Consider the following 144,179-nt stretch of genomic DNA (forward strand, 5'->3'; position numbering starts at 1 on the left):
GATTCAATTAAAGCCCTCTTGACTATATTCTTCCTCTCTTCCTCTAAATTTCTCCTCTAGTTGTCACAAAGGATATTGGAATTTTTGTCTCTATTTTTAGGCCTTGTATTTCCTCTTTCTAGTATGCCTTTTTTCAACAAAATTCTCTCACCCATCACTTCTCCTCCATTATTGTAATCTGTCATTACCTACTTCTCTTTTTCCTCTTGATCTTTAAATCCTCCTTTGTTTCCTTGTTGTTGATCCTTCCATGTAAGAATATTCACCCATTACTTCTTCTTCACTAATGGTGTATTGTTTTTCCTACAAGTTATTCTTACCTTTAATCATGGTTTCATGTCCGATTTCCTCCAATTGCTGATTACTAGTTTCCCTTAAGTCTTGTGTATCCTTTAGGAGCACCACTAATTCCACCTCTTTGCCCTTATCATTGCTTAGGGGAAGAATCATCATGCTTCCTCTCTTCTAAACCATACTATTCTCTTCCTTGTTAGATATTCTTCTAATTTATGATTGTTTCCTTTTCTTTAGGGGATTCATTCATCTTCATTAGATTGGAATTCGTCTGCCTCCTTCCGTAAATCATTTAAACCATTAACAGTCTTTTTCAACTGTGTTGTGTTGAGTGAATCATTTGAACCATTCTAGTTGTATTTTGGAGGTAATATTATAGGTGGATCTTCCATTAGTCGATCCTTATAATTGCTCACTTGCATATTTCCTCTTAAGTGGCAATGAACTGGTAGTTTATCTTGCAAAAGATAGACCTTTTGTTTCCATCTTCCTAGGTTTAAGATAATTTCTATCTCCTTAAAAATTCCTACATTTAGATCTATACCTACACATATATTTTCTGCATCTCCTATTTTTCCATTTAGAAAGTCTTCCTCAACTCCTATAAAGGAACCTAGGGTGTCACCAATCATTGTTATAGCTTCCCCTGTCTAGTATTCTGTTAGTAATTCTACCAAATTGATCCACTTAGCTACTTTGTTTATCTTATATTTAGCTAGATCAAAATTTGGGTTCCAGTTTATTTTATGGAAACTGGACCCCCTAAAAAAACTTAGACTCCCATATAGTATTTCCTATTTCAAATTCATATCTATACATTCTAGTAGAAGGAAACCATTTTGTAAGGGATGAATACATACCTTTCCTAGGTAAGCATCATCCACCATTCTATAATCTCTAGCTCATTCCCATCCACCCCACACCACTTGACTATCAACGCTAGCTCCGTCAATTGATTGATTATCGAGATTGTTAACTCTGATGGCATTACAAAGAGATTACTACTAGGGATTTTTTTCTTCCATGTTCCTTTCTTCCCTTCCCCTAGGATTTCTAACAAAATGATATTTATTCCTATGGGCTTGTTGGAATTGATTAATCTGCTATTTTGAGTGCATCCTGAAGCTCTATTTTCCTTTCCATTCCATCTTTCCAATCGGGAATTTATTTTCTCCCAAAGCTGGGGAGGACCAGATTGATATTCTTCTCTTCCCATGATAGTCCACCAACTCTCCTTATGTACTATCTACCTTGCCTTTCAACCACCCTACCCTTTGCTTCCTTTATGGATTGTGCCATTTGGACCCTTTATTTTGTGTTAGAAAATATTGAATCCCCAGGTTCCTATAGAAATGTGCTCTCTACTTTTCTTGGGCAAAAGATGATTGACCCCTTTGCAATCTTGCATGTTGTTGTCTAATGATCTTTGTTCTTTTCTTCCAATCTAAAGCTGACCATCTTCACACTCACTACAACCTAGAAAAATTTAACAATTTCATAAATGCAATGATTTTCATTGCAAAAACTTCATTGATATCTATTAGTATCATTAAATATTTTATTCGTCACTAGGGTGACAACTTGTGAGATAAGTATATTTAATGTTAATATAATTTTTAATATTATCTAAGAGGACTTTGATGCTATTTTTCAAGTTTAATTGTTGCTATATCATTTTAGAAATATACAAGTTCTCAAAAGGTAGAGAATTTAGGTAGAAGCATATGTAAAGCCCAAGACTCTAGCTTAGTAAAACATATTAGAATTACTAATTCACTACCACCCATCACCCACCAATAATTTACTAACAACATAATTCTCTTTGGAGTTGGAGACAGGCAAGAAACAACTCATCTTAAACAAATTCTTCATAAATACTCTCAAACATCAAGCCAAATGATAAACTAAGATAAATCCTAAATATTCTCATTCTTTACGATCAATAGGAGGAAAGAATGATTTTGAACACTCTTAGTTTTAGAGAAAAAAAATTGCCTTTGTCTTCCTCTTCATAAAGGGGTAAGAAAAAACTAAATTTGGAGTATGCTTGGAGATAAGATGGACAAGAGGATGTCATCTTGGAAAGGTAAATGGTTATCGTGGGTAGTAAGAACTACTCTACTTAAGGCAATATTTTTAGCTTTTCCAATATATCATGTGTAATGTCTACCCCTCTTAGTTGGAGCTATTATGAAACTTATTCAAAAAATGAGAAAATTATTTTGACAAGGAATTGTTGAAAGCAAGAAGGCGGTAATGATTTCATGGGATAAAAATTTATACCCAAAGAAGCTTGAGGAATAAGGTTGAGAAATCAGTTATGACAACATAAAGTTGTAGGTGCCAAATTGGTATGGAGGATGTTTAAGGTAGCTAATCTCAAATGGGTTTGAATAATACAAGGAAAATATTTACAATATTTGAATCCTACATGCAATTTTAGAGTTTCTAATCCTCCTAAAGGCTTGAGCATTTGGAATTTTATAGTGAGATGCAAAGATATAATTTTAGAGTAGCTTTCTTGGCACATTGTTGATGGTAAGAGTGACTCATTTAGGCATGATCTTGGGGAGCCTTTCCAATTTTGACCAATATTAAATTAAAATAGGATCATAGATTATTTTGCAATGGAATGGGGTTCTTCTACTAGGGACTATGTGGAATTGATAATGACAATTTTTCCTTATGATGGAAATGAATTTTTTTTAATCACTTTCCCCTTCCAAGGGAGGACTTATCATAGCTAAAGGATATTCTAAATAGAAAAATATTGAATTTTAGAATAAGTTAAGACAATTTGGTCTAGGTAGGTGGTAATTCAAAAAATTATTCTTAAAAGAAGTGATACAATTCCATTATAAAGAGACAAAACAAGTAAACTAGAGATCCCCATTTAGTTATATTAGAATAAATTATTTTTGCTAAAAGCAGGGACATTCTCATAGGCTTCTCTTCAAGGGAGAAATTTCATAGCTGAATGGTTTAGGAGAATATGCTTCAAAGGTACATTTAGATGTGTTTTATGTCAACACCATGATGAGTCAATTAATCATATCCTCATATCCTTTTAGGATGTCACTTTTATCAAAAATATTGGAGATGGTTGTCTTAATCTTTTCAAAATTTGGCCATTGATGAATAAGACATGTATTTATGGAGACCTCTATGGTTCATTTCCCCCTCCATTATCTTATGGGAATTATGAAAAAAGAGAAACCAAACAATTTTTCAAGGAAAGAATGTGGTTTGGGAGTCAATTATCAATAAGGTGGAAGTTGACGTTGTGAAAGTTATGAATTATAGGATTGAAGTTCAATTGAGAAAGGAAGTAAATTTTTCAAATTGGGATGGTTCTATCAAAATGAAATGGTTCGGATTGAATATCCCTTCTTATGTTAGCAATGGGAATCAAGTGAGTAAACAAAATAGAGTAAAATGTATTTGGTCTCCTCCTAACATAGGTTGGGCTAAATTGAATTTTGATAAGGCTTCTCGTGGTAATCTTGGAACCTCTAGAGCTTGTTGTGTAGTTCATGCCAATGATGGGTCAATGATAGTTAAGTTGGCAAAACATCTAGAAAATGACACAAATAATGTAGTTGAACTCAAAGACCTAATGGAAGGGTTCCTCTTATGCAGAGAGTTGGATATTAAGAATTTGCAAATAGAAGGGAATTATGCCATAATAATCAATGCCTTGAGAGTGGGTTCTACTATGATTTGGAATCTTAATTCATTGCTTGGGAAACTAACTGAATTGGTTAATTCTTTTGATGAAGTAGTCTTCAATCATATCTACAGAGTGGCCAATGTTATAGAAAACCATTTGGGAAACTTAGGGGCAAATGGAATTGAATTCAAAAATTTGGGAATGGATGTGTACCTCTTGATCTCTCCATGGGTGGTTAGATTTGAATTTTGAATTTTAATTTTTTGATAGTCTAACCATTTCAAAGGGGTTAATTGTGGTGGATGAAGATTTTTTAGAAAGTGAGCAAGAACACTTAGGGGAAGATGTCATTGAATTCATTATCTAGGAATGAATGTGTAGCTCTCGATTTCTCCATGGGTAATTAGATTTGAATTTTGAATTTTTATGTTGTATGATCTAGCCATTTGTTAGGGGTTGAATGTGGCTGGAAAAGTGATTATAGAAAGTGGGCAAGTGGATGAGGAGGTAACTTCCTACTTTCTTCCCAAGTTATCTCATTAAATTTTCCAGCATAGCTGTATTGATGGCTTGGTTATCTACACTCATTAATGATCCATTAAGATGCAGTTAGTTGAATCTAGCTTCTTGGATGGATTGACAAGGCCAATTTAATGGAAGGATGATTGAGAATTGGATAAATATGGGTCATGACAAGCCCTTTCTATTTTTTCTCTCAGATAAAGATAGATATGACATCTCTAGTCTATATTCATGTGCCAACTCATATGCATTAATGATTCTCCCCCTAGAAAAATATTCTTATAAATTATATTCGGCTAGAATTTGATATGACACTCCATACTTTCACCCATGCATTATTAGACTTTATTTTATGACCCTCTTTTTCAAAATTCAAGTTTGTTGTGTTTAGCAATTTTTACTACAAGTTATTCATTCAAAAAGTTGGTTGGGAATGGCAATATAGTATCCCTAGTTTGGTCTCTTCTTTAAGTAAGTCTATTATCAAGATCTTTGGTTTTTGTTTAGTATTTCCCTCTTCTCCTTGATGGATACCTCTATCAATTTGATTGCCTCAAAAAGGCAAATGGATTTCACTTGGTCGATAACTCATAAGAAGCTTTGTGAAGTGGTAAATCACTCTCACAAACTCTTCTTCCATAAACTAAATCAATTCCTCAAAGGTGATTTCATTAGGGTGAATCATAGATATAGAGTCAACATTGATATTTTAGCCTCTTTTTCTCACCATGACTCTCATGGTTGGTGAATCAAAGGTGGTTGTGGAAGCTCTCTGCAAAAGGCTTTTTAAATGTAAGTTTCTGGGTGAGTTAGATAAAGTGTTGTTGAGCATAGAAAAAGACTTAACAATCCTTTACAAAATACATTATGCAATTCAAATGGAAGCTGGTATTCCTACTCCCCACTTCCTAATTCTCAGCATCTGGAAGAAATCCTTTTGGGATCTTAGAGTTCTAATTTTCTAGAGAAGTGTCCAATTTCTTTAATGTCTATTTGGGTTTCTGGAGGATGGCCTTAGTGGTTTCAACATTGTTGGTCAAAATATCAATGAATCAGAAGACTAGGTGCTCAACTATAAATATATGGAAGATTTGAATGGTAATAATGAGGTGGTATTGAGCTCAAGCAAAGAGGACTTGGTGATTTAGAGTAGGCAGTGGATGATTTTCTATGGTTGGGGTAGTTAGATTCCTTCCTAGGTTGACTTCTAGACAAGTTCAGCCATCTTCTCCTACTCACGATGGGGATTAGGATGTTGTAAGGTTCCCATATCTTGTTTCCACATGAATTTAGATTCCTCTCATTTCTATGTCTTTATTTTAGACATTTCATAGTATGGTGCAGATAGTTATTTTATTTGGACTTCCAGTAGTCCTAAAGGAGATTTTTCTTTGTCAATCATTGAAACTATTGGTCTATTAATACTCTCGAAAGTCATTTTAGGCCTCTAATGTTGGGTAGCTTTTTCTCTTTGGGGGTATGGTTTCTCTATAGTTTTTCATATTTCATTTCTTTGATACTTTTGAATCTATTGGTGCTAATCTTTATCATATTTTAATAGGTTTTGGCCTTGGCCTTTTATTGAGAATAAAAAAAATTACAATTTTCTAACAAGTTTCTCTTCCATATTATTATGTTAGTAAATATAGATGTTTCTAATACCCTCTATGTTCTATATGACATCTAATAGAGATGAAAATATATATCTGTTTGAAATTTATATGTCAATAGTTTAGAATAATATGTAGACTTTTTGTGTTGGAAGAATATAATTATGCATCTAACTATGAGAGTTAAGCTTGAATGCTTTGATATGAACAAGTGTGTAAGTTAGTTTAACGATTGTAAATTTGGTAAACCAAGTTTCTTGGAATTAATATTTGTTTTTATCATTAACTAGTGGGTCTTATCTTTTGTCACCTCCAAACTAATGTAACATTAATAAATATGCATCTAGTAAATTTGATTGATTTTACATATATACATTAAAAGCCTTAATACTAATTTATACAATCTCCACTTCTAATTAGTTACAAAAATCAATTGATGAACACCTAGTAGGACAGAGAGGGAGGGGGGGTAAATCATTCTAAAACTTAAAAATAGATTATTAGCAAACAAAATTAACTTACATAGCAATAACTGTTGGTATTTTGGTATGGTTTTGTCATTGATGTCAACACCTACTAAATACACCTACTTTGGAGATCCAACAACATTCACCGGCAAACAGTAAACTGTACAACAGTTACCGATATATGATTAACCGGCAGGATATAATGATTCACCGGTACCTGCAATGACATGGAAGACACTTGGTAATGTTGAAGACATCATGTGGACTCTTTATTTTGAAGTAATAATAATTTTTATATTCTTATTTGCATATTTGCTTTCACTGGCAATTAGGTCCAAGTTATCTAGGGTTACACCGGCAGGTTTATCTTTTCCAGATCAGCATGGCATGCTATGGAGATGATTTATTATTGTTGTAAATGCATTAAGCTGACATGTTCAATCATTTATTGCATTGGATATTGTATTGTTTGTAAAATGTTTTTATTGTAATATCTTGTAGAGCCAACCTACTAAAATTGGTCTTAGGGTATGGTATAAATGTAAGATCTTATTTGTAAGATCAAGTGTGGAATGAGAAAAAGATTCAAGTGAAAGTATATGCAAGATAAAGTAGAGGCATACACGAAGACATCATTTGAAGGTGAAATTAGGTTTTTGTAGAAGCATATCAGCATTTCTCCAATACTGAATTCAGCATATGTAGATGCAATTTTGTGCAGTACATTCTTATTGGATTTAACCATCCAACTATAGTCAGTGTGACTCCCATCTGTGATTGAGCAGTGAGCTCTAGGTTGTTGGCCTTTCGACATGTGCAGACCCCTCTTGTACACTTACTATCTATAGTAGTATTATCTAATTGTGGGTAAGGTTTCCCACTGTGGTTTTTCCCTTACAGGGTTTCCACGTACAAATATTGGTTTCATGTGTTGTGGATGACTTTGTGCTTATGTTTCATGCATTAATTATTATTGGTATAGAAATTTACTATCAACACTATCTATCGGCATACCTAACTGATTTACCGGTATTAAAAATTAAGTTGGTTAATAAGTTTTTGGTTTGAATTTATTAGACAACTAATTCACCCCCCCCTCTCAGTTGTCTCTAGGACCTACAATTGGTATCAGAGCCTAGTCCTCTTTTTGTAGAATTTTAACAACTTGAGGAAATCCAATGTCTACTAATTATTTCAGAAAGGATAGTCCTAAACTTGATGGAACCAACTATGGGATATGGAAAATCATAATGGAGACACATCTGAATTGAATTGGTAAAGACATCTAGGAAGTTACTGAGAATGGTTATACTGCTGCTGTAGCTAGTCAGACTGCTCCCACTACTTTAGCTAAAGATGAAGAAAATGATTGCAAAGCAAGAGAAGCACTCTTGAGTGCATTATTAGATCAACAAATCATGGGATTATCAGATAGGTCCACTGCAAAAGCTATTTGGGATCATTTGGAAACACTAAATGAAGGGGATTCCACAGTCAAAATTGAAAAACTTGAAAGCTTCCGAGTCAGGTATGAACATCTGAAAATGGAAGAAGATGAAAGGATTTCTACTTTTATGGAAAGAGTAAATGAAATTGTTTTGGGTATCAAGTGTTGTGGAGGAACCTTGAGTGAAGATGAGATTGTTTCAAAAATCTTAAAAGGTTTGCCACTGGCATATAAAATGAAGGTTATTGCTATAAATGAGTTGAGAACAATGCCTAATACATCAGTTACTAGGGATACATTGACTAGAAAACTTTCAGCTTTTGAAATTGAGGAATTTGGTCCTTTTACTACTATAAAAACTGATTTGGCCTTCAAAGAATCAACATCATATGCTCCATCCTTTGAAAAATTAGACTGGAGAGCCTTTTATGCAAGAGAACTTGAAGAAACCGGGAAGGAGAATGAAGAGCTTGAAGAACTTGAAGCACTATTTGCAAGAAAAATGCCAAAAGGCCCAATTGGAAGTAAGTATGAAGGTAAAGCACCCTTTAAATGTTTTAACTGCAATAAGATTGGTCATATGGCTTCAAGATGCTCTGATAGACATGCTAGACTAAGAGAAGAAGCTAGAAGAACATACAAACCTAATCCTGAATATCAAAGATACATATTTAAGAAAAACAAAGATAAATCTTGTTACATTGTTGATGAAGGTGTGACTGATGATTCTGATGAGGATCCAGTAGACAATGGATGGGTGTTTGTTGCTATAATAGAAGATCAACTGACACGTATTGCTCAACTGGTAGAACAAGCCCTAGAAGCTAAAGTTGAATCAAAGGATGAATGGATTATTGACTCAGGATGCTCACATCACATGACTAGAGACAAAGGTAAATTCTTGAACTTTCAAGAATACAATGGAGGTTTAGTAAGATTCAGAGATGACAAAGCCTGTTCAATCAAAGGTAAGGGTTCAATATCTCTTGATGGTAAACATAACACTGACAATGTCTACTATGTTGAAGGATTAAAACATAATCTTTTAAGTGTTGGTCAATTAGTTGAAAAAGGTTTTTAGTTACAACTTAAAAATGGAAAATGTAAAATCATGAATAGAACTAGTTTGGAAATTGCAACCGGTAATCAGACTAGAGGTAATATCTTTCATTTGAATAACAGTGAAAAGGCATGCTTAATTGCACATATAGATGAAAGTTGGCTATGGCATAAAAGACTATGTCAAGTAATTTTTGATTGCATGGTAAAAATCAATACTTCTAAGGTAGTTAGAGATCTACCTAAAATTATGAAACCTCAGAATACAATTTGCAAGGAATGTCAATTTGGAAAACAAGTTAGAGCTAGTTTCAAAAGTATTCCAGAAAAATCCAATAATGCCCTTGATTTAATTCACACTGATTTATGTGGTCCAGCTAGAACTAAAATCTTACAAGGTGATAGATATTTCATGCTAATTATTGATGATTATTCTAGAATGTGTTGGGTTACTTTTCTCAGAGAAAAATCAGAAGCACTTGGGAAGTTCAAACTATTCAAAGCAATGGTTGAAAATGAAACTGGTAAGAAAATTAAATGTTTAAGATCAGATCAAGGAGGAGAATTCACATCTAAAGATTTTAATAGATTCTGTGAAGTAAATGGAATCAAAAGACAGTTATCAGCACCTCAGACACCACAATAGAATGGAGTTGTTGAAAGAAAAAATAGAACTATTTTGGATGTAGCAAGAAGTATGTTATTAGAAGCAAATCTACCACATGTGTACTGGAGAGAGGCAGTAAGCACTGCTGTCTATACATTCAACAAAGTTCACATCAAAGGTGAAACCAATAAGACCCCTCATGAACTATGGTTTGGTAATACTCCTACTCTTAAGTATTTCAGAATTTTTGGAAGTAAATGTTATATTAGAAGAGATGAGTATACTGGCAAGTTTGATCCTAGAAGTGATGAAGGAATATTTCTTGGTTATTCATCTAAGAGTAAAGCATATAGATGTTTTAATAAAAGATTACAAAAAATTGTTGAGAGTACAAATGTAAAGATTGATGAACAATTCAGAGGAACTTCAAGGTATATAGACTCTGAACTGGAAACAGAAATTATGACAAATGAACCTACAATAAATCAACCGGTATAGAATGATGATCTAGTTACTCCGATATCATCAGAGGATTCCACAGTAATTGAAGAACAACAAAAGACTAAGACACCCCGGTATGTAAGACTGAATCATTCTGAAGATTAGATAATTGGAAGTAAATTTAAAGGAGTCATGACAAGAGGAAGATTGGCAAATGAAGAGGTATGTCTTATTTCTCAAATTGAACCATTATCTATCAATGAGGCATGTGAAGATAAATTTTGGATTAAACCTATGGAAGAAGAATTAGGACAAATTGAGAAAAATAATACTTGGACATTAGTTCCGTGGCCTAAAAATAATGTAATTGGAACCAAATGGGTATTTAGAAACAAACTCAATGAAGATGGTAAGGTTGTCAGAAATAAAGCAAGACTAGTGTGTAAGGGATATTCTCAGAAAGAAGGAGTTGACTACAATAAAACCTTTGCACCAGTAGCCAGAAATTGAGGCAGTTAGATTATTCTTGGCTTTTGCAGCTCACAAGGATTACAAAGTTTATCAAATGGATATTAAATGTGCATTTTTGAATGGAGATCTTGAAAAGGAAGTCTATATTGAACAACCTAATGGATTTTCCTTGATAGATGACAATGATATGGTTTGCATATTAAGAAAAGCTCTGTATGGGTTAAAACAAGCTCCAAGAGCTTGGTATGCAAGATTGGATAAGTATCTTTGAAAGATTGGTTTTACTAAAGGAAATGCAGATAGCAATTTATATTACAAAGTAACTAATGATGACATCTTGATTATTGAAGTATTTGTTGATGATATAATCCTTGGAGGAGAACATGAATTATGCGAAGAATTTTCTCTTAAAATGTTGCAAGAATTTGAAATGTCTATGATCGGAGAAATAAAATTCTTTTTAGGATTGCAGATTTTACAGACTGATAAAGCCATATTTTGAGTCAATCTAAGTACTTCAAAAAACTACTTAAGAAATTTGGGATGGAGAACTCTAAACCAGTAAGCACACCTATGACTACAAATGACAAATTATCTCAAAGGGATGAATCTACACCTGTTAATCCAACTAGATACAAATCTATGATAGGAGGTTTACTATATTTGACACAAACCAGATTTGATATTATGAATGCAGTATGTATAGTTTCTAGATTTCAGAGTAATCCTAGGGAAAGTCATGAATTAGTAGTAAAAAGGATTTTTCGGTACTTAAAAGGCACAACAAATCTTGGATTATGGTATCCTAAAGATGAAAATTTTGATCTATATGCATACACAGATGCAAATTGGGTAGGAGATGTGCATGATAGAAAAATCACCACTGGAGGAGCATTCTTTCTTGGAAAGAGATTAGTTTCTTGGTTAAGTAAGAAATAGAGTTGTACATCTTTATCAACAACAAAATTAGAATATGTTGCAGTAGCAACAAACTGTACACAGGTACTTTGGCTTAAGTAGATGTTGAAAGACATAAAGGTAAAATGCAAGGAACCTATTACTATATATTGTGATAACACTGCAGTAATTGATATATCTAGGAATCCAGTATTACATTCTAAACCAAAACATGTTTCTATCAAACTGAATTTTCTAAGGGAAAAAGTTGAAGAAAAGGAGATAAATCTGGTTTATCTGAATACTAAAGAACAACTTGCAGATATTTTCACAAAACCTTTGCCTAAGGAAACTTTTGAGTATCTCAGAGATCAGCTCAGAGTCATACCTCCACTGATAGAGACTTAGACAGTTAATGATTGTCATCAATTGGCAGAATTAAATGGATAAATCTTTTATTCTGGTATTTGATGAGGAAGCTACTTCTCAGGGGGAGTAGTTGGTATTTTTGTATGGACTTAAATTTTGTAGCTTTGGCATTTGATGTCAAAGGGGGAGAGATATATGGAAAAACACATTATCAATTGCGGAGAGATATCTATGGTGAATATTGGTACAAGATAACATCAAATAACTCATGTTGCTTCCAGGGGGAGAGATTGTCACCTTGAGGAGATTGTTGGTTTTACACTTGGCATTTCTGGTTTGGCACTTTGATGGTTTTTTCATCTTATGTTGCCATCAATGCCAAAGGGGGAGATTGTTGGTATTTTGGTATGGTTTTATCATTGATGTCAACACCTACTAAATACACCTACTTTGGAGATCCAACAACATTCACCGGCAAACAGTAAACTATGCAACAGTTACCGGTATATGATTGACCAGTAGGATATAATGATTCACCGGTACTTGGAATGACATGGAAGACACTTGGTAATGTCGAAGACATCATGTGGACATTTTTTTTTGAAGCAATAATCATTGGTATATTTTTATTTGCATATTTGCTTTTACTGGGAAATAGGTCCAGGTTATCTAGGGTTACACCAGCAAGTTTATCTTTTCCAGATTAGCATGGCACGCTATGGAGATGATTTATTATTGTTGTAAATGCATTAAGCCGACATGTTCAATTGGTTATTGCATTGGATATTGTATTGTTTGTAAAAGGTTTTTATTGTAATATCTTGTAGAGCCGACCTACTAAAATTGGTCTTAGGGTATGGTATAAATGTAAGATCCTCTTTGTAAGATCAAGTGTGGAATGCGAAAAAGATTCAAGTGAAAGTATATGTGAGATAAAACAGAGGCATACACGAAGACATCATTTGAAGGGGAAATTAGGTTTTTGTAGAAGCATATCAACATTACATCGATACTGAATTCAACATATGTAGATGCAATTTTGTGCAGTACATTCTTATTGGATTTAACCATCCAACTATAGTGAGTGTGACTCCCATTTGTGATTGAACAGTGAGCTCTAGGCTGTTGGCATTTTTGCATGTGCAGACCCCTCTTGTACACTTACTATCTGCAGTAGTATCATCTAATTATGGGTAAGGTTTCCCACTGTGGTTTTTCCCTTACAAGGTTTCCACGTACAAATATTGGTGTCAAGTGTTGTGGATGACTTTGTGCTTATGTTTCATGCATTAATTCTTACCGGTATAGAAATTGACTATTAACACTGTCTACCGACATACCTAACTGATTTACCAATATTAAGCATTAAGTTGGTTAATAAGTTTTTGGTTTGAATTTATTAGACAACTGATTCACCCCCCCCTTTCTCAGTTCTGTTCGGGACCTACAATAACATATTAATCATCAATACATATGGATCAACCATCAACACATGAACACCAAATTTACATGGAGAAACAAAATTGAGAATCCAACTCACAATATGAATAACAATATTTACCATTTTAGGATTACTGCAAAGGAGCGACAACACCTAAAGGACTTGCAAAACTAAGCTGCACAACCTTAGGCAAGATACAAAGAGAACTTGCTCAACTGAATACCACTTCATGAACAGATACAAACTATTGTTGGAGGATTCATTGTCAGTTAGCAATGAATTGAAATAGTTGAATTGAAATTGAGAACGATTCTCCTAAACAGATGCGAATAGCTAAAAAGATGAGAGGGGTGGGGGGTGAATCATAAAAACTTAAACTTCCATAAAATCAACAGATTCAACCTCGGTAACTTATACTTCAACAACTTAACCAAAAACTGCTAAACATACAAACTTATGAACACATAATCATCATAACACTCATAACACTAGATTTAACGTGGAAACCCAAATAGGGAAAAACCATTGTGGGATTTTGGACCTACTAAGAAATATACTCTTCTAGAGTATGCTCGGTCAAAAGAAAATCCTGTTAAAGATTACAAACACATTGCTAGATGTGACCCGGTTAATGGATTTCCCTCAGATCTATTAGGATCTTCACGTTGCTAGAAGTGACCTTGTCAAAGGATTTCAAACACTCATTTAGAATGTTACCTTGCTAGAGGGTTTACAAATAATACTGTTAAGTCCACTCGGTTAAGATATTTTCTATCACTTACAAAATAACAGTAATAAAAATCTATCTGCAACTTCACATCTAAAATGCTAAAGCAGATTCTTATTTGCTCAAAAAAATCTAGTCATAGGACTTATCTTGTCCCTCTACTGGGCTCTCTACTCTATTATTCAAACAGGTCTTCAAGCTTCTATGCTCGGTAATCACTATGTAGCATCCCTGTGCATACACTTGCCCGCATACATTGTTTATTAACAATTCCTTATTTATAAACAATTGCTAACTGCTAAATCTCCTCGATCACATTTCCCATGATCAATCTTAGCCATCAGATCTTCAAACTTGACCAGGTTCAATGTATCCTTTCGATCTTAAAATGTTTTATCTTGCCTCGGGACTTCCATTCCCTTCTTGGAACTTGCACAAGGTCTTTGCGGTTCAATCTACGTTGTAGATCTTCCTGCTGATTTTCCTTTGCCATAGATACTTAACAAACTTCATGCACGACATACCAATCATTTATACATCTCCAGCTAATCATTGTCGTTCATTAAATAATGCTTTTATCCATCCAATATGCACTATCATAACTCGGTTGCAACTTGGTAAATACTAAACTTTACTCGGTAGATATTTCACCTTCATTAACCGATATCGATAACCTTAGGGTTTACCAACTAGGTTCCTTATGGTTTACCGACTAGGTTCTTTGCTCAGTGACATAGTATAGTATTAACCTTACAATAAATAACATTTGTAGGATATCAAAAAAAATCTAAACATCATGATCTCATTATTGTCTAACTCGGTAATAGTTGCCCATTGAATAACTAATTTCTCCCCTTATTCATCATATTCTTTCTGTGTCTTTTACAGACATCTTAATTCTCTTCAAATCAATCTTCTCAAGATATGGCAACATCATACTGAATCAGATAATCAATTTCTCGACATCAATGACAAAATAATGTTATAAAGATAGTTATCATCCTTCTAATGTTATATCAATAATCTTCAACAACCTTCTCAATATCCTTATTGAATATCAACAATCTTTCTTTCTACTAAAATGCCAACAATCTCCCCCTTTGGCATTGATGACAAAACCAACAATTAAATGGTAATACCAACAGGATATTCAAATTGATTCAGACTCAGATTGCTGTTAGACTTCTCCTGTTATCCTTGATCTGTTGTCTTGCATTTAGTCTTCTCCCTGCTATAGTAATCTCCCCCTATCATTAGTCTTCAATTATTTCCATCATTCGGGGCTTTAACATTCAGTCAACCATTTAGTCTTGTAACCATTTAGTCTTATCTCCCTTTGACAATAATGCCAAAAAGTAAAAAGAACTAAGTCATGATTTCTTCCTCTGTGAAGTGATTTTCCTTGCTATGTATCGTCTCAGTCTCGATCAGATCAACTTGTCTCTATTCACTATTTCCTGCACACCTTTAGAAAACCTTCTAAAGTGTGTAAATCAGCATCAATCCACACATAATATTTTGTAAATTCATCAAATTGATGCTTTCACTGAACTCGATCAGTGAGTAGAAGATAGGGGTAGGACCCCTAACTTGCTTCTAAGATACTCAAAAGTGTCCCTTGGCAATGGCTTTGTGAAGATGTTTTCTAATTGCTCCTCAGAACTGATATATTCTAGCACAACTTTCTTCTCTTGAACTTCTTCTCTGAGATAGTGATACTTTATAGATATATGCTTTGTCTTAGAGTGCATTACTGGATTCTTTGAAATGTTAATGGCACTAGTATTATCACAGAATATAGTTACTGGCTTGGTAACTTTCTCATTTATACCTTCCAACAGTTGTTTGATCCATGCTATATTGGTATAGTTCAATGCTGCAGCAACATATTCAGCTTCTGCTATAGACTGTGAAATACATCCTTGTTTCTTGCTAAGCCAACTTACTAGTCTTTCTCCCAAAAAGAAAGCTCCACCACTTGTGCTTTTCCTATCATCTATGTTGCCTACCCAATCAGCATCAGTATAAACTTTTAAATCAAAATTATTCCTCTTTTCATATACTAAGCCATAATCTTCAGTCCCTCTCAGGTATCTAAAAATTTTCTTGATTGCTGTCATAAGGGTTTCCTTGGGATCTGCAGAGAATCTTGCTACAATACCTACTGCATGTGCTATATCCGATCTACTATGCACAACATATTGCAATTTCCCAATCATAGATCGGTAAAGTGTCTCATCAACAGATGGAGATTCATCATTCTTTGATAATTTATAGTTAGTAGTCATAGGAGTACTTACTGGTTTAGAATCCTCCATTCCAAATTTCTTCAAGATTTCCTTTATGTACTTGGATTGAGTAATAGAAATCTCATCTTTCATTTGCAGTATCTGTAAACCTATAAAATACTTTATCTCACCAATTAGTGACATCTCAAATTCTTTGCACATTTCATTTCCAAAAAATTTGCATAAGGAGTCATTTCCACAAAATATAATGTCATCAACAAATATGGCTGAGATCAGTATTCCATTGTCCTAATTTTTCTTCATGTACATATTGTTGTTTTCACTTGTCCTTATAAAACCAATCTTGAATAAATAAGAGTGCAATCTTTCATACCATGCTCTAGGTGCTTGTTTCAGACCATATAAAGCTTTGTTCAGTTTGCATACCTGATCTTTACTCTTGTCTTCAACAAATCCTTCAAGTTGTTCAATGTAAACTTCTTCTTCTAGTATACCATTAAAAAATGTAAATTTAACATCCATTTGATATACCTTGAAATTTTTGAAAGCAGCATATGCCAATAATGTTCTTACTCCCTCAAGTTTAGCCACAGGTGCAAAAGTCTCACCATAATCTATTCCTTCTTCTTGAGCACGGCCTTTGAAAACTAGTCTTGCTTTGTTGTGAATGACCTCACCTTTTTCATTTAGCTTGTTTCTGAAAATCCACTTTGTACTGATTATATTTTTTTCCTTTGGTCTTGGGATCAGTGTCCATGTGTCATTCTTCTTGATTTAATTGCCTCTTTTACTATTCTTGGTTCAAATTAAGAAATCAGACATGTATTCTGTCTCAATTTATTTCTTGTCATCACTGGATCATCCTTATCTCCTATAATCTGACTAGATGCATGATGTCTTCTGACATACTTGGCTAATATAGGCTCAGTAGGTTCTATGTGATCTTCTTCATCACTCGGTGACTGGACATTATCTTTATTTTCTTCAGCAGCTTTCTCGGTAGGACTTCTCGATTGAACATAAACAAATTCTTCACAATCTTCTGGTTCTTTGGAATTTCCTTCATCATTTATTTCTACAAATTCATCAATTTTCACTTTTGCACTTTCCACTATTTTGTTAGATGATTTGATTAGACATTTAAATGCTTTACTTCTAGAAGAATAACCAAGAAATGTTCCTTCTTCACTTTTCTAATCAAACTTTCCATTTCTGTCATCTTTTGGAACATAACAACTACTTCCAAAGATTTTAAAATAACTTACATTAGGTTTCTTGTCATACCAAATCTCATATGGTGTCTTCATAGTTCCTTTCTTTAGTTGAACTCGATTCGGGGTGTAAACTACAGTGCTGATTGCTTCTCTCCAAAACGTTTGAGGTACCCTCTTTTCTATCATCAGGGTTCTTGCACAATCTACAATTGATCTGTTTCTTCTTCGGCTATCCCATTTTGCTGAGGTTTTCTTGGTGCAGATACTTGCCTCTTTATACCATGATCATTGCAGAATAAGTTAAATTCATCAGAAGTGAATTCTCCTCCTCTATCAGATCTAAGACATTTCAACTGTCTTCCTGTTTCATTTTCAACTATTGCTTTGTACCATTTAAACTTTTGAAAGGCTTCTGATTTTTCTTTTAAAAACATGACTGACATAATCCTTGAGTAATCATCCACAAATAATAGGAAATATTAAATACCATAAAAACTTTGAACTTTCATAGGACCACAAAGATCAGCATGTACTAGATCTAAAATTCCTTTAGAAGTGTAGGACTTACTTGTAAAGCTTGATCTTGTCATCTTACCCATATGGCATCCTCAACACATAGCATTCTTAGGTTTTTCAAGACTTGGTAGACCTCTTACTTGGTGCTTCTTACTTATTTTGATCAGATTATCAAAATTTACATGACAAAACCTTTTATGCCATAACCAAGTATCATCTATCTTTGCATAAAGACACTTGTTTTGAGTTGAGTCAAGATGAAATGTATTACCTTTTGTTTGTGTCCCAGTAGCAGCTAACTTTCCATGCCTGTCATGAACTTTGACAATTCCTCTCTGAAATTCTATTCGGTATCCTGTATTGTTTAGTTGTGCTACACTCAACAAATTGTATTTCAAACCTTCAACCCAGTATACATCATCACATTTGGCATTGTCAAGAAGTCTTATAGATCCTATATCTTTTTACCGAATATGGTGCATCATTACCAAATCTTACATAGCCTCCATCATAGTCTTCTAATTTAACAAACTTGTGTTTATCACCTGTCATGTGATGTGAGCATCCACTGTCTATGATCCAAGAATCATTATTATTTATGTGAGATATTAGGGCTTTTTCTTTAGACCTTTCTTCATCAGATCCATCTTTAATAGCCACATAAACAACCTCCTCTATATCAGTTTCATCAGATTTGTCATCGTTGGATTCCTCATCAGCTACTAGACATGTCTTTCTATCTCTCCTTCTGAAGTCTCGGTGTCCTCTATATTGGTTGTCTTTCTACCTATTATCTCGCTATTCACTCTTTTCACTAGATTCTTTGTCAAGGCAGTTAGAAGCCATATGTCCTATTTTATCACAATTGAAACATTTTAAAGGTAGCTTTCCTTTATACTTACCTTTTCCTCTCAGTAACCTTCTGGCTAATAATGCTTCAAATTCTTCTTGCTTCTTGATTTCCTCATATAGTTTGTGTACTTTTTCCATGTTCTTACAAAATCTTTCACTTGCTCCACTGTGATCCCCTTCAGAGTACTTACTCATTCAATCATTGTAGTCATCAGATTCACCAATATGAAAAGAACTGAATACAAATTCTACTTTGTTTACCGAAGACCCACTGTTATCAAAATTACTTAACTCAAATGCATGTAGCTTACCGATAGTAGCATCTAAAGAAACTGGCATGTTAGGTACAGACCTTAATTCATTGATTGTAGAGACTTGAATAGCATAAGCTGGTAGAAGGGTTATCAACAACTTACTTGTTATATCGTTTTCTTCAATAGTTCCACCTACTCCTTTAATTTGATTGACAATCTCCTTTAGTCTTGTACTCTATTATGTTATGTTCTCACCTTCATTCATCCTCATGGATTCAAGTTGTCCTCTTAGACTATCTACTTTTTCTCTTTGAACATGTTCATCACGTCCATACAAATATATGAGCTTAGTCCACATTGCTTTTGCATCATTACAACCTTCTAGATCATTAAACTCTGAGTCAGTCAATGCTGATGTTATTTCAATCATAGCTTGAATATGTTCTTGCTTTTCTTTTATCTCTTCTAAGGTCATAGGGTTAATGCTCAGTGCAATGTAATCATTCTCCAGATAATATGTTGCATATTCTCCAATTCCTGATAAATGCAGCTTCATCCTTTTCTTCCATGTGGAGAAACTTGACTTGTTCAACTTCGGTGCATCCCTTTTATACATCTTTGGATCTTTGCATCAAGTACCTTTAAAATTTTTCTTCCCGAGTCCAAAGCTCTAATACCAATTGATAGTTCTGATACTTAATGTAAAGTATAGACTCCAATAGCTAACAAGATGAGAGAGGGGGGGGTGAATCACACAAATTTAAACTTCCATAAAATCAACAGATTCAACCTCGATAACTTATACTTCAGCAACTTAACCAAAAACTGCTAAACATACAAACTTAATAACACATAATCATCATAACACTCATAACACCAGATTTAATGTGGAAACCCAAATAGGGAAAAACCATTGTGAGATTTTGGACCTACTAAGAATTATACTCTTCTAGAGTATGATCAGTTAAAAGAAAATCCTATTAAAGATTACAAACACATTGCTAGTTGTGACCTGGTTAAGGGATTTCCCTCAGATCTATTAGGATCTTCACTTTGTTAGAAGTGACCTTGTCAAAGGATTTCAAACACTCATTGAGAATGTTACCTTGCTAGAGGGTTTACAAATAAGACTGTTAAGTCCACTCAGTTAAGAGATTTTCTGTCACTTACAAAGTAACAGTAATAAAAATCTATCTGCAACTTCACATCTAAAATGTTAAAGAAGATTCTTATTTGCTCAAAACAATCTAGTCATAGGACTTATCTTATCCCTCTATTAGGCTCTCTACTCTATTATTCAAACAGGTCTTCAAGCTTTTGTGCTCGATAATCACTATGTAGCATCCCTATGCATACACTTGCCCGCATACATTGTTTATTAATAATTCTTTATTTATAAACAATTGCTAACCACTAAATCTCCTTGATCACATTTCCCATGATCAATATTAGCCATCAAATCTTCAAACTTGACTAGGTTCAATGTACCCTTCCGATCTGAAAACATTTTACCTTGCCTCGGGACTTGCATTCCCTTCTTGGAACTTGCACAAGGTTATTGCAGTTCAATCTGTGCTATAGATCTTCCTGCCAATTTTCCTTTGCCATAGATCCTTAGAAAACTTCATGCATGACATACCAATCATTTATACATCTCCAACTAGTCATTGTCCTTCATTAAATAATGCTTTTATCCATCCAATGTGCACTGTCATAACTCGGTTGCAACTCGGTAAATACTAAACTTTACTCGATAGACATTTCGCCTTCATTAACCGATATCGATAACCCTAGGGTTTATCAACTAGGTTCCTTAGGGTTTACCAACTAGGTTGTTTATTTGGTGACATAGTATAGTATTAACCTTACAATCAACAACATTTGTAGGATATCAAAACAATCTAAACATCATGATCTCATCATTGTCTAACTCGGTAATAGTTGCCCATTGAATAACCTATTTCTACCCTTATTCATCACATTCTTTTTGTGTCTTTTACCGACATCTTAATTCTCTTCAAATCAATCTTCTCAAGATATGGAAACATCATACTGAATCAGATGATCAATTTCTTGATATCAATGACAAAATAATGTTATAAAGATAGTTATCATCCTTCTTCACTTATATCAATAATCTTCAACAACCTTCTCAATATCCTTATTGAATATCAACAATATTTCTTTCTACTGAAATGGCAACAAAATTTACATGGAAAAACAAAAGTGAGAATTCAACTCACAATATGAATAACAATATTTACCATTTTAGGATTACTGCAAAGGGGCGACAACACTTGAAGGACTTGCAAAACTAAGCCGCACAACCTTGGGCAAGATACAAAGAGAAATTGCTCAACTGAATACCACTTCATGAAAATATACAAACTGTTGTTGAAGGATTCATTGTCAGTTAGAAATGAATGAAATAGTTGAATTGAAATTGAGAAAGATTCTCCTAAACATAAAATTATCTTTGAGCAACTAGATCAAGTGATCAATATCATGGAAAATATCTCTAGTAATCTTCACTATTAAAATACACTATCCTGCAAAATATAAAACCTTCAAAGCTCTTCTGAAACTAAATTTTAGACAACCACAAAATCAAATCTGCTTGAAAATCATTTGCATACACTTCTCACACAATTTATCCATCCACACATCTTAAATATGAGATACAACATTTAAATCCTAATTAAGGGTTGACCAAAATAGAATAAACAATATTACATAAAAAATAAGTCACCTGGATGTAAAATACTTAAATTGGTCCACTCCAAAAAAAAGAGAGAACAAAAGCATGTTACAATACATCCTTCCATGATTGATCCAACAATTTGCACACACTCATACATACTCCAAAGCCATTACCGAAACACAATGTGTAGAAATAACAATCAATCAGACACATAACCTATTCTAATATAAAATACTCAATGTGAATCTCCACACGCCATGGCAATACCCAAAACAACATCTAAACACATCTTCCAACACATATCTGAACCAAAAGAATATGATCAACTAAACAACAACATAATCAACAAAATATCCGAAGGGCACCAAAAGATTTCTAGACCATCCTAAATATAAGATGGCATGCCCAACACCAAAAAAATTAACTGCAACACAAAAAATAATTCCACAACAACCAAGAGCATATCTAGACCAACATCCATCTAGATAACCAAGTTTGATATCAGTGACAATCATATGTGTGTGTGTGTGTGTGCACATGCATATGCATATGTGTATGTGTATATATATGCATATATACATATATGCATATGTAAATGTATATATATGTTATATATACATATATGCATATGTATAGGTATATATATGTTATATATACATATACATACATATATACATAAATATGCATACATATATACATATATATATACATATATACACATATACATATATACACACACTATATATATATACATATACATATACATATACATATACATATATTTATATACACATATACACATATACATATATGTATACATACATATATATATACATATATATACATATAAAATACTTGATTATGAATACCTCTAAATTTTATTTTTTTCCGTAAAATAATAGAATATGCATATTAACATATTTAAAAATGTATACATATAAGAAAGATAATTTTTTTATTTTACTATTTTATTGTTGAAAAATTATAAGGGAAGTATAGTGAATTTATGCACGATAGGAAGTAATTATTCTCCCATGTGTTAGATTTAAAAGCCTGGTTGTGACATATAAATGAGCTCAAAAATAGATTTTGAGCAAAATTTGTGGGAGAGGATAATTTGATATAAAGGAATCATGTAGAGGAAATTAAAAACAAATAGAACCAAACTTCCAACTATCTTTCCATGCGCATAATTTATGAAAAAGAACTGACACATTTCAATAAAAAGTAAATTATGTGTTAAGCATTAAAAATAGTTTTGGGGAGAGATAAGAAAGAGTGCTATTCTTTATAGGTCATTCAAAAATTTGCATCTCATATATTTAAAAAGTATATCATTTCTAGGAGTTGGAGAGTAATATTGTGAAAAAGGTGACATCATTGGATGGGTGTTCTTACTGCGCTAAAGAATCAAATAGCAATAGAGCTTGTAGCATTCGTTGAGTTGTGTAGAGATTACTTTTGTTTGTGTAGAGATTCAAAGTGAATCTAGCACCATTACTTGTAGATTTACTTAAAAAATATCGATCAAATCACTTGATTGTGGATATCGATCTTCAAAAGTCATATCCCATGTAATAAGCTCAATCATCGATATGATTTGAAATGAACTATCATCATTAATATCATACTTCGATACCAATTGACCAATCCAATCAACCACCAAAAAGGTAAGTTTAAAATCACCACCTCAGCCAGAGACCTTCCAAAAAGGCCAACATGACTGTGCCACCCTACTAGTCCAATCAATAGTCCAAAAGGTAAACTTAACTTCGCCACCTCAGCCTAACCACCATCTGGGAAATTTAACTTATCTTCACCACCTTAGCTAAAATTTTAATTTTCCTTTCCAAATCATTCTATTTCAGATGCTAACTTGGCTAGTCTATCTGCTTAATCATCTCCTTCTCTATAAATGTGACTTTTTTTTAGATCTTCAAATGTGATAATCAATTCCTTAATTAGATGTAGCCATCTTTCTAGCATCCAATTAGGTGTATGACTCTTTTGAATGGCATTAAACACTATCATTGAATCACTTTCTAGCTAAATTTTCTCAGCTACAATCTTTATCCCCATCCGTAGTCCAAGAAGTGCAGCTCTAAATTCTATCATGTTGTAAGTAGGATCCCCTAAGGTCATTTCCTTTTTAGTAATAATATTGCCATTCTCATCCCCTGCAACGCATCCCATTCCACCTGAGCTTAGATTGCCTTTAGCTTTCCCATCAAAATTTATTTTGATCCCACACAGATTTAGGGATTTCCATCTAATATCGATTCTAGAGAGGAAGGGTGATTAACTATCCCAAATGTATTAACACGGGGAACCATAAGACCATGAAATTGTTTAGTTATTTCCTCATCCCATTGGGTAAACGGCTTCTTCATGATTGATTGATTCTTAGTTGTTGTATTCACTAATTCCACAAGTTGACCATCTACCTTCGAGAAAAGAATTTCTTCTATCATTTCTTTGTCCTGAAAGATTATGTGATTTTGCTCTTTCCAAATTTCCATATTGTTGTAGAGGGAATTATCTTCCACAAGCTGTCAAATATGCCTTTCTTTCGCATAGTTGACCAAATATTGAACCAATCAAGAAATAATATTCTATTTTTGAAGAATATGCATTATAATTTCTATAAATATTTCCAATACCTTATATTAACATTTTATTAATAAAACCATTTTATATTACTTGTTAGCATGATATTTTGAATTACATTCCTTATCTGAGACAATGACCCCACTCCTCGTGGCTTTGGGTTTTTGAGAAACTCTCTCATTAGTATACCTCATCTTCTTGTCACTTTCCATTTGAGTAAATTTTGAGTTTATTTTATTTTATATTGAATCAAAGCAAGATTAGAAGTGATGATCAGCTAAAAAAGACAGCTGAAAGAAAATATAAAAGAGATTCAAAGAGACATGATGACTTATAATACAATCAAGACAGTTACATAAGCCAACAAAAATAGTAAATAAGAGACCAAACATTAAGACTTTCATTTGAATAATTTACAAAGATCTATTTTACAACTGTTTTGAAGCATAGTAGCCTGATGTTGAATTTGTTGGAGCTGAGCCATGGCCAAAACATTTCTTCTGATAAATCTGGGAGTTGTGAAAACAAAAAAGCAGCCTGAAAAAATATGTCGAGTAAAGCTTTAAAATACTAGTTTTCGGAAAATAAGTGCTTGAGAACATAGCAGTACACCTAGCCTTCCAAATATGTGTTAAAATCAATTGTCTCATAGAATCAGCAATACAGCTATTATGCAAACCAAGACCAAAGAGAGCTTCCTTGCAATTCAACTTATGATGAAAAATAGAAGAGAAATTGATAAAAACAACATTCCATTGTTTTTTTGTTTTTTTTTAAAAGGGCAATCCCAAAATACACGTTTCATGTTTTCACTGCCTGAGCACAAGGGACATTTAACTGGTTGAGCAGCAATGCATCTTAGGCGATCCCCAACTGGCACCTTATAAAGGAAGAACTTTCCAAGCTAGCAATTCAGTGTCTACATCAGCTTTGGATTTTCAAATTTGTGCAATCATTAAATTCTACCTCTTGCGATAACATGATTTGACTATAAAGAAAAGTAATATACATATAAATTTTGTAAATGACATCTTTGGATTTCCAAATTTGTGCAATCATTAAATTCTAACTCTTGCGATAACATGATTTGACTATAAAGAAAAGTAATATACATATAAATTTTGTAAATGACATCTATTAGGAAACAGAACATGAAAAGATTTAAAGTTAATAAGCAACCATGAGAAATTGAAAATTGTAGTTGATCGAACACACTTGTAGCTAGACTTAAAGGAAGTTCGCAGTTTTGAATGTAGAGGCAGCGAAATATTTGTACAATACTGAAAAGAGACCATATACATGTTCTAAGACTTGGGTTTAAATGTTTTAGAACGTATTATGTTTTTCTCAGTGCGTTGATGGCAATGGAAATAAATACTACGCTTGCCACGCATGTTGATAACACCAAAAGAAATAGTTGGTATGGATTACCTACAAATACTGCGGGCTCATCGTATTCCAGCCTAAGTCTTCGTTCCTGCATAATCTTCGCATATACCATATAAAACAACACTCTTAAAATCCTATACACAGACAATATCGAAATCTCAATTAATAATGGACTTAGCCAAGCATGTTACCGAAGATCAGAGCCGAAGAAAGTGAGAGAGATGCATATCAATGCCAGTGAGCAATTCACGTACTTCCACTTGTTCTTCACAACTTGCTTCATTTGGAGGATAATTTCTTCACGTTGAATCTAATTTTCTTCATCATTTCGGCCATGATTCATTTCTTCACGTTGAATCTGATTTTCTTCATCATTTCGGCCTTGATTCATTTTTTAACGTTGAATCTGATTTTCTTCATAATTTTGGCCATCATTCCCTTCTTCATTATGCTAGATATGAGGCACAGAAGATTCTTCTCTTATTCCATCTGCTGATTCCTCCATGATTGCAATTTCATTTATGAATTAGCTGGCATTTCCAAATGGGTTTCCATTATTTCAGTTTCTGCACAGCTAAGATTGTCTTAATATCAACTCTTTCTCCTTCAATAATACCTCTTCTATCTCAGGTGAATTAGAAAAGGCATAAGCCGACCCGCAGCACACGGAATGAAATTTAGTTTGGCCTAAAATTCAGCCAATTGGATTCCAAATGATAAGGAATAATATTATAAACAAGAAAATTTAGCCAAGTTCAATTAAGTATAAGAAAAAGAATCCAAAAATATTCAATATTGTTGGCTTCCTCGAAGATTCACTTAAGTTTCGAGGAATATATGGGCAGTTTAGACCGGGCACCATCCATGTCCGATTTCAGCAATTTAAAATAAAACATAAAGGAACAACACACAATATTTCCACAGTCTAAGATAATAATTGATACTGTTTGTAACAGGTTTACAGATCACTTTCTTCTGCACTTCCAAAAGTAATGCTAAAAAATCAACTAGTTGGGATTGAGAAAACAATCTATATAGTTATTGTAATAATCATTTGAAAATGAGAGGGGAAAGGAAGTTAGGTTTATGGCTTAAAACATTCATATCATAATAAATAGATATAGATAAAAAAAATGCTTCTGGATTGTGTAGTACTATAGCTCAATAATATTAAGCGGCTTCTGGCTTGCGCATGCGCACATGATAAGTAAGCCTGTGTTACATAGAATCTGCTAGAAAAAGAGATATATTTCAATGGAGAACACATTCACTATAAATATAGAAGTTTTCTAGAATCTCTTTGGAACATTTCAATTATCTTTGTGGAACAAAGGGTTTCGAAAGGTTCGATGGTGGAGCACCCAAGTTTAACAATTTCCTGGCTGTGGTGAGTAACAAAAAAGAGATAACAGTCACCTAGTTGGGTATGTTAAGGTTTATAATAATTTCCTTTTGAAATTGAATAGAATGAATGGATAACATAGTAATGTACCAGTTGTCATGATGACAGATCTGATGGCCGCAGCACTCCATTCTAGATGAATTGATTTGAGAAGAGCAGCAATTCCAGGGACATGAGGGCATGACATGGATGTTCCTGATAAGAAATTGTAGTCCACAGACCGTGTGTAAAATCCTATTTCTGAAGGTGGAACCACTAGAGGCCATGCCTCCAGAATGTTCACACCTGGAGCTGTTATATCAGGCTGCACAATTGCAAATTATACGCTTTAAATAAATTCCATATTCGTAACTTTTAAATCAAACAAGATGGTTCACTTTAACAATATTTTCTCCAAATATGGTGAGCACATATAATCTTAGTATTCATTTAAACATGCAATCTATCACATGCCTTCAAAATGTCTAGAGATAGTGTGCTAGGTCCCCTCCAGGAGAAGTAGGCTAGAACAGGTGTAGGTTCAAGTTCCACAACACTTCTACTTGGACTCATTCGAACAACAGGAGACCTGACCCAAATATAACATTAAATTACATTTTGTAAAGAGTATTTTTTTCAATAGAATATTCTAGTTCATATGTGATTTCAACTCACTGAGATGACTTGTAATATGAAAGGATCTTTGCCCCTTGCTCCATATCTACGTACACCTCAGGTATAAAAGAGAGCTGTCGCACCACTTTGGTGGGCACTTCTGAGAAAATTAATGCAGCCCCTCCTGCTACGTACACATCTAAAGCTGCATTGAAGTCTTCGTCACTCCCATGAGTTTCAAAGCATAGCACTATTTCTCTTGAAACCAAATTTCGTTTAAGAGATCCACAATGTTCTTCACATGCATGTGCAAAATCTTATTAGTAAAATATACAATGTTATGAAACCAAAATGTTATGAGTTAAATATACAATGTTGTGAACAATGAATAAAATGTTATGAAAATAAAATGTACAACCAATATAAGAATAAGATTTGGTCTTTGTTTTGAGATCTACATACCCTCCCCTTGAGGCTGAGGCTCCATCTACCAGTGGTATGAATGAGCTCTTTGGTTTTTCGGTGTTTACTCCCTTTCCCTTACAACACATACAATTATTTAAAAAAATAATAATTATCAATTTATAAGTCATTATATGTCACATAAATTATATTATTAAAAATAAAATTGAGAAACAAAACTTTTTAAAAATTGAAGAGCATGATAGATACCTTGATACTCATGTTATTTCCAAGCATTAAGTTTGTAGGAAAGCTACGGTCAATGGTGCTTGCTGCTACAGACATACTCCAAGGAGTTGTATTTGAAACAGAAGCAGGGTTAGGCCCATCATTTCCTTCTGAAATCACCGCAGGAATACCCTTTTCCATTGCATGGAAGGATCCTATATCTAAACTTGAAGCAAAATAGTCAGGCAAAGGTGTTCCTGAGCCCAAGGAAATAGATAGTACATCTACTCCATCACTGATGGCATCATGGAAAGCAGCAAGTATATCAGCTTCACTACAGTCACCAACTAACCAACAAACCTGAAACACAAAAAACCAATTTGTTTTAGTATGTAATAACTCGTAGTAAAGCACAAAAAACTATTATTTATATAGTGATCACAATCAAAATTCAATAGGAAGGAACCATTTGTAAGGACAACAGAAACACGAACCTGAATTCCCCAAATATAAATGATCATTGTTGTTAATAATAAGATACACAAGCAGATATATATTATAATAATATTACAAAACAATAAACCTAAATACCGAGAAAGGTATATACCAATGCATTCATTGCACCAGCTTTCTTGTGGTGTCGGAAACCAAGACTCTTTACACGAGATACATAAACTAAGCGGGGTAGTTCATTTCCAACAATGTCAAGTGCCCTACTATGAATACCTGAAATAAAAAACAAAAGCAAGAAATTGCTAACCTGTCACCTTTACAAAATGCTAACAAACATGATAACAAAAAGCAAAGAAAATGCATTCAAGAGTGCATGAATTACTAGAAATCAACATTCTCATCAGGTATGGACAGAGTGCAATAATCTAGTACCTGAATCATCCCAAGATGGTCCCGAGGGTTGTTGTCTGGCCATGGTGTTCCATCTTGCATTGCATATCCATCATCGAATACATAGAAATCTTGATACATAGCCATGGCGTTCCATTTAAGGAACCATACCTTTTTAGAAGATTAGAAATCTTAATAATTGCTCACAAAAACTTACAACTAAAAAATATTTAAGGAATTTTACTTTTTTTTAGAAGATTATAAATCTTGATGATTATTTTTCAGAATAGATGTAGCCAAAGATAATAACATTGACCAAACATAATAGTAAGTCCTAAATTTGAGTTAGTCTTGAAGTTTAGTCTTAGCTAGTCCACGAAAAATTCAATTTAACAGTCAAATTAGAACTTTTAAGCACTTAAATATGACTTGAGGGAGATACAAAAAAATACCAAACTTAATTCTCAACCATATTTGGGAATAATGTATTGTTCAATTGAAAACATAAGTGAAATCAGAAATCCATTTGTAAAAGTGAATAAATTCACAAGTATTCATTAAACAAATATGATGCTATATAAATTAGGTTTATAATAGCAATGAAAACTGAACAATGATAGGAAGCAAATATGTCTTTTGTTCATTTGTTTCTATCCATCATCTTTCTTTGTGTCCTCTTTCTATGAGGAACTTTTCCTATTGTGGGTGTGGATTGTTCATCACATTGAACACCCTCCTCAATATTGTTGTCTCCCACTTGCTGAAATTCAAGGATGGTTTCCTCCCGAGTTTCAGGAATGACAGTTGAATCATTGTGTGTAGAAACAATTCATCGTGATCCTCTAGCACCTCTTCATGCTCACAACCTAATGAGTTTAATTGTTGAGCTTCCTATACACAATGCAATTTAACTTATTTAAATAACTTAATACCTCTACTTAAATTAATGCATAAGTCATATAATATCATAAAGAACTTACCTCGGATTCATGACCACTCACTAATTTCTTCCCTCGATCTAGCATATGTTGGCATAGGCCTTGGGAACCATGTAATAAAGCATATTTTTGGTCCTCCTCTGAAGCTTCCTTTTGAAATTGGTGAACCTACATAAACAAACATAACCAAATTTATAAGGTATAATGAATTATAAGATACAATTAACTCAGAAGTTTGTCATGACTTTTTTAATGAAATAGAAAATATAGTAGATGATAATATTCACTCACCAAACCACCACAAATGCTATTGTACCCACTAGATCCTAATTTATGGGATCCAATACTTGACAACCTAGCTTGGGTTGCTTTTGTTGTATCTTGAAGGTGTCTTTTCGATCCTCATCGTGTAGATGACCTATAGTTTGGATTATTGTGGGCCTTCCTCTTAAATTTGGCATCTTTCATAAGTTCTTCCCATGTCACTTGGTCTGTGATCCAAGCTGGACGTGGATATCTCAAGTCTTTTGGCAACTTTGACCTTGAATTATCTCATTTAGAGTGCATGTATTTATGTGCAATATCTAGAATAATATCTTAGAATTGGATTTCTTCGTCCAATCCATTTGAATGTTTTTGCCAAATAATTGTTCTGCATGATGAAAAATAAAGTGAAAGAATTTTAACCCTACTTCATCCTTCAAGACATTTCCTTCTGAGGTGGGCAAGATTGTAACTTTTTGCATTCCTTTTGTAGTCACTGAGGATATTGTTGTAGTCTTAGGGGTTTAGGTAGATTCTCTTATAGGTACATCAATCACTTTGTCATTTATTTCCTATATTTACAGTGAGATTGTGAAATTATCTAAAACCCAACCAAAATATGAAACTATTTGTAAGCAGCTAGTAATATGAAGATGATCCAAGAGAGTCTTGGAGACATCATTGTTCAAGTTGTAGTAGTCAATAAGAATGAAGGTTAGACAGTAAAGAGAAAGACTATTTGATAGTATCCATAGTTCTGATTTTGTTTGTTTTGGTTGTGATTGGTGCGCAAGCATTCATAGTTCTAATTTTGTTTGTTCCATCTTTGTGATTGATACCTAGGAAGAAGTGTCTAGAGAATGTTAATGCACATGTAACAAAGATAGTCCATGTTACGTTGTAGTGATCAAAGTATTACAACACTTTCTATAAATGAAGAGGACAACCATTGAGTAAAGATTAATGAGAAGTCATAATAAAGTTCTAATAATAGTTTTTAAAGAAAGGAAAACACAATAAACAATCATTAATTGTAAAATTATGAAAATAAAAATATATAATTAATTTGACCTATTCATCTGAGGTAGACCCTGCACTGTCCCACAATGCCCTTTCCTATAACTGAATTTGTTCACTTATATCATGTCTGATTGGAACATTTTTAGGAGTATCTAGTAGGAGCCTTAGTATTCTTGATTGGGAATCTATGAGACTCCTCTAGGAAACTTGTTTGGATGTTGGTGGGAGAATTCTGACTAAACCCACATCTGGAACATCAGTCTTTGTTGGACTAATCCTTGAAACATCCATAAGGCATAATGCAGTATTAGAATGATATAATATGTGACAATAACATAATCAAACCAACACAAACATATGATTGAATCTTACCTCTGGCATAATTGTAGATGTATTGGAGGGCATAGCCAAATCCTTCATGCCAAGAAGATTTACACTCAATGAAGTTACTTTCAAGCTGGACTGCATTCCACAAACACAAATTAACATAATATAATAGGGAAAATAAGATAATTTAGCATATAATTTTTTTTTTTCAGGGTTACCTCATGCACCATCATAGTAATTTGTTGCCCTTGTCCATTTTTAACATATCAATCAAAGCATTTTAAGATCAAAGGATCCCCCATAGAAGAACCGGTTGCACCCATGCCCACATTCTTAAAAAGGCACATAATGACATAAAAATAAGAAAATACTGATTAGAGAACATATGCATATAGTACCCGTGGTCACTAGCAAAAGTTTCAAATACTCTTAAAAATTTAAAAATATAGAAAAAGATTATAGTATCACAAGGCATAAGGATTTATTCTAGACCAAATCTTAGTCAGGATACTAAGCAGCCATAATACTCTCTATGAAATCTAGATCAAAAGGGCTTCGAAGGAATAATATGCCAATCATTTAGAATGTAGAACTGAGACCTTCATAAAGGCATGTAAAAAACAAACCATATGATAATAACAAGCCTTTTTAGTAAGTCAAAGTAACACACAATGCTAGAGAAGCAAAGACAGAGTCAAGAGATTTTGACAGTTTGAAGAGAGAAGAACAGTTATAGTATGAGAGGAAATGAGTGAATATTCTTATCATTGTAGTGACAAGTAAAACAAAGATCATGCACAATATCAAACAACTTGTATTAGCCAGTGTAGCCAATTGGTGACAACCATTTCATGACTGAGGTTGATGCAAGAGGACCCCATGACATGCAGCCAAAAATGAAGAAAAACCAATAGTAGTCAAAGAATATGAAATGTTCCTAAATCATGTCACCATCATATGCCTAGGATGAAAGTTGTAGAAATAAGTGTCACACTAAGATTATCAAAGGGACGGTCCTTGTTATAGTTCTAAAGAAAAATAACAGTCATATGACATTCAAAAGCACTAATAAAAAGTTCAAACACAATAAAATAAATCTTTTAAGTGTTTATCATCAAAATCAGTCATAGGGAGGCATGTGATGGCCTAGATAGAAACCTTTAGAGCAATATAATAGTCATTATAAAAACCTCATAAGAGATAGGGCATTGAAAATCAAGAGGTAGTTAAGACAGAGAAATGTAAGAACAATGAGTTGAGTCATGGCAGGTTACAAAGACCATTCAAAGAATCAAATTAAGGATACTCCTTGCCACAAAAGACCATAATGAAAAGAATTAGTAAAAGATAGTAATATGGATACACAAAGGCATATAGAAGACTTTAACACAATCATTAAGATGTTCATGAGTCAAAAGAAGCAGCCTCCTAAGTGAACATAATAGTGCAATCATGCTCAAGAACATGAAGCTTATCACAGAGTATGACTTGTAGTAGCCCTTAATGCACAAAGAGATCAGTGAAGAGACATATTGAAATAGTAGCACCCACAGACTTAATCACACAATCATGATGAAAGAGAAAAAGCAACAATATTTGTCCACAAATGTGACCTAGAAATAATTCATACCAAACAAGTATCATTAGAGGTTTGAGAAGTCCTAGTCATGAAAACAAAGATAAAAGCTTGTTCAGAGTGGATTACAACCCCAAAGAATGCTATCAATACAATCACCATACCATTTGTGCTAAGGAACATATCTTAATCATTAGTTGCTGCTCATGAGTCATTTGCTCTTATATTTATCTTCAAGTGTCAAAGAAGCCTTTGATATTCACAATGAATTAATCAGATCGATGATGAAGAACCAGTCTCAAGAGTCACAAAGTGTAGTCAAATAGATAGTGAACTATCAATAAGATCTCCCATGGCTATTAAAACATATTAGAGCAATCAAATCATAGATTTGAAGAAAACCAATTGATTTGAAGAAAAAACAATATATGAATAAGGGTAAGGATGACTATCATAGAATCATAAATTGTCTAGTTTGACATAGAAATATAAGAAGTCATTCACAAATGCAACATAGCATGCCAATGAACAAACCTTATGATAGGGTCTCGTGGTCATGGTAAAGAGGAATTCAATCACTTTCTTTGTAGGATATACAGTCAAGATGAAAAGTTTGCTATCAAATATAGTGAAGAACAATCACGTATAAGATTCTCATGGTTTCAAGAATCATTATAATGTCTAGGGTATATTGAGGAGGTATTTAGACATCATTTTGTAGTAGTGAGTATGTATGAGGTCAGTGATGAGGGTTCAACACCTTGAAGGGCCATTCATCAATCAAAGGTAAAATGATAAATACATCATGAAGCCCTTACCAGTAGTACAGTCACAGTGCTCATGACAATAGTGCCTTCCCAAGAGAAAGAACAGTTACCTATCAACCTTAGAGGAAAGATAAAGAGATATAGGTATCATTGCAAACTAGAAATATAACTGGGAACATCAAAACTAAATAGAGGATAGAACATGTTGTGCTGATCCAATCACGATACAATGCCTAGGTATGAAAGTGAATCCTATGCATATCCAAAAACAAGACAACCATTATGAATACTTGTATTTCAATCTTCATTCTAATTCAGAATTATGACAACATATCATAATATACTTACTAATCTAGTTTTGTGTGTATTTGTGACATCAATGAAAACAATTTGTAACAAGTCCCAAGCTCGAGACTTGAATACATAAAGAGATCCTAAAGGAGGAGCTAAATATATATTTTCCCAAAAGGAAGACCCCTGTGATGCATATCAGAGGTCAGAAATAGAGAGACAATGAAGTCACAATGAACAACACAGTATTTTGTCTTGAACAGTCACAAATCCAAAAGAATGTCTTAGAGCAGTTATCCCTCATCAATGAAGAATAATGTCTGGAACCAAAAGATACATTCACTGTCAAAGATAACAACATCCTCATAAGTCACCGAGAGTAGCATACATAGCAGTCAAAGACAATTAACACATCATTCAAAAATTGCAGTCATAAGAACCCATCACTGCCATGAAAGCCATTTCAAGGAAGGTTTGAACATAATTTAGGTGAGAAATATTGTAACTTTGTATGAGAGACTTCATACCAACAAATACTGATTCCAGTAAGTATTCACAAAGACAAAAAATAGTGCATTTGTTGTCTAATTGACCTTAAGAAAAGAAAAGACAGTATGAACAGTCCCAACAGAGACGTAAATTGTAAAGAATTAATTAAATTGTATTAAATCTTTAAAACCTTCTTAAAGTGATCATGGTGATCAGATAATGTCATCCTCATATGAAATTTCCTCATCTGATGGCATAAATACCCCATCATTATTGGGTCCTAAATCTACAAATAAATTAGTACTAGCATTTTCATTATCTTCATCACCTTCAACTATAGGCAAATGAAAATCAATAAATTCATCATCTTCATGGAATTGATGCCCATGTGGTTGCTTATGTCCTTCGAACACTTCAATAAACTCATCATGATCTTCATCCTACTTATATACATTATTGGCAATAAAATTTTCATCATCTCCATCTACGCTATTTTCATCATCAGTGGGGACTTCTGCATCTTCATTGTCTTAAATCGAAGTTACTCTTCATCCTCTTGGATCATAATCAATCACAAATGACCAACTAGGTTGTTCTAAATTTGTAATGAGAAATATCTGGTCACATTGATTTGGAAACACATAAGGTTCAAAAGTGGCTTCAAACCTAGATATATTGATCATATGGAATCCATTGTTGTACAAAAGGATAGTTTTTTCTTCACCCACTTTGATAATGCTTGTACCATTCAATATGAAAAATAACTTTCTTGAAAGACATAAAATCAAGCTCTATAATATCCTCCAACACTCCATAATAGTGAAGTGTACTTGTGATTGCCTATCTATCATTTGCATATGGATGATATTCCACCTCAAATAATGTTGAAACTCCATAATCATAAGTTTGTCTCTTTTCATCAACCTTTTTGATGTGAAAGTGATGACGAAAATTCCACATTCCTTCGTAATATGTTACCTAATTTCATATAAATATTAGCTAATTAGATTCAAGAATACAAAAGTTAAAAGACAATTTATTAAATATCTCCAATATGTTACTATATATGTATCACCTCCCCATTTATAGATCCTTTCACAAAATTTAGTTGTTGTTGTGTCACTCTATTCCTCCCTTTTGTTGCCTTATATTCAATATTGGTCTTTAGCCAATTCCATGAGCATCTCTCTGGCCATTTTCTTTTATGGCTTGCAAGCAATCCTCAAGTAGTGTTTTGACCAAGTATATTATATATATTGGCCCATGCATTTTCATCCTCTAATTTCTTTTGTTCATCATACTTCTCCATCAATTCTAACATAAAGTCATAATTGTATGCAACATACAAATGTAATTCTTTCCACTCCTTAGCATCTATTGTTAGCAATTTGGGATTAAGTTGTCATTGATGTCAACTGGTTTGAAAGGTTACCAATAGAAGTGGTGACCAATATGATGGCAATACATATGAGAGTGAGCAGACAGAATGAAGGCTTACCATAAGGCATAAACCGGGATGAAGGTTGTCTGTGTATTATGAAGGCACAAAATCCGGTATACAAAACAAAGAAGAGGTTGATGGTCATACCGGTATCATAAACCAGAATGGTAATCAACCAGGGTCAACATAGGAATTCAAGAAAAGGTGGATGTCGACAAGAATCATAGCTCGATGCTAGGTGGAGGTACCACATAGTTCGGTAGAGTGTGCATCGAGGTAACAAATCTGCAGGTAGACCTCAGTTTTTAATGAGAAACCCGCAAGTCACAAAAGATGCCAGAAGATTATGGCTTGAGGAAAGAAAGCTGGAAAAGAAATCACACTGATCTTGCAAGAAGATTTGATCTTCGTACCTATCAGGTGAAGGAAACAAAAAATTGATTAATGGTGAGTGATAGAGGAAAGCAGAAAAGCATGGTGCAGAAATCCAGATTTAGAAAACGCACATTAGAATGCAAAGTTTAGTTGGTGATTGAATGTTATCGTAAAGATCATATCCCTGAAAAGAAGATCATATCAGAGGGGATTTAGATTGAGTTGGAAAAGGAAAACCTAACACAATAGTGTTTGAATGAATTCTTGGCGAGAAACCATGAATAAAATACATGAGCTCCAAACATAGAAGATTTGATGCTTGTAGAGAAGAAAAAGTTAAAATTGAGCTTAAGTGCAGAGAAAAATATTTTTTCCTTTGAATTTATTCTAAGAAAGTTGCAGAGTGAGTGAGAAAGAAAACCTATGAGATGGTTTAATCGGCAGTGGTTGATCGGTAGTGATTGAGTATTGGTATAACTGTAGCAGGTCCAACAGTTAAGAAAACTAGTGAGGTGTGCTAGAGCAAGACAGCATCCAAGCGTGACATAGTAAGTTGCAAGAATTTGAGAGAGAGAGAGAGAGAGAAGAGAGGCCAAGAATCAAAGAGAGTGATCTCACAACTGGTAGTGTCAGATCCAATGGAGAAGAAAAGACTATCGATCGGTAGTAAGCCATTTGATCAAGAGTTGCAGAATTCATTTGCAACAAGAAGCCTTAACTGTATCTAAATTGTATTTCATTATATACATCACGAAGTTGGTGTTTGGTCCAGGGGTTAGTGCTCCTTGGGTTGGTGCCCTAAATATTTCTAATTCAATGTTTTACTTGTGAGGCTAGATTGGAGTAGTAGTCTCCAACAATATTTCTCACTGATGTTTTTCCCATATTGGGTTTTCCTTGTATATCTGATGTTGTGGGTTGCATTTATGTGATTGTTCTCTTTGGTTTCCCTTTTGGTTTAAAATTTTTGATTGTTTGGTGCTTAAGATAATAACCCATATTCTAAGGTTGTTTTAAAATTCAAAAAGTTTAGGAACCATTGATTCACCCCCCTCTTAGTGGTACTCTATGTTCAACAATTGGCATCAGAGCCTAGGTTCTTGGTTGTTTATAAATCTTGGGTAGTTTCTGGGCTTGAACACAATGGAAATAAATGATTCTTCTTCCTCAAAATCCCCCATGTTTGATGGATCCAACTATGCCTTTTGGAGTAGAATAATGGAGACCTATATTTCCTCCCTTGGTTTTGATGTGTGGATGTCTGTCAAGAATGGGTATGTTGTCCCTAGTGTTCCTCCCACTGATCTAGATGCCAAGAAGGAGTATGAGAACAATGAAAAGGCCAAACATGCTATCTTGAGAGGACTGTCTGATAATGAGTTTGTCAAAGTCATGCACTATGCATCAGCCAAGGAAAATTGGGATAAATTGCAGAGAGTATTTGAAGGAGATGCAAAACTTCAAGAGGACAAGATGCAAGCACTAAGGGGCCAGCTTAAAGGCATCAAGATGAAGGATGATGAAAAGATTGCAGATTATCTTCACAGATTTGATGAAACTGTGAATACTATCAAAGGGTTTGGTGAAGAAATTGTAGATGAGATCCTTGTAAAGAAGGAACTTAGGTCTCTTACACCTAAGTATGATACAACGGTGTTTGCCATAGAAGAAGCCAAGGATCTGAAGATATTTTCAATGGATGAACTATTTGGCTCACTAATAGCCTATGAGATGAGAATGACTGGTAATGCTTCCTTAAGAAAATAAGTAGCATTCAACACTACCCAAAAGGGAAAAGAAGTAGCGACTCATAAAGGATCCAGTGAAGACTCTGATGTAGAGGTAGAAAACCTTGTCAAAAAGCTTAAAAGAGGATCTGACAAGTATAAAGGAAAGCTACCACTCAAATGTTTCAACTGCGGTAAGGTTGGACACTTTCTACAAAATGTGCTTACAATAAAATAGGTGGAGATGAGTTAATAGAGTTTAGCAAATTTGTTGGGAAAGATAGAGAAAGAAATGTCTACCAACAAGGAAGGAGAGGCTATCGGAAGTAGAACAACCTCTATACTATTGAAGATGATGCCACAGATGAACAAAGTTCATCAGAAGATAACTTCCATGAGAATGATTAAAAAGTTAACCTCTTTATGGCACTTGATGAACCAATTGGTGAAGATGAGGAAGAAGAGGATATTGAGGCTGAAGTAGATTTAGAAGGAGAGCTTATAAGTTCTCTTGAGGAACTGAGTAAAACAAGAAGAGAATTCAAGAAGGTCAAGCATATAGTAGTAGATGAACAAGGTCTCTTGAAGAAATCCCTGGATGAGTCCAATCAAGTCATATCTAACTTGAAAGTGCAGCTAGAAGAAACCAAGAGAATATGTGAAGTTACATCCTTTGATTTGATGAAGAAGGAAAAGGAGCATCAAGATCTGGAAGCATAAATAGTGAAGCTCAAAAAGGAGGTTGAAGAAAGTAAGGAAGAAATAAAAGTAAGGAGCAAGTGTGAAGGTAGCATAGAAGCCTTAGACAAGATGTTGAGCAAATAGAAGCAATCCAAAGATACCGGTGGCTTAGGCTTTGAAGAAGGTCAAAGTTCAAACAATAAAGACACATCCAATAAAGAAATAAAGTTCACCTCCTCAAATGAAGGTGACGAAAAGAGGACATCCACTGTAGGAAAGGATACTGATAAAAAGACATATGCAGATGTTGTTGGAAATCGCTACACAAACCGGTATACTCAAACAATGAACTAGAGGCCACACTCATTGTACCGACATGCAGATCGAAGGAGAAATGCAAGAGTTGACCATGAAGGATTCACCATAGTCAATAATATGAAGGGAAGACCTTCGATGAGGCAGTCCTTTGTAGGACCAAGGCAACCTAGCCAGTATGTTTCTAACTTTCATGGTTATTGTTACCAGTGTAATGAATTTGGGCATAGAATAGCTGACTGTAGATTAACCAATAAGCCCTCCATGAGTTATGAAAGTAGAAATCTATTTAATGCACTCTAGGATATGAATGTTGTTTTTTATCATTGCAAAGGATATGGTCATATAGGAGTTTTGAATGAAGGAAGACTAAATTGGTGCCCCACAATAATGTTAAGGATTTATCTTTAAATGAAAATATGAAATGCTATAACTATCAAGAGATTGGAAACATAGAAAGGCTTTGTAAAAACAAGAAAAGCAAACAGAAGAAGACAAATCTTGATCAAGAACTGGTAGTTGAATCTAAACACAAAATTGGAGCTAACAAAAAGAAGGAAACCAAAACAGTATGGGTTGAGAAAGAAAAGGAAAAGGCTGAATCAAGTCTGAAAGTGAAGACTATCTTACATGTTGAAAGGAAAAATCTATGCATTGTAGATAGTGGTTGCTCCAACCACATGATAGGTGACAAAAATAAATTCAACAAACTTGAAGACTGGAATGGTGGTTCAGTAAGATTTGGAGACAACTCATCCATCAAAATAAAGGGAAAAGGTACTCTAAGTATTGATGAAAAATTGAAGGCACATGATGTATATTATGTGGAAGGCCTAAAGCACAATCTGCTGAGTGTGAGTCAAATGAATGACAAAGGTTATAAATTCATCTTTGACTCAACTGAGTGCCAGATAAAAAAATAGTATCGGTCAAGTGGTGGGAAAGGGAAAGAGAAAAGATGGAAATGTTTATAATCTAAAGGAATGCTATGAGTCCCAATGCATGATAGGACAAGTTGATGAAAGCTGGCTTTGGCACCAAAAATTAGGCCATATAAACTTTGATAACTTAGTTACAGTGAGTAGAAAGGGGTATGTTAGGAATATTCCACCTATCATCAAACCAGTAAGCACATTTTGTGATGAATGTGTGAAAGGAAAAAAAACTAAAGTGAGTTTCAGGACAAAAGAGCACAACACCTCTAGACCACTTGAGACTGTACATACAGATCTGTGTGGTCCAACTAGGACAAGAACTCTTGCCGATGAAAGATATTTTATGCTCTTTATTGATGATTACTCAAGAATCACTTGGGTCACCTTCCTGCAAGATAAGTCACAAGCATTTGACAAATTCAAGCTTTAGGAAAATGGTGGAGAAAGAAAGTGGGTGCAAGTTAAAATGTCTAAGACCAGACCGGGGTGGAGAGTTCACATCAAATGAGTTTGAAGATTACTGTGAAAAAACATGGAATTAGAAGGCAATATTCAGCCCCTAGGACACCAAAAAAACTGGTGTGGTAGAAAGAAAGAACAAGAAAGTTAAGGAGATGGCCAAAACCATGTTAAATGAGGCCAGTCTGCCAGACACATATTGGAAAGAAGTTATTCATATTGCTGCATATACTTTGAATTGGGTTCAATTAAGAAAAAATAAGAGAATGACACCTTATGAATTGTGGTATGACTAGAAGTCATCAGTCAAATAATTCAAAGTATTTGGAAGCAAGTTCTTTATCAAGAGAGATATGGATGGTTTAGGAAGTTTTGACTCCAAAAGTGATGAAGGAATCATCCTTGGTTACTCTTCTAGCAGCAATGCCTACAAATGCTACAACAAAAGACTAAGAAGAGTCATTAAGAGATTGCATGTAAAAGTTGATGTTAGGATTCCCAAAGATACTAAGAGGGGGGGTGAATCAGTATCTTGCTGGTTAATGTATTTTCTTAGCTTATTAAGTGAATTGCATCTCAAAATAGTGTACCAGTAAACCAAAATTAATGCAGTAAATAAGAATAATAAACACCACATAGAAAGCACACCATAACACAATATTTTTAACGAGGAAACCCGGTGTGTGAAAAACCTCGGTGAGATTTGTGACCCATAATATTCGCTCACTGGCCAATAAGTGAATATTACTGATACATTAGGGGCCTGCACATGCAGGAAGGCCAGCTGCCTAAAGCTCACTGCTTAAGTACAAAAAGAGAAGTCTCACTCACTTACAAAAGTGGATTATATAAATCCAATGTCATGTATTCAGATCAGCATCCTCTATGCTAGGTTCAGTACCAGTTTAAGCTCATACAACTTCCAAAACCTTATTCCAAACTCTGCCTTAATATTCACATCTTAGTTCTGCAATAATCTAACTATATCCACATATCCTAAATGATCTACAAGAACTCATACTTATATGAGTCATATTACAACTCACCTTGTCGGCTTACAAAAATATTTTACAATTAAATACAAAATACAATAAATAAACTCTTGTCAGTCAAGGTGCTGGGGAACATCTTTGCTGGTGCCGGTGCCGGTGTCTATGTCACTGTCTGCCGGTGTCAGTACCATAGGATTGTAAGGTTGCCATAAATGACAATACCTTCAATCACCTACAATTTCTCATTGGAGTGCTCATTTGCCAACAATCTCCCCCTTTGACATTGATGGCAACACTCATGAGAAAAAGCCAAAAGTGTATCCAAAACCATCTTATCAAAACCATGTGCTCCCCTTGAGCAGATGATCTCTTCTATTATACATTTTTCTCATCCTCATTCCTTTTTATCATCTTATACTACTCCCCCTTTGGCATCAATGAGAAAGGCTGTCATTCAATGTCAATTGAGTGTAGTTGTTGTCTAGATCCTTGTAACCAGTTGGTTACAATCTAATAAAGTTCTTCTAGAGCAACATTCAGTCTGTTGTAGAATCTTTCACTGTCCTTCAGTGCTGCTTTAGTCCTCTGGATTGTACCAGTGAGAAAGTACATTTTCTCTTCCTATGTCTTAAGTCCTAGAATGAGAGCCTCAGAAATCTCTTTTCACAAAGAGATGAGGATATCCAGTTTAGGACCTAGTCCGCACTTAAGTTCTTTTTCCTTAAACTTTATCCTTTCCTTGTCTTTCTCAAGTTTTTCTATTTTCTCTTCAAATCCTACAATTTCTTGTTCTACTACAGATATTGAATCTGATGAACCTATCAAGTTTTCAGCAATATCATTGACTTCCTTTTGAGCTATGTTGATTCTTTATCTATATCTTTTGTCAAAATGTTTGTTTTGCATGTATCTCTGTATAATTTCTTGTAGTCCAAAATTGTCTTGCCTAGTACCGGTAATAAGGTATCCATATGTTCCTTATTCTTCTTGACTGTCTCCTCAAAGAATTTTTCTTTCTTTTTATTCATTTTATCTTTGAATGTCTCCTCATTGATTTGATCAATTGATAGAAGATTGTCGGTTATGTACTTAGATAATGTGTCTAATTGGCCTAGAGAATCTTTATTCTGTATGTTACACTTAGGTGCAATTATCTTCAAAATTAGTAATGTATCATCAATAGCCTTATATGCTCGTGCATTACACTCTGTTATTTTCTTGATTTAATCTAGCAATACCTCTGTCACATTAGTAGGTCTAAATTCAGACATAGAGGTTCTAGATGGTTGTCCATCTACCTTTACAATATGTAATCTGTCGATGGTGGTAATAGCTTTTCTTTCCTCTTTCTCTGGAGGGTTAGTTTGTGTCTCCATTTCCACCACCAAAGGTTTAGGTTTTTCTGTTGTAGTCGGTGGCACTGTCTCTGAATGTACTTGTGAATCCTGTTGCTCTACCTATTTCTCTGTATGTGTCTCTACTAGTTTCTCTGTGCTCTCTACTGATGGTTTCTCTAATTGTGCCTTTTAAAATGATTTTATAGTGGTATCCACTACTGGTTTTTCAGTTTGCACCTCAGAGATGTCTATAGCCAGTATCTCAACAAATTTTTCATTTCTATCAGTTGTTGGTTGCTCAGTAGATACATCATCATGTATACTAGTGTTATCTACTTTTCTTGTATGCCTTGTCTGTTCAGTTTGTTGCTCACTCCCAATTTAAAGGTTTCCAACTGTATCCTCAATGTTTGCCTCAACTGTTTTGTCTTCTATCGATGGCTCAGTTGCCACATCTCTCTTCTCAGTTGATTCCTTATCAACCACAATATTCACTTCCTGTGTGTCTATATTCATTGTGTACAACACCTCTGAATCGGGATTTGTGTCCTCATGTGTTGTCTCCATACTCTCTGTTGCTGGTGGAGTATCAGTAGTTTGTTTCGGTGGGGTATTAAAGGAAGGTGTGGGTAAGTTATCTATCACTTTTATGCTCGAAGGTCCACCTACCTTTCCTTTACCTTTGTCCTTTTCCTTTTGATAGACTTTAAAGGTCTTTGGTCTCTTAAGCTCTTCTTGTTTCTCATTTTCAACAAAGAATATATTCCCCTTGTCTACAGTTTCTTCTGATATCTCATTAACTCTTCCTACCATTAGTGCTACATGTCGATGACCAATTGAAAATACTGGCTGGTTTGCCTCACCGATTAACTCACCAATCTCTTTAGTGGAGCTCAATGGGTGAACTCCAAGTAGTTTTTCTATTTTATTCTTTTTATCTAATTCCACAATTGCTACCCTTCTTGCTTCTAACCTTCTATACAAGTCATTAGGTATATCATCTACAACTTCCATAAAAAATTTCTTATAAATATCAAGATGTAAGATAACACTATTTTGTATACTTTCCTTTTCATCATCTGAAATTGTGTTATACAACTTGTTGATATTTGTCAATTTGCCATGTTTAGTTATCTCATCCAAAAGTTTGTCCAAAGGAGGGACAACTTGTTTTTCCTTCATTTTCTTTGGTGTCAACTACTTTGTTGAAGGCCTAACTACTTGTTGTTTCTGTCTTGTTCCTTTTGGTGTAGAAGTAGGTACCAATTTAGGTTTTCTTTTCCTAACTATGCTTTTGAACTCTGTTGGTATTTCACTATCAGAGGAGGTAGCAACCAGTGAAAGATGTGTTTTCGGTTGTAGTCCTTCCAAATGACTCTCCTTGATACTAGTTTTATTCAATACATCTTCCTTGATTGTTTTTGCATGTTTTGAACCACTTCTAACTATCTGTTCAATTTTCTTTATTCTTTTCTGAGATTGAATTTTTCTATTGTTTCAGCACTACCAAATATTTCTTCACTTGGTTCTTTAGGTGCTTCTAAGAGGGATTTTTCATAGGTTTCAATTATGTTCTCATCTACCTCATATCCCATTTCAGTAACCCAAATAGTCCTTGGGACCACTGCCTCCATCTAGATTTCATCTTTCTTGATTACAAAGCATATCTCCTTTTGATATTTGTCCATAATAGCTTGAGATAGCCTTATCCGTGTTTTCATTCTAGCTTTTATTGTTTGAAATTGTTCATTTATATTCTTTTTTCTATCATTTCCCATGATGTTGAGTATGTCCAGAAGTTGTTTTCCTACTAGGATGTCAAATATAAAATCCTTTCTACCAATATTGGGAACTTCCTTGCTTATATATAACATTAAACATACAAGTAGGTTGCCAAATCTAAAAGTCCCATTCTTATCTCCTTTGATTTTCTTCAGGTTACATATCGGTTCATCCTTCAACCATTCACATATGTCAATCATAGCATTGTTATTTACCAAGTCATAGGCTCTTTTGATACATAAGCTGGAAACAGAGTTTAATCTATTGGCATCTGTAACCTTGTATCCAAGAATCATGCTTATGAACCTTACATTGATATCCTTAACATCATTTACTCTTAGGGATCTCTTATCAAAGGTTGCGCTAGTTAGGGTCATTATAGTGTCATTAGGAACCTTTTTAGTCTTGTTAGGCCTACTACTAGTGGAAGAAAAGCTTGTCACTACCCTAACTGCCTCTTTGGTTATGTTATGAATTGAATCCAACCAAAAGAACTCTCCATGAACTATGCTTAACACTATCCTTATAACATCCTTGGGAAAATCAAGGATACTAAGAATTTCCACAAAACCTAGGGTTTCAACTATCTTGTGTTCTAGTTTAACATTTCCATTTTCATCACATATAACCATCCTATACATGTTCTTAATTTCATCATCTCCTGGTTCTTCTATATGACAATGTATGTAGATTCTAGCATCCTTGGCATAAGAAACTCCATTGGGTATTTTTGAGATTGCTCCTAGGGTATCATCTTTCTTCGCAATTTTTGGAATGATTTTAAATACGGGTCTAGGGCACTTAACAACTTCAACTACAGTAGGGTTTGCAATGAATTTGGGTGTAGAGGACGAAGCCATTGTTATAAATATCTTAATCTGCCTTTAGGTATGAGTGCTTGAATGATTTGCTTCACTTCTCACTATGGATGCCTTCGCTTGGGATTTTCACACTCTAAGGAAGTTTGAATGCTCAGTGAATGAAAAAGAGAGCCAAAACATTTGCTTTATAATGTTTTTTCCTTCAACTACCACATTTAATGCTTGTTGGTTAAGTCAAACTTAACTCATCTGTCAGTAAAGAAGTATTTCGACTTCTCACCATCAACTGACGGTAAACTAGCATGTTTTGCATTTGTTGCCATACCCCTAAGGAATTATTTCTCAGTTAGATGAAGAACTTCCTTCCTGTGGAGTGATACTTTTTTCTACTGGTGAAGCAATAGCTTTGTTAACATTCATGGATGACTTTTTGATCCATTGTTTTTAAAATTCTTGTTTTACTTCTTCAACCTTTTCTTTGCCTTTCAAACTGGGTCCTTTGTTATTTGCTAGTGATGCCTTCCTTCTACAAAATTTTGCAATATGTCCAATTTTTTTAGAAGAATAACAAGTCACATTGTTTTTCTAAATAGTTTTTCCATATCCTATGCCAGAATGTGATCTACATTGACTAGATAAGTGTCCAAATCTTCCATGAATATAACATCTTACATTCATTCTGCAATTTTCTAAATTATGTCCAAGTTTGTTGCATTTAGAACATTGACCGGTGGGTGCATTGGTGTTCTAATAGTTTCTAGATCTACACTGATTTTCTCTATGACCATACTTGTTACAGTTAAAGTATTTTCAATTAAATTTGTAGGCATTAGGTTCTCTTACCAATTTGTTGTGATCATGTTTGTTTGTAGTGTCAGAGCTTTCACCAATTCAAAGCCAAGGCCATTAGTATCTCCATTAGGTTTATGATTTTTTAGCATGTCATCAAGTTCTTCTGAGCTTTTCTTGAATTTCTCGTTGTGCTGATTTGCAACAGCCAACTCATTTTCTAAGAAATCTTTTTGTCTCATGAGTTCGGTTTTGGCATGCTCCAAGTGAATTATATATGTCTTCAACATATCATTTTCATGACTGAGTCTTAGATTTTCATTTCTAGCATCATTTATTCTTCTAACCAAGTCATCTTAATTCTTCTTTCGGTCTTCAATGTCTTTACAAAACTTCATAGTCATATCTTTCATTTCATTCTTCAAGGCCATGTTATCTTGCTTCAACTTGCTTACAAGATCATTAAGAGTTTCTTTCTCATCATCATCACTATGTATCTTCTCATGAAGTTCTCTTCTTTTGTTCCTAGCAATAGTGAGATTCTCCTGAAGTCCTTGAATGATTTCCTGTGTAGCCTTTAGATCATCTTCAAGTTTTATATTCTTCAATTTTTCTACATCATAATTTGCAAGAGATGTTTCCAATTGCTTTCTTAGATTATCCATCTATACCGGTGTCAGAATCTTCCTCAAGCTATTACACTTTTGAAAATAGAGGATCAGGCTCTGATACCAATTTTTAGGATTCCCAAAGATACTGAGAAGGGGGGGTGAATCAGTATCTTGCTGGTTAATGTATTTTCTTAGCTTATTAAGTGAATTGCATCTCAAAATAGTATACCAGTAAACCAAAATTAATGTAGTAAATAAGAATAATAAACACCACATAGTAAGAACACCATAACACAATACTTTTAACGAGGAAACCTGATGTGGGAAAAACCTTGGTGGGATTTGTGACCCACAATATTCCCTCACTGGCCAATAAGTGAGTATTACTGATACATTAGGGGCCTGCACATGCAGGAAGTCCAACTGCCTAAAGTTCACTGCTTAAGTACAAAAAGGAAAGTCTTCACTCACTTACAAAAGTGGATTATACAAATCCAATGTCATGTACTACTTTGGATTCGCATATGCTATGCTAGGTTTAGTACCGGTTTAAGCTCATACAACTTCCAAAACCTTATTCCAAACTTTGCCTTAATATTCGCATCTTAGTTCTGCAATAATCTAACCATATCCACATATCCTAAATGATCTACAAGAACTCGTACTTATATGAGTCATATTACAACTCACCTTGTTGGCTTACAAAAATATTTTACAATTAAATACAAAATATAATAGATAAAATCTTGTCAGCCAGGGTGTTGGTGAACATCTTTGCCGGTGCTGGTGCCGGTGTCTGTGCCTGTGCCAGTGTCTACCGGTGCTGGTGCCATAGGATTGTAAGGTTGCCATCAATGACAATACCTTCAATCACCTACAATTTCTCATTGGAGTGTGCATTAGCTAGCAGTTGATGAGGATATGCAAAAAGGAAGTCAACCTCAGGTTAACCTATATGATGATTTTGTGATGAAGGTGATGAAGCTCAAATAGACAATGAACCAAAAGAAGCATCCAAGAAGACTCCCAACCGCTATGTGTAGCTGAATCACTCAGAAGAGAAAATTATGGGAAATAAGAGTAATGGTGTGCAGACTAGAAGAAGATTTTCCCAGAATGATGAACAAGTCAACCTCTCCCTCAAGACTGAAGTAGAACCTAAAACATTCAATGAGGCCAAAAAAAGACAAGAATGGATGGATGCCATGGAAGAAGAACTGTAACAGATTGAGAAGAACAAGACTTGAGAATTAGTCCCTAGACCAGAAGATAAGAACATCATTGGTAGTAAATGGGTTTACCAGAACAAGATGAATGAAGAAGGTAAAATTGTTAGGCATAAAGCTAGATTAGTGTTCAAAGGATACTCACAGGTAGAAGGAATTGACTTTAAAGAAACATTTGCACCAGTAGCTAGACTAGAAGCAATTAGAATGTTTCTAGCCTTCTCTTCCTAGAAGGGTTATAAAGTATATCAAATGGATGTAAAATCCACCTTCCTAAATGAAAATTTGGAAAAAGAAGTGTACATGGAGCAATCGGAAGGGTTTCTGTTGCATTATAATGAAACATTTGTGTGCTGGTTGAAGAAGGCTTTGTATAGCTTATATCAAGCTCCTAGAGCATGGTATTCAAGATTAGATTAGTACCTGAAGGAGAAGGGATTTAAAAAGGGGAGTGCTGATAGCAATTTGTACATAAATAAACCACATGATCATCGTGGTTGTGTATGTTGATGACATTATCTTTGGAGGCAATAAAGACACCCTCTGCAAATAATTTGCTGATCAGATGCAGTCAGAATTTGAGATGTCAATGCTTGGTGAATTGACATACTTCTTTGGTTTGCAGATATTACAACAAGATAAGGGAATCTTTATGTCACAAACAAGGTATGCAAAGGATATGTTGAATAAATTTTAACTCGAGCATTGTAAACCGGTAAGTACCCCCATGATGACTGGAAGTAAATTGAGCAAGAATGATGAATCACCAATTGTGGATCAAACTTTGTATAGATCCATGATAGGTATTCTATTGTATCTAACTTGTTCTAAACCAGATATAATACAGGAAGTATGCATTGTGGCTAGCTTCCAAGCTGCACCCAAACAGTCACATATGAATGTTGTAAGCAGAATCTTTAGGTATCTACAAGGGACACTCAGTTATGGGTTGTGGTACCCTAACCAAGGGGAATCCATCTTGGAAGAATACAATGATGCTGATTGGGCAAGTTGCATTGATGATTGGAAGAGCACAAATGATGGTAAATTCTTCCTAGGTGACTAGTTGGTCTCATGGCTTAGCAAGAAGCAGGACTCAGTCTCTCTATCAAATGTTGAAGAAGAATACATTGTTGTTGATACATGCTTCTCTCAGGTGCTTTGGATGAAGCAGACCCTCAAGGACATCTAGGTGGACATCACTATTCATATTCGCATCCAGTGTGATAATTCAAGTGCAATCAACATAGCAAAGAATCTGGTGATGCATTCCAGAACAAAGAACATTTCTATCAAGTATCATTTCCTTAGAGAAAAGGTTAAAGGACATGACGTAAGGATGGATTATGGCCCTATCAGACAACATGTAGTAGACATTTTTACCAAACCATTACTAGTAAGCACCTTTGAGTACCTTGAGCACAAGTTGGGAGTTGTGTCATCTGCCCTATGCACTTGAACACGAAAGCATTTACATAGTTCAGGGGGAATTCATAGCAGTCAAAGGTGGAGCGCAGTATGGATCAAAGGGGGAGTGTACAATACCCTTTGTCATTGTGTCAAAGAGGGATAAATATTCCAATATTGGGGTAAGTTGACATCAATGCCAAAGGGTGAGATTGTTGGCAATTTGGCTTTAAGTTGTCATTGATGTCAACTGGTTTGAAAGGTTACTGGTAGAAGTGGTGACCGATATGATGGCAATAAACATGAGAGTGAGCAGACAGAAGGAAGGCTTACCGGTAAGGCATAAATCAGGATGAAGGTTGTGTGTGTATTATGAAAGCACAAAAACCAGTATACAGAATAGAGAAGAGGTTGATGGTCATACAGGTATCATAAATCAAACCGGTAATCAACCTCGATCGACAAAGTATGTCAAAATGACATAGGAATTCAAGAAAAGGTGGATGTCGATAGGCATGACAATAGGATGCTAGGTGGAGGTACCACACAGGTCAGTGGAGTGTTCATCAGGGTAACAAATCTACAGGCAGGTCAGTTTTTAATGAGAAACCTACAAGTCATGGAGGATGCCAGAAGATAATGGCTCAAGGAAGGAAAGATGGAAAATAAATCGCACTAATCTTATCTTCGTACCTGTTAGGTAAAGGAAATAAAAAATCCACTAATGGTGAGTGACAGAGGAAAGCAAAAAAGTGTGGTGCACAATTCTAGATTTAGAAAACGCACATTGGAATGCGAAGTTCAGTTGGTGACTAAATGTTCTCATAAAGATCATATCCCTAAAAAGAAGATCATATCAAAGGGGATTCAGATTGAGTTGGAAAAGGAAAACCTAACACGGTAGTGTTTGAATGCATTATTGGCAGGAAACCATGAAAATAAATACATGAGCTTGTAATAGAGAAGATTTGATGCTTGAGAGAAGAAAAAAAGAGAAGAGAGCTTAAGTGCAAAGAATGATCTTTTTTCCTTAGAATTTATTCTAAGAAAGTTGTAGAGTGAGTGTGCAAGAAAACTTGTGAGAGGGTTTAACTGGCAATGATTGAGTACCAGTATAATTGTATCAAGTCAAATAGTTAAGCAAACCAGTGATTTTTTATAGAGAAAGACAACATCTAAGTGTGATATAGTAAGTTGCGAGACTATGAGAGAGAGAGAGTTATCTCACAACCGGTAGTGTGAGATCTAGTGGAGAAGAAAAGATTGTCAATCTACAGTAAGCCATTTGATCAAGAGTTGCAGATTTTCTTGCAACAAGAAGCCTTAACTGTATCTAAATTGTATTTCATTATATACATCACCAAGTTAGAGCTTGGTATAGGGGTTGGTGTTCCTTGGGTTGGTGCCCTAAATCTTTGTAATTCAGTTTTTTACTTGTGAGGCTGGATTGGACTAGTAGTGTCTAACCATATTTCTCACCAAGGTTTTTCCCATATTGGGTTTTCCTCATATATTTGATGTTGTGGGTTGCATTTATGTGTCTATTCTCTTTGGTTTCCCTTTTGGTTTACTGTTTTGATTGTTTGGTTCTTAAGATAATAACCCGTATTCTGAGGTTGTTTTAAAATTCAAAATGTTTAAGAATCACTAATTCACCCCCCTATTAGTGGTACTCTGCATTCAACATCTATAATGAAAAATATAATTGTTCAATGAATTAATAATTATTTAAAGCCATATATTATTAAATTTGAGATACAAACAACTCTTCCAACTTTTTTGTATACCTTTTGTCCTCTTTGAAGTCCTTTGACTCTCTAATCTTTCTCCCTCAAATGATTGAGGTTGGTTATAATTCCATAATCATGGAGCTTCAAGATGTAATTGAGCTAAGTACTCACTCAAATGAACCATCACTTGGAAAACCATGCACCCCTCAACCATGGATGCTTTTGGTCAAGCCTTTTGCCTACCAAATTGTTTTAAAACCTTCATATATTTCTCCACAAGCCACATTGTTCAAATATGAATAGGACCACATTGTTTAATCTCTTCTACTAGGTGTACAAGGTAGTACTCTTAAGAATTAAATAAGCTAGGAGGGAAGCACATTTGAATATCACACATCAAAATTGAAACATTCCTCTTCTAATATTTCAAGTCATCTGGATGTATCTCTTTAGATGAGACCCACCTACAAGTATTAACATGTATTACAATGAAGACATGATTACTTCAAAACTATAAGTCATGGAAGAGTACGAATTATTGATTCAAAATACCTCAAATATTTGGATAATTTGTAAATAGTTAACCTAACAGCATGGTCAAAAATTATTGGTGTTGCTACAGGAAACACATACTGCATGACCCATAACAAATAATAATGTTAAAAATATACTTGAACTTATATTATCGCTACGATATACAAATTTATAATTATGTTTCCAACAAATCAAATGTACGATTAAGTTACCTTTATCCAATTGTGCATATCATGTGTTTTTAGGCCTGAGAAATCTGATCCATCTCTCATGATTAAATTTTTAAATGTTTCACCAAAGCCAGAAAAAAATCTTATGCTTTTCATTGTATCAATTATGTTTTCTTTCTCCTTTGATGTAAAAGTCCATGGAGCATGAATATGTTGGCATTGTGTTGTCATTAAATTCAACCAGTCTGAGATGACTACAGGTATGAGAGATGTATGTGAAACACTGCCATGGAGGAGTAGAGGATGAGATATCTTTGATATCACCTTGTATTGCAGAACACCGGTAAGGTAAGGAAGATGGTCTCGGGAGGCACTAGTACACAAGTTGGTGTTTAACTTGTGTGGATGGAATGGTAAGGTGATTGATACTGACATAGTGTATCCCCAGTAAGGAGATTATATCAACTAATAAGTGAAGTGTTGACAAAGGGCAAGATGCTTGGATGTTGTTTGTGATGAAGAGGAAGAATGTTACCTAAATCACATCAACACTGGCAGAGAAGAATGAATAGGTCACCAGTATGCTATGAGGTTGCAGAACAACAAGATTCCCACTAGATGAAGATGCAGTCACCATATGAAGAGATGAATGATAGTGAATGTGTCCACATAGGAGCACATGTGCCTGTTTGAAGATATTTCACACAAATAGGGAGTACATTGCATGATGTAGAAGACAAGGTGTCACTCCATTGGTAAGTGGAACTTATCTCCTATCATGCATGGTGTACATCATAGTTTTATGAGATAAGGTAAATGAGGCAAAGGCAAGTACTTGAAGGTTCACATCGGATCTACCAGTGAATTGAGGGAATGCCTTAAGTGCATGAGAATAAGAATATGCACTAGACTGACAGTGAAGGCAAGTTGAGTTTTTGGAATAGACAAAGTGTGATGTGTTTGTCATCTTGAAAAATCGGTTGTGATATGGTCCGAGCTAATCAAGGAGAAGGCAAGGCTGAGTAGATACAAACAGAGGAATGTGGCCTAACTGAAGATGGAGTCTGGTGAAGGTTGATGATAGAGTGTCATCAAGAGTGTTTACTGGTATGTAAGTCCACCGGTAATATGAGCAAGGTGCAGATGTAGATGTCCTCCCACTTTGTGGGAATGTGCATGCTTGGGATAGACATGTCTAAAGAGTGGTTTAGGTGTTCCACCAGTAGTTGAGAATAGTATAGACATGAGGAGTTAACTGGTAGGGTTAGTAAACTAGGAAAAAAGAGGAACTGATAGAGTGTTTGGTCGGTGATCCTATCTAGACTGACATGAAGATCCAAGCTGGTAGTTGGTCGACATAGATGCCACATGGAGTCAAGGTGGTGGACTTGCATGTAGTAGTAGATAGAATAAACACCAGTAAGGTAGTTGCAGAGTTGGTTGAGATTAATGGTAGATCCCACAAATCAGAGGACATGTTGTAGGACGTTGCAGAGGTTTGCGGCTCGAGGTCTGGAGGACAACTATGAGCCAGCTAAGAGTGATTGATAAGATCGAGGTAGATGAAGGAAACAACAAGACCAATCTTGGTGGTTGACCAAGAGATCAGTCGATAAGGGAGAATGCAGATCGCCAAAGGCAGAAGGCATGATCAAGAAGGTGAGTAAATGGCAGAGATGTACAATTTGCGTTAAGTAAGATCAGATCAGAAAAGATCTGATTGGATTTGGTTTTCCTTGAGGATGATGAGGAAACCCTAACCACTTGAGATTTGAATTGTCCTTTGGTGGGAAAACTAGGCTATAAATATGCAGGCCAATGACATAGTTAAGTTGCTACTGGATAGAAGAATATTGTGTTGTTGCGAAGTGTATTACTTCTACATGTGAGAGAAAATATGTCAAGTGCACAAAGTATATCTGAGAAGAGATTGAGTCTTAGGGTGAACCTGGTTGAAGTGTTCAACTGGTTGAAGAGAAAAATTGGTAGTGTCCATACTGGCAGAACAAAAGAGAAGGAAGTTGTAGAGAAGGCAGACAAAAAAGTGGCAAAGTTTTGTACTGGTGAAGATCAAAGAGTAAGGTGGAGATCCAACATAGTAGAAGAAAAGGAGAGGTGTATCGGTAGAGTTTACTGGCAGTTGACACTAATACATTTGGACTAGATTTTTGATTGAGGTTTCTAACGGAGAAGGAATATTGTGGCCAAATTTGATTTTTTTTTTTAAAATGCCCACATTTGTCGTAATTCCGCCAGAAATTACCCATTTGGTTTCAAAAAAGAAGGAATTAGCAATGAGAATTTTCTTTTTTTCAAAAAAGTGCTCGAGTTTGTCGTAATTCCGACGACAGTGGCCATTACAAAAATAAAAAATGAGGTAGGGAATTCATTTGTGAATTGTAATCCTGCGTAGGCATCCATGGTGACTTCAACCCCCAAGAACATCAAACCCACATCGAAGGCAATCCCACGCAGGAGGTAGATTCAAATTGCCCTATTTTTTAATTTCATGTTGCAAAAAGTATACATGTGGTGGTTAATTGTCCTAGTTTAATCTCGTAAAACCATAGAACTGTGATTGAGGAGTGAGTGTTCAATTTTGTATTAGCAATCCCTTCCTCCCGTATACGTGCATGTCGATTATTCACATGAGATCACATCTCTTTGCGGCATTGTATCAAACAATTCATGAGCCTTGTCCATGTTTCCACATTTTGCATTCATGTCAAGTAGGGCATTTGCAAGTACAACACCTAACAAAATTCCTCTATCTGTTATGCTTTGATGGATGTCCATACCCTATTCCAAAGCTCCCATTTTTGCATAGGCAGGGAGGATGCTGGCAAAGGTTGTGGAATTTGGCTTTATGACTTCAAATTTCATTTGCTTGAAATTGTCTAAAGCCTTTTCGACAAATCCATTTTGTGCATATCCAGCAATTGTTGCAGTCCACGAGACAACATTTCATTTAAGCACTCTATCAAATAGTTCATGTGCCTTGTCTATGCTTCCACATTTTGCATACATGTCTACCAAGGCAGTTACAACTACAACATCAGACAAAATTTATCTATCCTTTATGCTTCGATGAATGTCCATACCCTGTTCCAAATCTCCCATTTTGGCACAAGTAGGGAGGATAGTAGCAATGGTCGTGGTATTTGGCTTTACACCTGCCAATTGCATTTGCTTGAAAGTTTCTAAAGCCTTCTCAACAAATCCATTTTGTGCAGTTGCAACTACAAAATTCCTCTATCTTTTATGCTTTGATGGATGTCCATACCCTGCTCCAAAGCTCCCATTTTGGCACAGGCTGGGAGTAGGCTGGCAAACGTAACTAAAGAAATGCAATGATCAGCTCCAAAGGCATCAAACCACTACTAACAAAACCGAGCATCTAAAATATGATAGGGAATAGTGTGAGTTGTCCTGAACTAAAATATTTTATTTTCAATTTCTACGAAAACATAATTACTCTGCTATTTAATGTTATTAATAAGTGTTTAATTTATGAAAGAGATAAATGGTTGGCCACAAGTACATGAGTTACTAAATACACACAAATAAGTGAATTTGATATTCAAAACTATCTACAATGAATTCAATTCCTATCCATTAGTCATTTATGTTTGCAATAAGCATCTTTCTTTGTTTTTCTTAATCTTTATTCATAGTTATGTGCATATTTCACATTCTATAATTAGGATATAAATTGCTATGGCTGAACACTAGCATGATGTTTGTGTTTGGCATACGTGCGTGGAAACATAATTATTGGATTGTTATATTATAGAGATCACAAATCTAGATATTGCATATTAGTTATAGCTCTTCTTGGATTGATTCTAAAGTTAACATACAGTCATAAAGCCATTATTAGCAGATCTATCCATTTCTAGTAAAGACAATTGAGAAAGACATTTTGATATTGAGAGTTTCTTATCTGTTTACCTATTGATCATTATTAAGCCATAATATTTAGGTTTATTTAACTCTCTTACAAAACCTCTATAAGTGTCCTAGATTGTCCCTACTAATCACTCTTCAATTCAGAAAAATGGAGTTCTAAAGATTTGTTGCACAAGATGGTGTTGAACATATCAACAAGGCTAGCATGGAAAGCATGTTCAAGCTTCCACTTGTATAACTTACAACAAATGATTTGTTGATAGAATAAATTCTTGAAATAGGGATACAATCGAAAGACAAGTAAGTACATACAAACCTCCTTAGTTGAAAGTAAAATCTATGTATAAAAAGAGTACATTGAATCCCAATCCATAAACACAATAGAGATACTGATGGAGACTTAATTGGATGTAGCATGTCGCACCAAAGTTGTTAGAGTATGCTAAGCTAGTACATAATGTTTCGTAAAGCCACATTAGTATTTTACCCAGATCATTATCTACCAAAACTAACTATAGTAATCCTTTTGAGGATTAATTTCATGGTGCTAGATCTTCATTTAGTTCCACTTCTTGTTGGAGATAAGAATAGTTATTTCTTGAGGTAGATGAATATCCCATCAACAAAGGACAAGACCCTTTCTAGAATATAACAAATTCTACTCCAACAAAAGATCATGGGGGTTTCACTAGAGCTATTGAATAAGAGATAGACTTCTACTACTGCATTAAAAGCATTGGCATGCTCTTCATTTATTGATGTAAAATCTCTCTGACGCCACCACAACCAACAAAGGTGTAAAAAGTTGTTTGCAATGCATGGATTTTTAGGATTGTCCTTTGAGAAAATAGAATTAAAGTATGGAAGTAGGATCTTCTAGCTCCTGAGGGAAAGACCATGTTAGACAATAATTTCTATTTTCTTTCCTGTGAAGAAAGACCATGTTAGACAATATCAACGAACAACAAAATAAGGAGACAATTGCTAGATTGTGGTCTAACTTGAAAAGAAAAGGTGATGGAAAATGTTATTGTCCGTGCAAAATTTGTAAGGGGTTAAAGACTAGAAGACTTGTAATCAAAACAAAGAAGAAAAATTGTAGGTTGCATGGTCACATTGAAGGTGGACATGATTATCATTCATTTGTAAGTTTTTCATTATATTGTTTTGAAAATTTATATACATAATAAATCACATGATGATGAGATCATGATCATGGTTTATTTATGTATATCAATTTTATATAGGTCGAGCACCTCAGAGCACATGGTATGGATCAACACAACCCTGAGAATATGATTTTTGAAGTGGACGAACATGGAGGTGTGAATATCGAAGCTGAAGATAATGATCCCATAGAAGTTGACGATCATGAGCCAAAAAACACAATTGAAGATGATGGTACAAATACATTGATCCATGACTCATTTAGTACTCGCACAGCTGATCATGATTATGAAGAAGACCTTGATGTTGTTCATGATGTCCCTCTACTTGAGAAGGCATCTGAGGCCCTTTATGAAGGCTCGTAGGAAACTCTTCTCTCCATTGTATTGTTGTTGGTGAACTTGAAGGTTATGAATGGTTTATCCAACATAACAATGTCACGTATGTTAAGGAATGTCGTATATGTCATAATAAACTATGAATCATGTTGTACCATTATATTCTTTATTATAACAAATTATATTTTGTTGTTGTAGATTGATAGGTGAGTTTTTGTTACCACCATCAAATATTCTACCTCATTCATACCGAGAATTATCTGCCATTATGAAAGATATTGGAATGGAGTATCAAGCAATAGATGCTTGTCCCAATGATCATATTATATATCACAAACAACATGAATTTCAAACTAAATGCCCTGAATGTCATATCAGTAGATATCGAATAGATCAAATAACAAAAAGGGTTCCTCGCAAGGTTCTTCGCTATATTCCCATTATTCCACGTATGCAACGATTATTCAAGTGCACTACCTTGGCACAATTTATGGATTACCATGCACGCAATAGAAGTCGAGATGACATTATTCGAATGTCTATGAATGGTTCAAAATTTATGGACATAGAGGAAAAGTGGCCACACTTTAAAGAAGAACCTTGTAATCTCAGGCTTTCATTGGCAGCGGACGATGTCAATCCATTTGGAGAGATGAGATCTGTTTACACAGTGTGGCTTGTTTTTGTTATCAACAATAACATTCCTCCATGGATGTCAATAACGAGGGAGCACATAATGTTGGCAATGATTGTTCCAGGTATTTTATCATTTAAATATAGTCATCTAAATTTAATTATAAATATTGCAGTAAAATGGTCATAATAATTATGTAATATTTTTGTTCATTTGATTAGGTAAGTACCAAGTTAAAGATATGAATGTATATATCGAGCCTCTTATCGACGAGTTGCTGGAGTTATGGAATGGTGTCACTATGTATGACATCTCTAGACCAATAGGACAAAGACAATTTCAATTCCATGTGATGCTTCTATGGACAATACACGATGCCCCGGGGCTAATACATTTTTGTGGTATGTTATAGTGTTTAAGTTGTGCATGAACATTATAATTCAAAAAATTATCATATTTAATCCAATTATACATTATCTTGTAGGTCTTCAAACAAAGGGAAAATTTGCATGTCCTGTTTGTGGTCCAAAGATGAAATCTCGTCATTCAAAAAGTTTAGGAAAGCAAGTGTTTGATGAGTATAGGCACTTCCTCCACAAAAATCATAAGTATCTAAATACTAAAAAACATCTTTTCAATGGGAAAGAAGAGAATACATCAAAGCCATGAAGAATGATACCTCACCTGTGGAAGTTGGAATATAATAGAATTAATCATCAAGGTAATGCCATTCCATCTATTGGTTTGTCATAAAACATCTTTTCTATTTTGTTTTGTTTACTGATGATGTGATTGATGATCATGATGGTTGTGAAGGCATAAATAACCACCTTCCTAAGGGAATAAAAAGTTATCCCCAACAATTTAGTAGGTTGCCCTACTACGAGCAGTTACAAATTGTTCATTTGTTTGATAGAATGCATATTGGAAAGAATATAACAAAGACATTATGGAAAATATTGGATGGAAGGCGTGACAAAGAAAAAATTGTCAAAATATGTAGTGACATTAAAGATTCCAATCATGCAATGATAAATGTCATTCAATCAAATAGCCATGGAGACCAGATTAATATAAGTGAGCTTCCTTGGTTATTAACGGACCAGCAAAGCAATGCTATAAAAGAAGTCATATGAAAAATTCAATTTCCCACAGGATTTGCTACGAACATAAACAATCTCATATCAAAGAAAAGTGAATTTGGGCCAGGGATGAAAACACATGATTGGCATACCTTCATTAAGGTAATTCATGTTCTTGTGTTTTTAGTATGTATTTAAGTACTGAGCATACATGTACTTTTCATTATGTTACAAAAAAATCAAAAGATAATTTTATAATTGTTGTAGTACGTTCTACCTCTATCTCTCCCAGATGACTTTGACAATAATGTCAAGCAAGTCATATATGATCTTGGAAAATACATAAGGTAAGTAGTGATATTTGTTTAGTTCATTTTATAGATATTATATTTGCAATTTATTTTACTTCTTATGTAATATATTTTTTTGCATCTTGAATACCTTGTAGGTGGTTGTCATGTAAAGAAATCCATAAAGATGATATAAAATATTGGAAGAGAAAAATTCCTCATTTAATGTGTGAAATGCAAAAGTGTCTACCTCTAGCTTTTTTCAATGCACAAGAACACTACTCATACACCAAGTTGAGGAGATTGAATTGTGTGGACCTATACACTCTAGGTCAATATGGATGGTTGAGAGGCACTTGAAATTTTTGAAGGCTTTGGTTCGACAAAGAGTACATCCTGAGGGTTCTATGGTAGAGGGATATATGGTATACCAGAATATGGTGTACATTTTTGAATATCTTCCTAAGTTGGCAGCAAAGATCCATGTGGATTGCATTTGGGATCCCAACACCATTAAAAAATTCGAAGGGGAGTACTTGACGGGGAAAGGTAGATTGAGGAAAGTGAGAGGTAATTATAAGATGTTATTGTAGTTAATTAATTCTTAATCTTCAAAATAAATCGATTCTAAGATGTCTATTTATTTTTTGTATAGTTGGTCGAGAGTGGGATGCACTACATTTGTATATTGCAAACAATCTTGATTGGATGACGGTATGGATTGAACATTGTCAACATTTTTGGATGCACATTAACATGGGAAGGTGTGGCTTCATTGGTTAAAGAAGCACATTGTAATGGAGATTCCAATGTTACGCAAAGGGAAATTGATTTAGCATATGGTTTAAGAGATAAACAGGTAAGTATAAATTTATTAATCACCCATATGTTTATCAACTCACAATGCAATAAATTTTACATGTTTGACATATCGTAGGTCAAACACCACAACGCTATGTGCTGCAATGGTCATAAATTTCGCATAAAAATGTTGGATGACACGAAGAAAACTTGTGATTCTGGCATCACTGTAGTCTTTGAGGTGAAAAATATATCATCGAGAAATGACATTCATCCTCAATAGTCTCAAAATCGATACTATGGCATTTTGGATGATATACTTGATGAGATATGATAGAGGGTGGAATTATTGTATAAGACAGCAGAAAACTTGCAAGTAAGCAGTAATGAAAGCTTTAATTATAACAAAAGTTCAATAGTGGTTTATATTTTATTCTCTTTTTATGTCATTAACTAAAATATGTACGTATTGTTTTTATAGCAATTTATCGGCCCTCATGAAAGTCGTTCCTATGATCGGGGTGTTGCAGGATCAAGTGATGACAATTTTCTTGTATTATCACTTGCTTGGCTTATCACTCTAAGTACCCAAAACACATCATACTTGATACTATCAATTTTCAAAATAAAGGTTCATCCTTGTTTACAATTCTTGCACTTTTCATATATTTAATGTTTGATATATTTAATGTATTATTCTTTAGGTGCTGTCAATGTTACTGTGCAAATGTCGATGCCACCTCATCAGAGGTCACCCTCACCTGTATTGCCGACTCCAATGTGAGCAACATGTAGCATGCATACATCCTCTAGTGCACATCATATTGGCCCACCCACTATTGGTAGATCCCTCTTTTTCTCTATCTTTTGTCATGTGTTTATTTCCCTTCAAGTGTTCTTTCTTGAATTCTAATGCCATTTCATAGTGGATTCATTTTTTGCAGGAGGAGATGAACATGATGATGTGCCACAGGTGACTACTACTGATAACATAGCATCATTTCCTAGATCTTCTCGTATTGCTAGTACGGGAACATTGCAGGCCACATTCGTGGTGAGTGACGAAGAAATGCTTCGCTTAAAGATACAAAAGGTTCCAAGTACTTTAAAATTAGTATTATATATACTCTAATTGTAATTTACTTTATGATCACTCGTTTTGGACTAATATTGATCCCATGAATTTTTAGTGACATTGCATTGTAGATATTTGGGCCCACCATACGTAAAAGGTGGTACATCATATGTGAACTAACCCTTATCCAGTTTTGATTTCATATCATTGCTAGAATGCTTTTCCTTTGATCCATTTCTTGAAGTGTAATAAATGTAGCTTCAGTTCATTTCTGAATCTAACAGGTTTTTTTTTGCTTTAAAAGGTGGAATGACCAAGAAAAAAGGTTAAAAGATGAATTGACAAACCAAATGGTTGAGTGGTTTGGAAATGACACCTTTGACAAAACCAAGCTCCTTGAAAAAGCTGGCACATATCTAAAGTATGTGAGGGACCAATATAGGACCCACTTGGAGAGGAACCTAAAGTATGAGCATCCCCCCATGATTCCAGAGAGGGAGTGGAAGGACCTAATTTTGGATGCAAAGGAGAGAATTGAAAGGAAAAAAGGAAATACACCAGTAGACGCCAGAACAAGGTACGAGATACTATTAAGAATGTAATTATGTACTAATTAATTACTCTTTATATTTATATAATCTAACATATTTCAAACTTTTTATAGACTGAGTGACATGTCAAGGCAACCAAGGCAAGGCAAGAAAAGCACGGGCAACACAAACTTGGCTCTGGTGGTTACATGAAATTTGCTGCACGAATTGTAAGTATTTCATGTAAACTCCCATATTGTCTCAAAATATTAATAAATTGCAAACATTTTTTTTTATCAAAAAATGCAAGAAAAATTCACAGTACCAAGCAAAAATGCAGGGCTCTGAATTCAATAGAGCGCCCACAGAAGATGACAAGAGAATTACCTACCAGCAAGGCTCTTCAGCTGTGGCTGATCGGCTATGAGAATTGAGTGGGCATACAGAACATTCGAGTGCATCCGTCACACGGATAAATATGGTAAATGGAAGTTGTTTCAAATTGAATACTTTACCAATAATCTAATTGATGTTGAGTTCCAACATAAAGTGACTATATTTGTTTTAAATAAGCAAGCAATGATAACAATGTGCATGTCATTGGAATGCAGCCTGCTAATTGTGAAACACCACCTACACATGAACATCCGGATGTGCATCCCAATAGTGGAGGTATTCATTTGCTATTTAAATTTATTTATTTAGCTATTAATGTAATTAAACATCTTAATTTATAAATAGAGTAGTAATTAATGTAGCCTTTCTTGTTAATATTTTAGAGCATATAGTCATTGGTGAGCAAGTGGAGCATGATCTGGGTACACAACCTCAAGAATGTGATGTTCCCCACTCAGGTGAAGAGGACCATGGTGTTCAACATGTTGAGGTTGAGGCTACACAAAATGATGTGGCCCCATCAGGTAAAGAGAACAACAATTATGTTCTCTAAATTAATGAAATACTTGTAACCATAATTTTTTTTTTTTGAATTTAACCCATTTCTTTGTTATTGTAGAGGACCCCACTTCACTTTAGTGTCCTCATCCTCAGTATAGGACTAGGCATACATTAAGATCATGAGTAGTTGGTGGAACATCTGCAGAGGGGGGAAATGATGAAGACACTGATGTTCCACTTAGTCTTTTCATAGCTTCAAAGAAAAAACAAAGAAAGAAATGATTGTAATCTAACTTATTTGATAATGATTGATTTTTATGTGTTAGTGAATGTAATTATGTGCTAATTAATGGTTATGGATGATATGTGTTAATTAATATTGATGAATGTTTCATGTTAATTAATGTTAATCAATGTTATGTGTTAATGAATGTTATGTGATATTAATGAATGAATGCTATATTTTATTAATGGTAGAAAGAATTAATGAATGAATGTTATAAGATGTTAATGGGGAATTTAGAGTGATGTTAGGGGCGGGAGGGGCCAAATGAGCTTCCACCTTCACGTGGTTGGCCCTATTAAGTAGAGAATATTAAACTATTCTTGAAACCAAGCGAAGCTCAACAAGGTAACACACTTTTCAACATTTCATTATGTTGCACAATTAATCTTATTGAATAATGTATATTCAATCTTAATTGCAGGGTCCAACAGAGCCAACACAAACAACAACACCATGAGTGGCTGGGTATAAAGAACTCCCATATTGTCTTGTCTTTACATGAACAATATGAGTTGTTTCTAGTGTTGATATCCAAGGTGGGACTGCAAAATTTATGAATATGCCTCATCCTTGTAAGTTTTTTTATTACAACTCCTAATTCTTAAGACTAAACTTTTTGTTCTTGATGTTTTTCACTAGTTGTCATAACCTCTAACTTTGATGCTTGTGCCTTAATAGAACTAGATGTTTCTTGTATGCATACTTGGTCACAGACTGCATTATGATGATATAGGGCTACAAACTAAGATTATTTATTGTATTGAGTTGCACATTTTACATGAGTTGCCCTATGACTGCTATGCACATTTATGTATATACACTATTTCTAGTCTGTATATTAATATTAATATTTTAGAAAATGTTACAAAACTCAGAGTAATCTCCATAAGACTAGAAAAAAGCTCAGATAAGTTTCTACAGTGTTTTCTTACAATTACTTGTGATTGTTTTTTTAGGAGTCCTGGTATCCATTTATAATAGTATGGATGCATACAAGCTTTGGACCATTCAAAAGAAAGTTTGTTACAAACAACCAGTCATTTTCAAGAAGCGGTTATAAGTCCTTTTCAGCATCTGTGGCTTTCTCTACTTGTTGTTCTATTGCATCCTCCTCTAACTGCTCCCGAGCATCTTCTTTCTGTCCCATATACTTATCTTTCCACTTCTGATACACATCATCAGTAGGCCAAGTAAAACTAGCAATCTTCTATTTCATATCTTATAGCCGCTTCCAAGCGACTCATACATACCCAATCTTTGTTTCTATGAAATGATAATGAGATTTCACTTTTTCAATTTCCTCAATTGTTTGGACAAATAAGTGTAGACACCTAAAATTTTCATGTCTAATTAAATAAATATTTTATTTATTTAATTATCTAAACTTAATTCTTCTATTAATTAAATAAATATTTATTTATCTAATTAATTCATTTATCCTCTTCTAGCCCTATTTCTCATTTAAATAAATACATTTATTTATTTAAATTATCCTTTTCCTAAATTAAATAAATATCTTATTAATTTAATTATCCCATTTTTTCTATTAATTAAATAAATCTTTATTTATTTAACTAATTCATTAACCTTTTCTACCCATGACAAATGTCATTCATCTCTTAATTCCTACACTACCTACCCCTTTCATTATTTTATTATTTTCTTTACCTACCCTCTAATCATAGCCGACCTCTTTTACACCTCTCAATCTTATCCCTCCATTTCATATAGTGTCTTCTATATAAGGAGATGCTTCCTTCATTATCAAACCTTGGCTAATCAATTTATGCAGTTGACTACACTACGTTTTTCATATGCAATCCTACTTGCAACCACATTCCGTTGTTTGTTTAGCTCTTGTGCACATAAAATCTGAGAGCAAATATATCAAGCAAGATCAATGGAGATAGGAAGAATGGAGATCCAAACCCTATTGGACATGTGATGGTATAATCTTTGTGATTTCATTTCTGTTGGTGTAAATAATTATTCATCATGGATATTATTACACTTACTTAAGTTTACTTAGGATAATGCATTTCATAGTAGTTTGGATATGAGACACTTGGGTGTTTGTGCCACATTGGGATAGTGTGTGTAGGAGAAATTCCACCTCTTATGGTGTTGATCTTGTTATTACACTATCATATCCACTTATTATGGAGTGATAATTCCACCTTCGGTGGGTGATCCACCTCATGTGGAATATTATATTATTTCTCCTACCTACCCACACCTATTTCCTACCTACCCTTGTTTCTTATTGAGCCACATGTCATATTTGTGTGCTCATACATATCCCTAGCCTTGCCTATATAAGCAGGCTCATCTACATTGTATGTAAGTTGTTGATCATTTTCTATTGATGAGAATACAGTTTATTCTTGTCCTATATTGTGTCTCTATCTTGTACATTTCATTGACCTCTTGATCTTGGCAAAATCCAACATGGTATCAGAGCTATTGGGGCTTCATTGATTCATCTTGAAGAGGCATTATTGTGATGTCAAGAGGAAGATCTAAGGAGCATCATCATTTGGAGGCATCCTAGACCAGATCCGACCTCTCCATTGCATCCGGAAGGCTGTTTCCATGAATTTTGGTTATAAAATTGACCTATTCTGGTGAGAAAAAAATTTTCTCCATTTTTGCCCTATTCGTACAGATTTTCGAAATATAATTTTTTTTTTCGAAAAAATTTTCATTTTTCTGAAAATTGGTTTTCAAAAAAATCAAAAATCAAAAAAAAATTGAAAAAGATCAAAAAATTGGAAAAAAAAAAAAAAAAAAAAAAAAAAAATTGGTTTTTGGGGGGTCCGCAGACCCCCCCCCCCCCCCCCCCGTGACCCGCAGGTTGTAGCTTGCAGGTCTATAGCGCAGTCTAGACCTGCCATTTGTCGGATCGTGTTTCCCGCACCGCCACCCGCACAGTCTCCGCCAGCTCCTCCCACCATCGGCGCCGACTCATCGGTAGCAGCTTCCACCGGCCGCCCGCGTCCTCCCGGCACCACCGGCCCTGGCTTGTCCAGACCGCAGATTGCAGCCACCTAGCAGGCTCCTCTGCCAACCACCGGTCTCCACCTGCGCTTCACTCCCTCCGGCCTCCTTCCTGCACGCAGCAGCTCCTACCGCCACTCCGGCTCCAGTGCCTCCCAGCTCCCGACCTCCCGGCGCCGAACTCCTCCGCTCTAGGTTCTCCGCCTCCCTCCGCCTGTCGGTTCCTGCGCCTACGCCGCCGACGCCGTACAGAGCCACCTCTGGTCTCCGCCTCGCTCAGCACGCAGGTTCACTCCTCCTTAGCGCTGCTGCCCGAGCGCAACTCAGCTCCTCTCGCCGGCCTCCGTGCCACGTAACCCAGACTGGAGGAAACCCACGCCCGCCATGTGGCAGGCGGCCACTGGCCCACGGGAAAACCATACTCATAGTCAACCATACAGACGCCACGTCATCATGCCCAGTCATAGAGACACGTCAGCAATTCCATGCAGTACGGAATACACAGTCGCCTCGCCACGTAATCTGTCCGTACAGTACGGATGCACAGTCAGGAGAGAGGCGAAGTTTTTGTAACGGTCATACGACCGTAAAATTTAATCACCTGAATTTCTGACATCAGCGCCACATCAACAGGGTTTGAAAATTTTTTGACCCCCTCTCATTTGCATTTTTTATTTTGCAGTTCAACTTCAAATGGCCATAACTTGCTCATTTTTGCTTCTTTTTTGGTGCAATTTTTTTTGAAATGGGCTAGAATTTCGTGCTCTCCGCAGTGGTGAAAGAATTTTTTTATTTTGATGCATGGATTTTTTAGAAAATGCAGTTTTTGGTGACTGTCCCTGAGTAATCCCAATTTTTGCAACTTCAAAGGCTTCGTTTGGGGTCATACGACCTCTTTTTTATGTGCCTTTTTTTTTTAAAGTATGTATTTTTTAATCTACTTTCACATGATGCTATCAGATTGATGTCATTGTAAGTAGAAATTGTACTTTCAGATCTTGGCCATTTTTGGCTCTCTTGGTACTTGTATATTTGCTTGAATCTCAGTTAGATTCATTGAACTATTGATTGAAGTCTCTTGTATCTCATTTGAGAAGTTGTAAAATTTGCATCATAAGTCCACTTTGCCTTGTCTTGCAAGTGGCTCATTGTAATCGCACTAAGTATAAAGTGCCAAAATCATCACTTTAGGGGGGGTACTTTGATTGATTGAATTTGGGGGGTGTCTCTTGTGCTTTTGTGCTCTTGTGTTCCTTCCTTTTTGCTGCTGTGGGTTCTTCTAAGTTTCCTCTCTTAACTCCACATAACTATGCTACTTGGAAAATTGATGCATGGAGTAAACTTATGGAAAAAGGACTCACTCATTACATTGATGGAACTATTGTTGCTCCAGCTGATCCTAAGGCTGATCCAGTTGGTCACTTAGATTGGCTCACTAAAAATATCATGGCAATTGGTACCTTAAGAAAGTATGCATCAAAGGATCTCATTTTTCATATTGAGAAATGTACTCTAATCAAGGATGCTTGGAAAAAGTTTCAAGACTTGTATGGTCATGTTGATGAGATTAGGGGATATCAAATTGATAGTGATCTCACCATGTTAGATCCCAAGAACTTTGATACTATACAAGATTATGTCACTAAGGCAAATGAGTTGAGGGCACAACTCAAAGATTGTGGCATTAATAAAAAGGGTACTCAATTGATATTCAACTTGATAGGCAAGCTTCCACAAGAATATGCAGCATTTGTTTCTAGTTTCCAAACTCATAGGATGACAATGGGTTCAAGCTACAAAATGCCTACATTTGATGCTTTCAATGAAATGTTGATGATGGAACAAACTAAGTTGATAAGCATGGGCATTCTTAAGGCTTCTTCTAAGTCTCAAGCATTAGTAGCAAATCAAGGGAACAAAGGAAATCAAGGAAAGGACAACTCAAACAAGAAGAAATGGCAATCAAAGCCTAAAGAAAAAGCACCATCTTCTCCACAACAAGGAGATTCATCCTCTTCCAAGAAAGATAATTCACCAAAGAGGGAGAGACCTACTTGTGCTTATTGTAAAAAGATTGGTCATGAGGAGCATCGTTGCCATACTAAGAAGATTGATGAACTCACACATATCATCAAAAAGGATAACATTGATTTGCCTAAAGTCTACAAGAAGGATGATTCATCAACTTCCACTTCCTCACACTCAAAAGGAAAAGGGCAAGCATTCATGGCTTCTACAAGTGGAAAGACTCACTCTTTTGGAACAAGAAAAGGAAAAGCTCTATGTGCTACTATCAGTCATGATTCAGAGAGATGGCTTCTAGATTCAGGGGCTTCTCATCATATGGCATCTTCACAGTCTATGTTCTCTACATTTGAGCCTTGCACCATGCCACAGATTTTGATGGGCAATCATACATACATGGATGTGATTGGGAAAGGATCTATTGACATTGGGGATAACTCCTTCAATGATGTGTTGTGTGTACCCCACTTGACAAACAATCTCCTTTCTATCTATCAAATCACACATGGCGCAACTAAGAGAGTTGTGGAGTTCACACCTGACTCAGTTTTTATTAGAGACATGGAGACTAGAGCTATCATTGCAACTGGGGTGGTTGATCATGCATCTCGGTTATACTCCTTTTTAGATTTAGTTGATGATGATGATTTCACATTTGATGATTCTACACATGATGATCACACTTCTTGTGATGATTCAGATTTTGAGGAGAACTTTGAACACTTGAACATGGGGATTCTCACATGTAACCCCATTTTTGAGTCTTGTATTTCATCTCCTCATATTGATATCACATCACCTATTGCACCTGATGATGCAGATAGTGCGACAGTTTTGCCTTCATGTGATTCAGTGCAGCAAGATATTCATTATCTTCTAGCTTCAGATTCATGGGATGATTACTTGACAGACATTGCAGGTTTGTTTGTGGAATCCTACATTGCAGATTTGGGAGACATCATTGATGACATACATCTTCTCTTTGATGAAGATGATCCTTCTTCGATTGTTGTGAGGGCACACTCTGACCCTCTTGTTCATTCTCTACATGATCATTCTTTCGAGGTTGACATGATTGTGGATACTTATGTACAGTAGTTGGAGGAGGTCTCTTTATTTTTTGAGGAGACATATGAGTCTTTGGGACATGTTCTACATCCATCTCCACTAGATCTTGGAGTGCCTTTTTCAGTAGTGTGGCACAGTTTACCACCTTTGGAAGGGGTATCTTTCAGCATCGACATGGGGACACTTGAGTAGTTTTCAGAGATTCCTTTCATCATGAGTTTTCTTCATACATCTTCCCTTCATGATTGGGGAGACTTCATGGATACACCTTTGGTTTTGTTTCTTCCTAAGGGGAGGAATGTTGTTCGACGTTCGTGGAGCAGTTTCTTCATACATTGAGCTTCTATCATTGGTGCAGATTCTTCATTGAGGGAGGATCACAGTTTGACTTCTCTTCTTCTCTCATATGGGGGGGAATATTTCCTCACATGGGGTTTTGTTCCTCACATACTTCTATGAGAGTTCTCTTGTATAGCTTTCATCTCTCTTTTTGGGGGAGGGTTTTTTCCCATTGGGTTTTTCTCTCTTTCCTCACTTTGTGAGAGATTTCATTGCATTGGTTTGCATGCATTTGCATTTGTGCATGGGTACCTAACATGGCCTCGTAGCCGGGACCCATCTTGCATTGCTTAGTTGCATTGTAGACTTAAGTGCATTCCCCTAAGTTGCACTTAAGGGGGGGTGTTGGTGTAAATAATTATTCATCATGGATATTATTACACTTACTTAAGTTTACTTAGGATAATGCATTTCATAGTAGTTTGGATATGAGACACTTGGGTGTTTGTGCCACATTGGGATAGTGTGTGTAGGAGAAATTCCACCTCTTATGGTGTTGATCTTGTTATTACACTATCATATCCACTTATTATGGAGTGATAATTCCACCTTCGGTGGGTGATCCACCTCATGTGGAATATTATATTTTTTCTCCTACCTACCCACACCTATTTCCCACCTACCATTGTTTCTTATTGAGCCACATGTCATATTTGTGTGCTCATACATATCCCTAGCCTTGCCTATATAAGCAGGCTCATCTACATTGTATGTAAGTTGTTGATCATTTTCTATTGATGAGAATATAGTTTATTCTTGTCCTATATTGTGTCTCTATCTTGTACATTTCATTGACCTCTTGATCTTGGCAAAATCCAACAATTTGATTTGCATTGTCTTAGGTAATCTTCATATGTTATGGTGGATCTTTGTTGTTGTTAGGCTAGGGTTTTGTGGTTGAATTCATTTAGCCTTTCAATATCATTATTATTGTTATCCATTTTCACCATAAACATTTTGGCACGCCCGGTGGGACTCTTGTCCCTTTTGCACTTAACATTTTTGTTGCAAATTTTGTGTTTGAAGTTCCAGATCTGACATTTTCGACAACATTTTGACATTTTCGCATCTGCGCACTTTCGGGTCACATTTTTTATTTTCTGCCACATCTGTGACATCTGGAACTACATCTGCATCCTCGACAAAATTTTATTTTATTTTTTTTGCAGATTCTAAAAACTGCGTATGTCTTCCTCAATTGCGTCTGCTGTGTTTTTAAATGTGTCTGTGTCCGAAATTCACATTTGGGTTCTAGAAACGCATCTGTGTCTCTCAAAAGTGTGTCTGCATCACAGAGTCGTGTCTGTGTCTGGGGTAACCACATCTGTGTGTGTTGATTTCTTTTTTTGTAGTTTTATTGATTTAGTTTTTGGTCATTTAATATTTCAGATCCGATTTATTTTGAGCTAACATCTTTAGATCTAGCTAACAAAATTGGTGTAGCTTGTCTTGAAAGCAAAATCATTTGGTTGAAGGCCCCTATTTTCACAAAATCTTTTGGATTTAAAATTTACCTAACTTGTGTGCTTGTAAGAAGGGGTGATTATTTCAAACAATCTAAACTACTAATAAATCTTTGTTGCAGGTCCTTGGAAAGGGTTTTTGGATTTTTATTGTGTGCCTTGTTTTCATAGACTAGCAAACACTTCAATTGGTGCACTAAAATTGAATCATTGTCTTTTGTGTCATGAGAAATAGGCTCTTTTTGTTTAATCTTTAGAGGGTCTGTCTTCCCGTGTGGTCGTTAGGACTACTAGTGAGAAGAGAACGACCCAAGTGGTAGCAAAAGAAAAGCCATCTTCTTCCAAACCACTATAAATAACTGTATTCATGGTGAAAACTATGAATAACGTGTGTTGATTAGTTCATACCGACATTATGTCTCCCCATAAACCCATTTGATCAAATTTATTTGATCATTTGTAGGGCATAACCCCTACCAGCTAGGAGTCTTCTATATTTATAGAGTTGAAAGTGCTACATGTATGGCCACATGAGCAGATGCCCTTACTAGCACCTTTTTCTTTTAGAAGCCCAAATCCTTCTAGTTGTTGGGGTAAGAGGTTGGACCTCTAGTAGCAGCCCACACACATACGATTCTTAGTAGAGATACAAAGTTCGCCACGGGGAGTTTTCATGGGAACTAATGCTTGGCTGACCCGAGAAGTGAGTGTCGAGGGTGGAGCCAGTGAGGTCAAGCATCTAAGTATCCGCTCTGAATAGCGTAGCCTCGGGGGTAAAACCCCATGTGGGATCAACAACTATTGTCTTGGCTAACCATAAGAATTGTGCTTGACTTATTTTAAACATTCAAACATTCAAGACCAAACAGTAAAACATTGTTTCTTTTGTGTCTTCAAGTGTATGCAAAACAATTTTACATCAAACAACACACTTTCTTTGAGTCATTTTTTTTGGAGTCTAGACACTTGCAAACATTGAGTCTTCATCAACATTGTGTCCTCTTGTCACGAAAAATAGTCAAACAATCAGATTTGGTCACAACAAAACAACTTCACAAATTGGAAAAAAATTGCACAAATTTTGCAGAAACTCGTCTATGTCAGAGTTAATAGCGTCTGTGTTGTATAACCGCGTCTGTGAAGGGCAGAAATGCATCTATGTTTCCAGAATCAACATTGCAATTTACAAAGTCTCAGAAATGCGTCTGTGTTAAACAAAAACACATCTGCATCAGGAAATCACATCTGTGCAGTATACAGGCATGTCTATGTTCAGAATTGAAAAACTTTTACAGTCCAGCAAACAAACACAATCAATTTTGGAATTCTTGAGCTTCCTAGGTTATTTCTCCAGATTTTCATTTAGCATTCAACCTGTCTTTGGGTCTCACACAGTCCATCATTTCTTTACATCTTGCATTAAATTTACATTTGTCTAAACTTGAGTCAAAAGGTCACTTGCTTGTCCTCATCATACTTTGTCAACACACTACATACAACAACATTTTGCTAAGTGGTCCCTCATCAAGGTCTATCACTTTTGGGTCTCATTTGGTCTTACTTAGAGTCAAGGTCAACTTACCTCATCAAGAGAAACTATCCTCTCTTTGGAAGTCACACCTACTCTACTACATACATACTTGGTCTTACACTTTGGACATTGCAAGTACACCTCAGATTCATTTACATTCCATCCAACCCTTGGTCTTTCATATCTTTCGATTTTTCATCTAGTCTCACACATCTTGGTAAATACCTAGTTCATGGTTGAAACCCGTCTTCAAAAATCTAGGAGAGAAACTAAAGAGGCTCAAGAGTCCGCAAACATGAGTGTCTATGGGTATGAAAATGATGTCTTTTTCAATACTAATCATAACACATTACCTGACATGGATGCCTATAGAAACATTCCAAATGTTGAGAACATGGACACTACAAACAACAATGATACACACAATGACAATATGGACAACTTTTTGTACATTCAGCAGATGTGGAAGAATCCATTATGGACCTCTACTTCAATCGATTGATTGAGGAAATAATGAGGAGAGATAGACAATACTTCTTACAAATGATGGCACAAAGTGGAGCCAAGATCCCTCATGATTTTGACATGTCTCAAATAATGGAAAATAGACCTTTGCAACAAACTCACTCCAACATGGATCAAAGGAGGCCTAATAGTGGAGGCAATAGAGGACCACGTATGGTACCTGAATCACCATCATCTTTGTTTCAGAAACCAAAGATCCCACATCCACATGGTCAAGCATATGATACTCACCTTCACAGCCCATTATGGAAGTCTTATGCAGAAAGATATGCTCAATCACATACCAATGCTAAGGATCAACCACCAAAGCAATTGGATATTCAAAGGCATGCTCAAAATTTGGACACAAGGAAACCCCGTGTCAAATTTGGGGACAACACACTAGAACATGGCATGCCTATAGAGCATGGTATACATGGACAAAATAGATATTTCATTCCTCAACATGAATCTATACCAAGTGGTCCATATATGCAGCATCACTATAGACCTCCTCCATATGAACATGTGTATGATCAATATCATCCATATATGCAACATGCTCCTCCAATTGGTACCTCAAGCATGGGATATGGTCCAAGAAGTCAATCTCCAGCTAAGAGCAATTTGGAGCAACAAATCAAGGACTTACAAAAGAAAATGGAGGACATAAATACACCGAAGCCAACATACACAATGAGAGACATATGTCCTTATCTATTTGACAAGAGCATTCCAATGCCTCCTTTTCCTACACACTTTATGATGCCTAAGTTTGATAAGTATAGAGGAAAAAGGGATCCTAAGGCACACATAAGACAGTTTTTCATAGCTTGCATTGAGATAGCAGCAGAAGAGACATATTTGATGAGATTATTCCCACAAAGCCTAGGTGATCAAGCTATGGAATGGTTCTCCCAACTTCCACCTGGTATTAAGTCATGGGGTGACTTAGTAGAGGCATTTATTCAACATTTCTCCTACAACATAGAGACAAACATATCAGTCACTACTTTGTGCAACACTAAGCAAAAAGATGGAGAATCTTTTTCATCATTTTTACAAAGATGGAGAAATCTATCTAGCAGATGCTCTTGTGAAATTCCACAAAAACAAATGGTAGAGATGTTCACCCAAAATGTTAACAAAGAGATTGGTTATGACTTAAGGAAAGCTTGTTTGTCCACCTTCAAGGATTTCATTGAAAAAGGCTTAGCAACAGAGAAGGTCCTAATTGAACAAGGAGTCATTGAGATATTCAAGGAAAACAAAGATGACTTTAAAGGAAAAGATAAGCCAAGATTTTGGAATAAAAACAAGAACACAGTCAATGATGGTGTTGTTGATGCCAATACAGTGTGACCCAAATTCATCTTTTCCGGATCAAATCAGGTGAATACTCAAACAACTTCTAAATCACGAAGGAAGTATACTCCATTGGGAGAACCACTTGAGTCAGTCTTCAAGAAGCTAGTGGCAAACAAGGTAATCACTATTCCATATTTTCCTCCATATGAACCAAAGGTTAAACCAAATTGGTGGAATGATGATGAGTATTGCGAATTCCATAAGAGCAAGGGTCATAAGACAGGAAATTGTCATCGATTGGAGAACATCATACAAGATCTCATTGATAGGGCTGACATTGAGATTGAGGGACACTCATCCAATCAAGAACATGAGATGTTTAAGGAACCATTCCCAAAGCATGACAAGGGAAAAGCTAAAGACACAAATGACCAAACCAACTATACCAAAGCAAACTATAATTATGATTCAACTATCAATCACATTTTGATGGACAATTACGTCTCTACCATTATCATCAAAGACAAAAACCCTAAGAATTCTACCTAGAGAACCAAGATTGTCTTAAAAGGTGTTGGATCTTCTTTCGAACCTACCTCTGAATGTCATGTTACAACTTGTCAAGGTAAAATCACTTTGCAAGGTGCTCCAGCCAAAAACACCGCTTCCTCATCAACCAAGCCTGAGTATGACCTTGTAGAACAATTAGGGAAGACACTCGCACTCATCTCCATACTTGAACTCTTGCGCATATCCCCTGCACATAAATCCATTCTTGACAAAATCTTAAGAGAAACTGTTGTTCCTACTGATCTGAACGTGGACCAATTTCAAGCCATGGTGGGATACCTTTCCATTCCACACTCCCTTACATTCACAAAAGCCGATGATGCCTCCATGAGCCAACCACATAATGCACCACTACACATTGAAGCCTTCATACACAAACATTGAATAAAATGAATCTTGATAGATGGAGGAGCAGGTCTAAACATTTGTACATTGAGGACTATTAAACAATTGGGATATTCTGATAAAGTTGTGAATTTTACAAACAAAATCACCATCAAGGCATATGATGATGAAGAGCGTTCATCCAAGGGCACAGTCACCTTACCTCTCAGAGTTGGGCCAGTTACAAAGGATGTGGTTTGTCAAGTCCTAGACCTAGATCTCACTTACAACATATTGCTAGGGCATCCTTGGATTCATGAAATGAGGGGAATCCCATCTACATATCACCAATGCATTAAGTTTCCTCACAATGGAGTGGAGGTAACAGTTAATGGTGATCCTAATCTGTTCATATACTATAATAACCTGAGATCAAAAACTGAGACCATCATTCCCAGTAATCGCGAAGCTGTTCCTTCTTTGGCATACATTGATCCTGAGTCATTAAAACCTTCGACATCAAAACAAGGTGAGCTTAAAGGCAAATTTCAGGACAAGGGCATGGGGGAATACACTTTAAATCAAACCATGTACTTACAACAAGTCATGAGTTCACCAAAAGAATATGGAAGACCACATTCTAACAAGCAAGTATCCATCATTGTACTCAAATGGGACCCTACTACCTCTCAAAGATGGGGCGAACTAGAAGAGGAAGACTTATACAAAATGCTTTACAAAGACCTTGAAGATGATACACAAGATCACATTAGTCTACCATGTGAGAAATATGGCAAAGGTTTCAAGATTCTACAAAAATTCAGGTATGATGGAAAAAGCCCTCTTGGGTTACGAAAGGAAGGCATAATTGAACCTTTACAACCTGAATTGAATTTCAAAAAGGAACGCTTGAAGGGACTTGGTTTCCTGACTTCCAAGTTCCACACTCAAAGGACAGAAGAAGCCTTACAAATCAAAGCTGCCAAAATTCAACAAGAGGATCGCTATTCCATAGACTCCAACAAATGGGAATGGAGTTCAGACAAATCCTCTAGTGACTACGAGCTCACTGAGACATTCAGAGAGCTAGATGAACCCACAGAAGAAGAGGAATTTTATAAAAGATTCAAAGTTGGTCAAGAAACAACCCATGAGGATTCCACATAGTCCTTGTCTCAAGGTCCTAGGTTGAAATCACATAGGATGAGAACACCTATCCCAGAATGCACTACTAGTGATGATAATTTTGATTCGTTCATGATCGAGACTGATGAGGAGAGTGCCATCAATGACCTCGATAATTACCTTGACATACCCGAATATAACTGCATCTTCACTCTTAGCCCCGTTAACTTTGAAGACATTAAAGGCCTTCCCCTCGTTCACCACCAACTCATTGACTAGGATCATGAAGGACCTGCACAATTTGACACATTCCAAAATGATGAAGCTTTTATTGACTATCTTGGCATATGAGATGATCTTTCCCCTGGGGACCATAAAGTGGGATACACTATAGAACTCAATAGTGTGGCATATTCTGGTGAGGGCGTCAGACCTTCCAGTCACAAAAATGTGAAAATAAGAACAAACCAAAAGTCTTATGGCGAAAGCCACACTGTGGCACTGTCTGACCCCAAAAAAGTAAAAAGAAATGATGTATCTGAGGGCGAAAACCTCTCTGAGGCACCCGAAGATGGAAGGGTCAACATTCTCCTAGCATCATATGAGGAAAAGTCATCCATGTTGGTAGAAGAGACTATCAAAATAAACATTGGTATAGAAGAGGTTCCACACAACATATTCCTGGCTCAATCGTTGACGGAGTCAGAAAGGTCAAAATTCATAAGTTTCTTCAAAGAATGACAAATCAACTTTGCATGGTCATACGCTGATATGCCTGGATTAGATCTAGATTTGGTAATGCATCATTTGATAGTTAAACCGAGGGCAAAACTAGCGAAATAGAAATTAAGAAAGATGCATCCATAGGTTGCATTACTAGTCAAAGAAGAACTTGAGAAATTATTGGATGTCGGATTCATACACCCAATTCATTATCCTGAATGGATCTCCAATTTAGTTCCTGTCAGTAAACCAAATCGCAGCATCAGAATATGTACAGGTTTCAGAGACATCAACAAAGCTTGTCCTAAGGATGACTTCCCATTACCAAATATTGACTTGATTGTCGATCTCACAGCAGGTCATGAAATGTTATCATTGATGGATGGATTCTTTGGTTATAATCAAATAAAGATCACGTCTAGGGATCAACACAAAACATCATTCACTTGTTCTTGGGGAACTTTCTATTGGAATGTCATGCCCTTTGGGCTAAAAAATGCAGGCACTGCATATCAAAGAGCCATGACCACTATCTTTCATGATCTCATGCACATAATTGTGGAAGATTATGTCGACAACCTCTTGGGAAAATCAATAGATAGGAATACACATTTGGACATAGTTTCAGTTGTCTTTGATCGGTTGGAAAAATACAAAGTAAGATTAAACCCCATGAAATGTGTCTTTGGAGTAACGTCTAGGAAGCTCATAGGGTTCATTGTATCAAAAAGGGGAATCGAAGCTAATCAAGCAAAAGTCAAGGCCATCCTAGAGATGCAACCACCATGAAATATCAGTCAACTTCAATCTTTACAAGGGAGAATCCAGTCCATACAAAGATTCATAGTGCAACTTGCAGATAAGTGTAATCCTTTTCAGCACTTGCTACATACAAACATCAAATTCAAATGGGGTGATAATTGTCAACAGGCTTTCCAAACACTCAAAGATTATCTTCTGAATCCGCTAGTTTTGATGCCACTAGTTCCAGATCAACCTCTGTTACTATACATATCAGCTACTCTAACAACACTAGGGGCACTCTTAGCACAAGTTGCTAAGGGCAAATAAAAGGCAATATACTATATCAGTCGCACATTGGTGGGATACAAGCTAAACTACACACCAGTTGAGTGTGCATGTCTCGCTGTGGTCTTTGCTTCACATAAATTATGACATTACATGCTCACTCACAAGACAAAGTTGGTTGCAATAATCGATCCATTGAAATACCTTCTCAATAAGGCAACACTTACTAGGCGAATGGCCAAATGGGTAATGATCCTGAGTGAATTCGACATTGAGTATGTGGACAAAAGAGAAATAAAAAGACAAGCTATCGCAAATCAATTAGCAGATGGTCCCATGATAGATGTTGTTCCTCTAAGTTCAAAATTTCCAGATGAATCCATTTTAACAATGTCACATGCAAAGCCATGGCAACTATACTTCGACGGCTCATACACACAGCATGGGGCAGGAGTTGGCATCCTCTTTATAACTCCTCAAGGGGATTCTATACCAAAATCATACTATTTATCATTTCCTTGCACTAATAATATAGCAAAATATGAGGCATTAACAACCGGATTACGGATTGCAGTTCAGTGGAAGATCCAGGAACTTCATGTTTTTGGGGACTCTCAACTTGTAATCCATCAAGCAACTGATGATTACCAAACAAAAGATGAAAAATTAATGCCTTACAAAAAAATGGTGGATGACTTGAAACAACATTTCACAAAGATAGATTTTGAGCAGATACCAAGAGAGCAGAATCGAGCCACAGATGCCATGGCTACAATTGCTTCACTGATGGATCTACCTCCAAATGAGACCTGCTATGAGTTCTTGGTGGATAACCTTTTGGTTCCTTCATATGAAATCACTCCTACTGAGATGATATGTGTCATCGGTCTTGAGTCCTAGTTATATGGTTCCATCTTCACATACCTTCGTGACAATACCCTACCTCCTGATCTATCCAATAACCAATGTCGCACTTTCATTCGCCAATCTTCTCGATACGTCATTTTAGCTGATATCCTATACCAGCAAGGTCTAGATGGAACTCTTCTTAGATGTTTAGAAAGTGACGAAGCTCAGATTGCGTTACGTGAAGTACATGAAGGGATATGTGGTCCACATGCTAGTGGTCCTACCTTAGCCAAGAAACTCATCAGGACTGGATATTACTGGCCCAATATGGAAAAAGACTCACATCACTTTGTCAAGAAATGTAAGAAATGTCAAATTCATAGAGACCTCATCAATGCGCCAGTGCAAGAACTTCAACCAATTGCATCTCCTTGGCCCTTTTGTCAGTGGGGACTTGATCTCATAGGTAGGATTCACCCTCCTTCTTCCAATGGTCATAAATTCATTATCATTGCCATAGAGTATTTGACAAAATGGATTGAAGCCGTGCCTCTTACACAAGTCACTAGAAAATAAATTGCTATGTTCATCCTCAACTATATCATTTGCCGATACAGTATTCCTATTTCCATTATCACCGATAACGGGTGTCCTTTCAAAAATCAAGATGTTCGTGAACTCTATGATCGCTTCCATATTTCCCATCGTTTCTCCACACCTTATTACCCCCAAGGCAATGGTCAAGCTGAGGCATCTAATAAGACAATCCTTAAAATCCTAAAAAAGACAGTCGACAATGTTGGCCGTAATTGGCATATCCAACTTAATCCTACACTTTGGGCATACCACACAAGTGTCCGCACACCTACAGGAGCTACACCCTATTCACTTGTCTATGGTGTTGAAGCCATCTTGCCTATTGAGGTCGAGCTACCCTCTTTATGAGTCTCTTTGCAAAATATTATTAGTGATGAAGACTATAGGGTCTCTCACTTACAAGAACTTGAACTATTGGACAAACGAAGAAAAACTTCTTTTAATCATCTCAAGGCTTATCAATAATGAATGAGTCGCAGCTACAATCACAAAGTCAAGCCTCACACATTTGAGGTAGGTGATTTGGTTCTCAGAGAAAACCCAAAAAATCAGCAAGATCGATAGAAAAAGGGAAAGTTTGAACCAAACTAGCTTGGTCCTTACATCATTACAACAGCATATGGATCTGGGGCATATCAGCTCTCAACTATAGAGGGTGAACCTTTGGAGGATCCTATCAACAGCATGCATCTTTGCAGGTTTTACACATAGCTCTTCAGAGTATCCTAATTCAAAAAATACAAAAAAATTCAAAAATTTCAAAAATACAAAAAAAGTTATAAAATAAAAAATCATTACTTGGTGAAAACCTAGAAAATAGGCGCCTTGTGACACAAAAAAACATTGAAAAAAAAATAAAAAATAAAGAGAAATAATTTCGTCCAATGGTGAAAACTACTCCGGTGGCGCCCTGGGCAAGTACCATGGTGAAAAATGGGTCACCAGCGCCATGCGTAGAGACATTGCTCCTCCCTCCTTTAGGATTCACTTTCATCCTTTCACTTTGCACACACTCACAACCTATTCGTTCATAATAAACTTACCCATTCCCATCATGGCTTGTTATTGATCTACCCCAGATTGGTTAGCCATTCATAATAAACCTCCCTTCTCACCTCCCTTTCCATCCATAATAAATCAGATCCTATCTGTGGCTAAGGCAAATCCTACGTCTAGTAATGGGTATGGAACTAATAACATCACATGTTTTGAGGAGTGCAATTTCTTCCAGCTTCCTTTAGTCTATCCGTGCACAATCCACAATAAAGCAGCATCTGCATCGCCGGTCCACAATAGAGTTTTGTCTTCTCCGCAATAAAGTATCAGTCTCATATATTTAGTCAGTTTTAGATGATACAGCAGCAACAATGGGATTCAACAAATCAAATCTTTCAATAGACTCAGACAACATATGGTTCAGTGCTATCTATCATTTTTGTGAAAGTAAACATTGTGACCACAATCAAATAAGACTTATACAAGTGACAAGAGACATTAAATTTGAGGACTACAGTGGATGTTGGTGTCGAGTCTTGGTTTTCTTTTGATTTTATCTTTTGGTGACATGTCTTTTAGCTTTTCTGGGATGTCTTTGACTAGAGATTTTATCTCCAGGATGTCTTTGACTAGAAAGGCGAGGATGGGGTATCATCACCTATTTGTATTTGCTGTCTATAGATTGTCTCTTAGTAATGCTATGACTTGTCCAAGGATATGAGGATACTATGAGTCTAGTATGAACTAGGGCATTCCTTGTTTGTGACTGTCTTATCTCCATGCAAATAGGTACAATGACTATTTGGGTTGAACATATGCCTCGATTGTCATAACCTACTTGCCATAATAAAGCTCAATGATGATAACGCACAAGAAGTTCTTTCACTTTCATATCTTATGTCTTCCATCCCCCTTTCTTGATTGACTTCCATCATCCTTCTCGAGTCCGCGTAGCCTGCTATCACATGATTGAGTATAATGACACACCAAAAACATTTGCATTTCATGTAGTTTTCACCTGCATTACCACATATAAGCATTTCATACATACATATAGATATCGCAACTACATCATATCCTACACACAACACCTGTTAGCACAATTTACATTTGCATTATCATATTCATCTGCATTCCATACATTCACAATTACATTTGCATAACATATAAAACATAAAAGAAAAAATATATTGCATTGCATCATATACATATTTGCATCCATATCATAAGCATCACATAAAACATACATCATTAAACATCTCATCACATAGGTACACATGCATACAGCTACCACAAAAGATGAATCATCTCATATATATATAAAGTGTCATGATACAATGATGTCAAAATCATATGGCTACAATCACCCGAAGGTGTCTACATCATCATACAAAAATGATACAATACTGATACATAGGGAGCCCTCTATGGCTATGATGAACTCCCTCCCTCGGAGCTGCTTGGCCTTGATGAAATCTAAGCCCTCGAAGGACCCACCCTAGGATCATCACTCCTGTCCCCCCTATCTGGTGGTGGTGGAGGACCCATAACCCCACTGCTAGATGCTTGTCTCCTCTGGCTCCCTCCCGTAGCTGTCGCTATCTACGATGGTCTATGGAAGCTCCTTGCTCGCTGATCTGGTGATGCTACACCATAATAGATATCCCACCAGTAAGCGATCTCCTCCCTTGCCCATAGGACATAGGCATATCTAGCTCCTGTGTCCTCTCCCGCCTGCCTCCTAGCCTTTAGTGCTATCTCAGCCTTTGTGTAGCACTGAATAGCCTGGTGTCACTCCCACTCAGTATCTTTGAGCTGCCTCCTAAGTCTATCTCTCTCCCTCCCCAGGTCCTTAATCTCATCTGCTTGTCCTTGGCAGATCTCCCTCAGCTCAACCAGCTCATCCTCCTCTGCCTCAGCCCTCTGTGCCTCTACCTATGGCTCTACCTATGCCTCCCCCTGTACGGGTGCTTGTCCCTATCCCTATGCCTATATCAGTGGTTGTACCTATACTTGTACCTACCTCTGTCCCTATCCCTGCACCTGTCTTGGACCCTGTGCTGCTGGCACCTGTAGCGGTAATCCACTGTGACCCCTCACAATCCGAACCTATTTGTCCTCTCCACCCTCCTCTCTCCAATTGCACCCCACCTCCTCCATTGGCCTCTACCCCCATCATCTCCATCATCATCACCATACCCATCACCATCTCCATCTAGTGACTCTCCTAGATCTGTTAGGCATGGGAATGGATGCTCAGCCCAATATGTTGTGTACTCTGCATCCATGTCAGCATCCTTGATCTCTGGTCATATATCCCAGGGTAGGGGCATCATCTCCACTAGCTGTGTAATAGCCTGATCATATGATAGCAATGGCCCAAACTATGCCTAATCCCTGATCGTCCGCATGTACATGCCTAAACCCCGTGGCATCCGCTGGATCCTACCAAACTGCCTGCCCACCCTATCAACTAGCTGCCTCTCTAGTACATAGGGCATCCACCTAATTAGATATCCACTCAAGAAGGTGTAGGGTAGATCTACTGCATCATCCTCGCATCCCAGGTACGACCTCCATATAACCATATCAATCTCATCTATAGCCTGCCACCAATACTCCGACCTGCCAATCTGGCTGCGAGGTGATCATATCATACAAATGCATGAAACTGCATCTATGACCTCTGCCCCTAAAGTGTATCGGTCATGTCACTGGTAGATGCTCATAGGCCCACACCTATAACAATGTGACCCTGTAGCCCAATCCCACTGATCCATGGTACACAAACTGATGAAGCTCATAATATAGGTGGGCCAACACACATGATCCCCAGGCATATCTAGTGTGCTATGTTACCAATGTCTCCAATGTGCTCCCCCAGCCCATAGCCAACCCTCGTGTCGCTCTATCTGGACACAAGAACCCACTGATCGCTCCTCTTACCACTGCCAGTAGTGCCAATCCTATCTGTGTCATGGTATCCCATGCCACATGCCTTGCCCTCATCTCCAGTCCTGGATCCCGAAACACTCATCTAAGGGCATCCCTGTCTCCATCTCGATCATAGGGTATCAGCTCCCCATCGATCGGTATCTATAGAATCCTATATACATCCTCTAGGGTGACTGTCATCTCCCCCATCAGCAAATAAACATGCTAGTCTCAGAGTGCCACCTCTCAGCTAATGCAGTCAGCAATCCCATGTTCGCCTGAAACTCAGGCACATACAAAATATGTCTCAATCCCATAGCCTCAATCATAGCTCTATCCTCAAACATCAGCTCAGGTCGCAACCTCTGAGTTGATGGGAATCTCTCCCATGACTCCAGCATAGGCAAATACTCTTGCAGTCAAGCAAATCAATCATATTAGTCATAGTGGCATTCATTGTTCATCACAAAATGCTACTTTTTTATCTAAGTGCATATGGTACTCTATCCTCATGACACTCACTGTTCATCAAAATGTGTTGCTTCTATCCTAGTGGTACTCCCTGTTCATCACAAAGTACTACGTGTTTTGCACTCCCTGTTCATCACAAAGTGCTACTCACATTTGCACTCCTTGTTCATCACAAAGTGCTCCTCGCATTTGCACTCACTGTTCATCATAAAGTGCTACTCATATTTTGGTACTTCCTGTTCATCACAAAGTACTATGTCTTGGTACTCACTATTCATCACAAAGTGCCTTGATCTATCCTATCCTAGGGCCTCTTCTTGAGTGAATCCTCTTGCATAGTTTCCTAATTGGCAACGTATATTCTATCACAGAATTGTCAATCCTAGCCCTATTTGCAATTCTAGTCTTCCCTAGAGGACCAACTTGAGTGTATCCTCTTAGTAGCTTATCCAATCGACAACGTATGTTCATCATAGAACTGTCGATTTGACCTTGAAGACATAAACGTGCCTTCATGACATAAACGTGCTTAGAGACTGCATAAATGCGCTTGTTTTACACAAACGTGCCTGAAACACATAGATGTGCCTATGCTCTGCATAGATGCACCTGGAAGACACAAACGTGTCTGCCTAGCACAGACAGGCCTGCATAGCATAGATGCAACCGCATTCTTCACACACGCCTTTTCCAGCACAGATGCGCCTAGCACAAACACAGATGCGCCTAGCGAGCATAGACGCGCTTGGCACCAATGCAAACGTGCCTGGACGTTTTTGACATTTTTTGGACCCTAACCTAGAGTGAATTTATTTCTCTATCTAGCATGCATTAATGACAACAATAAATGCAACAAAGTACAAGGAGGTTTTGTGGTACTTACCGGCTCTCCTACCTCTGCTGGCCTCTGATATCGGTGAACGCAATTAAATCTATGAACCAATGCCATCGCTGCTGACTGCTACTGCTCTATTTCACTCTACACTCTGATCTCGTGTATGTGTGGATGACAATGAGGATGCATTTCCTTCATGGTCTATCTTATAGACTGCCCTAGCCCTTGTTTCCTGAGTCAGTCTTCATTATCCCGTGACTCTGTCACTTTATCTGGTCAATCCATTCTAGCCTTTCTTTCTTATCAAGAGATTGTATGTGGTCTTTTCACACATTTTCATCCAATCTCTGGAGGGGGCATATCATTCCCATCTTGGGGCAACTCTGTATCAGTTCATCTTATCTTCTTTGAAACAACGCAAAAAGCCGCATTGTCTCAAAGAGGGACAAAATGTAGACACCTAAAATTATCATGTCTAATTAAATAAATATTTTATTTATTTAATTACCTAAGCTTAATTCTTCTATTAATTAAATAAATCTTTATTTATTTAATTAATTCATTTATCCTCTTCTAGCCTTATTTCTCATTTAAATAAATACATTTATTTATTTAAATTATCCTTTTCCTAAATTAAATAAATATCTTATTTATTTAATTATCCCATTCCTTCTATTAATTAAATAAATCTTTATTTATTTAATTAATTCATTAACCTTTTCTACCCATGACACATGTCATTCATCTCTTAATTCCTACACTACCTACCCTTTTCATTATTTTATTAATTTCTTTACCTACCCTCTAATTATAGCCGACCTTTTTTACACCTCTGAATCTTATCCGTCCATTTCATATAGTGTCTTCTATATAAGGAGATGCTTCCTTCATTATCAAACCCTAGCTAATCAATTTATGCACTTGACTACACTACGTTTTTCATATGCGATCCTACTTGCAACCACATTCTATTCTTTGTTGAGCTCTTGTGCACATAAAATCTAAGAGCAAATATATCAAGCAAGATCAATGGAGATAGGAAGAATGGAGATCCAAACCCTATTGAACATTTGATGCTATAATCTTTGTGATTTCATTTGATTTGCATTGTCTTAGGTAATCTTCATATGTTATGGTGGATCTTTGTTGTTGTTAGGGTAGGGTTTTGTGGTTGAATTCATTTAGCCTTTCAATATCGTTATTATTGTTATCCATTTTCACCATAAACAATAAGGATGTGTCATTAGTACTAATAATCCGATTGATCCTTAGGGACAAATTGTGGTCCACCTCCTTTAACCAAGTCTTCTCTTCCTTTAGCTAGACAGGACCAATGAAACCTCCTAGAAACATTTCAAATTTATGATCTGCATATTCTTTCCTATAAAGTTGGGCTTTTCTTTTTATACGTGCTCCTTCCACTGAAAGAATATTCATCTCTTTTATAAACTCACATGTGGACCTTAGATTGTCATTCTCTTCTACATTTGCATGGGAAGAACACATGAGCTCTAACTCTTTACCTCTAAGCACCCACTTATTCAGGATTGGTTCCAAAGTGGCTTCTTCTTCTCTCAATTTGATAAAAATTTCAAGAATCCTCTTTATATTTATGTATACATTGGAGGTTTTGACCGAGTCAACAAACTTCAAGATGGTGGCATATTTGTTTGCATACAATGTCTGAGCTTGTTTTAATTTTTCTAACTCATGTTGGACATTTTTAGGTAATTGGGAACTAGAAGGCATAGGAGAAGGGGGATATTCAATGATGGGACTAGTAGGAGTGGGTCTTGCTAGAGAGGAGGCTATCATGAGTGTAGAAGATTCACTAGGATGATATTGACCTGCCAGTTGACTCTAGAGTCTAGCAATTATGTTGTCTCTATTGGCTATTCCTTCTTTAGCATCATTGTAAGCTTTTAAAATAGTCTCCAACTTCAATTGGAGATTAGCCTTTTCTTGTGCCTCTTTCTCTGCCACTGCAACACTGAATTTTGCAGTCTCTAGGACTGTGCTTGTAGCTTCCACTACCCCTGTGTCTTGGACTCTTTTAACTATCATGCCTCCAAAGAGGCTAGAATCTGATGCATCCTTCCTTCTTTTGTTTTCATCCTTCTTTAAATACCACATGACAAGAGTAGCATTATCTTTGCTGAATGTTACTCCTTCCATAGGCTTTGTTTCTTTCCTCACTGCATCAAGCACTAATGCATTAGCTATATCCCATTCAGGGAGAATCAACACACCAGCCTTTGCTACCATTTCTCTTCCTTTCTTAGGGGTGATTTCTTTGAACTCCTCCATCATTTCTTGCTTAACCTCTTCTTCTACCCGAGTTGTAATTTTAAGAGGCTATTCACTTTTCCTTTGTTCACATCTAGTCTTGAATTGATCAATATTTTGCTTCCATAGAAACTATATAAAAGCTCCTGATGTGACAAAATTACTGTCAGCTAGGAATTCTTCACTAGCTTGCTTAATAGTAAGGTCCATTTCTTGGCACTTTAACTCACCATCAGTCAAATCCATTTCAGCATTAGGTGGCTCTTCAGGCATCCCCTCTTGGGTCTCCTCATAGGTATAGGCAATCTCACCGAGACTCCCTAACTACAATAATTGTTATGTCATAGCTTGTTCATCTCCAATGTGGATAGGAGACTGAGATGGAGAATATTGAGGCTCATCAGTTTCAATTTCCTTTCCCACTCTCTGCTTCTTAGGGGAATCCTGGATGTCAACGACATCTTCAATTTTCCTCTTCCCTTTTGAAATGGAAGGCTCACCTATCACTGGCATTATCACAGTGTACTTTGACCTTCTATACATTACATAGTCACCACATTGGATATCTCTAGCAAAGGCAGGCTTAGCCAATACCATCTTAGCCTTATCAGGCTCATTTTGCATTATGGCCTCCCTCTTTTCTTTTAAGGTCTGCATGAGATCTTCAAAATAAAGAATCAAGAATTTTATTTTCTCCTCAAATGGATTGAAGCTAGAAAGGGGGTCATAGCTAGTGTCAAATTGATGGATAAAATCAAGGGCAATCTTATATGCTATCCACTTCTCCTTCCTCAGTTCTTGCTCATCTAAGCTAAATTCATTTCTAATCAGATCTTCTGGGAATTGAAATTGATGTGGCCTACCTCTACACACTGCTCTTTTTCTAAACATGCCATTGAAAAAATCCTCGAGGTCTGCACATCTTGACACTGCAGTAGACAACCTATATGGCTTAAAGAATTCTTCAAAAAATCTACATCCACCCTTAGTGATCACAAAATGGTGAGCCATGGTAATAGTTGGGAAAATAGTCCCTTTACCTCTATTGGTTAGCTCTACTTCTTGTATTCCCCCAATTTGTCTCAGGACTTCTGCAATCCCTATCTTAAATGGGACTTGATAGGGTAGTAAAAAGGGGGTGCCTCTAAATCCAAACACTCTAAAAATAGTAGACATAGGGTACAAATATATGTCTCCCCAATTGTGAACAATCTTGATATCCTCTGCAAACTCCTTTGGTCTGAGAAACTCCAAAAGAGCCTTAGGAATTCTAGGGTTTTCTCTGCATAGAAGAATCCTAATTTTAGATGCAAAGCATCTATCAAACTTTAAATAACTTGCATCTTTTCTATCTCAAGATAGAATAGTACTCCACAATTGCACTGGCATCTCCTCTTTATCCTTGACCTTAATCACGTCCATCTCCTTTCCAAAATAATCAGCCCCTTTGAACAAAAACATATGCATTAACATGGAGTACCATCCAAATGGCCTATGCACCTTACCATTTTTTATTTCTACTAGCCCTTTATGAATTGCATCAGCAAGGTATGAGGCATAATCAAATGTTATTGCTAGGGAGGGGTTTAGAATTTGTGCAATCATTAACATATAATGGGTTGGCATATTCTTTTCAGCATCCTCTCCAAAAATCTGGCATAATGCCCAATACATACCCTTAGCTCTCAGAGTGAATAGGTTGAGAGAGAATGGTTCCATTATGCTGGGGCCTACAACTGTTAAACCCCCTATCTTTACAAAGAATTCTTTCAATGGGCCACATCTAAGATGATCCCTTTGTGTGTTGTAAACCTCGGCTAACGACTCAAAGTCAATAGGTTCTAACAAATTGGAGGACTCACTGATTTTAAACACTTTCCTGAATTCATCTTCATTTATCTCAGTCAAGACTGATCCCTTTATGTTCGTGATGCATCTTGCCACAGAGTCATAATTTTGTGCAATCAGGGCTAACAGATCTACATCCATAAAAACACCTGGGACCACAAGATTTCCTACATCCTGCTCCCATATGCCATTCAAAGGAGCTGGGGAATTCCTCTACCCAAAATTGACTTTGAAGAGTCCTAAGCCTGACAATCCTATTTCAGGGTCCCTCAAACAATTACCCTTATCATAAAGGCCATCTCCAATTTTTAGAAGAGGGTTCTTAGGTACTAGCTCTTTGGCCTTAGCCCTAGCATTGGTGGACATGGTTAATTGCTCTAAAAAATCATCACAGATATTTCGGTCCTAGAAATTCACTTTCCCTGTAAATCCTCTTCTGGGTGTCATTCTGGTCAAACAATTATACCACTAGAAGCTATCACAGACCTCTAATAAAGTAATTCACACAGTAGTATTTGAGAACAAACCAAGAGTTATCAAGAAAATCACAAGAAACCTGATTATTCACCTGAAGAAAATTGCTCTGCAACAATTCACTCTACAACAAACTTCGATGAAACAATACTTAGCAATCAAGTTGATGCAAACTGAAAAGGGCAAGTTGGCATTTAAGTTTTTAGAAATTAACTCTGCATGCTTCGACTTTCTTTTCAGAATTAAATTCACCAAATCGAATTCAAAATTTGCTCCAACGGGTCAATATTTCTATAAGTCTTTCCTCTATTTCGCTCTTTCGCTACTTCGCAGAACATAAAACCCATGCTCTTTTCTTTCGCGAAACAACACTGGCCATTGGATCTCGAGAAATTACATCGCCTTTATCTCTGTTTAATCTCTTTGCTTAAGTGTTGGGCCCTACCTCCTTTTGGCCACTTCACGAAGTTTAACAGTCATGCACTTTTCCTTCGCAAGGACATGCCAAGCATTAGATCAAACTCAAATCACCCAGCCTTTAACTCCAACTGGGACCATCAATCCTTTTAAGTAATCACGCCTCATCTTGACAGCTAATGGTTTTCACCATTTCACTAAGGTTAAGTTGTGGGCATCTTCAAGTCATGAAACAACGAGAAGCGTTGGATCAATCTTGAGATGAATGCCTTTTAAGTGGGCCCTTTATTTGGGAATTACTTACCCCACTTGTTATCTAGTTAAATGCCACATGGTAGTTGGCCATTAGCCCTGGAAACTCCTTCTGATTCCACCCTGAATCTGCCATGTGTTCCGTTTTACTATTCCCACATAATTGCTAGTTACACCTAGGCAGGCCCTCAACCACTTTTTTAAACCACGTGTCACGTCACTCCTCCGTGTGATTTCCAGCTGTCTTTCGTGACTTTGTGAACATTATTCTTCATTTGGCTTGCAGCCATGAAACCATGAGAACCATTAGATCAAAATATACCTGATCTGCTTTTAACTTCATACCATGCCTGTCCCTTGGGCCCATCAGCCTTTTCACTACTTCACAATGACTAACTTGCTAGCATCTTATCTTCGGGAATTCACACGAGCCATTAGATCTCAAGAACTTGCTCATTGTTTACTCTTTTTATGACAACCTTGCCCGGACCCACTGCATACCACCAACTCAGTGCCTTGTCACTGCCATGTCATCACCAACTAGGGTTACCACATTTACTACCACTCTTAGCGGGACCCTCCACCTTTTCGCTATTTCGTTGAAGGTATAGCTCGTGCATCTCCCGGCCACGAAACAACAAGAAGCCATTGATCTTTTTCCAACCTAATCATTCTTTAACCAAAGAAGACCGCTTATCTCTGGGACCCACCAAACCCTTTCACCACTTCATGAAGGTTAAAACACGTTCAGCTTGATCTAATGAAACCACGCTATCTGTCCAATCAGATGAAACTTGATTGGTGTTTAGCTTTGGTCCAAACCTATATGTCGGGTCCACCTTTGCCTTTCGCTACTTTGCAGAAACTAAGTTTCGAGCACTTTTTGGTCACGAATCAATGCAGGTCATCAGATCAACAGAAAATTGCATGATACTTATAAGGCCCGACAGACATTAGAAAAGGTAGATTAAAAGCGAACAAGAATAAAATATTTAAAGGGACCCCTTAGGTAAATGACAAGAGGAGAACACTTTTATGATAAATGGACCCATCGATTAAGTGAATAGTACAATAATGCCAAATTAGAAACCAAAAGGGCTTTTCTTAGGTATTATTTTTTTTTATATCGATGATAATTATTACTTTTTTTAATAAAAATGGTCATCATCAGAATTATGATGAATACCACGCTTTTGATCGATGACTTCTTTGACCATCGACAGAGTCCATTGGATTGTCGAATTTCTGATGGGCATGGCATCATCAACCAATCTGATGCCGAGTTTTCGACGGTGGATTTTGTCGACACTCCGACAAAAATTTGTCAAAAATCCAAGAAATGGCCGTCGGAAATCAGCTCTGAATGTACTAGTGTGTGCAGCAGATGAGAGTAGCAAAAGAGTGAGTCAGTGCAAGAGAGAAGCTATCTCACCTATAGAGTAATGTATATGAAATGATTGCAAGAGTCACTTGTAACGAGAGAACTACTTTTGTAATTGACGGTTTCATTGTGATCACTGAGTTGTAGCTCGGTGAAGGGGTTGTAGCTCCTTTGGGTTGTTTCCCATAAATAAGTTAGGGGTTGGTGCTCCTTTGGTTTGTGCCCTAAATCAAGGGTTGGTGCTCCTTGGGTTGGTGCCCTAAAAATTGTAACAGAGTTTCATTGTGAGGCAAGATTGAAGTAGTAGACTTCAGCAACATTGCTCACTGAGGTTTTTACCATCTTGGGTTTTCCTCATATACACTAGTGTTATGTGATGTCCTATTGTGTGATTGCATTTGTGTTGGTCTCCTCACTAACCAGTAAGTCTATTTTGAGTTAGATCTAATAACTAGTATGCTCACATAGAATAGTTAAAAAGGAAAATTTTGAGAACCACTAATTCACCTACCTCTCAGTGGTGCATTGTGTCTAACAATTGGTATCAAAGCCTAGGTTCCCAGTCAGTGAGCTTTCTCCAGCTTGCGTAGATTTTAGCTTAAGGATACAATGGTCTGTTTAGTGTCAATCCTTGCTCCAATTTTTGATAGATCAAACTATGCTATTTGGAGTTGCAGAATGGAAGTTTTCCAATCCTCTCTAGGATTTGACATATGGATGTCATTTGTTAATGGTCTCCCTAGGAATTGCAGTCCTCCCACCAATCTTGAAGAAGAAAGAAGATCTTTGTGTAATGAAGAAGCCATGAAGGCTATATTTAGTGGGCTCATTGGTGATATCTCCTCACAAGTGGATATATGAAAAACAACAAAAAGCTTATGGGAGAGTGTAGCGTCGTAAATTGTATGCACTTGCTAGGGTGGTACAATTTCACACCTAGTTTAGCACCCGCCTTAGCGCATTTTACATTTTGCATTGTATTTCCCTTTTAGCACTTAATTAATTAAATTAATTAGGTCTAGGGTTCTATTTTATCATCTCCTATATCATAAAGTTGGGCCCTTTCATTAAAGTGTGCCCCTTTCATTTTATTCTTCCAATACATCATTTAATCAAAAACCCTAATTAGGTCCTATTTTGAACTTGGGGGCTTAATTTCAGGGGTCAAAAAGTCTCAAAACCACCTGTAACTTCGGGATTCTCTCTAAAATCATCATATCCGATGGCCCTGAAAATTTGGTGAAAAGTTGTCGAGACCATGGTGCCCGAAGAGGACCATGGCGCCCGGAGTGCACATGGTCCCGGACATTTTTCCCGAAATTTTAGGAGTGCGATCCAATCATAAAATAAAGCTTAACCCCAAGAAATTGGCGGGATATTCAATCTCTACGTCGGCCAAAAGTCAAAATTACGACCTAGGGTTTCATATATAAGAGCTCTCTTTCTTCATTTGAAAGGATGAGAATTTTGGCTTTCGAGGACCTTCTATGCAGCGAAAGAGTAGATCTTTGAAGACTTCAATAACATTAAACATCCATCCATCAAGCATTCATCAATTTCATTCATTTAGGGATTGGGAGACATTGAAGAACAATAGGAGATTACAGACTGAAGATTGGCTTGTACTCCTCCCTTGAGGGTTGGGTATGATTTCATGTTGTTTTCATGTCTTTGCATAAGGTTCAATATATCCTTTATTCATGCTTTAGATCACTTTGCATCTTGATTTAGAGCATTTACATTATCATTTACAAGCAATTAGGGTTTACTTTCTAGGTTGCTCTAGTTTGCTTTCTTGCATTTAAGGACCTTGCACACACACTAGGTCTGCACATACAATACATTTTACAAAACAACTCGGCTATTCGTGGAGGTGGAAATCACCAAAGTGGGGGTTTGACTAAGGAAAAACCCTATATAGCCGCCCACCACACCTTTTCAGATATAAGTGCAGGTTTCAGAATTCGGACGACGCCGCGAGTTACAGATCCGGAAGAAGCAGACGGAGACCGAACTTCACACCAAATCTCAGAGCAAAAGACTAGGACAGGGGCGTGGGGCACCCTGGTCCTGCCAGGACAGGGGCGCTGGGTGCCCTGGTCCCTAGGACAGGGGCACTGGGTGCCCTGGTCCTTCTGACAGCAGTTTCAGCATTTTTGACAGCTTTGCAAAATAGCAATTTCCGGAGCAGTTTCAGGGGCAGAATCAGGACAGTGGCGCCCGCACCCCCGTCCTGAACATTTTCAGTCAGATTTTAACTCCAGGTATTCATTTACATTCTTGTCTTGTCCTTGTGTTTACAGCTTTCCATTGTTTAAGTTCAATTCTGCAATCTTGTTATTAGTTCATACTTGCATTTTGGGGTTAGGGATTGAACTTGCATCACTTTATCTTTCAATTACAACAAAGGAATAGAAATCCTAATAGGTAGCCCATGGCTCTCTCTTTCACAAGAAGAAGTAGCCAATTGTGTGATACCTCTAGGCTCTTTCGTATTCCGTAATGTGTGTCAAAAGGTAGGATTAGGGCATGTTTACCTAGTCTCGCTTTTTTCCCCTACACATTTTGGTGAACCTGACGTGAATCTATCATTGCTTCCTCTTGCATTGCATTTGTTAGATCTAGATCTAGATTTAGTGTGTTTTCATTTCATTTTCATTAAAAAGAAAGAAAGAAAAAAAAAAAAGTGTGTGTTTCTTTGCATTGTGTGTTTAAATTTTATGCAATTTCAAAATGTCAGATTTTTATTTGCAAGATGTTCATATTTGTGATGATTATGAGTTAGATGAAGCTTTAGATGAATTTATGAAACCTAAATATACCAGACCTTCATTTTACCAAAAACTCATAAACATTGTTACTATGCCATTTCGTTGTGATGAGAAAGATAAGTCGAATGATTCCTCTCAAGGGTACATTCCTATCAGCTCTTCCACTAAATAGAGTAACATGGTTGTTTTCAATGATCCCCTCTATGAAGAGATATCTCCTTTTGAATCAAAAGATAAACCTTTTAATAGATATGATTATGCTTTGTTGAATGATGCCCTTGATGCCTTTGTGTCTCCTAAAAAACACTCCCTTCATGAGGATCCTTTTGTGCAAGAAGATGACATTATCCCTACATTTCCTAGTGATGGCCTTTCCTTTTCCAACAAAATTCCCACTAGAGATGATGAATTAATGATAAAAGCTTACCCTTCTCCTAAAGTTTGTCTTACCCATAAGCATCCCTTAGAGAAAGAAGATGAAATAATAAGCAATTTCCTTAATTCTCTCTCCCTTGAACATATTTTGAGGAAAGAGGATGAGTTTAACACATCTATTGATGCTCTCCCTCCTAAGGATGAGGAATTAATAAACAATGTTATCTCCTCTCCCGAAATTGACAATACTTCAAACATTCCTTTCAACAACCTCACTATTTGGGATGAACCATTAGAAGAAGGTATAGATTATTCTCTACCCCTAGCCAAAGGGGATGAAATCAAGATGGAAAACTCCCTTGATAGTTTCTCCCCTTCCTTGAATCTCAATTATTCTCCCTCTAAAAATAAAGCATCTCCCTCTCCTCAACTTGGTTCTACTCATAAGGAAACCCTAGTTCAAAGCAAGATGGTTAACATTTCTTTCAAAGATCTCCCTCTCAAAAGTGAGACTTTAGAGAGTAGTGTTGATCCTTCTCCTAGAGAGTTTATCCCCCATGTAGACCCTATGATGACAAAGGACGATATGACCTTTCCTAGTATTACTCTTCCTACTAGAACATCAATGCCTATCCCTTGTCTCTCTCCTAAAATTGATTTGATCCATGATAAGATTTTAGTGCAAGAGAAGACTATCAATAATTCTTCCAATGCTTTTGTTCATTCCTCTAAACCATCCTCAATCAATTTGATACATGTGAATGAAACACCTAACAAACCTCTCTTCACTATCCAAGGTGCTTGTCCTTCTCAAAATTCTCAACCTTTAAATAAGCCTATCTTAGTGGTTCAAGGTGGTTATGCTAATGATTCTTTTTGCACTCCTAAGAAACCTGTTATTACTGTGCAAGGAGGTTATTCTACTAAGAGCCCTTATGAGTATGCTAAGCAACTGACTAGAGAGAGTTATCATGCGGTTGCCCATACTTATAACACAAGAAACAATAGGCAACCCAATCCTCCTCTAGTTATCCCAACTTCACTTCCTCCTTCCCAACCTATTCTTCCACAAGCTCCACGTATTTCACAAGCTCTTGGTAAGGAATATGATCTCATAGAACAACTTAAAGCTGCCCCTGCTAAGATATCCCTTTGGGATTTGATCCAAACTTCTTCCGTTCATCATGGAATGTTACAAGATGCCTTGAAAGATTTGAATGTTCCTCCACCTAATACATCTAGTAATATAGTGTCTTTGGTTAACTCTGTGATGAATCCTAAAGCTCAAATTGTGTTTACCCAAGATGAGTTGCCTACTAGTGAAATTCAACATCAATATGATCCCTTGATGATTGTGGTTATCATAAATGACACTGCTATAAGACGAACACTAGTAGATAATGGCTCTGGCCTTAATGTGTGTAGCATTAATCTATTGCATAAGATGAATGTGGATACATCCTTTATTGAGCCTGACTCTCATCCCATTCGAGGCTTTGATAATGTGGCTAAGTCTTCATTAGGTATTATCACCTTACCCATCACAGTGGGACCTGTTACTTTGCCTACTCCTATCCATGTTATGTCAGGAAATCTAACATACAACTTGTTATTAGGGAGGCCTTGGATTCACAGTATGCAAGCTGTCCCCTCTACCTTGCATAGACAAGTTAAATTCATTTATAACAATAAGACATATACCTTGATAGGTGACACTAATCTCCAAGCTTGTTTGAAAACATCTAAGCCTTCCTCTTCTAGTAATGACTCTTTGAACAAGATACCTATGGATGAATCCTTACCCTCTGATAATCAAAATTCTTTGGATGAGTCTGAAGCTCCTGAAGAAGATCCTTCTTGACTTGAATATATGCATGAAAAGGCTTTTGATCCTGAGAAGGTTCTCGCAGAAGACGATTGGGGATCTCTTGACTTTAATCCCACCTTTGTAGGTGAGTATAGGATTCCTCCTAGAGAGCTTAAAGGTAAAAGGAAGGAAGAAACTAGAGATCAATCAGTCTTACTTGAACCTATGAGCAATAATTTTGTGGCCGCTTCTCAAACTTCTTCTCCTAACACTTCTAGTTATGAAGAGTTTGATTCTTTGTCTTATGAAAAACCACCTTCTCTTCTTGAAATGGCTGATCATTATGGTCGTGGTTTTCGCATTTTTGCTAAGCATGGGTATCATGGAAATGGTTGTGGTGCTCATGAACAAGGGATAAAAGTTCCTCTAGAGACTAATTTTCACAATTATGCCTTTGGACTCGGCTATAATCCCTGCAAATGCACTAAAGCATCTAAAAGACCATCTCTTAATGTGAATGCTATATTTAGTAGTGATGATGATCTCACTTCAACTAAATCATCTTCTACTTCTATCAACTCTCATTCCCCTCATAAGGAAATCTTGGCAATGAACAAATCTCTTTATGAATCCCCTCAAATTTCTAAATCCACTTATGAATCTTTATCTCCTATTCATCATAAAGTCCTTTCCTCTAGGGATAAGGCTCTAATAAATTACACTCATCCCTCTTCTAAGATTTCATGTGACTTTTCTTCTTCAATTTTTATCATTTTATACATGTTTTTGATCTCACTTATAGTTGAGCATTTAACATGTCATATTCAAATACCTCATTCAATCTATCATGTCTTTAAATAACATTCATGGCTATTATGTTGCTCATCATTATGTGACATTGGTAGCTCATTTACTAGGGGCTCATTGTCATTCATGATGGTACAATTTCAAGTGCAATCATATTTTTTGAAGCAACATAATAGCCTAATTTTCTTGTTCCTATGGGGACAAGAGTGATTTCATACATCTCTTCTTTTGCTTATGTCCAAATCTCTCCCTAGAAGATTGTGTAAGTCCTTCTCATTGTCCTTATCCTTGGGAGGCAATGATCTTTCCTTATTTTTATCTAAGGATCCACTTTTTCCTATTTTGTGGATGGTGTGGACTTTATTACTTGATGTTATGCCTTGTACGCATTTGTTGTTGTTTGTTCAAGGATTCTCTCTCACAAGAGGTGTAAGTCCTTGACTACAACCTCTTTTGCACTTGGTAAAATACATCCATAACGAATTCGCTCTCCTAATTGGGTTAAAAAGAGCGTCATCCTTCATTAAGAATCACTTTCACCTCGCAAAAGAAGGAAGTATTGCATTCTTATTATTTTCTTTGTCTTATTCCAGAAGATGTTATATTTGTCTGAGACAATTCCTCTCGGGGACAGGTGTCTTTTGTACAAATATCTCTTCTCCTCTAGGGATCTCCTTTACACATACTACAAGATATCCCTTTTCAACTATCTTCTTTTGTGATGAAGGTAGGTATCCTTCTTCTACTTTTCTTATGACATAAACATTACACTTTTTGAGCAATGGGTCATTCTCGGAACCAGAGCACAGACTCTTAGATCGAGATGTCTCCATTTTTCTTTTATGCATGGTGATTATTCTCAGAACCAGAGCACAGACTCTTAGAGCGAGATGTCATGCTTTTATACTATACATATATAGGTTGTAGCATACTTAGGCATAGACTCCTATGGGGTGCTTCTAACCTCACTTACACACACATGCACGAGGTTGAGTGGAACTAGCGGCATAAGGCTAGACTTTCTCACTCTCCTCCCTTACATGGATCACCTAGATAGACTCTAGGGGCTAGTTTTCCATGTCCTTTTTCCCATGGATCACCTAGACAAGATCTAGGGGCGAGAGGTCCATGTTTTCTCTTTCACTATTCTTCTCATGGATCACCAATGTGTGTATTCATTCTTTTCTCCTTTCTTTTCTTCTCTTTGCATTTTGTTTCCATTTACATCCTTCATCTTGTGTTAGAGAACTCTCAAATCCTCACACTCTTTGTTGTGTTGGAATTGAGGTTTAGTCCTCTTTCTTACCAAATGATTCTCCATTAGTTTTTGATCTCATATCAAATCTTCTTGTGAGCATTTGTCATCAATATTCTTTAACAATTCGAAGTGGTAAACATGATACCCTGTTTCAACTCACTAAAATTAGCAAGCTGAAACAGGGGGGGGCATACAGCTACCCTCAAATTTTCATCACCTTCCTTAGTAAGCATTAGGTGATTTTGTGATCTAACGTGTGTTTTGTAGGGTGCGGTTCCTAACTGTGTACTACAGATACCGCTGGGGGCTTCGTTAGACAGACTTATGGATATATCCTTTTTCAAATAATGTTTACTTTTCTATACTTTAGCTTGCATATGCACGTAGTGTTCATATGACCGCTAAAGTGGGGGCTAAATGTAGCGTCATAAATTGTACGCACTTGCTAGGGTGGTACAATTTCACACCTAGTTTAGCACCCGCGTTAGCGCATTTTACATTTTGCATTGTATTTCCCTTTTAGCACTTAATTAATTAAATTAATTAGGTCTAGGGTTCTATTTTATCATCTCCTATATCATAAAGTTGGGCCCTTTCATTAAAGTGTGCCCCTTTCATTTTATTCTTCCAATACATCATTTAATCAAAAACCCTAATTAGGTCCTATTTTGAACTTGGGGGCTTAATTTCGGGGGTCAAAACATCTCGAAACCACCTGTAACTTCAGGATTCTCTCTAAAATCATCATATCCGATGGCCCTGAAAATTTGGTGAAAAGTTGTCGGGACCATGGCGCCCAGAGAGGACCATGGTGCCCGGAGTGCACATGGTCCCGGACATTTTTCCTGAAATTTTAGGAGCGCGATCCAATCATAAAATAAATCTTAACCCCAAGAAACTGGCAGGATATTCAATCTCTAGGTCAGCCAAAAGTCAAAATTACGACCTAGGGTTTCATATATAAGAGCTCTCTTTCTTCATTTGAAAGGATGAGAATTTTGGCTTTCGAGGACCTTCTATGCAGCGAAAGAGCAGATCTTTGAAGACTTCAATAACATTAAACATCCATCCATCAAGGATTCATCAATTTCATTCATTTAGGGCTTGGGAGACATTGAAGAACAATAGGAGATTACCGACTGAAGATTGGCTTGTACTCCTCCCTTGAGGGTTGGGTATGATTTCATGTTGTTTTCATGTCTTTGCATAAGCTTCAATATATCCTTTATTCATGCTTTAGATCACTTTGCATCTTGATTTAGAGCATTTACATTATCATTTACAAGCAATTAGGGTTTACTTTCTAGGTTGCTCTAATTTGCTTTCTTGCATTTAAGGACCTTGCACACACACTAGGTCTGCACATACAATACATTTTACAAAAAAACTCGGCTATTCATGGAGGTGGAAATCACCAAAGCGGGGGTTTGACTAAGGCAAAACCCTATATAGCCGCCCACCACACCTTTTCAGATATACGTGCAGGTTTCGGAATTCAGACGACGCCGCGAGTTACAGATCCGGAAGAAGCAGACGGAGACCGAACTTCACACCAAATCTCAGAGAAGAAGACTAGGACAGGGGCATGGTGCACCCTGGTCCTGCCAGGATAGGGACGCTGGGTGCCCTGGTCCTTCTAACAGCAGTTTTCAGCATTTTTGATAGCTTTCCAAAACAGCAGTTTCCAGAGCAGTTTTAGGGGCAGAATCAGGACAGTGGTGCCCGCGCCCCCGTCCTGAACATTTTCAGTCAGATTTTAACTCCAGGTATGCATTTACATTCTTGTCTTGTCCTTGTGTTTACAGCTTTCCATTGTTTAAGTTCAATTCTGCAGTCTTGTTATTAGTTCATACTTGCATTTTGGGGTTAGGGATTGAACTTGCATCACTTTATCTTTCAATTACAACAAAGGAATAGAAATCCTAATAGGTAGTCCGTGGCTCTCTCTTTCACAAGAAGAAGTAGCCAATTGTGTGATATCTCTAGGCTCTTTCGTATTCCGTAATGTGTGTCAAAAGGTAGGATTAGGGCATGTTTACCTAGTCTCGCTTTTTTCCCCTACACAAAGAGATTGAAAAAGCTCTAAGGAAATGAGCCTACTACTACAAGATTGGCTTGTGAAGATAGTATGAGAAATGCATCTCATGAATTTGTAGATGATGAAGGTAGATCTGCTAGTAGCTACAACAATGATGATGAAGGAACCCACCTCTTCATGGCTCAAGAATCGGAAGATGAAAGGCATAATTCTGAAAATGGTCATGCAAAACACTCCTACTGATAAGATGTGTTTGGGAGTGAGAGTGAAGGTGAAGAGGAAGAGGAAGAATAAGTTGATCTTGAGGGAGAGCTTGTAAATGTACTTGAAAAACTCAATAGAGTAAGAAAGGAATACTAGCTATTCAAGAATGCTACCATAGTGGAGCAAAACCGAATGACAAAATGCCTTGAAAAATATGAGAAATATATCTTAGAGTTGAAGTCCCATAAGGAAGACATCAAGGAGTGTTGGTGTGAAGTTCTAGCATCAAGGCTAGAAGTAAAAAATGTAGAATAGCAACAACTGCTTGGAGAAATGGAGATTCTCCAAAATGACCTTGAGAAGTGTCAGGATGAGCTCAAGCTAAGAATCTGGTTTGATGGCAGCAGTGTTGCCTTGGATAAAATGCTGAAAAATTAAAAGCATGCCAAGGGTACAGAAGGATTAGACACTAGTACCAATGAATTCTCCACTGGCAAGAATGTCCCCCACAATGACATTCAGTTTGTCTCCTCAAATGGAGAAAACATGGGATAGACCTTCACAGTCAGAAATGCTCCCCGAAAGAAGGTTGACCTAAGAACAACTGGTGAAGACTTGTAGACAAGAATGAAGACCAGTGCTACAAGAAGGAGGAACAATGCAGATCCCAAAGGTAAAGGGAAGATGGGAGAAGATAGCTTCACTAGAAGCATGAAAATGAGGAAGAAACAAAGAAGATCTCCTACTAGCAGAGGACAAAGTAATGCTACCACCCATAGGGTTAAGCAAGTTTGGGAAAAGAAGAGACCAGATGGAAGAGCTAATGGACAACCAAGGATCCATTCTCAAAGAAGAAGAAGAAATGGGGATGCTAAACCGGTAAGATCTCCTCATGCATGGCAAAATAAATTTTTAAGTCATATGCCATCCTTTACTGGTTACTGCTTTGCATGTAATGGCTATGGCCATAGGGTAGAAGAATGTAGAAAGAGATCTAGATGAAATAATCTAGGATCTCATAGACATCATGCATATAACCAAAATGTATTCAGGAATAGAGACATGCATGTCCCCTCTCCCGGTTATGCAAATATTGTTTTTCATAACTGCAATGGTTTCGACCATAGAGAGTTTGAGTGAAGGAAGAGGAACCTGTAGTCAAATGATGGCTAGTATGACTATGCTTTATAGAAAGGTAAATATAGAGCATATGGAAGTCAAAGACCTTCATGGAACCAAAGGAGAAACGCCTCTATAGGAGAAAGAGGTCCACCAGTTTCAATTGCCAGTCATAGCAACATGACTAGAAGAAGATGGTCAAACTGGTATGTCAAGAGATTCCCCAATCATGAAGTTGGGATGGATGTTGTGTGCTTCTATAGCACTACTTCTGGCTATGATGGAGAATCATGAAATGGAAGGACCCATCAGCAGAAGAAGGAAAGACCTTCTCCCAAGCCTAAAAATGGGAAGATGAATGAGACCAAGCAGGCATGGAGGAAGAAGACCATGGACTGGCACTGTGGATCCAATGCAGAGGTAATATCTCCTAGCCTAAAGGAGATGCAGGATCTTAGGGGGAGTAATACACTAAACTTCCATTCACCCCCTTGGTAATGAAGGCAACATGGAAGAACATGCTATTTTCGGTATGAAAGATGGAATTGAGAAGATATGTGTGTGTAGTGGTTGCCTTGTCTACACACCTACAAATTAGAGTTGGATCACTACTGCATGTGGCAATGGATGGAGGTTAAAAATTGGAATTAGATGCAAAAGTGACATAAAATGTCAAGAGTCACAAGAAGGTGCTCTGGTAGTGACAATGGATTCGTATAGGAAACTAGTTTGTGCAGGATGTTACCGACATAAATACAAATAGGTACTTGCAGGTTATGTAAGACAATGAAGTTGGAGATCATTGCAATAGCCTTGGTAGCATGGAATGTGGAGCTTATGTCTGAGGTGGTATTGGAAAATATCTTAATAATATATGTTGGCCTGATGGTTGATCATGCATTTCTTTGGGCTAACTGGTTTAATCTATGGCATGGTGATGTCATTGTATGGCATTGTGTGGATTCAGGATCATGTCATAGGATATGGTGGATATAGAGGAGCCAAAAGATCACTAGATGATCACATATGTACAACTAAATCAACATATTAAGGAGATTGGAGTCCCAATATTCGACCTAACCATAGATGAGGACCTGAGATGTATGAATTAAGGGGAGTTCAAGTGCTCATCATGGAGAGCCGACATGCTTGAACTTGAAAATGTAAGTGCACTATTTCCCAAACTGCACATGATGGAAGTTACAGTAGGAATACCCATGAGAGTTTCATTGTTATGGGTATCTACTTGTCATTTGGCTAGTTGTATTGATAGTACAATCATATTTTATTCTAAATAAATTTGGGATCAAATGGGAAGTGATGCAATTTGAGTGGCAGGTATGTAGTGTTCACTGACACATCAATCTGTAATTGAGTATATCAATAAATGGTATAAAACTTGCATGCTCAGTTTGTGTCAGTTGATAGTTGAGTCCTCCATCTCAAGTGTTATGACTTGATAAAATGTAACAAAATGTAACAATTGGTATCAAAGGAGGAGAGACATCTGGTAAAGAAAACGGGAGAAAGTATTCTGTTAGTGACTGATAAATACAAGGATGAATGATACCCTGACAATGCCCTTTTCCATTGTTGTCAAAGGGGGAGAAGGGTTCTTTAGTATACACCATACTACATGTGTTGAGAATCCATGGATTAGTGAAAGGGGGAGAAGGATTATGTAGTATGTCAAATACTACATGAGTTGACATCAATGCCAAAGAGGGAGATTATTGGCATTGTGTTGTCATTGATGTCAACCAGTATGAGATGACTACCGATATGAGAGATGTATGTGCAACACTGCCATGGAGGAGTACAAGATGAGATATCTTTGATATCACCTTGTGTTGTAGAACACCGGTAAGGTAAGGAAGATGACCCCAGGAATCACCAGTACACAAGTTGGTGTTTGACTTGTGTGGATGGAATGGTAAGGTGATCAGTACCAGCACAGTGTATCCTCGATAAGGAGAGTATGTCAACTGATAAGTGAAGTGTTGACAATGGGCAAGATGCTTGGATATTGTTTGTGATGAAGAGGCAAAATGTTACCTAAATCACATCAACATTGGAAGAGAAGAATGAATGGGTCACCGGAATGTTGTGCGGTCGTAGAACAATAGTATTCCCATCAGATGAAGATGCAATCACCATATGAAGAAATGACTAACAATGAATGTGCCCACACTAGATCCCATGTGCATTTTGAAAATATGCCACACAAACAAGGAAGTCACATGAGTACATTGCAGGATGTAGAAGACAAGGTGTCACTCCACCGATAAGTGGAACTTATCTCCTATCATGCATAGTGTGCACCATAATTTTATGAGATAAGGTAAATGAGGCAAAGGTAAGTACTTGAAGGTTCACACCAGATCTACCAGTGAATTGAGGGAATGCCTTTAGTGCATGAGAATAGGAATATGCACCAGACCGACAGAGAAGGCAAGTTGAATTTCTGGAACAGATGGAGTGTGATGTGTTTGTCATCTTGACAAACTGATTGTGATATGGTCTGAACTGATCAAGGAGAAGGCAAGGCTGCACAGATGCAAACTGAGGATTGTGGGATGACTGAAGATGGAGTCTAGTGAAGTTTGATGACAGAGTGTCATCAAGAGTGTTTACCGGTATGTAAGTCCACCGGTAATATGAGCAAGGTGAGGATGTTGATGTCCTCCCACTCTGTGGGAATGTGCATGCTTGGGATAGACATGTTTGAAGACCATTTTAGGTGTTCCACTGATAGTTCAACATAGTACAAACATAAGGAGTTAACCGGTATAGTGTAAGATATGGGCAGGGTTAGCAAATCGGCAGAAAACAGGAACCAGTAGAGTGTTTGGTTAGTGATCCTATCTGGACTGACATGAAGATCCAAGATGACAGTTGGTCAACATAGATGACACATAGAGTCAAGGTGGCAGACTTGCATGCTGTAGTAGATAGAATGAACATGGATAAGGTAGTTGCAGAGTTGGTCGACATTAATGGTAGATCCCACAAATCATGGGACGTGTTGCAGACCATTGTAGAGGTTTGCAGCTTGAGGCCTAGAGGAAAAATACAATACAACTAAGAGTGATTAAGGAGATCAAGGTGGACGAAGGAAATAGCAAGACCGATCTTGGTGGTTGACCAAGAGATCAACCAATAAGGGACAATGCAGATTGCCAAAGATAGAAGGCATGATCAAGAAGGAGAGTAAATGGAGGAGATGTACAATTGGTTGTCAGGAAGATCAAATGGGGAAATATCTGATTGGATTTGGTTTTCATCGAGGATGATGAGGAAACCCTAACCAATTGAGACTTGAATTGGCCTTTGCTGGGAAAACTAGGCTATAAATATGTAGGCCAAAGACATAGTTAAGTTGTTGTTGAATAGAAGAATATTGTATAGCTATGAAATGTATTACTTCTGCATGTGAGAGAAATTCAGTCAAGTGCACAAATCATATCTAAGAAGAGACTGAGTGTGAGGGTGAACCTAGTTGAAGTGTTCAACTGGTAGAAGAGCAGAACTGATAGTGTCCATACCGGTAGAGCAGAAGAGAAGGAAGTTACAGAGAAGGCAAACAGAAAACCGGCAAAGTGTTATACCAGTGAAGAGCACAGAGTAAGGTGGAGATCCAGTAGAGTAGAGGAAGAGGAGAGGTATACTGGTAGAGTTTACCAACAGTTAAGTAGTAGATGAGAGTAGCAGAAGAGTGAGTCAGTGCAGGAGAGAAGGTATCTCATCGATAGAGTAAGGTATATGAAATGGTTGCAAGATTCACTTGTAACAAGACAACTACTTTTTTAATTGATGTTTTCATTGTGATCCCATAATTCACAAAGCTCATAAATGAGGGGATACATGTATACATCAATATCCTTTATTTGATACTTCCCTAAGTAAACAAGAAGTTTTTTATTAGGGTTTAACTAATTTAAAATATTTTAATATAATATGCAAGAAATCACTGCATTCATATATTCTAGTACCTAGTATGATAAGAGTTAACATTGCATTTTCCTTTTTCATTGCCATCCAGGCATGAAGATTGTTGTTAATAATTGAAATAGGCCAAACAAAATATGTTGTTTTAAGATCTCAAAAAGGATTTACACCATCCATTGCCAAAGAAATTCTTGCATTCCTTGGCTCATTTCTTAAATGTGGACATTTTTCCTCAATCTCTTTCCAATATTTGTTATATGTTGTCATACGCATGACCCCATCTTGGCTCCTCCCATGTGCATGATAATCCATATATTTTTCCAACTCATTGCATTTAAACATCCTCTTGAACTTTGGCTTTAGTGGAATGTGTCATACTACTTTATAAGGAAGCTTCTTGGATACTTGATCTTGATGATATCTACCTATGTGACACACTGGGCATTGCTACAAATTTGCATTCCTTCCATAGTACAATATATGGTCATTTGGACATGCATCCTATGTATTGTACTCCATTCCAGTGTCTTTCATCACTAAAGATACTTCTCTATGAGAATGAGATAGCTTATTATCCTTTGGAAGTATTTTGTTTGCCAAAAGCCTACATGATGCAACAAATTATTTTTATAAGATAAGTATACACAATATTAAAAAAAATTAAAACATTGAGAGAATTAATTTATAGAAATATCAGATCCTACCTTAATATATCAATAAAGCATTTATTTTTCAATCCATGTTTAACCTTCAAATTCAACAACAACATAAGTGTTGCCAATATAGAAGTATCTGCATTTGGGAAAACCAACATCCTAGCCAACTGAGCTAGGGGGGAATCAATAACTTCTTCAAAAGATGTGTAGAAGGCTTGGATGAATTCATTGACACCAGCCTCATTTAGCTGTGAAGTGGCTTCATCCATATATGTTTCTTGTTATTCATCTTGAGAGTGGCTATCATCAGTGACATCCGTTGGTTCTTCAGGAATATTGTGAACTGGAAGAGGATATTTATCAAAAAACCAAATGAAATGATCAATAATAATGTATTAAATAATGTGCATATTTATTTATTATAAGAATAATAATTTTTTAATTATAGTGTACCTCTTCTATATAAACCGCATTGTTCAGTCTATGGATACCAACAAGTTGCTGCTTCTTTAGTTTCCTATTTTGGCACCTATTGCAAGTGCAATATATCATTCCATTGAAGTATTCATATGTCCCTAGAGCAGGTCTTGCTACTTGTTCATCTAAATATTCAGATGATGATGATGCACTATTTCCCTGAATGCACCTTGTACTATCAACAATAAGAGTACAAATTTTACTTCAAGTACTTCTTCTTTTTGAAAAGAAGATGACTCTTAGGTGCATGATATGATATAGCTTAATAAATTGAAACTTCAAAAATGTGGCTTTAAGATGAGATACACAAAAGTTGAATTAACCTCTCTTGGGCTTGGGTAGTGAGATTCTAAAGTAGACCTCGTCGTATCCTCCTTCTAAACATTATGATTATATAAACAAAAATTCCTATCATCTTGTTGAATTTGTATGTGTACATTTGCATATCTTTCTATGTTCTATGCCCCATGTTTGATTCACACCTGATGTCTACCCCATTACTTAATGCTTAATAATTATGGAAATGCTTAGTTTAAGACCTACCAATGCTTATATTGTTAAACAAAAATAATAGTAGGTCAATAGTCATTAGACAATACTCATGAAATCAGGTAAGGAACAGTCTACATTAATAGTACCAGGGCACACTTGGAGCAAGAGGAAATGTATCCTATGTTCTCTAGGTAAAATTTTATTTGAAAATGAATGTCTATTGAGTATAATTTGAAACATGAACAAACATTAAAAACCATATATAAAAAAATCTGATCTGAAAAAGAATGTCTACCTAGAAACCATTCAGTGACAAGACTTTTGAATAAGAATTTACTCTTCCTTCTAAATTTCTTTGTGTTAAGATAAGGTGTTATAATAGGTAACTTGATGCCGACACATCAATGATCATGGTCACTTATACAAGCCAACGAAAGGTTTCAATATTAATCATATTGCATCTAATATTTCCCTATAATTATAACCCAGCTAGGGTATATGGTTTTTTTATCTCTAGTTTTACCATCAACCGTAATTCTAAAATAAGAACCTAGAGGGTTTTAGTGATGTCACAAAGGAGTTCTATAATTCGTGTGAACTACTCTAAAACATATTTTTTTCAACACTATCTAGTCCAATCTTTCCATCAGAAAAATGATATGAAGTATTCTCTATGTGCTACCTAATTAGTCCTAGGTAGTGTTTTCATTTTATTAAAATGATACTGAAAGTACCAAAAACAACAACATAGATACCTGGTCTAACATTTCGTATTGACACCAAGAAAATAGCCTAATATACTTGTTGATGTAGAATAACCTAAAATACATGGATTCAAAGTAAATTACCTAAAGAGGAGTAATTGACTTGTTATCATAGAGAATGGAAAAAATTAAAATCATCACATAGCCATGAAAAAGACAAAGCAATTAATTAAAAACCCATTCAATCAAAGAAAATTACTGTTGAAAGAGTACTAGTCTCAAAAAGCTTGGCCTCTGGTGGATCTACAATAATCTTAGATTTGTTACATGAAGTCACTACTATTGAAGGAGGAAAATGACATAGTTGAATATGTCTTTATAGCTGACAATACCCAATCTCTTTTCTAATGCTCAAAGAAATATGAAATATCGAGTAAAACCTGCACATTTACAAAGAAGCTTTGAGACAACTGGTTAATGAAGCCAAATCTACAATGGTATGTACTAACATAGAATTGAAAAATAGGAAAATCCAACACATTATTTTATCTACTTACCTTTGTTTTATCATGAATTTGAAAAGCCCAAAAGTGGTATAGTGAAATACTGAACAAATTAATTAATTGGAATTCTAAAATATAGACACAGTGGCTTGAAAGAGTAGAATAATTTTTAATTACTTAGATTGGAGTGTGACTATACATATAGAAATGAGTGAGTGGATTATTAGAAAAGAAGTATTGGATAGTAGGATTGTAGGTGCTTTTAGTTAGGGTTAGTTAACTACTAAAATAAGGTAGATGCATTATTCTCCAACCTATTAGTTATTTGCCATCGTAAGGAATGGACATGTCAGTTAACTAGGATTGACTATGATTGAGGAACATAGGAAAAAATGGGCACATGAAATATAGGATGCATTGAGAGGAAAGGAGAAGGTGCTTCTAAAAATTAAAAACACAAAAATCAATTTCATTATTAAATGGAAACTATCAAGCATAATATTTAGACTACCTTGAAAATGGGAACCCTCAAGCAACAAACTAAGTTTCAGAATGTAATCAAGATCAAAGGTGTTCAAATTTTCATGTTGGATGTGCCCAATAACTTGTATCAAACTTGTAAATTTTAATTTGAAAGTGTGCTTGAATAGAATTTAAATCTAAAAATATATTTTTATAGATTATTTTCTAGGTTTCTTATTATGTGTGCATTTAGTTAAGGGTTTTACACTTTCTTACTTATTGTTTGATGTTTTTGATACATCTTTGTATACATCAATGCCAACTGATAGTGCTCCTAGAGTAGACTTCTTTTATTACCTATTACTTATACAATAACAACTTGTTGCAACCATGTAGAGAGAATAGTTAGGCATGATTGCATGCAAAGGAGGAGTGTTGAGAAGATGTTAACAAGATGAGCCCACATGTTGAGAAAAATTGAAAGATATATCAGATTTGAATTTCATACATAAGAAAGGTCTTTTGCTTATCTTTCTCTTCCTTGAAGAGCTTATTCATGCATATGATATCTCACTTTTTAAAAAAATGGAGCTGTGTGGAGCTTGTGTTAAACCCATTGTTTGCAATGGTATTTTCTCTTTATACTCCCCTTTTAGTAAGGACTATAATATTCAATAAAGTTGCAGTATTATAATTATAACACAGTGGTCAAAGAATAGTAGACACAACAATATTTACTGTCACAATAGATCTATTATAGAAAATAGAGTGAAGACAAAGCTATGTATCAACAACAAAGGAAAGATAAGATAGATCTGATAGTACAAAGTTTTTTAAAAGAGACTTGAAACCATTCACAACAAGGGTTTGATCCCAACATGTTGTTAGGATAACTGGTGAAAAACTGAGTGGGGTGGGTGAATCAATTGTTAACAGATTATGTGAATTAAAGAACATAAAACCTTATACTGGTATAACTGATTAAGCATTAAAGTATAAATGAAAACCAAAGAATCAATACCATGCAACCATAACACCTAACACCATGATTTGTACATGGAAAACATCAATGAGGAAAAACCACGGTGGGAAACCCTACCCACCATCATATGATACTTCTACAACAAGTATATGATTATAATAGGGGCCTACACATGTAGAAAGGCACACTTTCTAGAGCACATTGCTTATCACAATGGAGTCTCACTGATTGCAAAGATGTCAACCACCTCAATATGTTTAGACTACAATCCATAGAGAAGAACTGTCGGTGATATCATCAAACATGCCAGATTACAGTTTTGGTTAAGCTCAATACTGGAGGTCTAAAACCTCTTACATAAACCCAACTTGATCACCTATGATCGACCAAATACTCTGCACAAATGATTATTACATTATTTGCTCCTTGCCCATATTTATATATTCACACATGATCTACAATGAGATCTTACATATATTTATACCAACCTGAGACCTAACCAATTAGTTTGGATACACAAATGATAATACAATAGATCCATTACATAATCCTAAAATAAAATCATAACACATGTCGGCCTAAGGCCAAACAAACAACATCCAATCAATGAAACATCTCAGAAACGCATCGAAGGATCCACCAACACGTTTCATGCAAACCAGTCCATAACCTAGATAGCATTGAACCTAAATTAGATCCACACATGCCAAAGCAATGACACCAATTAGTTGAGGAACAAACACAATCACCATTAGCATCCTGAATCCCTTCTAGAAGCTGTACCAACACAACTTATGCATTACATCAAAGATGTTCAATAAAGCTTTGCTAGTGAAACCCTTACCAGACCAATAAAGCAATCTTACTAGAACATGAGATAACATCCGATCATCAAGTTAATACCAACTTACTGAAAATACTTTAGAAGCATATGAATCATCTATACAAAAATATTCAATCAACCAGATCATACCGGTGGCAATCAACTATTATCTTCCCAATCCAATCCTCCTACCGGAAGCCAGTAAACAACCAAATCAACAAGTGTTGACATCAATGACAAAACATTAATGCAACACATAATCGATTCCATCATATGGCCAATAATCTCCCCCTTTGGCATTGATGGAAACACTAGATGTGAAAAACATCCAAGTGCTAAGAAAAATTCACAACAAGTCTCCCCCAATGGAAGACCATGAACATTCTCCCATGAAATGATATAGCAATGAAGCTTTGAAACAAAAGGACCAAATACCACCAAACTCTCACTAATGAGTACAATCGATGACTTTTCACATATATTCCTCCCCCTTTGACTACAATGCCAAAGAATAAATAACTCTAAAACTCAAGGCTAACTACTCCCTCTGAGTAGTATCATTGATTCATAAATCCAAAGAAAAAAGTATCTTTGATAATGCATACCAGACTAATGCACAATTGTATCAATTAAGTCTCTACCCGAGAGGTAAAAACCCCCTATCTATCTCTCAAATACTCAAATGATTCCTAGGATAATGGTTTAGTGAAGATGTCTACTATTTTCTCTTTAGTGTTCACATAAACCAATTTGACTTCTTTTGCTTCCACCTTTTCCTTCAAATAGTTATACTTGATTGATATGTGCTTAGTCTTGGAGTGAAATACCTGATTGTTTGATATGTCAATAGATGTAGAGTTATCACAATGGATAATTACCAGATCATTACAGCTCACTTGTATATCCTTGAACATCTTCTTCATCCATAGAACTTGAGTACAATTGGTTGTGACTACAACATATTCAGCTTCAATAGTAGATAAAGAAATGCATGACTGCTTTTTGTTGATCAATGAAACCAACTTCTTCCCAAGGAAGAATGCTCCACCATATATTCTCTTCCCATCATCAACATCACCTCCCCAATCTACATCTGTACATGCATATAAAGTAAAGTCATCATCTTTAGGGTACCGTAAACCATATTCAATAGTTCCTTGAAAATACTGGATTATCCTTTTTATTGCACTTTCATGATTTTCTTTTGGATTACTTTGAAATATTCATACAATATTGATTTCATTCATTATATCCGGTCTAGTCTGAGTTAAATATAGCAAACCATCAATCATGGATTTATATCTTGTAGAATTTAGTGAAGGGGATACATCCTTAAGTGACAATTTTTCACTTGTGACCATAGGAGTACTAACCGGTTTAGAATTTTCCATACCAAATTTCTTCAACAATTCCCTTAGATACTTGGTTTGACAGATAAAGATACATTTTTCAGTCTAAGTAATCTTCAAACCTAGAAAAAATCTTATTTCTCCAATCATAGACATTTCAAATTCACTCTGCATATTATCAAAAAATTCCATGCACAATTTTTCTTCACCTCCAAAAATGATATCGTCAACAAATACCTCAATAATCAGAATATCATCATTACTCATCTTATAATATAGGTTACTGTCAGCATTACCTTTTATAAAATCAAGCTTCAAAAGGTACTTATCCAACCTTGCATACCAAGCTCTAGGAGCCTGTTTTAATCCGTATAGGGATTTCCTTACTGTGCAAACCATTTTTTTTTCATTTGTCAATAAAAATCCATCTAGTTGCTCAATAAAGACTTCCACTTCAAGTTATCCATTCATAAATGCACACTTAGAATCCATCTAATAAGCGTTGTAGTTCTTATAGGCTGCACACACAAGAAATAGTCTAACAACTTTAATTCTAGCTATCGGTGCAAAAGTTTCACCATGATCACTTCCATTCTTCTGAGAATATCCTTTGCAGACCAATCTAGCCTTGCTTCTTAGAACTTGTCCATCCTCTTTCAGGTTTTTCTAAAAACTCATTTAGTTCCAATAACATTCTTATTGTTTGGTTGGGGAACCAAAGTCCAAGTATTGTTCTTTTCTATCTGATTTTCATCCAACATTCATCTTTATAAGCTTCAACTACTGATGCCAATTCAATCTGAGAAATAAAACATACCTCTTGATTTGCCAATCTTCTCATTGTCATAACTTCCATATTTTTGTCTCCAATGATCTGATTTTTATTTTCAGGTTCTCTATGCTTCTCTTCAGTTACAGTTGAGTTTTATGATGATATCGGGGTAATTAGTTGAATATAATGTTCTAGTATAGGCACTACCGGTTCAATTATGATCATTTCCACTATTGGTTCATTGTCATAAGATTTGTTTTGGTCTTTGTACTGCTCATCCACTTTCATATTAGCACTCTCCACAATTCTCTGCAATCTTTAGTTATAACATCTCTATGCTTTTCTTTTAGTTGAATAACCAAGAAATATTCCTTCATCACATCTAGGGTCAAACTTTCCAATGGAGTTATCTATTTTGATATAACACTTACTTCCAAAAATTCTAAAATATTTAAGAGTAGGAGAATGACCAAACCATAATTCATAAGGTGTCTTACCAGTATCTCCTTTGATATGAACTCTATTGAATGTATAAACTAATGTACTTACTGCTTATCTCCAGCAGATATGAGGCAAATTTGCTTCCATCTTCATGCTTTTGGCTGCATCCAAAATGGTTTTGTTCTTTCTTTCCACTATGTCATTCTACTGAGGTGTCTTGGGTGCAGATAACTGTCTCCTAATGCCTTTTTTCTCACAATAGCTATTGAACTCACTAGATGTGAATTCACCACCTTGATCTAATCTCAGACACTTGATTTTCATTCATGTCTCTATCTCAACCATAGCTTTAAACATCTTGAATTTCTCAAAGGCTTCAAATTTCTCCATTAGAAAAGCAACCAACATCATTCTATAATAGTCATCAATGATTAACATGAAATATCCATCACCTTGAAAGCTTCTTGTATTAGTAGGGCCACATAGGTCAGTATAAATCAAATCAAGAACATCATTAGATTTATTAGGTATGCTCTTAAAAGAAGTTCTGATTGCTTACCCATTTGACATTCTTTACATACCAGATTATGAGGCTTGATAGTATTAGGTCAATCTCTAACTTCCTTAGTTGAAATGATCTTTACAATGCAATCAAAATTTAAATGACACAACCTCTTATGCCATAGCCAACTTTCATCAATATGTGCAATCAAACATGCCTTTTCACCAAAGTACAAATGAAAGAGGTTACCCTTTATCTTTGTACCATTTGCAATTTCAAAACTTGGTTTGCTAATGATTTTGCACTTTCCATCCTTGAATTGTAATTGAAATCCTCTATCTACCAATTATCCTACACTCAAAAGATTATGCTTCAGACCTTCAACATAAAACATATTATTAGTGTTATGTTTACCATTCAATGAAATGGTTCCTCTTCCTTTAATCATGCTGCCTTGTTATTACCAAATTTGACTTGACCACCATCAAATTCTTCCAGGGTTAGAAACTTTCCTTTGTCACCTATCATATGATGAGAAAATCCACTATCTATTGCCCATTCATTTGTGTATTCAACTTTTGCTGCAAGGGCCTTTTCCTCATTCTTGATAATTGGTTCTAGATCATCTTCCTTCATAGCATAAAATACCTAGTCTTTTCCATTGCCCAATCGACTAGCTAAATCTCCTTCTGGTTCTTCTTCTAGGATATCAATTACTCCTTCCTCATCAACATAGTAGCATGATTTATTTTTGTATTTCCTATACTTATGCTTGATCTAATATTCAGGGTTAGGCTTAAAAGATCTTCTTGCTCTTTATTCCAATTTTGAATTTCCTTTAGGATATCTAGATGGAAAATGACCTATCTTATTACATGCAAAACATTTGAAAGGAGATTTTCCTTCATACTACTTCCTAATAGACGTCTAGGTATCCTTCTAGCAAATAGGGCTTCAAGTTGCTCAAGCTCTTCATCTTCTTTCCTAATCTCTTCCAATTCCTTTGCATACACAAATTTCCAATCTTTCTTGTTGGTTGATGATGTAGATACCCTAAATCCAGTATCAACCTTTGTAGATCCAGGAGGACCAAATTCTTCAAGCTCAAAAGCAGATATCTTCCCAACAAGATTATCTCTATTAACAGAAAAATTAGGCATGGTTCTTAGCTCGTTAATTTTAGTTTCCTTAATCTTATATTCTGGTGGAAAAACCCTTACCACTTTTGAAACAATCTCTTCCTCACTCAAAGATCCACCACAAGACTGAATTCCCAATACAATTTCATTAACCCTTTCCGTGAATGCAAAAATTCTTTCATCTTCTTCCATATTCAAGCTTTCATATCTTACTCGGTAACATTCAAGTTTTGCAATTTTAATAGTAAGATCACCTTCATTCAGAGTCTCCAACTTCTCCCATATATCTTTTTCCAATCATTTGTCTAATAGTCCCATGATTTGTTGACTAGATAAGCTTCTTAACAGGGCTTCTTTAGCTCTGCAATCATTCTCATTGTTCTTATCCAAGTTTGTCGATGCAGGAATGCCAAATGCTGGATTATGAGGAGTGTAACCATTCTGAGTTATTTCTCAAATTTCCTTTCTAGTGCATCTTAAATGAGTCTCCATCCAAATCTTCCATAATCCATAGTTTGTTCCATCAATCATAGGGTTCTCCTTCCAAAAAACATGAGTTAAACTATTAGTTTCCATAGGATCTTCCTCAAGAGGTTAAGCTTTTGCAAAAAATAGAACCTATCTTTGATACCAATTTTTAGGATAACCGGTAAACAATTGTTAAGCTTTTGCAAAAAAATAGAACCTATCTTTGATACCAATTGTTAGGATAACCAGTGTGATAGAGGTTCAGCTAGCCTGCTCAACACTTCCTAAGTTGATGTTGCTCAATTCCACCAAATCACCAAGCCTAGTTTCTTTCTAGGCCTCCAAGTCCCTCTCACTCTCTTCTAGGGCTTGATTCTTGTCCCTACTAGGGTGTTTGCTTCAGGTGTTTTGGTTTGGAACCCTGTCAATTCACTGTGCTTCTCAGGTGCCTCAACTTGTCATAATGACCCCCAGTTGATGTGAGATGTTGTAGAGGTGTACTAAGGTCTTCTAAAATGTTTTTGGTGCATTTGGAGTCCATTGGTGGATTGCAACCTTGAGATTTCCTACCGGTTTCACATTATTGTTGGAAAAGGGCTACAAGGAATTAGGCCTAATTAGGCCTCCTAGACCGGTTTTCTAGGGCTTGGAGAAAAATGAGTCAAAGAAACCCCAAATAAGTTTAACTTTTCTTCAAATATACACCCATGCCCAATAGAGTTTTATGGTTTTAGGCTCTAGTCTGACCGTACAAAGTATGAACCCCAAAATGAGGGTTTGCAGGGTTTTTAAGGGCTTTAACCAGCAAAGAGTAGGAAACTTGGGGGTTTTTCTATTAAATGGATTCTTCAAGACTCCTCCTTGTACATACAAGTCTGGCCCAACCCCATGAACTCCTCCAAATTCATAAATGGTGTTCTTGCATTCACTTTTGCACTCTTCACCACTTTTTCACCTCTTCTTCTCTAGCTGAGTTGCTCGTGGACTCGCCTAGAATGAGGTGTTAGTCATAACCAAACACTTATACAACATTTGAACCTACATAATTAAAATATATAGGAGGTTTCCAACCATGCCCCAACTAGCCGTGATAGCAGCACATGTGGGACTCATGGGGCAACCTTATTTACAAGAAAATGACTATTTACAAGTCAAAATTGGCTACTTGTGAATCAAATCACTTAAACATTAGTAAAATATAATTACAATGCTTGAAAATAAAGAGTCTACTCTACAACACACTACTGAATCTCAATCCATCATTGGATTCATGGATTCAATCCATTAAACCTTCAAAGAATGCAAAAATTGATCCAAAATAATGAAAAGTGTAGTCCAAAATCTTGTATTCTGATTATTGCTTTCAAAATCCAAGTACACCAACCTTGGTAAATGTGAAAGAGAGGGTTTATATAGCTTTCCCATGTGTGGAGTCCTTCGATGGCATTGGGAAATTCCTAAATCCACTGCTAACCAATTTCACAACAAAAGTTGTCATGACAACTTTTTGCAACTTTATGTGTTTGACACTTTTGATCTCTCCAACCTAAGATACCTATATCCAGTCATCATATATGACATATCAAACATTTCGAAGGCCTATTTAACCCTCTCTATGACACTTTTGACCAACAAAAAGACTAAAACTACTCAAAACACACTATTTACACAAAAAAAAAGCAAACCTAGGTAAAATGAACTTGATGCAAGTGCTAGGCTAGGTGAGTGTAATCTAGGACAAAACTATCACAATAGGCCACCAAGGAAACCCAAAACACCCTACCAACTAGAATTACACCTTAAAAACACTCTTTAATTAATCATAAACAACATTCTGGACCCTAAGGATAACATTGACAAGATCTTAAGATCAAAAGTTGAAAACTGCTCAAGCCTACTCAAACCGGCTGGACACCAAACTTGGCTTCATGTAGGAATTTTGACAAAATAGTGAGCAGGGATCAAATGAAATGGTCAAGGTGGATGAAAATTCCCATACAAACATTCTCAAGGTGTGGTGACATAAGAAACTGATCCATTCAACAAGGTTCCTTCATAAAACCCCAAAATCCTTATATACTCATGGGGACTTATCAAAACAACTTCGGAAAATTGCAAATGACCAATAAAAAAAATGGATATCCAAATACCCTTTATTGAAAAAGGTCTCAATACAAAAGGAGGTGGTTTGGAAAGCAAAGGAGACCTGCTGCCCTTCACAATTGCAAGTAGGCCTAATTAGGCTTAAGTAGGTGGGTTTGTGAAGGAAGTGTATGAAATTTGATTGATCAGAAAGTTTTACCAATTTAAAAAGTTCTTTCCACACCCCAATTGACCAAATTCAGGATTTTGCACATGGGTTCAACCCCTATTTTGTTTTATCACCAATTTTGCATTTTGAAACTAGGTTGTCACATGAGGATGCCAACCTAAAAATCAATGCAAAGGCCAAAGACACCTACCAACCTGAAAATTTCTTCCAAAATAATTTATTACATATAAAAACCTCTCATTCCACCAAGTTTTAGAATTTGTGTACGGTGGCCATGAGAGGAAATGCAAAAATAGGTCAAAACCCTAGGTTTAGGAGGGTTTCAAAACTGTTTTTAGTAAAAATGCAATAACTTTCAAACTAGAGCACTTAGAAACCTAAAATAAAAAGAAAAAGAAAGGTAAGAGGCCCCTCAATTTTAATCCATAAGTTATAACCTCTCAGTAGTCCGAAAATAATCTGTACAAGAGCAAAAACGTGACTGTTTGCAGGAAAACAAGGTTTTTTTATTGATTGCCAAATGAAAATTTACATCAGCTCCTTCATCACCCACCTGAAAGGGCTTATGAAGGCCTCCCCCATCAATTAAAACCAATTTTATAACTAATTAGCCAATGGGGAAGGATATTTTCTTACAAACAAAAAGTTGTCAAGTGTTGTGATGACAACATTGACACTTTTTGACATTTTTTGCTCAAAAGCACTTGAAAGTGCAAACTAACTTTCTAAATCCTACCAATGGTCATGAAGGACCAATTTATTGGAAAAAAAAAGAAAATAACTCAAAGCTAAATTTTTATGACCCTTTGACCATAGTTGACCAAGTGGCTCATAAATTGCCAAACTTGGGACTAGGCCTCACAAATGGATCAAGAACAAGACCAATGACTCCTAGCATGAAATAAACAATCCAAGACCCCTTAGGAGTCATAACAAGGTGGGATAATAAAGTTTTTAAAGGTGGTGCTCCTGCACCAGAACTCCACCTAGGTCTACATTGACCAATTACACACTCTTGGACCCTCCTGGAGTCCTTATTCCCTACTGACTTGGCTAGGGTTAGTACAAGCCAAAATTTGCAAAAACAAGAAAGCTAGAACCTAGGTGCTCCTGCACCATTCTCCTTAACAAAAAGAGATCATGTCACCTCTTGAGGAATTAGTGTTGGATCAATGCCAAGCTTCTGGAACTTTGAATCCATCACCCATGTAGCCTCAACATCATCCATTCCCTATCATGTAATGATGTGCTCCCAATAGGCTTGATGCCTAGTCTTCTTGGTAATTCTTGAACTTAATACCTTCTCGGCCTTAGGATTAGGCTTGGCTAGTAAATGAAGGTTATGTACATCATCTGAAACTCTATGGGACTGCATTCTACACCTTGGGCTAGCCCCTTATATGCAACCAAGTCGGCTATGTTAAAAACCGGTGACAAGTCTATGTCACTAGGAAGATCCACCTTGTATGCATTTTCACCATACTTAGCTAGAATGGCACATGGACCTATCCTCCTCCACTACAACTTTTTTGGCACACCTTGTTGTAGCCTTGCTTTTTTCAAGTGCACCATAACAAGATCCCCCACTTGAAATTGTAGATTTCTCCTCTTTTCATCAACTTTTTGTTTGATTTTGCTTGTGTTCTCCTTCAAAGCTTGCCCAACTGATTCATGGACCTCCTTCATGGGCCGAGAAAAGTCCTATACATATCCACTTCTTATTGCTGCACTTCCTAAATCCCTCAACTCAAAAATGCCTCTTGGGTGCACAACGTAGACTACTTCAAAAGAACTTTTACCAGTAGTCCTATTTATGGTGTCATTGTATGCATATTTAGTTTGAGAAAGTACTTGATCCCATGTCTGCCCAGACTCCTTGGTAAGGCATCTCAACAAGTTTCCCAAACTTCTATTCACCACCTCAGTCTACCCATCTGTCTGAGGATGGTAGGCTAATCCAAAAGAGAGGTTTGTGCCAAGCTTTTGCCATAATGTTTTCCAAAAATGCCTCATAAATTTGGAGTCCCTATTTGAAACTATACTTAATGTTAAACCATGTATCCTTACTATTTCCTTAAAGAATAACTGAGTTATGTGGCATGCATCATGAGTGGTCTTACAAGGCACAAAGTGAGCCATTTTGCTAAATTTGTCCATAATGACATAAATACTATCATATCCTTGCTTTGTCTTTGGCAAACCTACCACAAAGTCCATGCTAATGCATTCCCAAGGTCTACTTGGGATGGGAAGAGGTTGATACAAACCAGCATTGTTGAAGTACCCTTAGCCTTTTGGAAAACTATGCAAGTCTCCACATACCTCTTCACATCTTGATTCATCCTTGGCCAATAATAGAATCTCTAAACCAATTCTTGAGTCTTATTGACTCCAAAATGACCACTAAGGCTACCATTGTGTTTCTCTTGTATGAGATTTTCCCTCATTGAGCCTTTAGGCACACAAAGTTGTCCACCTTTGAACAATAGCCCATTTTTTAAAGTGAAATTTGAGTATTCAGTATGGAAATGATTTTGATAATCCTTGCATACTTGGTAGGCACTTGAGAAGTCTTCATCCTCTACATACAAATCCTTAAAACTATCCACACCTATGCTTCTCAATTGAATTTCTTGGGTTGTTAAGAGCCTCCTACTTAGTGCATCAGCTACCTAGTTTTGCTTCCCTTTCTTGTGCTTAATGGTGAAAGTAGAGGCCTACATATACTCCACCCATTTCATGTGTTTTTTATTGAGTTTGTCTTGGGAATTCAGAAAACTCAATGCTTGGTTATCCATGTACACCATAAATTCTTTGGGTAGGAGATATTGTCTCCATTTTCTTAATGCTTGCACCAAAGCATACAACTCAAGATCATAAGAGGAGTATTTCCTCTTGGCATCACTTAGCTTCTCACTATGGAAGGCTACTGGTCTTCCCTCTTGGCTTAGGATAACACCTACTGCAACATTGCTTGCATCACACTCTACAATAAAAAGTTTCTCAAAACTAGGAAACACTAGTACCGGTTGAGTAGCTATTTTCTCCTTTAAGGTTTCAAAACCTTTGTTTTCTACCTCATCCCACTGAAACTTGGCCTTCATACCACCTCTAATGGTGTCTATCATTGGGGCACATATAGCACTAAATTTTCTAATGAACTTCCTGTAGTACTAGGCTAATCCGTGGAAGCTTCTCACCTTTGTTGATGATCTAGGAGTGGGCCAATTTACAATGGCTTCAACCTTGCTTGGGTCCATCTTGATGTTACCTTGAGATAACACAAGCCCAAGGTAAACCAATTCCTACTTAACAAACTCACATTTCTCCAAATTCATGGTTAGATTTTCATCATATAATCTTTGTAATACATCTTGCAAATGTCTAATATGTGTTGCTCTATCCTTACTGAAAATGAGAATATCATCAAGATATGCTACCACACATTTACCTATGAAGTCCTTCATCACCTCATTCATGAGTCTCATGAAGGTGCTTGGAGCATTGGATAAGCCAAATGGAATTACAAGCCACTCATAAAGAGCTTCAGTAGTCTTAAATGCAGTCTTCCATTCATCACCCTCCTTGATCCTTATTTGATGATAGCCACTCTTAAGGTCAATCCTGGTAAATTACTTGGCTTCTCCTAAACAATCCATTAGGTCTTCTATTCTAGGAATAGGGAACCTATATCTGATGGTGATCCTATTTATCGCTCTAGAATTAGTACACAATATCCAAGTACCACCTTTTTTTGGTGCCAACATGGTAGGGACAACACAATGACTAATACTACTCCTAATGAGGCCTTGGTCTCAGAGCTCTTGGATTTTCTTGGCAATTTCAACATTTTGTTGAGGAGTCATTTTATAGGCTGCCTTATTAGGCAAGGATTCTCTAGGAATGAAGTCTATTTGATGGCTTATAGTTCTTTTAGGAGGTAAGGTGGCTGGTTGTCCTTCACTTACTATACCTTTGAATTTCTTCAACAATTATTGCACTACTATTGGTAAATCTTGTTGTTCTTTCTTGCCTTCTTCTTTGGGCTTCATCACAAGTGCAAACCCTATGCCTTCACCTTCCTCAAGTGTCTTTAAGAACTTCTTTTCACTCACCAAAAGAACATTAGGACCTACTACCCTTTTTTCACCTTCCTCAAGGATAGACTAAATCTTGAATGTGACTACATCCTTCTTGAATGAATATGCATTCTTGGCTCCATCATGGATAGCTTGTCTATCAAATTGTCATGGTCTTCCTAATAGAAGATGGCATGCATCCATGGGTAAGACATCACATAACACCCTATCCTTATACCTTCCAATGGTAAAATCCACCCATGCTTGCTCATTAACAAGAACATGTTGTCCTTTGTTCAACCAAGAGACTCTATAATGGTTGTTGTGAGGTATCCTCTACAATTTGAGCTTGCTCACCACCTCTTATAACACAATGTTGTCTATAGACCCTGAATCAATGATCACTTTGCACACTTTATCCAAAATCTTGCATTTGATCCTAAACAAGGACCTTCTTTGGCTAGGCTCTTCTCTGATCGGTTCTTTGATCAAAGTTCTCCTTATCATCAAGTTGTCACCTACTTCTGATTCTAAGGCAACTTCTAAAGTCTTGCTACTTGAAGACTCTTCTTGAAGATAGCTCACTCTTCGTTCACTATCATGTGATGATAATCCCTTTTCTAGATACCTATATGCTGGATGACCAAGTTGGCTACAATGGTAACACTTCATTGTTGCAAAGTATGACGAACCTCTACCTTGGCTACTAGACCTTCCTCTAAAACCACTGTTTGATCCCCTTCCTCTATTTAATCCTCCTCTACTACTGCCACTATCTTATTTCTCAGTGAGTTTAGACTCTCCTTGTGTTCTTTGTTCAATACTTCTTCCACCAAAGCCTCCTCTATGGCCTCTATTATCTTTTCCTTTACCTCTACCCCTATTGTTGCTTGAGTCATGTCTTCTTTTTCAGTTTTTCCTCCACCTTAAGGGCAAGTTGAAAAGTTTGATGGACTATTTTTAGGCTCATCAAACTAATTTCTTCTTGGATGTTCCACCATAGGCCATTTAGGTAACTAACAACCTTGAGACTCTCCTCTTCTGCCACATGAGATCTAAGGCTAATTTTGTGAAACTCTTCAGTGTAGCTATTGACATCAAGATCTTTCTGACTTAATTTTTGCCTCTACCTATGAATTTGCACTTCATAGTCATTAGGGAGATAGACTTCTTTGATTTTAACTAACATCCCTTTCCAAGAAGAGATGGGTGCTTTGCCCATTTTCTTTCTCTCATCTTGTACAAATTGCCACCATGTGAGAGAAGCTCCTCTCATCCTGGACTTGGCTACCCTAACTCTCTGGGCTTTAGTTATGCATTCACACTCAAAGTGTTTCTACATACCTTCTATCCATTCTAGGACCACTTATGCCTCCATCTTGCCAGTGAACATTGGCAATCCTTCCAGTGACTTGCCACTCAAGGCCTTCAATTCCTTCAAGAAAGGTTCTTGCTCTAAGATAGGATCAAGTTTAGGTATCTTGTCTACCTTTGCCACTTCTTTACCCTTTCCTTCTACTCCTTCCACTTTTACATATACTTCTTCTTCCTTGGTCTCAATATCACCAAGCTTACTCTCCAATCTTTCCAATTTTTCCTGTAGGAGCCTATTCTCTTCCTCATGATCTTCCACTTTCCTTTCCCATTTAGCATTGGTCACCATGTTGTCTTCAACTGACTCTCTTGACAACAAGGACATCAACCTTACTAGCCCAAATCTTGTAGGCTCTGATACCAATTTGATAGAGGTTCACCTAGCCTGCTCAACACTTCCTAAGTTGATGTTGCTCAATTCCACCAACTCACCAAGCCTAGTTTCTTTCTAGGCCTCCAAGTACCTCTCACTCTCTTCTAGGGCTTGATTCTTGTCTCTACTAGGGTGTTTTCTTTAGGTGTTTTGGTTAGGAACCCTATCAATTCACCGTGCTTCTTAGGTGCTCAATTCTGGCCTCTTAGCCTCAACTTGTCATAATGACCCCCAATTGATGTGAGATGTTTCAGAGGTGTAATAAGGTCTTCTAACATGTTTTTGGTGCATTTGGATTCCATTGGTGGATTGCATCCTTGAGATTTCCTACTGGTTTCACAATCTTGTCGGAAAAGGGCTACAAGGAATTAGGCCTAATTAGGCCTCCTAGACCGGTTTTCTAGGGATTGGAGGAAAATGACTCAAAGAATCCCCAAATAAGTTTAACTTTTCTTCAAAGATACACCCATTCCCAATATATTTTTGTGGTTTTAGGCCCTGGTTTGACCGTACAAGGTATGATCCCCAAAATGAGGGTTTGTAGGTTTTTAAGGGCTTTAACCGATAGTTAGTAGGCAACTTGGGGGTTTTGCTATTAAATGGATTCTTCAAGACTCTGCCTTGTACATACAAGTCTTCCCCAATCCCATGAACCCCTCCAAATTCAGAAATGGTGTTCTTGCATTCACCTCTGTACTCTTCACCACTTTTTAACCTCTTCTTCTCTAGCTGGGTTGCTCCTGGATTCGCCTAGAATGATGTGTCAGTCATAACCAAAAACTTCTCCAACATTTGAACCTAAATATTTACAATGTACAGGAGGTGTCCAACCATTTTCCAACTATCTGTGATGGCAGCACATGTGGGACTCATGGAGAAACCATATTTCCAAGAAAATGACTATTTACAATCCAAAACTGGCTACTTGTGAATCAAATCACCTCAACAGTAGTAAAAGATAATTAAAATTCTTGAAAATGAAGAGCCTACTCTAAAACACACTACTAAATCTCAATCCATCATTGGATTCATGGATTCAATCCATTAAACCGTCAAAGAATGCAAAAATTGATCAAAAACAATGAATAGTGTAGTTAGAAATCTTGTATTCCGATTATTGCTTTCAAAACCCAAGTACACCAACCTTGGTAAATGTGAAAGAGGGGGTTTATATATCTTTCCCATGTGTGGATTCCTTCCATGGCATTGGAAAATTCCTGAATCGACCGCTAACCAATTTCAGGACAAAAGTTGTCATGACAACTTTCAAAAGTTGTCATGACAACTTTTTGCAACTTTTTGCAACTTTGTGTTTTTGACACTTTTGATCTCTGCAACCTAAGAGACCTATATCTATTCATCACATATAACATCTCAAACATTTCTAAGGCCTATTTAACCCTCTCTAATTATTTTGTCAATATTTGACACTTTTGACCAACAAAAAGGCCAAAACTACTCAAAACACACTATTTACACAAAAAAATGCAAACCTAGGTAAAATAAACTCCACCTAGGCCTACATTGACCAATTACACACTCTTGGACCCTCCTAGAGTCCTTATTCCCTACTGAATTGGCTAGGGTCAGTACACGCCAAAATTTGAAAAAACAAGAAAGCTAGAACCTAGGTGCTCCTGCACCAGGGTGAATCAATTTTTAATAGACTGTGTGAATTAAAACTCTTAAAACCTTATACCGGTATAACTAATTAAACATTAAAGTATAAATGAAAACTAGAGAATCAATACCATTCAACCATAACACATAACATCATGATTTGTGCGTGGAAAACTTCAATGAGGAAAAACCACGGTGGGAAACCCTACCCATAGTCAGATGATACTTCTACAGCAAGTATATGATTACAATAAGGGTCTGAATATGCAGGAAGGCACACTGCTCATCACAATCGAATCTCACTAACTACAAAGATATCAACCACCTCAAGATGTTTGGACTACAATCCAGAGAGAAGAAGTGCTGGTGATAGCATCAAACATGCTAGATTATAGTTCTGGTTAAGCTCAATACTGAAGGTCTAAAACCTCCTACATAAACCCAACTCGATCACCTATGATTGACCAAATCCTCTGCACAAACGATTATTACATTATTCACTCCTTTCCCATATCTATATATCCACACATGATCTATAATGAGATATTACATTCATTTATACCAACCCAAGGACCTAACCAATTAGGTCAGCCACTCAAATGATAATACAATAGTGCTAGAATTTGGAATAACTAATGCATATCAAGTCATGTAGTTGAATTTGGATGATTGAACCAATAAAGAATAGAAGTCTATTTGTGATGAAGAGAATGTGAATCTATGAATAGATGATATGATTAGTTAATTGTGTTGTCATTGCTAGAAACTGATGTTCCTAATATTTTTTTTATCATCTAAGTGACTTGGGTTACCAGAAGACGGGGTTTACTAGCAGAGAACTAAAGTTTGTGAAATGGGACTTTAACTAGTAAAGCATAATTGTTTTGATTGGATCGTTTGAATGGAAATGATTGGTTATTTGCAGTTTGGATGGTGAACTTGTATCATCGAAAGATGTATGTGATTGGAACCAGAACTTGTGATGATTACCGGAAGGCATGTTTCAATTTTTGATGAAGTTTTGCTAAGGTTTTAGTAGGGTTTAAGGACCGGTGAAGAAATCATCAAACAGGTAATGATTTTTGTTATGACGGTGATCGACAACGAGTCTACTTAAAGTTGGTAACATGACACAACCCATGTGAAAGATTTAATAGTTGTTTTAGCATGGTTCAAGGAATATTTTCTTGGAAATCAGTGAAATGCTTTGGAGAGTGTTTTGAGGATACAGATCGAATTTCCATGATGATTTATGATCAATCAATGATTTATATTGCATTATAATTTTTTATATGATCTGGTTAGTGATCTAAGATAATATTTTGTGATCTTATTATAAATTCATGATGTAATTATGTTTTGTGGCCAACCTAGTTGAGATGGCTATTTATGTTGACACAGTTGATGTTTATTATGTCAGTTGTATTAGAGAATGTCTTAAGACATCCAAGTGAAGTGTGCAATCTGCCTAAGAGTTGTAGAGTATTGAGTATAATTGGATCTAATCAAGTAAGCAGAGAAGTGCAAGAAAATAGATCATTTTCTTATTGTTGTTCCCTAACAATTGCAGGAGGTTAAATCCCTTGACCGAGTAGGTTCTAATAGGCCTTAAACATTTCAGTCCCCTAACAGGCCAACTCTCAAAAGAGTGTTAAATCCTCTCATGAGGTTGATCCTAATAGATCATCAGGATCCTAATCGAGTTACAAGGAAAATCCCGTAACCGAGTGACTCCTAATAGGGTTTTCTCTTAACCGGGCATATTGTAAGCTTCTAACAAGGCTAAGTTCCTAGCAGGGCATACTTTGAAAGAGTACAAATACTTGTGGGTGCCAACTCGCACCATGGTTTTTTCCCTATTTGGTTTTCCACATCAATAACCTATGGTGTTCATGTGTGGAATGTTTTTCATGTGATGTTCTTGTTTATATTTCATTTCATGCATTATTTCTAGACACCAGTTATGATGTTTTATCAGAAGTTTATCAAAGGTTACCAGTATTCATAAGAAGTTGCTTGAGAATTTTTTTGATCTTATTGATAAGGTTAATGTGTTGGTAATTTATCAAGTTTATATGATTACTTTGGTGGTGAAAGTATTGGTAAAGGATTTGATTCATTTGTTAAGAAAATTTGATAGACATTATTAGATCTGATTACCAAAGTTGAGATATTTGTTATATAGTTTTAGATCTAAGATAAGCTGAAATAAGTTTTATTTTGAGTTAAAGTTTGAATTGGTCTTAATACCGATTCACCCCCCCTCTCAGTATTAACCAGATCCTCATACGATTAACAATTGGTATCAGAGCTCTAATCCTCTGTGTACAGAAAGCCTAACCACTTGAGGAAAAGATTCTGAGGAATTTAGCATGATGAAGAAAGAGGGTCCCAAGTTCAACAAGGATAACTACCAGATCTGGAAGGACAAGATGAAGATCTACATCAAAGGTCTTGGTGCACAATATTGGAAGCATGTTGAAACAACATATGTTGCTCCTACAACTACTCCCTTGACATCGAATGAACTCAAAGAACAACAAGATAACATGAAATCCCTAGTAGCTATTGTAAGTACTTTATTTGATTCAGAATATATTGATGTTCAAGGATTGGAAACTGCAGGTGGTTTGGGAAAAGTTAGAGACAATCTATACATAAGATGATCATGTTCAAAGATCTAAAGAGGAAAACTTGAGAGGAAATTTCGATGACATGAGATTGCTTGAAGGAGAGAATATTGGATAGTATGGTCAGAGAGTCAAAGAAGTTGTTGGCAAAATTAAGAGTACTAGAGGCAAAATAGAAGATGATACAATAGTAAGTAAAATGCTCCGAACTCTTCAACCTTAGTATGCTATAAGATTATAAGCAATACAAGAACTTAGATCTATTTCAAAGGATAAGGAAATTGTTGATCCATTGATTGGTAAGCTTACAACTTTTGAATTAAATAGTTTTGGCAATAGTGTGACACAATTTAGTGAATCTTCCCTTAAAGCTTCTATTATTGATTCATCTACTAGAAAAGGAAAAGACATATATCAAAATCATGAGTGCAGGACAAGTCATGAAAATAACTATGGAGATGAAGATAGTGAAGATCAAATTATGGAACTTGAAGCATTGTTAGCAAAGAGATTTCCAAGAGGCACTAGTAAGTATAGAGGAAATATACCTTTGAAGTGTTTCTCTTGTAATAAAATTGGTCATATTTTTGCTAATTGCCCTAACACTGATAAGAAAGAAAAGATTAGAAGATTCAAAGGAAAGGGCAAGAAACATTGTTATGTTGTAGTAGATGAAAGTGTGGCTAATGAGGATTTGGAAGAAGAAGATGACAATGAAGAAATTGTGTTTGTAGCTATGAAGGAGGAATTGTCTGATAAAAAGGCACTAGTATCTCAAATGGAGAATAGTGATGAATGGATTATAGACGGTGGTTGCTCACACTTCATGACTGGAGACAAAAGTAAGTTCATAACCCTTAATGAGTTTGATGGAGGTGTTCTTAGATTTGGAAACAAATCTCCTTGCATGGTGAAAGGTAAAGGTTTTATATCTCTCAATGGAAAGAGTAATGTTGATGATGTATTTTGGGTTGATGGTCTTAATCATAATCTTTCAAGTCTTGGTTAGCTCAATGATAAAGGTTATTGGCTTGAATTTAAGAGTGGACTCTACAAAATTCTTCAAGGTAATGGTGACCTAATTGCTATTGGGAAGCAAACTAGAGGTAACTTACTCTATTTGAATAGTAATGTTAATAATTATCTGGTTGTAAGAATGGATGACAGTTGGTTATGGCATAAAAGATGTTGTCATGTTAATTTTGATAATATGATTAAGATAAGCAAGTCAAGTGTTGTAAGAGGATTACCCCAACTTGTCAAACCGGATAGTGTGATATGCAAAGATTGTTAAATCGGTAAGATGACCTCTATTTCTTTCAAGAGAAAGAATGGTATTTCTGAGAATGTTTTAATTTGGTACAAACTGATCTTTGTGGCCTGATGAGAACAAAGAGTTATTATGGTGATAGGTATTTCATGATCATCATCGATGACTATTTTAAAATGATGGTAATATTTATGAGAGAGAAATCAAAAGCATTTAATCAATTTAAACCATTTAAAGCTCTGGTTGAGAAGGAAATAGGTAAGAACTTGAAGTGTTTAAGATTAGATTGAGGAGGTGAATTCACATCTAATGAATTTGTTAAGTATTGTGATGAATAGGGTATAAAGAGACAAATGTCAGCTCCGAGGACATCACAACATAATAGAATTGCAGAAAGAAGGAACAAAACAATAGTTGAAGCTGCAAGAACAATGTTATTACAGGGTAATGTATCCAAAATGTTTTGGAGAAAAGTGGTAAGTACTGCTGTATACACTCTTAATCAGATAGTGGTAAAAAGAGGTAACAATAAGACACCGTATGACCTATGGTATGGAAAAACTCCTTGTGTTAGTTATTATAAAATTTTTGGAAGTGAATGTTTTATCAAGAGAGATAACTACATTGATAAGTTTGATGCAAAATTTGATGAGGGAATTTTTCTTGGTTACTCTTCTAAGAGTAAAGCATATAAATGTTAAAATAAGAGGATTAAGAAAATTATTGAAAGTGCTAATGTAAAAGTTGATGATTTATCTTATAAGTCTGAAGGTACAAACAAATTTGAACTTAAAAAGGATGATAATGAGGAAAATTTTGTGATCATTGAACCAGAAGAAAAGAATATTGAACAACCAAAAAATGCAGAACTAGGTGATCAACCGGCGAGCGATGATAGTGAAGATGAAGAACCTAATGAAGAAGATGTAGAATTGACATAGGAAATACCTAGATATGTTAGACTAAATCATTCATAAGAACATATAATTGGTGATAAGAATGGAGGTGTGCAAACTAGGACAAAGATCAAAGAGAATTCATGTTTGTTATCTACAATTGAACCCAAGACAATTAAAGAAGCACTAAAGGATTATGATTGGGTTAAAGCAATGAATTAAGTATTATCAAATTGAGAAGAATTAGACATGGTCACTTGTTCCTAGATCGGAGGAGAAAATTGTAATTGGAACAAAATGGGTCTTTAGGAATAAATTGGATGAAGAAGGAAGGATTGTAACGAATGAGGCAAAGTTAGTCTGCAAAGGGTATGCTCAAGAGGAAGGTGATGAATATGGTGAAAAATTTGCACCTTTTTCTAGATTGGAAGGTGTAAGAATGGTACTAGAATTCGTTGCGTATAAGGGATTCAAAGTCTACCAAATGGATGTCAAGTTATCCTTTCTAAATGGGATTATAGAAGAAGTATACATTGAACAACCTGATGAATTTTCCTTGACCGATGATAAAGACATGGTGTGTAAATTGTACAAAGCTTTGTATGGTCTTAAGAAGGTACCAAGAGCATGGTATGAGAGATTACATGAACATTTGATCAAGATTGGATTCCAACGTACCAGTGAGGACAACAATATTTATTTGAAGACTGATGGAGACAAGATGTTGATAGTAGAAGTATTTGTTGATGAAATAATTTTTGGTGCCAATGATGATATATGTATGGACTTTGCTAATATAATGAAAAGGGAATTTGAAATGTCTCTAATCAGTGAAATTAAGTTTTTTATTGGCTTATAGGTCCAGCAACTAGATGGTGGTATTTTTATTTGTTAGACCAAGTATATCAAAGAGGTTTTGAATACTTTTGGCATGGAAGACTACAAACCGGTAGATACACCAATGGTGACTGGTTGCAATTTGTCAAAGGCAGATGATTCCCTTGTTGTTAGTGAAAAAGAGTGCATATCTGTAATTGGCAAGCTACATTATGTTGTCCATAGTAGACCGGGCATTGCTCATGTTGTTGGATTAGTTGCTAGATTTCAAAAAGACCCTGAAGAGAGTCACATGGTGGCTATGAAGAGAATTTTTTGGTATCTCAAAGGCATAGTAGACTATGGTTTACGGTATCCCTATAAAGGTGATTTTACTTGGGATGTCTTTACTGATGCTTATTGGGCAGGTAATGTTGATGATCAGAAAATCACAACTGGTGGAGCTTTTCTACTTGGAGGAAGATTAGTGGCATGGACGAGCAAGAAACAAACTTGTGTTTCTAAATCTATAGTTGAAGTTGAGTATGTAGCCGCATCCTTGAATTGCATGCAGGCAATATGGATGAGACATGTGCTAGAAGGATTCAAGATAGATATGTTAGAACGGGTGACTATCTATTGTGATAATACAAGTGCAATCAACATTTCTAAAAATTCTGTGTTATATGAAAGAACCAAGCATATTGAGTTGAAGTATCATTTCCTTCGGGAAAAAGTTCAAGATAAGGAGGTGAAGATGGAATATGTGAAGAGTAAAGATCAGTTGGTTGATATCTTTACTAAGCCCTTACCAAAGGCTACTTTTGATTTTCTTAGAGGTAAACTAGGCGTTAGACTTGTACACCAAAAGAACTAAAATGATGGAGATCCATCAATCCTATGGATTTCATGTTTATTTTTCACTAAGGATTGATGAAGGTATAGGCTACTCCATTGGGGAGCAAGTTTGATGTAAAATTGTGATTTAATGCTCTGTTATAGTTTTTCTAATTTATGTAGCGGAGATGATGGAAAAGGCAGCAGTAGAATTAAAGACAAGTGATGCATTTACATCTTTGGCATTGTTGTCAAAGGGGGAGAATAAATGAATAGAAATCAGATATGGTAGGAATGTGAGAAGTTGAAAGATTAGATTGTGTGAAGGATTGGTTTAGGGGGAGATGTCAAAAGTAGAATCAGCAGAGATGTGAGATGTGATATCAACAAGCAAGTTGTTGTTGATGATGATATTCTGATTGTGCATCTAATTAGTGTTTCCATTAATTCCAAAGGGGGAGATTGTTGTCATTTGGCATAACTGATGTAGATCAGGTCATGCAATTGAAGTTGGATGACTGCACTAGTAAAGGATAGAAGTCTATTTGTGATGAAAAGATTGAGATTCTATGAATAGATGACATGGTCAGTTATTTGTGTTGTCATTGCTGGAAATTGATGTTCATCATGTTCCTAATGTTTTCTTTAATCATCTAAGTGATTTGGTTTACCGAAAGATGAGGTTTACTGACAGAGAACTAAATTCTGTGAAATAGGACTTTAATCGGTAAAGTAGAATTATTTTGATTGGATTTATCAATTGGTGATTTGTGGTTTGGATGGTGAACTTGTATCATGGAAGTATGTATGTGACCAAAAGAAGAACTTTTGATGATTAGTGGAAGGTATGTTTCAATTTCTAATGAAGTTTTGCTAAGGTTTTAGTAGGGTTTAATTACCGATGAAGAAATCATCAAACCGGTAATGATTTCTCTTATGACAGTGATCGAAAGTGAGTCTACTTAAAGTTGGTAACATGGAACAACCCACATGAAATATTTAATAGCCATTTTAGCACGATTCAAGGAAGATTTTTTTGGAAATCAATGAAATGCTTTGGAGAGTGTTTTGAGGATACAGATCAAATTTTTGTGATGAGTCATTATCAATCAATGATTGATATTGCATTGTAATTTGTTTTTATGATCTGGTTAGTGATCTACAATGAAGTTTTGTGATCTTATTGTAAATTCAAGATGTAATTAGATTTGTGGCCGACCTAGTTGAGATGGATATTTATGTTGACATAGTTGATGTCTATTGTGTCGATGGTCTTAGAGAATGTGTTAGGTTATCCAAGTGAAGTGTGTAATCTTCCTAAGAGTTTTAGAGTGTTTAGTATAAATGGATCTGATCAAGCAAACAGAGAAGTGCAATAAAATAGATCATTTTCTTACTATTGTTCCCTAACAGTTGCAACAAGTTAAATCTCTTGACCGGAAAGGTTCTAACATTCCTTAAACATTTAAGCCCCCTAATAGGGAAACTCTCAAAAGAGTGTTAAATCCTCTCATGAGGTTGATTGTAATAGATCATCAAGCTCCTAATTGAGTTGCAAGGCAAATCCCCTAATTGGGTGACTCCTAACAGGGTTCTCTTAACCAAGCATATTGTAAGCTTCTAACAAGGCTAAGCTCCTAATAGGGCATACTTCGAAAGAGCACAAATATTTGTGGGTGCAAACTCCCACCGTGGTTTTTTCCCTATTTGGGTTTCCATGTCAAAAACTTATGGTGTTCATGTGTGGAATTTTTTTCATGTGATGTTCTTGTTTATATTTCATTTCATGCATTATTTCTAGACACCGATTATGATGTTTTATCAGAAGTTTATCAGAGGTTACCGATACTGATAAGAAGTTGCTTCAGAAAGTATTTGATCTTATTGATAAGGTTAATAAGCTGGTAATTGATCAAGTTTATATGATTACTTTGGTGGTGAAAGTATTGGTAAACGATTTGATTAATGTGTTAAACAAATCTGTTAAAGAGGCTATTAGATCTGATTATAGAAGTTGAGATATTTGTTATATAGTTTGAGATCTGAGATAAGAGCTGAAATAAGTTTTATTTTGAGTTAAAGTTTGAATTGGTCTTAATATTTATTCATGCCCCCTCTCACTATTAACCAGATCCTCATAGGATTACCAAATAGATCCATTACATAATCCTAAAATATAATCATAACACATGTCGGCCTAAGGCCAAACAAACAACATCCAGTCAATGAAACATCCTAGAAATGCATCAGAGGATCCACCAACACATTTCATGCAAATTGGTCCATAACCTAGATAGCGCCAGACCTAAATTAGATCCACACATGCCAGAGAAATGACACCAATCAATTGAGGCACGAACGCAGTCACCATCAGCATCTTGAATCCCTTCTAGAAGCTGCACCAAAACCACTTATGCATTACATCAAAGATCTTCAATAAATCTTTGTCGGTGAAACCCTTACCTGACCAATAAAGCAAGCTTACTATAACATAAGATAGCATCCAACCATCAAGTCAATACCAACTAACTGAAAGATACTTCAAAAGCATATGAACCATCCATACAAATATATTCCATCAACCAAATCATACCAGCGGCAATCAACTGATTATCTTCCCAATCCAATCCTCCTACCGGAAGCTGGTAAACAACCAAAATAGCAAGTGTTGACATCAATGAAACACATAATCAATTCCATCATATCACCAACACATGCAGTGATAAAATCACAACCATAGTAAAAGGAACAGTTTCCTACAATTTTAAAACAAGAACAATGAAAGCATTATTCATCAAGCATAATGATTTTGCACTAATCAATGAATAAGTATCATAACAAAGCCAAATCATAGATCATAACTGTTAGAAATAAAATGCACCATAGGTCTATGACTGAATCTTATTTCAAAACTCCCTTTTGTGCTTATTTTTTATGTTTATCAGTCCCATTATATGCTCCTTTTTCTGGTCATCATTTTGGCCTATTTTTTATGGCTTGATATTTGCTTTCTACTGTAGAATACAACCATTTTCCTTAAGCTGGAGGAATCAATTATAGATGGTAGAAAAGGATTTCTAGAGGTTCTTTTAAGCCGAGTTAAATTAAACAAGCATGAAATTTAACTCCTCATTCTTATTATCTAGCACAAATTGAGGTTGGATGACATAGAAACATTGCAACTGAACAAAGAACTCCATGCTAGTGTTTATGGAGCTAAAATGACAAAGAAGATATATGAGTTCCATAAAACATGTTTAGTTTGGAAAGGGTGGAGTAAAATCATTTATATTAGACAATGAGAATCTCCATAATTTTTCTCATGCTTTTATTTTGAATCAAAATTAGAAATGTAAAAGACACATTAACAATTAATACAAATTTGTCTCTTGACTTAACAACTCTATAAGTGAATTACGAAATATCAACTTATGTAAACATGTTTAGGAGAAGTTAAATATTGTATCCACCTAGCCCTTTGATAACAAAAATGATCCTAATATTACTAAATAACATTTATAATGAGAGAAGTTGGAAAAGTGTGAACCAATAGATAAAAGGAATGAAATCAACAAAAATGCATAGATGGAAATGGAACCCATGAGTATTTCTATGACTACATGAAGAAAAAGCACACTGTAAACATGGAACTAAAGCAACTTTTTAGAGTAATTTTTAATTATCTTCTCCTTCTTCCCTATTTGAATAACTGGATTCAGATTTTTTTGACACAATACATTCATCTTGGAACCCTGCATACATGTGTTCCAATTTAGAGTTTTAATTTTGTATTTGTTCATCTTTCATGTTGAGTATCATTCTCAGATATGTTAAATGTTATAGTCTTCCACTATCATGCAATGATTTCTTCAATGTAATTACTTGGAAACAATTTAGAACACTTCAAAATAGATATCTATAATCAGAGGACATAAAAGGTTTCTTTCAATACAAATTTCCTCATATGTAAGATGCAATACTATTCTAAATATCCTGTCCAAGTTGGACAAAATTTGATTATTAGATTCTAGTAGGTTTGTGCAAGCATACTATTAGTGTTCTAGTGTTTACTTTCAAAGGAAGAGGAAGAGTAGTGTAAGTCTTATACTAGAGGGAAATAGCCCCTTTTCCTATGTAGTTGAATCTCTTCTTTGTCCTCAAAGGTCTATTCTTTCTACACAATTTTGTTCCTCTGCAAGGATGATATGTTGGAGCCAGTTGCCATAGAATTGAGCCTACTGTCAGGGTTGAGAAGGGTGTTTAATCATGTAGAGGAAGAGGTATCTAGAGCACTCTGGAATCTCACTAAAGCACACAACACAATTAATGATTCTAGATATCATGAATTGATGAACCACTTGTAAGTAGTTTCATTCAATCATGACTTAACTCCTGTTTTGGGTTTTCAGGCTGAGGACAGACATAGTCATAGAGCCATTTGTAATCGCCACAAATAGAAATTTGAGTTCCCTACATATCCTAATAAGTTTCTAAGCCCCTCATTTTCCTGATATAATGAACATCAATGCTATGGGTCACCATATTAGCATTGTGTTGTCATTGATGTCAACTGATATATGATGGAAACCAGTATGGGTGATGTATGTGCAACATTGTCATTGATACATATAGGATGCGATGTCTTTGATGTCACCTAGCTTAGTAGGTTAGTAGGAAACAGGTTAGTGTTGACTTGTGTTGAAGACATAATGAGTGTAGTCGATAAGTAACATGTTGGCAGTACATTATTGCCAACCAACAAGAGAGAAAGATATTGGGTTGTTGATTATGATGAAGTGGCAGAATGTTACAAAAATGACATCAACACTAGAGGTGAAGCATGTGCAAGCCACCAATATGCTGTGTGGATGTGCAACAATAGGACTCCTAGCGGATAAAGATGCAGTCACCAAATGAAGAGATAAATGACAGTGAATGTGTCAAACTGAATCATATGTTCCTATTTGAAGATATGCATGCTCAAATAGGGATTCCATATTGGTGCAATGTCGGATGCAAAAAGACAAGGATCCACTCCAACTGGTAAGTGGATCTTATCTCCTATTATGCATGGAATACATCATAGTCTCTGAGAAAGGACATAAGAGTAAAAGATAGGTGATTAAAGGCTCACTACAGATCAATTGGTGAAACACTAAGTTGTCGTAGGTGTATGAGATCAAAATATGCACCATATCAGCTAGGTAGACATGATGAGTTGCTGGTAGAGAGAAGGAAGGATATGTTTTTTGCTTTGACAAAAGAGTTGATATGAGAACCAATCAAATGATGAAGGCAAGGTTGAGAAGTTGTTGACAGAGAGTGCAACCAGATTGAAGATGGAGGATGTTGAAGGTTGATGACATGGCATCATCAAGGTGGTTATTGGTAAGTATGTCCACCGGTAAAGCTACCAAAGTGCAGCTCCCATTTGTTGAAGATGTGCATGAGGTAAGTTGGCAAGTGTGTTGATCGGTTTAGGTTTTCTAGCGTAAGAGAAGAAAAGTGCAAGGGTGAAGATAGACCGGCTAGGGTATAACTTGCAGGGTTTGTGAACTAGTAGATGAATTTGGTTGTGTGGTTGGGCCGCGATCTTGTCTAGACCAACATAGAAGACATAATAAAGGTGGATGCTGACAAATGGGCCACATGAAGGTGAAGTGTCATGCATGCACAGGTTGGTGTGGTGTAATGGTGAGGTTGTTGGCGACTGGTCCAACATTTTATGATGACGATAAAGCTTGAGGTATGATGAGAGGATTGTGGCTCGAGATCAAGGAAACAATACAGATCTAGTAAAGATTGATTGTGCAGATCAAAGTGCGTGAAGGAAACCACATCACACATGTGATTGACCAAACACAAGGCCGAAAATCATGCTACAAATGGCTAAATATAGAAGACGTGATTCACAAGGTAAATAGTTGGGAGATTCTCATTGATTGAGTGTTGATCATCGATCAAGGACATGATATCAAATTGGATATAATATGTGACAATGATTAGAGATCAGATTGGATGCAAATTTAGTGCATGGTGGAAACCCTACCATGCAAATGTTCGAACTTATGTTTTGGTAGGAAATTTTGGCTATAAGAGTGTGAATCAAAGATGTAAATCATGTTGCTGCATTAGTGAGAAAAAATAAACAACCAACTAGTCAAGTGCTCAATGACAATCAATGAAGATATTGAGTGTGTGAGAGAGAATAGGGTTCAAGAGTTCAACCGGGAAGAGTAAGGCAACTGGTAGCCTTCCATTTAGTCTGACAGAGGAGTACACTAGTGGTGATTGAATCGACAGAGAAGAGCCATAGAAGACTACAGTGAAGATCTAGTAAGCTGAGTACCGACAGTAATCAAATAGCAAATATTTGATTGAGTGAAGAAGAAGACTGTTGGCAACTAGCAGCAGTGTGTTAGAGAGGAAGGAGAATTGACAGAGAGCAGAACTGGCAAAGAAGAAGAAGAGGTTGAACCAATAAAGTTGCAGGAGAGAGTGAGTTGCAGCAAGAGATAAAGTTGCATCAGTCAGAGGGTGAGTAGAGAACCAACAAACAATTGGAGAGGAGAACCGGTGGAGAGATATACATGAGAGTTACAAAGTTCTTTTGTAACAAGAATATTACTTTTGTATTTATGATACTCTATTGTAATCATTGAGTTGGAACTTGGTATAGGGGTTGGTGCTCCTTGGGTTGGTTCCCTAAAGTAGAAGTTTTACTCCTTGGGTTGGTTCCCTAAATGTAGTAACCAAGATTTTTATTGTGAGGCTGGATTGGAGCAATAGTCTCCAGCAGTACTTCTCATTGAGGTTTTTCCCATCTTGGGTTTTCCTTGTACATCTGGTATTATGAGATGTCCCTTTTTATGTGTGGATGCATTTGTGTCATCTTCTTATCTAATCGGTATGTGTGCTTTATATTTGATTTGCTAACTTGTATATACACATAAAGTAGAAAAGGGTAAAGTTTGGAAACCACCTATTCAGCCGCCCTCTCAGTGGTATCTTGTCTTCAACAATTCGTATCAGAGCCTAGGTTCTCAGTTGATAAGCTCTCTCTAGCTTAGGTAGATTCTGGTATTTGGATATAATGGTTTGTTTAGTGTCAACTCCTACTCCTGTATTTGATGGTTCAAATTTTTATGTTTGGAGGTATAGGATGGAAGTCTACCTATCCTATTTATGGCTTGATGTTTGGATGTTGGTTGTTGACGGCTGCCCTAATAAAGTCAGTCCTCCCACTGATTCAGATGCAGAAGGAAGAAATTAGTATAAGGATTTAGTAATAAATGCAATATTATGTGGGCTCACAAATGATATCTCCTCATAGGTAGATAGATACTAATCAGCAAAGAGCTTATCGGACAGATTAAAGAAGCTCTATGGAAATGAGCCTACCACTAGAGAACTAGTTTGTGAAGACAAGATGAGAAATCCAACTCATGTATTTGGAGATGATGAAGGCAGATCTACTAGAAGCCACATAAATGATGAAGAAGGAACCCACCTTTTCATGGCTCAAGAATTAGAGGATGAAAGGCACACATCTGAGAATAATCATGCACATCATTCCTACTAGCGAGATGTGTTTGGTAGTGATAGTGAAGATGAAGCTGAAGTTGATCTTGAAGGTGAACTTGTAAGTGCACTTGAAGAACTTCGTAGAGTGAGGAATGAATACAAGTTATTCGAGAATGTTGTGGTTGTGGAACAAAACTGGTTGATCAGATGCCTTGAATAATTTGAGAAATGTATCTCAGAGTTGAATACTCAACAAGAAGACACTAATGAGTGCGGGTTGAAAGATCTTGCATTTGAGCTAGAGGCCAAGAATAAAGAATTTCAATAGCTAGAAGGAGATATGGAGAATCTCTGAAATGACTATGAGAAATGTCAGGATGAGCTCAAGGTAAAAATCCAGTTTGATGGTAGTAGTGATTCCTAGACAAGATGTTAAAGAAGCAAAAGAACTCCAAGGATACCAGAGGATTAGGAAGTGGTGCTCGTGAATGCTCCACCAGCAAGAATGTCCCTCACAATGACATTCTTTTTGTCTCCACTTATGAAGATAACAAGGAATAGACATTTACTGTCTGGAATACTCCTTGGAAGAAGGTTGATCTAATGACAACTGATGAAGACATGAAGACAAGGATGAAGACCGGAACTACAAGAAGGAGAAATAATGTAGATCCCAAAGGAAAAGGGAAGATGGGAGAAGGTAGCTTCACTGAAAGCAAGACTATGAGAAGACAACAAAGAAGACCTCCTATCAGTAGAAGACAAGGAAATACTACCGCCCACAAGACAAAGCAAGTGTGTAAAAAGAAGAGATCAGATGGAAGGACTACTGAATGTGGACAACCTAGGATCCATTCCCAGAGAAGCAGAAATGGAGATACTAAATAGGTAAGATCTCCACACAAATGGAAAAACAAATTTGTAAGTTATGTTCCCCCTTTCTCCGATTATTGTTTTGCATGCAAGGAATATGGCCATAGGGTAGATGAATGTAGAATGAAGTCTATGAATAGACAGTTTGCTCTTCCTAGAGAAAATATTGTTGTCTGTCGGAGGTGTAATGGTTTTAGCCATAAAAGTCAATATTGCAAAAGGATGAACATGTAGTCATATGGCAACCGGTATAGCAGCTATGCTCAACATGGAAATGGATATAGAGCATATGGAAGTCAGAGACCTGCGTGGAACCAAAGGAGAAATTTCCTTGTAGGATGAAGAGGTCCACCGACTCCAGTAATTAGTTACAATTGCATGACCAGAAGAAGATGGTCAAACTAGTTTTACAATAGGTCCCCCAATCATGTGTATGGCATGAATATTATTTTCTACTAGAATAATGCTTCTAGTCATGATGTTGAATCTGATAAAGAAAGGACAAATCAACAGAAGAAAGTAAAACCTGCTCCCAAGATTGAAAATGGGAAGAAAATTGAAGTCATGCAGTTATGGAGGAAGAAAGAAGATGCAACCATGGACTGGCATTGTGCATTCAATGCACAAGTGATATCTCCTAAGGCTTAAAGGAGATGCAGGACCTTAGGGGAGTAGTATACTAACCATATCATTCACCCCCTCAGTGGAAGAGGACAAATGGAAGAACAGGTTGTTGTTATTATGAAGGAAGGAGATAAGATGGTATGTGTGTGTAGTGGCTGCCTTGGCTATACACCTACAAATTAGAGATGGATCATTTTTGCATGTGTCAATAGATGGAAAATTTGCATTTGGGTTCAAAAAAATATTTACACAAGAGGAAAAGAGTTAGAGGAAGATTCTCCGATAGTGTTGATGGACTAGTATGTGAAACCGGTATGTGTAGTAGGTTACCAATAAGTATACTAATTGGTATTTGCAGGTTATGTAAGACAATAAGGTCCAAGGTTATTGCATTAACTCAGGTAGCATGGATTTAGGTGTTTATGTCTCAAGCAGTATTAGAAATGACCTGAATGACATATGATGACTTGATAGTTGATCATGTACATGCATCTTTTTGGGTTAACTTGTTTGGTTTATGGCATGATAGTGACATTGTATGGCATTGTTTACATCTAGGATCATGTCATATGCTATGGTGGAAATTATGGAGTTGATAGATCATTAGATTGATCACATATGCATAGCTCAACCAGTATATAAGACAAATTGGAGCTCCATTTTTTAACCTGAAAGGCAATGAGGAGCTGAGATCTATGACTTAGGGGGAGTTGACATCCATGTTTTTTGACTTGTATCGGATTTGTTCGACACATAGGGCATGCAAGTGTCAATGGATGTATAGGTATGAGTGATACCTTGGAATGTGCTCATTGATCTGGGGTTGTAAGGTACTTTGAATGACATGTATTGAGATCACAATTGGGCCACCAAGAGTGTTGCTTGTAAAGAGGGAGAGTTACCTGCACAAGAGAACATGCATTTGGTATCAGAAGAGATACAATTGGTATCATTGTTATCTCCAACACTTGTTATCAGCAATTTGGGGTTAGAATAACTTTTGTATATCTAAGGGGAGATGATTTGGTCTAACTGACAGTTGGTGATTGAAGCATTCCATCTCAAATGCTATTAATTGAGAGGATGAAATGTATGATGGTAAAAGAAGGAGAAACATCTAGTAGAGAAAAAGGAGGAGAGAAAAATCTATCAGTGCTTGGTAGACACAAGGAGGAGAGGAACCCTGTCAGTGTCCTTTGCCATTGTTGTCAAAGGGGGAGACAAAATCTATAGTATGCCGTAGACTACATGTGTGAGAATTCATGGAACACAAAAAGGAGGGAAATTGAATCTGTAGTATGTCGGATACTACATATGTTGACATCAATGCCAAAGGGGGAGATTGTTGGCATTATGTTGTCATTGATGTCAACCAGTATAGGATGGCAGCTAGTATGGATGATGTATGTGCAACACTATCATTTCATATAGGATGTGATATCTTTAATGTCACCTAGCCTAGTAGGTCACCGATACATAGGTTAGTGTTGACTCATGTTGAAGACATAGGGACTACATATTGGTAAGTGACATGTTGGCAATGCATTGTTGCTAACGAGAAAGAGAGAAAGATGTTGGGCTTTTGATTGTGATGAAGAGGCAGAATGTTACAAAAATCATATCAACACCAAAGGTGAAGCATGTGCAAGCCACCAGAATGTTGTGTGGATGTGAAACAACATGACTCCCACCGGATAAAGATGCAGTCACCAAATGAAGAGATGACTGACAATGAATGTACCAATTGGATCATATGTGCCTATTTGAAGATATGCATGCTCAAATAGGGATGCCATATTGGTGTAATGCCAGATGTAGATGACAAGGATCCACTCCCACTAGTAAGTGGAGCTTATCTCCTATTATGCATAGAATAACTCATAGTCCTCTGAAATAAGACAAAAGAGTAGAAGACAGATGATTGAAGGCTTACTCCAGATGAACTAGTGAAACAATAAGTTGCCTTAGGTGTATGAAGTCAAAGATCTGCACTGGATCAGCCAGGTAGACATGATGAGTTGTCGGTACAAAGAAGGAAGGATATGTTTGTCTCTTTGACAAACTAGTTGATAGGAGAACCAGTCAAATGATGAAGAAGGCAAGGTTGAGTAGTTGCAGACACAGAGTTCAGCCAGATTGAAGATGGAGGTTGTTAAAGGATGATGACATTGTGTGATCAAGGTGGTTACTAGTAAGTATGTCCACTGGAAAATCTGACAAAGTGCAGATGCAGAAAGATCCTATATGTTGAAGATGTGCATGAGGTAGGTTGGCATGTGTGCTGACCAGTTTAGGTGTTCCACCAGAAGAGAAGAAAAGTGCAAGGGTGAAGGAAAATTGGTTAAGGTATAATTGGCAGGGTTTGTGAACTGGTAGATGAACCTAGTTGTGTTGTTGGTTGGTGATCTTGTCTAGACCGACACAAAAGACCTAGCAAAGGTGGATGCTAACAAAGGGGCCATGTGGAGGTGAAGTGGCATGCATGCACAGGTCGGTGTGGTGTGACGGTGAGGTTGTTGGCGACTGGTCCAGCATTTTATGATGACTATGAAGCTCCAAGGATGATGACAAAGGATTGTGCCTCAAGATCAAGGAAACAATAGAGATCTAGTATAGACTGATCTTGCAGATCGAAGTGGGTGAAGGAAATCGCATCACGCACATGATTGACCAGATACAATGTCGAAAATCATGCTACAAATGGCTAAATATAGAAGACGTGAATCACAAGGTAAATAGTTGGGTGATGCTCACTGATTGAGTGTTGATCATCTATCAAGGACATTATATCAGATTGGATATGATATGTCACGATAATTCTTTTATCAGATTGTATGCAGATTAAGTGCATGGCATAAACCCTAGCACGCAAATGTTTGAACTCACATTTAGGTGGGAAAGTCTAGCTATAAGAGTGCGAATCAAAGATGTAAATCATTTTGCTGCATGAGTCAAAAAAGCCAGATAGCTAACTAGCCAAGTGCTCAATGACAATCAGTGAAGAGACTGAGTGTGTGAGAGAGAATCGAGTTGAAGAGTTCAACTGGCAAGAGTGAGGCAACCGGCATCCTGCCATTGAGTTTGAAAGAGGAGTACACCAGTGGTGACTGAACCGACAGAGAAGAGCCATAGAAGACTGTCGTGAATATCCGGTAAGCTGATTATTGATAGTAATCAGATAGTAGATATGTGACTGAGTGAAGAAGAAGATTGTTGGTGACTAGAAGTAGTATGTCAGATAGGAAGGAGAATCGATAGAGAG

At 36.3% G+C, this 144,179-nt stretch overlaps 1 protein-coding gene across 1 annotated transcript; it reads right to left on the minus strand.

Moving 5' to 3' along the window:
- Positions 1-23,854: 23,854 nt before the first annotated feature.
- Positions 23,855-66,254, minus strand: LOC131072240 (subtilisin-like protease SBT3.18). The gene is made up of 12 exons (XM_058008360.2): positions 66,174-66,254; positions 31,868-31,957; positions 30,254-30,379; positions 30,100-30,164; positions 29,316-29,368; positions 29,038-29,156; positions 28,473-28,790; positions 28,263-28,339; positions 27,861-28,058; positions 27,660-27,774; positions 27,297-27,510; positions 23,855-23,985 (listed from the first exon to the last, which is right to left on the minus strand). The coding sequence occupies exons 1-12, from the start codon at positions 66,252-66,254 to the stop codon at positions 23,855-23,857; spliced, it is 1,587 nt and encodes a 528-aa protein (XP_057864343.2).
- Between the last annotated feature and the right edge of the window lie 77,925 nt (positions 66,255-144,179).

This window comes from Cryptomeria japonica, chromosome 10 (genome assembly GCF_030272615.1).
Source record: "Cryptomeria japonica chromosome 10, Sugi_1.0, whole genome shotgun sequence".
Lineage (NCBI taxonomy): Eukaryota > Viridiplantae > Streptophyta > Pinopsida > Cupressales > Cupressaceae > Cryptomeria > Cryptomeria japonica.

Bases quoted from the DNA above. Each gene is read 5' to 3' on its own strand.
- LOC131072240 (XM_058008360.2), bottom strand. From the start codon at position 66,254: ATGAGTCGGCGCCGATGGTGGGAGGAGCTGGCGGAGACTGTGCGGGTG. The intron at 30,165-30,253 runs GTAAGTTCTTTA...CATTGTGTATAG, and splicing joins TGAGTGGTCATGAATCCGAG to GAAGCTCAACAATTAAACTC. The intron at 29,157-29,315 runs GTACTAGATTAT...TTTTTATTTCAG, and splicing joins ACCATCTTGGGATGATTCAG to GTATTCATAGTAGGGCACTT.